This window comes from Cololabis saira, chromosome 9 (genome assembly GCF_033807715.1).
Source record: "Cololabis saira isolate AMF1-May2022 chromosome 9, fColSai1.1, whole genome shotgun sequence".
NCBI classification, from domain to species: Eukaryota; Metazoa; Chordata; class Actinopteri; order Beloniformes; family Belonidae; genus Cololabis; species Cololabis saira.
Genome location: NC_084595.1, coordinates 23,778,527 through 23,920,621, shown reverse-complemented (window position 1 = coordinate 23,920,621; position 142,095 = coordinate 23,778,527). Strand labels below are relative to the sequence as shown.

General features: G+C 39.1%; 12 protein-coding genes across 17 annotated transcripts; 2 read left to right on the top strand and 10 right to left on the bottom strand.

The window, feature by feature from the left end:
- Positions 1-5,149: 5,149 nt before the first annotated feature.
- LOC133451255 (uncharacterized) lies at positions 5,150-12,594 on the bottom strand. Its single transcript, XM_061730225.1, has 6 exons — positions 12,589-12,594; positions 10,423-10,780; positions 7,604-7,696; positions 6,025-6,537; positions 5,722-5,911; positions 5,150-5,629 (listed from the first exon to the last, which is right to left on the bottom strand). Exons 1-6 carry the CDS (start codon positions 12,592-12,594, stop codon positions 5,428-5,430), a joined length of 1,362 nt encoding a protein of 453 aa, XP_061586209.1. The 3' UTR covers positions 5,150-5,427.
- A 3,024-nt stretch (positions 12,595-15,618) lies between these two features.
- On the bottom strand, positions 15,619-18,503 carry LOC133451013 (E3 ubiquitin-protein ligase NEURL3-like). The gene is made up of 4 exons (XM_061729934.1): positions 18,194-18,503; positions 16,710-17,222; positions 16,418-16,588; positions 15,619-16,277 (listed from the first exon to the last, which is right to left on the bottom strand). Exons 1-4 carry the CDS (start codon positions 18,318-18,320, stop codon positions 16,105-16,107), a joined length of 984 nt encoding a protein of 327 aa, XP_061585918.1. The 5' UTR covers positions 18,321-18,503; the 3' UTR covers positions 15,619-16,104.
- Positions 18,504-22,775: 4,272 nt separating this feature from the next.
- nkx6.3 (NK6 homeobox 3) lies at positions 22,776-25,564 on the top strand. The gene is made up of 3 exons (XM_061729933.1): positions 22,776-23,190; positions 23,721-23,890; positions 24,705-25,564. Exons 1-3 carry the CDS (start codon positions 22,776-22,778, stop codon positions 24,933-24,935), a joined length of 816 nt encoding a protein of 271 aa, XP_061585917.1. The 3' UTR covers positions 24,936-25,564.
- A 3,728-nt stretch (positions 25,565-29,292) lies between these two features.
- On the bottom strand, positions 29,293-51,543 carry inpp5l (inositol polyphosphate-5-phosphatase L). The gene is made up of 16 exons (XM_061728868.1): positions 51,122-51,543; positions 42,864-42,905; positions 41,275-41,375; positions 40,829-40,916; positions 35,913-35,976; positions 35,230-35,333; positions 34,944-34,996; positions 32,725-32,844; positions 32,370-32,454; positions 32,174-32,269; positions 32,010-32,084; positions 31,740-31,813; positions 31,546-31,657; positions 30,952-31,020; positions 30,806-30,865; positions 29,293-30,040 (listed from the first exon to the last, which is right to left on the bottom strand). Exons 1-15 carry the CDS (start codon positions 51,179-51,181, stop codon positions 30,824-30,826), a joined length of 1,185 nt encoding a protein of 394 aa, XP_061584852.1. The 5' UTR covers positions 51,182-51,543; the 3' UTR covers positions 29,293-30,040; positions 30,806-30,823.
- A 4,024-nt stretch (positions 51,544-55,567) lies between these two features.
- LOC133450334 (glycerol-3-phosphate acyltransferase 4) lies at positions 55,568-72,804 on the bottom strand. Its single transcript, XM_061728867.1, has 13 exons — positions 72,692-72,804; positions 70,631-71,270; positions 67,723-67,792; positions 67,322-67,622; positions 64,872-64,946; positions 64,691-64,780; positions 59,802-59,895; positions 59,558-59,673; positions 59,361-59,416; positions 59,158-59,243; positions 58,386-58,514; positions 57,750-57,829; positions 55,568-56,987 (listed from the first exon to the last, which is right to left on the bottom strand). The coding sequence occupies exons 2-13, from the start codon at positions 70,796-70,798 to the stop codon at positions 56,879-56,881; spliced, it is 1,374 nt and encodes a 457-aa protein (XP_061584851.1). The 5' UTR covers positions 70,799-71,270; positions 72,692-72,804; the 3' UTR covers positions 55,568-56,878.
- Positions 72,805-75,188: 2,384 nt separating this feature from the next.
- Positions 75,189-80,019, bottom strand: polr3d (polymerase (RNA) III (DNA directed) polypeptide D). The gene is made up of 9 exons (XM_061729932.1): positions 79,900-80,019; positions 77,623-77,789; positions 77,273-77,316; positions 77,021-77,175; positions 76,797-76,921; positions 76,553-76,712; positions 76,200-76,447; positions 75,962-76,114; positions 75,189-75,826 (listed from the first exon to the last, which is right to left on the bottom strand). The coding sequence occupies exons 2-9, from the start codon at positions 77,779-77,781 to the stop codon at positions 75,710-75,712; spliced, it is 1,161 nt and encodes a 386-aa protein (XP_061585916.1). The 5' UTR covers positions 77,782-77,789; positions 79,900-80,019; the 3' UTR covers positions 75,189-75,709.
- Positions 80,020-82,011: 1,992 nt separating this feature from the next.
- Positions 82,012-90,456, top strand: LOC133450331 (phytanoyl-CoA hydroxylase-interacting protein). The gene is given in 6 exon segments (XM_061728862.1): positions 82,012-82,247; positions 84,495-84,671; positions 86,236-86,410; positions 87,650-87,767; positions 88,721-89,006; positions 89,008-90,456. Coding segments are annotated over 5 exon segments (1,020 nt in total). The 5' UTR covers positions 82,012-82,247; the 3' UTR covers positions 89,272-90,456.
- Positions 90,009-91,463, bottom strand: ppp1r3c2b (protein phosphatase 1 regulatory subunit 3C2, duplicate b). The gene is made up of 2 exons (XM_061728863.1): positions 91,232-91,463; positions 90,009-91,039 (listed from the first exon to the last, which is right to left on the bottom strand). The coding sequence occupies exons 1-2, from the start codon at positions 91,243-91,245 to the stop codon at positions 90,169-90,171; spliced, it is 885 nt and encodes a 294-aa protein (XP_061584847.1). The 5' UTR covers positions 91,246-91,463; the 3' UTR covers positions 90,009-90,168.
- A 704-nt stretch (positions 91,464-92,167) lies between these two features.
- gins4 (GINS complex subunit 4 (Sld5 homolog)) lies at positions 92,168-96,398 on the bottom strand. 2 transcript variants are annotated; one of them, XM_061728866.1, is made up of 8 exons: positions 96,158-96,398; positions 95,692-95,778; positions 94,305-94,418; positions 94,106-94,203; positions 93,931-94,019; positions 93,714-93,804; positions 93,477-93,581; positions 92,168-93,110 (listed from the first exon to the last, which is right to left on the bottom strand). In XM_061728866.1, the coding sequence occupies exons 1-7, from the start codon at positions 96,254-96,256 to the stop codon at positions 93,485-93,487; spliced, it is 675 nt and encodes a 224-aa protein (XP_061584850.1). In that variant the 5' UTR covers positions 96,257-96,398; the 3' UTR covers positions 92,168-93,110; positions 93,477-93,484. The 2 variants fall into 2 exon arrangements, with proteins under 2 accessions (XP_061584850.1, XP_061584848.1); XM_061728864.1 differs by having other exon boundaries at positions 92,168-93,210; positions 96,158-96,396.
- Positions 96,399-98,993: 2,595 nt separating this feature from the next.
- On the bottom strand, positions 98,994-107,799 carry arid5a (AT-rich interactive domain 5A). 3 transcript variants are annotated; one of them, XM_061728859.1, is made up of 7 exons: positions 107,692-107,799; positions 106,395-106,465; positions 103,115-103,283; positions 102,938-102,990; positions 101,202-101,299; positions 100,945-101,104; positions 98,994-100,851 (listed from the first exon to the last, which is right to left on the bottom strand). In XM_061728859.1, exons 1-7 carry the CDS (start codon positions 107,693-107,695, stop codon positions 99,643-99,645), a joined length of 1,764 nt encoding a protein of 587 aa, XP_061584843.1. In that variant the 5' UTR covers positions 107,696-107,799; the 3' UTR covers positions 98,994-99,642. The 3 variants fall into 3 exon arrangements, with proteins under 3 accessions (XP_061584843.1, XP_061584844.1, XP_061584845.1); XM_061728860.1 differs by having other exon boundaries at positions 103,157-103,283; XM_061728861.1 differs by lacking the exons at positions 102,938-102,990; positions 103,115-103,283.
- A 3,712-nt stretch (positions 107,800-111,511) lies between these two features.
- Positions 111,512-124,455, bottom strand: dbnlb (drebrin-like b). 3 transcript variants are annotated; one of them, XM_061728856.1, is made up of 15 exons: positions 124,293-124,455; positions 120,368-120,423; positions 120,028-120,140; positions 119,865-119,939; positions 117,296-117,445; positions 116,755-116,832; positions 116,240-116,391; positions 116,090-116,144; positions 115,792-115,863; positions 115,451-115,574; positions 115,044-115,166; positions 114,616-114,690; positions 114,363-114,421; positions 114,193-114,280; positions 111,512-112,810 (listed from the first exon to the last, which is right to left on the bottom strand). In XM_061728856.1, the coding sequence occupies exons 1-15, from the start codon at positions 124,373-124,375 to the stop codon at positions 112,674-112,676; spliced, it is 1,440 nt and encodes a 479-aa protein (XP_061584840.1). In that variant the 5' UTR covers positions 124,376-124,455; the 3' UTR covers positions 111,512-112,673. The 3 variants fall into 3 exon arrangements, with proteins under 3 accessions (XP_061584840.1, XP_061584841.1, XP_061584842.1); XM_061728857.1 differs by lacking the exon at positions 115,044-115,166 and having other exon boundaries at positions 124,293-124,453; XM_061728858.1 differs by lacking the exons at positions 114,616-114,690; positions 115,044-115,166 and having other exon boundaries at positions 124,293-124,454.
- Positions 124,456-125,361: 906 nt separating this feature from the next.
- On the bottom strand, positions 125,362-132,087 carry ube2d4 (ubiquitin-conjugating enzyme E2D 4 (putative)). The gene is made up of 7 exons (XM_061728855.1): positions 131,803-132,087; positions 130,248-130,311; positions 130,064-130,095; positions 129,885-129,962; positions 129,665-129,770; positions 128,095-128,188; positions 125,362-127,929 (listed from the first exon to the last, which is right to left on the bottom strand). Exons 1-7 carry the CDS (start codon positions 131,824-131,826, stop codon positions 127,884-127,886), a joined length of 444 nt encoding a protein of 147 aa, XP_061584839.1. The 5' UTR covers positions 131,827-132,087; the 3' UTR covers positions 125,362-127,883.
- Between the last annotated feature and the right edge of the window lie 10,008 nt (positions 132,088-142,095).

The following is a 142,095-nucleotide window of genomic DNA, read 5'->3' as shown; positions in this document are numbered from 1 at the left end:
GAATCTTGTCTTTTCCAATCAATCTTACACGTATACATTATATGAGGTCAAATGTACAACACTTGTCATCACACCCAAACCACATTTTACATCAACATGTCCCTTCAAAGTGCCTTCAATTGCCAACATGACTAATGAATTTGACTGTCTTATCTGTACACAATGACACAATGATTAAACATTCTGATGGCACTGACAAGTATATTGACACAAAAACTTGCTTTTGAGGGATGGACTAAGGATTTTGAGCAAGAGACTGGCTTTTGCAGGTGATCCACAGTGTTTTGCTATTTGTTCAAACTGTTTTGAGAAATGCACTTGATCTTCTGCAAATCGCAAGAATGATTGGAAAAATGTACCAAAGTGATTGAGAAAAACTGTAATAAAATAGGGAGACTCTCTCCTTACATATAGATGGATAATTATCCTTTTTATGACAAAATCAACTTTCCTCTCGTGGGTTTTTTTGGCCACATCGGCTGACAACATGCAGACTTATAAGATAGCAGCAACTGGACATAAGTGCAACTGCACACAGACCCTGTACACTTTTTTACTCATACAAAGTTTAAATGGCCCAGATTGGTTGGTAATGGCCCTATCCACGATGAGGCATAAAATATAAAATATATCAACATAGCTCTGTTGCCCACAATAATTGCCATTTTGCTGCAAACACATATTCCCTTTTAACTCAAAACTATTTTGATTCATAATGTTGTGGTCACTAATAAAATTGAATTTAACTAAGCTGAATTAGAAACAAGCTAAACTAAACTAGAAAAAATAGACTACAAACAGGGATAAATGGGAGGCCAGATAGATGGATGGTCAGGTATGTAAAGCCATAGTTCAAATGTAAAAAAAAAAAAAAAATAAGAATCCACTTGCAGGAAAGCTGATACTGTATCTTTTAAATGAAAAGATGCTTAAATGAATAAATACATTTTTTTAAATTAACTTTGCTTGTAATTGATGCTTGCTTTTAAATGTATGGCTATGAAAATTGCACACCTAATAACTTGTAAAATTACTTGTAATTCCTAAAGGAACGTGAAACAAATCAAGGAAACCAATACGGTGTTGTCTTCTGCCGTGTGATGGAACAGATTATGTATTATGTGGCTTTGAAATAAAGAAACAAAGAAAGACAGTAAGACATTCAGTCCACAAAATAACAAAAACAAAAATTTCATACACAATTGCAAGTCTGAGTTGCACAACTTTGGTGTTCTCACCAACATACTGTGATAAAACTCCCGCCATACCAGAGCAACCTGGAAATTACAAGGCGTGGTTGTTCTCCGTGACACAAAAAATACATAAAGGGCATGCAATAATTAATAAAAAAAAAGATGGCATTCAAAAGTACGTGGAAAATGACTTGAAGAGGATGAAAGACTAAAGATCTCCATCCACACACTTGAAGTGAGCTGCATTTTTTATCCTTTTGCTTGGTTTTAATATTTCAGTGTTTTTATCTACTGATGTTTTAACTTATCTTGATTCTCATCTTCTATCTATCTATCTATCTATCTATCTATCTATCTATCTATCTATCTATCTATCTATCTATCTATCTATCTATCTATCTATCTATCTATCTATCTATCTATCTATCTATCTATCTATCTATCTATCTATCTATCTATCTATCTACAGCAAGAAAAGTCAGTTAGTTGTAACCTGGATATTGTTGCTTTTGATTGCAGAACTGCAACATTGAGCCATCGAATAAATGCACTGCAGTCGTAAACGTTTGCATCAGCTTTACTTTTTTGTATAAAGATGAGTTTTAGGACCTTCCAGGGAGTTAATGGAGGCCAGCCCTACAAATATGTTTTTCATGATTCTTTTCAAACTAACCATATGTAGATACAACATGTCAGAAGAAAAATGGCTTGTGGTTATGATCATACACAAAATGTCTGTTCTGCATCGCAATTAGGTCAATAGGAAGTTATGAGGTTTGGGGTTGTTGCATTTTGCATCTTGTTCTCAGGGCTTAAAACTGTAAACAGTAAATTATCTGTTGGCATCCAATGAATAAATATCAAATTCATCTCTGCTCAATGTATATAACATTTACAGTACTTAAAGCAGCACTATGTAACTTTTCCACCTTAATATCATATTTCCAGGTCATTGTGATGGTGCATCAACTTCCAACAGGTTTAATGAACCTCTGTCATGGTCTGAGGGGTCTGTATCACCTTCACTGGCACTATGTAACTTTGAGGAGCATGGTAGGAACCCTGCCACACTAAAAAACTACACATTTTTACGGCTTTGACTGCTTTACGGCATACGTCACTTACCCCTCCTTCCCGATTCGTAGTCGAGACGAAAATGGGCGGGGCGTAGACTAATAGATCCATGGGCGTAGAGCGCAGAGCTCCGCAGAAGCTGGTAACCCGTTGCTGCGTTGTGGCTGCAGCAGCTCCACACAACAGACGTGGGGAAAAGATCGCTAATGGTTTAACTTTTCACCACTTTTTCCTGCTCGGAGGAAGAACCACAGAGACCAAGTATCTGAGATAACAGAGTAAAAGTGTGAAAGAGTCGTCGGCTCGCTTTGGATTGTGGCTGTAACGACCAAACATAACCTTCCACACGTGATCACAAACAAACACGCACACAGACGGGGGTCGGATGAAAACACGGGTTTATTAAACCACAAACAAACACAACACACAGACGGGGGTCGGATCGGGTTTTATTCCCCACTTCTCCAGCTAAACGCAGTTGCTGGCCAGCTCTCTGCGGTGCGATTAACCCCAATCTTTAGATAAAACTAGTTTGTTGAGGAAAAAATATGAACTCTATTTTTAGCTGCAGAGGAAAAAAATAATCTCACGAGGAAAACAAGAATATTGCTCACGCCTCGGAGCCTCTTCAGCATAATATAGCAGTCAAAAAAAAAAAAAGAAAAGAGAAGTAAGAGTGATACAGAACATGTACTGTATGTTGTACTATTATACAAATTCATTGAAACACATGGTAGCCTAAGACGTGGGTTGGGCAGAACTGCGGCAGTAAATCCTCATCGGAGCTCCACTCTTTAGTAGGAATTTCATATGGATCCAAACCGTTAATAATCATTGTTTTCTCCATATACCGCTCCCTGGCTTCCTTGTTTAAGGTATCCCGGTAAATTCCAGTTCCTTTCCGGCAGTTTAACATCTTTTTTTTTTGCGTTCCGTCTGTTCACTTGGTGAAACAGAAAAGTAGTTTTGAAAGTCCGTCCCGTCTTCTCTCAGAACAAATGCACGCGACGGGGACAGTAGTTTTCCGGCAGTACGCGCTGGTGCTCATGGGAAACGTAGTGTTCTTTCTGGTAAAGCACTACCGCTTTTGTCCAAAAGATGCCGCCAAACTCAACAAAAGCTGAAAGTTACATTTTGCTGCTTTACTGTAAGATCAGCTCACAATCTGAATATACTGAAAAACCTAAATTTTCAAAAAATAATGATGTGTTTATGTGATTTATCCCCTTATTCAATACAAGTCAAATTCAATTTTAGTAATATAGTGCAATTATTACATAAACAATGGCAGGTAAAATCTCCCCCAGCAGGAGTTATGGCCATAGTCTGAACCAAGAAGATAAAACCAGGATTCATTGGGCTCAGTGAGTGGGTCCAGGGGCAGCAGGCCTCAGTTTCACACATGGATTGGTTACCAAAGAGTGCAGACCTTGAAAATGTTTGAAATTTTATGAAGAAGGCTTTACCAGGGACCATATAAGAAGAACTGGACAAAACCCCTGCAACATCGCGCAGCGGTTTCCTGAAGAGTACTTTTGAAGCCCCTTTTTTCTTGTATTGTTTGGCGTTAATGAGCTGAATTTTATTTATTTATATTATCAAACGTTGAGTATTTGTGTAGAATAGTGATTAAAAGAATCTGAGAAGTTTTTTTCTTTTTTATATTTCCGATTACTACTATATTTTGTCATGAAGACTGAATTTGCATAAACAACCTGCAACAGTCACATAGAAACTCATCTGAGCAACTGGTCCACAGGTCCACAGCGGGCCAGATTTCCAGTGGTTGACGTGTGCCTTCGTGTGTTCTGCTTCCTGGATTGGCAGTGGATCACTGGGTTTGTATGTGTATATGTATGTATGTGTATGCGTACAGTATGTATGCATATATATATGTATATATACTAAATATAGTAATAATGCACATATATATGCCTTAGGTTTTTACCGGCAAGGTATCAACCATTAATATGTGTGCAGACAAGGTAAAAAAAAAAAAAAAAGGTTAAACAGCAAAAGCTCCCGCATGCATTTGGATTAAATGTCAGTCATGTTAATGGTTTACTTTGCGTATCAAGATCCTGCTTCATATCAAAGCTGTTAAACAAGGATTTTACCTATAAACAGTCATAATGAAACTAAATGATTGTTGGACTTAGCAGAGATGATGCTGGAGTCCAAACACGTCAATAGAAAATCCATTCCAAGCTGTAAAGAGATAACTGCCTTGTTGATTAATTAACTTGTATTTTTGACTTTACCTTAACTACCACATGAACAATCATTTGCAAGTTTGTTTTCTTTTCTGTTCTATAGCTGTGGAGTAAGCATCCTGCCGGGTGATTTTGTGTCCAAACTCGATTAATAATGTGTCCTTATCTGAAGTCCTGCATGAGTTTCTACCCCAGTCAGCAGTAGTCTCTAATCCGATAGCTCGTGCTCATTCTGGAAAAAGCTCTCATTTAGTATTTATTGTTAGATAATTTATTTATAGGCTGATAATAATTTAACATTTTGGACATAAGAAATACTTGAATCTGAGTATCAAAACTAATATTTATCACAGCATGCAGGTCTACTGAGTGGAGTGTAGGTGCGTGTCTGAGTGTATCTGCATGAAGTGTTTCAGACGGGTGCGTCTCCAAGAAATAAAGATAGAATAATAAAGCAGGGGATATTGTACTTTGGTTTATTTTTGTGGCCACAGTTAATGAAATTATAACATTACTATTGAATTCATATGCTCATATGCTCACAAAATATTCTGTTTGGTTACAATTACTGTCAGTATAAAAGTGCATAAACATCATTGTTTATTAACCTGATTGCAACAAGTAAAAATATAATATGTACATGTAATATTTAAAGTACTTTAAAAGTGCAGTCTTTCAACATTTCTACAATCACAGTTGGTACATTTTCAAGCTTAGTATCTTAACATCCACATCTCAATAGATTTTATGTTACACATCTTGTACAGTATTTACACATCAGGAAACAGCTTCCAGGTTTCACAGTTCTTCAGTCAGGGACACAGTGGGAGCAGAAATCCCTGATTATTTAGTTAGTGTATCGAAATACATTCAATTGGTGCTATTCACAGCATTTTCAGTCACTCAGCAGTTTACGCTTGCTGCTTGCTGCCTCAAAGTTTTAGAGCTCAGACAGAGATACGCTGCTCCACCACTGAGGAAACGTTGATCTCCGTTCGACACAGCGGGCAGGTACCGAACTCCTGCAAGACTTTGGGGAAGCAGTGATGACACAGGCACTTGTGTGCACAGGGCAGTGTGACTGTGGCCTCTCTCGTCAAGCACGTCACACAGCTTTCCCCTGTGACCAGAAGAGAAGATTCATCATTACCAGACAGGAATCAGACTGAATGTTTTTATTCCACTGACTGAATCCTAAGCTCCTCTGGGTAACAATCTGAAACTAAAATCAGAGGATTGGCAGAAGGAACACTTTGTTACCTGGTGGGATGTTGAGGTTAAGGCTGGAAATGCTGTCTTCACTATGTCCACTAAGACTTGAAACATCAGGATTCCAGCTGTGGTCATAGCCATTATCAGGTATGGTGAGAGATTCAGGTCCAGGTGCAGGGCAGGATTTTTGTGTGCAAAGTTTCCCCTTTTTCTGTGAACCTGCAGCAAAGACACACAATAATTTCAAAAGATATTCATACATACGTTGACATTATTAGTGTATGTAAACAACAAAGAAGAAAGCATGCAGAGTTTGGATGTTGTAAACATACCCAAGAGGAATATGGAGCTGGCCTGCCCATAGATATCTATCATGAACCAAAGTGGCTTGCTGAGGTCCAGTCCAGTTAACAGCTTGTGCTCCCCTTTGTTCTTATCTGAGAAATGAAAACTGCCACCAGCAGAGACCCAGAACTCCAGTTCTGAACCTGCTTGACAGTAGAATTCAGGCAGAGGAGCGGCCCAGTGGCCGGGGCATTCGGTGAGGTCAGGGATGGCCATGCTGGGCAGCGGCAGATTTCTGTCGGTGGGCGGTAGGTTGGTGAAGCCAACACGCAGGACACCTTCCCATCTATACACATTCTCCAGCACTCTCAGACAAATCCTCTCCCGGATCCCCACGGGACGGTTGCTGAACACCAGGCCATTCCTGAACGTGTTTCCAGCCCTCTTAGCGAGTCGACATCCCTGGCTCAGCTGGATTTTTTCTCCCACGGCCTGATTGTGGAAGGCCAGAGGTCCGAGGCAACGTGAGCGGCAAATATGCTGCATATCTGTCCCAGGAACTAGTGGAAAAGAACAAAAAACTGCACTGAGTCTTCATGTACATGACCTGTGTTCATACTTTAGGCTTCTTCAACATTAAATCATGCAAGCTTGCTTTGGGGGATATATTATGGTCACATTGTCAATATTTACTCCTAATTTTAGTTTGGTTTATAATACTTTTTCAAATTATATCTTATCTCCCTCAAGTTTATTACATGCCTCGTGACGGCATCCAGCTGACATTGTTTTATAGGAATTACTGCAGATAAGCTTGTGAACAAGTAATAGTGAAAGTGATTCCCCTTGGTTTCATTTTGACGACCAGCTGATGGTTTGTCCTACATGCAAAGGTCACTAAACAGCTGTGTAAAGGAACTGTGCAAAAATACGGAGATTTGGTTAAACTTTATGCCATTGTGATTAGCTATACCTGACCTACAAAAAAGAGTAAAGCTGTAGATGACATATTTCTGCAATTTTTCAAAAAGCTTTCAAGTTTTTGTTTTGCTTTGCTTCTTAACAGTCATATGTTGTGCTGGCATGAAGCCTGTGACTGTTGTTAATTGGGTTTGAAGAGTCTCCTTCATGTCTTCCCTAACAATGACTGGAAAAAAGTCAAAGCCCTAACAAAGAAAAAAGTCTGCTTTCTTCGGGATGATTCTTTGTTTTAAATTTTATTAGAAAATAAAAAAATGCACCAAAATTACTCAAGCTGTTTCAAATAATGTGTCATCTTTAACTTTATGTCTCATGAGATAATTTTGCAATCAAGTAACTATTCATGGTACAAAAATCCCACTGTTTAGCTGCTGCAACATCCAGGTGTGACTTATATACAACTTTTTTGCCTCCCTTCAAATCCTTAGTTGTAAGATGATTGTTTCCAGTAAATCATACAGCTTCCAGATCTCACATCTATCTTTTGCTATTTGAGCTTGAAAGATACAACTTGTCAATTAGCTACATGTTTTGCATCTTAATGAAACCCGGCATGTTTTAGTTCAGAAATCCCTGTACTGTTATTTAAAGTAGAATAATAAAGAAGTTTAAATAAACAATATAATAGCGCAATAAATATCTTACCGGGCTTTGACTTCAACTTCATTGCGTCCTGAGGAAAGTTGTGTTCAGGTCTGTCTCTTGGCAGGTTTGTGGTGAAGTGGGAGTGTCTGCTGGCTTTAAGAGGGAGTGCACATGTAATTTGAAAACACAAAGTTCCCTGAATCACATGAACAACGGAGGAGGGATGTTCATATTTGTGCCAGATAGGAAAGACAGCTCTGTTGACTTGCCTCATCTGTCACCTTGAAAGGTTCAAATGTAGAACCCTGGAAACACTTTTCCTCACTGAATGTAAAAACACAAATGCACACAAACACTTGGATACCCCAAACACGTAGGAATACTCAACAGCATCAGGGTTTTCCTGCTCTGCTCTAGAAGGCCCCACTCTCACTGTGAAAAGACACAACTGTAAAGTCAAAATAAGTTGAAACACTAATGCGACTATAACACGTTTGAAAGCCTCACACTTAGTCTAAAACTCCCGAGCTGGAAATCAGAGAAGCCAGTTTTGTTAGGGGTAGTGTAAGGGACCGCTAGTGCTTATCTAGAGTTTCTGTCTGAGTTTTCAGATTTCCTATCTGGTTTATTGACCAGTACAGACAAAGTCATCACAGTGGGTAACTTTAACAATCATATGGATGTTGACAGCGATAATAGTAAGTTAGCTTTTAATCTTTTGTTTTAATCATACGCTTGATCTCGTCCTCACCTATGGTGTAGAACCTGATTATCTCTTAGTGTCGCCTTTAAACTCCCTCCTATCTAATCACTATTTAATAGCGTTTGAATTTAACATAGTCAACGTTAACGCGCAAAATAGGAGGTTGTTACTTTAGCAGATGTTTATCCAATAAAGCTATTGGTAAATTTAAGAAGGCCATCGCTAAACTTACTATGGTGTTAAAATCCTTGTCAGTAACACAGCACATTTGCTGCACTCAGCTTTAGATGCAGTTGCCTCTTTGAGAGAGTGGGTCTCTAACCATTCTAACCATAGGAGCTTAAATCCCTGGTATAATTCGTATATCCGCATGCTGAAAAAAAAAGTACGTAAAATGGAAAGAAAGTGGTACTCTTGTACGTGCATGAAAAGATAGTCTAAAAGTATGTAAAAAAGGGCTTTGCAAAGCTAAAGCAGGTTATTATTAATTGTTTATAGAGGATTAAATAAAAATAACCCAAGTTTTCTGATCAAAACTGTAGCCAGGCTGACAAAGAGTCACAACTCTGTTGAGCCGTGATTTCCTGCAGCTCTCAGTAGTGAAGACTTTATGAGCTTCTTTAGCAGTAAAATCATCAGAATTAGAGAAAAAAATCAACCAGGCCCACCCGGTAGCAGCTGTGGGCATTTCTCCAGCTTTAGCGACTTTCTTAGGCTCTGACTTTAGACTGCTTTCATTCCTGTAGACCTCACTGAACTGACCTCTCTGAGCTGACTTCAGTCGTGAATTTTTGTTAGACCCCATCCCGACTCGTCTACTCAAAAATGTTTTTCTCTTATTGGTACAACAGATGGCTCTGTAGATCACAGCATTTTACTGCACAGGTTAGAGGATGTTGTTGGGATTAAACGGACAGCTCTACGTTGGTTTTAATCTTATCTATCTGAAAGATTCCAGTTTGTTGATGTACATGAGGTTTCTTCAGGGTCTGTTTGTTATTAAACTTTTTATTAAAGAAATAAAGTCAGCCATACAGGATATACATAATCGCAGTATCAATATTTTCATAAAAAAGAAAAAGAAAAATTTTAATAAATAAATCAACCAATGAGTAAGTAAAACAAATCATCAACCAAAGTCCGATGTACAGTCAATCCAAGGTTAATATCAAGTAAGTAGAGAAATCAAGAAGAAATCAAAAAGAAGATGTATCTGTAAAGGGACAGCAAAAAAGGGACCTTCACATCCGTCTCTCGAACATTCAGATGAGTCACCTTAAAATAGTGAATACTCCCCTCCAGAAAAAATAAATAAATAAAGTAAAGTAAAATAAATCTTTCTTTGTTTCTTTGGTACACCATCAGCACCAGTTATCGGTCAGCAACAATAGCCACAGAGTCAATATATATATATTTACCTCATGTAAACTGTTTGGCCTTCTGAATAGTCGAGGGTCTGTTATGGTGTTCCGCAGGGTTCAGTGCTATAGGGCCAATCTTGTTCACTTTATACATGCAGACCTTGGGAACGATAATCCAGAATCACTGCATACATTTTCATTGCTATGCTGATGATACGCAGCTCTATTTGTCTATGAAGCCAGATGAAACAGAACCGTTAGCTAAACTTCTGGCAGGTCTTAGGGACATCAAGGACTGGGTGTCCGATAACTTTTTGCTTCTAAATTCCAAAACAGAGGTTATTATTTTTGGTCCCAAACACCTTAGGAAGCGTTACATGGTGTTGCGATGGCCTCAAGTACTACTGTGTGAAACCCTGGTGTTGTTTTTGATCAGAATTTGTCGTTCAAGCAGCATATTAATCAGGTTTGTAAGACATTGTTTTTCTATCTCCGTAATATCGCAAAGATTAGGAACATCCTCTCCGCGAGTGATACAGAAAAACTGATTCACGCATTTGTATCTTCTAGGCTAGATTACTATAATGTATTAGCAGGATGTCTAAGTAATACTCTGAATCGGATCGAGCTGACTCAAAATGCAGCAGCGCAATTGCTGACAGGAATCAACAAGAGAGACCACGTCTCTCCAGTGTTAGCCTGAGCCTCCCTCCATTGGCTCCCCGTAAAACTTAGAATCCAATTAAAATTTGTATTACTTGCGTATAAAACCGTAAAACGGCCACAAGCAGAGACCCAGAACTCCAGTTCTGAACCTGCTTGACAGTAGAATTCAGGCAGAGGAGCGGCCCAGTGGCCGGGGCATTCGGTGAGGTCAGGGATGGCCATGCTGGGCAGCGGCAGATTTCTGTCGGTGGGCGGTAGGCTGGTGAAGCCAACACGCAGGGCACCTTCCCATTTATGCACATTCTCCAGCACTCTCAGACAAATCCTCTCCCGGATCCCCACGGGACGGTTGCTGAACACCAGGCCATTCCTGAATGTGTTTCCAGCCCTCTTAGCGAGTCGACATCCCTGGCTCAAGCTGGATTTTTTCTCCCACGGCCTGATTGTTGAAGGCCAAAGGGCCGAGGCAACTTGAGCGGCAAATATGCTGCATTTCTGTCCCAGGAACTGGTGGAAAAGAACAAAAACAAAAAACTGCACTGATTCTTCATGTACATGACCTGTGTTCATACTTTAGGCTTCTTCAACATTAAATCATGCAAGCTTGCTTCAGGGGATATATTATGGTCACTGTAGCAGCTAAAAATAACATATTCTTGATTTGCTTAATTATAATGGTACTTTAAGTTTAAGTTATGGATAAGTTGAAATTATACTTGTGTTACGTCATCCTGTTGGGGCTTATAGGTGTGGCTTTAATTTGTGGGTTGGTTGGTTTGATTGTGTGGTGGCGGGTGGAAGACAAACGAAAGCGTTCATATAGGCTGATATATTTTTGGTTGACCGTCACCGATTTTGCTTTGCTTCAGCCACGCAAATATTCATTGTTTGTTATTTTATTTTTTGCATAATAATACTTGATTGCTGCCAAGTGATATTTTTGTTACAATAAACCTGGATCAGTTTAAGAACCAATTCGACTGACTTTTATTTTTCCCATTTTCTGAGTGACGCGTCAGCAAGCGGCCTCAGCTGCCTTTTTTGTTCCTACAGTCACATTGTCAATATATACTCCTAATTTTAGTTTGGTTTATAATACTTTTTCAAATTATATCTTATCTCCCTCAAGTTTATTACATGCCTCGTGACGGCATCCAGCTGACATTGTTTTATAGGAATTACTGCAGATAAACTTGTGAACAAGTAATAGTGAAAGTGATTCCCCTTGGTTTCATTTTGACGACCAGCTGATGGTTTGTCCTTCATGCAAAGGTCTAAACAGCTGTGTAAAGGAACTGTGCAAAAATATGGAGATTTGGTTAAACTTTATGCCATTTTGATTAGCTATACCTGAACGACAAAAAAGTGTAAAGCTGTACACTCAACGCTCTGCGATATTTGCAAGACCTAAAGCTACAGGACAGGACTAGAGCAGCTGGTCTTAAACAGAGCTTCATAGTAAATATGCTGCTATAGACCTACGCTGCAGGGGAACGCCAACATGAGCAGTGCCCCTCAACCCTCCTTCTCTCCTCTTCTTTTCCTTCCTTTGTTCAGATCAAGTATCTCATAACCATAATTGTTCTCCATTGTGCTTGTAGTTTCTTGTGCTGGTCTACTTTTCCCTTCTGTACATGTTTATAGGCCAGAGCTTTCAGAGCTGCATCCTGACCTGCAGTCTCACCCTCTGATCATCCCAGAGTCTGTTGTCTAAATCTGTTTATATAGTCATGCCTGTAATGCACCAACTAATGATTGTGTCTGTATCTCTCCTCTCTCTGTTTTTCATTCTCTGTCTGATCTCACTTTTCCTGCTCTGCCCAACTGGCTTTCGACAGGAATGACCCCCTTATGAGCCGGGTCCTGCTCAAGGTTTCTCCCCTTTCAAAAGGGGAGTTTTTCTTTTCCAGTGTTTGGCTTAAGGTTTTTCTCCCACGAGGGGAGTTTTTATCTGCCATTTTTTCTGTAATAATTGCTCGGTGGTAATGTTATGGGTCTCTGGAAAGCCCCTAGCGATAACCTGTGTTGTAATGGATGCTATACAAATAAAATGTAATCTAACTGAATTGAAATTGAAAGTTATTGTTTTATTTTATTTAACAGCAGATAATCTTATTGGCCCGGTTTCCCAGATCAGTTAAGTAGTTCTTAACAGCGAAAGACTTCTTTCACAGGCTCCTTAAGATGGTTTGAAAGAAGTCTTTCGCTGTTAAGAACTACTTAACTGATCTGGGAAACCGGGCCATTATCTGTATTTCCATGAAAGTGTGAAGTCTCTGAAAAAGCTCCTGAGTGGTTTATCTGTTGATCCTCACTCCCATGTTTGCTTGTCCTGAGAAACAGATGTCCGGCAGATTCCTTCACCCTGAGATAAGAGGCAGCTCTGCTCTGCCATCCAAGATAAATATTTAACAGGTAGTTTGGTTGATCAGAAACCAACAGTTGCACCTATGACTTCCGTCCACACATCCGACTCAAGAGACAATCGTATTACACAACAACCCCAGTGAGCATCAATTATTTTTCACACACCCAATGAACAAAAAAGTAGTTACAGAGGAGATGGACTTTCTCACTGCTGTTTTCCATAGTCTTATTCTGTGCAAAGCCTTACCCCTATTTTCAAAACGTACGTCCCCTGAAGCAAGTTTATATTTTCAAAAAGGAAAAGAATAAAGTTCATTGTACCCAAAGAAAAAAGACTGACACAATGGGCTTCCTTTCTCCAGTTTACTTTGGACTGGACATCCAGCGAATAAATAGTACCGGGTCTCCCTCTAGCGGTGCTAACAAGAACTTCACGGGTTGTTTATTATTATTGTAGTGGACCCTTGGTTCCAATAAAAAGGCGGAGAAATTCGTACGGGTGCTCAAATTTTATTCTCATACCAGGCACCGTGAAAACTGACGGGAAGACACAGAAAAAAAAAGGAAAAAGGGGGGATTAATGTAAATTAACAAACATTCCACAATTAAACATCACATTCCATGATTCCATCCGTAAACAGAAATATAAAAAGATGCATTTATTAGAGCGCAGTCAGTGACCACTATTAAAATTCTAAATGTATTAATATTAAAAAATAGCAAAAGCAGCATCATTTAATGAAACAGAACATCCCAAAGATTTAAAATACAAATACCTCGTTCCACTACCAAGGGTGCTTGTTTAGAAAGTGTCAGTGATTGATGCCTTCAGGGAACCATCCCGACAATTAATCAAATTTGAAAATAAACAACAACAACCCAAATTAATGTCAAAGAAAGAAAACCCATAAAATAAGTACAATTTTAATTAAGACCCGTCATCAAATTCAAACTTACTTGAATAAAGTTCATGAAACAAACAAAAGAAACGGAGCACAACGCTAAGCCGACCCAAGGGAGACAACAGCTGAGATGCAACAGGTGTGGAGATTACGCAGCAGAATCATCCCCTCCCCTTTCTACCTTTGCATTCTCTGCTAAACCACACTGGCGAAAACTGACCACCAGGTGGCAGTTAAAACAATTTACTGTCATTTACAATTATTATTATGTTAATCGTTGTTGTAATAAGAATGGCATGCAGATGTCGCCAGAGTCATTATTAGTCAGTCAAGGAAAAAAACTAGTAAGTGAATATGCTTAAGAAAAATAAGACAAGGTGAAATGGGCCATGATGAGTCACGCACCAGTCACAGAGCCAGTTCAGCCAGTTAAGCACCGCAGTAACAACCATTTCTGTGAAAGTAGAGACCGACTGAATGATTCAATAAATCACCGCCGTTTAACTAGAAATGAACGTCTGACTTCACGATAAGTAACGCAGTGACTGAATATATTGAGATGATGACGGATATCCCAAGCCACCTATGAATTTGGCAACAACTGACTGAACTCTCCTTCAAACATGTCTGGAGACACGTCCCATCATTGTGGATGAGATGTGTCTTTGTTTCAAGTAGGGTCGAATTGTTGGTCTGTATCAAACAACCAAAACCAACAAGTAGACACAGTACAATTCAAATTCAATTTTAGTAATATAGTGCAATTATTACATAAACAATGGCAAGTAAAATCTCCCCCGGCAGGAGTTATGGTCATAGTCTGAACCAAGAAGATAAAACCAGGATTCATTGGGCTCAGTGAGTGGGTCCAGGGGCAGCAGGCCTCAGTTTCACACATGGATTGGTTACCAAAGAGTGCAGACCTTGAAAATGTTTGAAATTTTATGAAGAAGGCTTTACCAGGGACAATATAAGAAGAACTGGACAAAACCCCTGCAACATCGCGCAGCGGTTTCCTGAAGAGTACTTTTGAAGACCCTTTTTTCTTGTATTGTTTGGCATACATTTGCATTAATGAGCTGAAAGTGTTTAAGTAAGGTAATATTGAATTTTGTTTATTTATATTATCAAACGTTGGGTATTTGTGTAGAATAGTGATTAAAAGCATCTGAGAGGTTTTTTTCTTTTTTATATTTCAGATTCCTACTATATTTTGTCATGAAGACTGAATTTGCATAAACAACCTGCAACAGTCACATAGAAACTCATCTGAGCAACCGGTCCACAGTGACACATCTGGTCTTTCAGTTTTGGATTAACCCTTCAGTGCTGATGGACTTCATTTCTTGCCCCAACAGCAACATTTAGTCATCAAGTTAAACAGCAAAAGCTCCCGCATGCATTTGGATTAATGGTCAATCATGTTAATGGTTTACTTTGCGTATCAAGATCATGCTTCACATCAAAGCTGTTAAACAAGGATTTTACCTCTAAACAGTCATAATGAAACTAAATGATTGTTGTACTTTTGATGTTTGTAAAGATAGCAGAGGTGATGCTGGAGTCCAAACACGTGAATACAAAATTTATTCTAGGTTGTAAAGAGATAGCTGCCTTGTTGATTAATTAACTTGTATTTTTGACTTTATCTTAACTACAACATGAACAATCATTTGCAAGTTTGTTTTCTTTTCTGTTCTATAGCTGTGGAGTAAGCATCCTGCCGGGTGATTTTGTGTCCAAACTCGATTAATAATGTGTCCTTATCTGAAGTCCTGCATGAGTTTCTACCCCAGTCAGCAGTAGTCTCTAATCCGATAGCTCGTGCTCATTCTGGAAAAAGCTCTCATTTAGTATATATTGTTAGATAATTTATTTATAGGCTGATAATCATTTAACATTTTTGACACAAGAAATACTTGGATCTGAGTATCAAAACTAATATTTATCACAGCATGCAGGTCTACTGAGTGGAGTGTAGGTGCGTGTCTGAGTGTATCTGCATGAAGTGTTTCAGACGGGTGCGTCTCCAAGAAATAAAGATAGAATAATAAAGCAGGGGATATTGTACTTTGGTTTATTTTTGTAACCACAGTTAATGAAATTATAACATTACTGTTTAATTCACTTTCACAAAAATGAACATATGCACACAAAATATTCTGTTTGGTTACAATTACTGTCAGTATAAAAGTGTATAAACATCATTGTTTATTAACCTGATTGCAACAAGTGAAAATATAATATGTACATGGAATATTTACTTTAAAAGTGCAGTCTTTCAACATTTCTACAATCACAGTTGGTACATTTTCAAGCTTAGTATCTTAACATCCACATCTCAATAGATTTTATGTTACACATCTTGTACAGTATTTACACATCAGGAAACAGCTTCCAGGTTTCACAGTTCTTCAGTCAGGGACACAGTGGCAGCAGAAATCCCTGATTATTTAGTTAGTGTATCGAAATACATTCAATTGTACATTCAATTGCTATTCACAGCATTTTCAGTCACTCAGCAGTTTACGCTTGCTGCTTTCTGCCTCAAAGTTTTAGAGCTCAGACAGAGATACGCTGCTCCACCGCTGAGGAAGCTTTGATCTCCGTTCGACACAGCGGGCAGGTACCGAACTCCTGCAAGACTTTGGGGAAGCAGTGATGACACAGGCACTTGTGTGCACAAGGCAGTGTGACTGTGGCCTCTTTCGTCAAGCACGCCACACAGCTTTCCCCTGTGACCAGAAGAGAAGATTCATCATTACCAGACAGGAATCACACTGAATGTTTTTATTCCACTGAATGAATCGTAAGCTCCTCTGGGTAACAATCTGAAACTAAAATCAGAGGGTTGGCAGAAGGAACACTTTGTTACCTGGTGGGATGTTGATGATAAGGCTGGAAATGCTGTCTTCACTATGTCCACTAAGACTTGAAACATCAGGATTCCAGCTGTGGTCATAGCCATTATCAGGTATGGTGAGAGATTCAGGTCCAGGTGCAGGGCAGGATTTTTGTGTGCAAAGTTTCCCCTTTTTCTGTGAACCTGCAGCAAAGAGAACAAGACACACAATAATTTCAAAAGATATTCATACATACGTTGACATTATTAGTGTATGTAAACAACAAAGAAGAAAGCATGCAGGGTTTGGATGTAGTAAACATACCCAAGAGGAATATGGAGCTGGCCTGCCCATAGATATCTATCATGAACCAAAGTGGCTTGCTGAGGTCCAGTCCAGTTAACAGTTTGTGCTCCCTGTTGTTCTTATCTGAGAAACGTAAACTGCCACCAGCAGAGACCCAGAACTCCAGTTCTGAACCTGCTTGACAGTAGGATTCAGGCAGAGGAGCGGCCCAGTGGCCGGGGCGTTTGGTGAGGTCAGGGATGGCCATGCTGGGCACCGGCAGATTTCTGTCGGTGGGCGGTAGGCTGGTGAAGCCAACACGCAGGGCACCTTCCCATTTATGCACATTCTCCAGCACTCTCAGACAAATCCTCTCCCGGATCCCCACAGGACGGTTGCTGAACACCATGCCATTCCTGAACGTGTTTCCAGCCCTCTTAGCGAGTCGACATCCCTGGCTCAGCTGGATTTTTTCTCCCACGGCCTGATTGTGGAAGGCCAGAGGGCCGAGGCAATGTGAGCTGCAAATATGCTGCATATCTGTCCCAGGAACTGGTGGAAAAGAACAAAAACAAAAACTGCACTGAGTCTTCATGTACATGACCTGTGTTCATACTTTAGGCTTCTTCAACATTAAATCATGCAAGCTTGCTTTGGGGGATATATTATGGTCACATTGTCAATATTTACTCCTAATTTTAGTTTGGTTTATAATACTTTTTTATCTCCCTCAAGTTTATTACATGCCTCGTGACAAAAAGCTTTCAAGTTTTTGTTTCTGTTTGCTTCTTAACAGTCATATGTTGTGCTGGCATGAAGCCTGTGACTGTTAATTGGGTTTGAAGAGTCTCCTTCATGTCTTCCCTAACAATGACTGGAAAAAAGTCACAGCCCTAACAAAGAAAAAAGTCTGCTTTCTTCGGGATGATTCTTTGTTTTAAATTTTATAAGAAAATAAAAAAATGCACCAAAATTGCTCAAGCTGTTTAAAAGAATGTGTCATCTTTAACTGTATGTCTCATGAGATCATTTTGCAATCAAGTAACTATTCATGGTACAAAAAATTCCACTGTTGAGCTGCTGCAACATCCAGGTGTGACTTATATACAACTTTTTTGTCTCCCTTCAAATCCTTAGTTGTAAGATGATTGTTTCCAGTAAATCATACAGCTTCCAGATCTCACTTATCTATATCTTAGGTCATAAATCCCTCACTTTGAAGTCTTAGTGAGTAATCTTTGTGACTACTGCTTCTCACCTACGCCGCCTCACTTAGTTTCTCATTGACTGAGAATTATGATTTCTATCTTAAATGACTTTACTACATATTCGCAGTCCACAATTATACTACACTAAGATAAAATAATGTAGTTTTGTTATTGAAAGATACAACTTGTCGACCAGCTTGATGTTTTGCATCTTAATGAAACCCGGCATGTTTTAGTTCAGAAATCCCCGTAGTGTTATTTAAAGCAGAATAAGAAATAAGTATAAATAACAATATAGCGCCATAAATATCTTACCTGGGTTCTCGTTTGAGTCGAAGAACTTCATTGTGTCCTGAGTAAAGTTCTGTTCAGGTCTGTCTCTTGGCAGGTTTGTGGTGAAGCGGGAGTGTCTGCTGGCTTTAAGAGGGAGCGCACATGTCATTTGAAAACAGAAAACATCCCTGAATCACATGAACAACGGAGGAGGGACCGGAGAGGGCGGAACCAAACTTTGGAAATTTTCCTTAAGTTGAGATAATGATGGATGTTTGCCAACATATTTCGTTTTGTACTGAATCCGTGCACCTTTACTCTATCACTTTCACATTCATTATTTCTCACTGGCATGTGATATAGGCTACAATATGCTGAAAAGTTAAACCTATAATACCAGATGGACCATGAAAATGAATGGTTTTTAATAGAAAATGAAGGGTATTTTTTAATTTCAGTAGCCTATAAACACTTCAAATGAAAAAAAACAAACATATTTGCCGTGCATTATTTCATATGCCAGGCTTTAATGGGTTTATGCCGCGTTCCATTTGTCCTCGGAAGTGGGGATTTCCTAGTTCCCAGTCGGATTTTTCAACTGGAACGCCCCTCGAAGTGGGATTTCCCACTGGGAAAGTGGGAGAGTCTTCACCACCCCCGAGTTCACATTCCAACATGGCTGCCCCGGTTGTAAACAGTAGAAGAGAGCTCTGTAAAAATTCGTAACACTTCATTCTAGTTTTGGTCACACTAAATCAGTCGTATACAAGTATTGTTCGGCATATATATGCTGCTATAGTGTAATTTACATTTTTCATGTGGTATATGCGAACTACAAACTTGTTTTCCTACTTTGTAACTGGAACGCTGATAACTCGGCTCTGACGCCATTCCCAGTTCCCAGTTCCGACTTCCGAGCTAAATGGAACGCAGCATAAAGGCTCCAGTTGCCGGTTATGTACATTCATGTGTAACTGGCAAACACTTCTTAGTTTTTGGTCCATATTTTTCCTCACTTGAGTTGTAGCACAATAGCGCTGTGATTTTTTTCATATTTTACCTGAAACTCCCCACTTCACCATGTTTACATGATTCCGACACGTCTTTAAATGCAGAGTGCCCCAATTTTTTACCAAACAAGTATTAGACCAGAAAAAGAATCAGATTCTTGGAGAAACATAATGGAAAATCCCCGAATATCAAACCCCCGAATCACTGCAGGTCCTGAGAAGCGTTTAAATCTTTAAGTGATGACAAACTGTAAGTGTACATCATTTAAAATGCTCCTCCTTCCGAAAGCAGGAATGAATAAGTCCTGAAATCAGTCCTGATTGGCTCAGCCCTCCGCACGTGACTGCGTGGTGCCGTGGCAGGAAATCCCTGAATGAAAATATCATCCTTGGAAATTTACTTGAATGTCCTGCAACCGAAAGCAACATCCATGAGAATTTTCCCTAAAATCCCCATATCTTGTCAAACCCCCTGTTCAAATATAAACCACGAGATAACAGCACTGGCTTGTTTACACATACGCACACACTCACACACTCACTGGAGCACAGTTCTGGGTTTTGTTTTCATACAGGCAGCTACTTTTACTTTTCATATATTTTATACAAAACTGTTTCATCCAGAGTGCATAGAGTATTTGACAGGATGAAGTCTTTTTAAACACAGTATTTTTACTTTTTTTAATTTTCAAAGATGAAAACTCCTGGTTCATGGTTCATGTACTCTCATGTACCTTATGTGCTCTTAAGAGATTTTTAATCTCAATGGGTTTCTTTTCCTGGTTAAATAAAGGTTAAATAAAAAAAATGTATGTGGGAGTTGGAACCATGGATGTATTATTTAAAACCGGTTGGAACGCCTAGAGTCCACATCACGTGACTTAAAAGAAGCGAGATAAACTGCTGGAAATGCTCCACTTCAATGAATACTGCAATCTGCCATAAAAAGAAACCAGTGCTGTAATTATGTGCAACGACTGCATGCACGTGCTGTACATTTGACCATTACTCACACCGGATCTGTTACTAACTTTTATTGTTTAAATGTCATTAGATTGCAGTTGAGCTTATAAAGGTTTTATGTCCGTGATAAGTGTTGACTGCAATACTGAAACTAAAAGGATCTCTTGCGAAATGAATCAGATGGTAAACATAACTCTGGACTCAATGTAGAGACGGATCCCATTAAGTCCAATAGTTATTTTTTTTAATTGTTGTTTTAAGAGCTTTAAATGGCCCAGGGTCAGCACACACTCCTGCTCTCATTCTCAAATCATTGAAGAAGGATTTTTACTCTGAAACAGTGTTTCTGGGATATATGAGTAAAGCATTGTGTACCTTTGAAAACTAATCTAAAATAGACAGTGAGCACAAGCGCAGCTCCAGGCTGCACAAAACAGGACTTTGAGAGGAAAAGGACAGATGGTGTGTTAAAAGATGTGTCATGACCACCTCAGTCACAACAGCCTCACAGAACTCGTTCAGAAGAAAATGACAGGAGAGTTTCAACCACGCATCCCAAACACTGGGAATTTCTTCACATTGCATTTGGAGGAAATCAAGCAAGTTTTTTTTTTTTAAAGATCCACTGCAAGGACAATTTTTCCAGAACTGTGATTATAGCCAAAAGTGGAGCATTCAAGTACTGTTTTACTTGTGTTTACACTGACCTGCATTATTTTCTTAAGGACTACTCTTTCTGTAAACCAAATGTATTTGAAGCAATGCAAATTGTTTTCATTTTATTTTTCATGTTATTAAATTTTATGATTTGTTTTATTTTAAAATCATGCAAATTATGTTTAAAGCAAAATCAAAAATGCTCCCTGACCCAATACAGAGGTTCTTTTCAATTCAGGAGACTCGTTACAATCTTAGAGGTGTCTGCAATTTCACAGTACAAATAGCTAAAAAAGGTATGAAAAGGAGATGTGTCTCCATTACTGGAGTTAAATTCTGGAATGTTGCCAACATAAATTTAAAAACATGTCATTCTTTTGTTGTATTTAAGAAAATGGTTTGTAAAGCTATTTTTGAAGCTTATAAGTGTAATTGACCATCTAAAAATGTTTCTTTGCTTTTCTATTGTTTCTTTGCCTTTTGTTGTTTCTTTGCTTTTCTATTCTCTTTTTGGTTTTCTGGAGGTCGGTAGCCAAAAATAGAAAGTTGGTAATATAGGATAGGCTTTTATAAGCATTTTGCTTCAGCCTATGCCTCTTCAGTTATTGTTCAACACATTTTTTTTTTTAAATGTTAATGCTGTGTACAATGTTTTTTTGGTGTTGTTTTGTGTTGCAATGACTGAATAAACTTCATTCATTCATTCATTTATTTGTCATTCTTGTTTTCTAAAACTCAGCTCTGTGACTATTTTTATAGTTGTTGATGAATGCCGTAGTGCTATAAAGTGAGCGGTCATAAGAGAAATAAGAGTCATAAGAGAAAGCCAGAATGGGTGTAGCAACCTCGTTGCCACTGGGGCCGACCGACAGGACAGAGGACACAGGGTTTCAAGGAGGAATTGTTTTATTTCACCCCACACACGTGCAGTCTCCCTCAGCAGCTTCCTCCAGCAGCCGCCTCCCTCTGGAGTGCAGCTGCTCCTTATCAAGGCAGGCAGGGTGGAGAGGTTGATTGGACATACCTGATCTCATCTCCTGAGTGGCTGCTCCTCCACCCTGCCACAATGGGACTTTACTCAGTGTTCATTTTATCCTATTAATTTTTGCAAATAGGCAAGGGAAAGTTAAACATAGCTGCACAATGTTTCCAAAAACTGACCAAATGAAATTGAAATAGGTTTTTTTAACATGAAAAAAACTCCTTTGTCCCACTTTAACTAGTGAGCAAAACCGTTTGATTTATTTGTACCTTTGGATGGTTCAGTATACGGAATATTTAACTATTTAACAGAGGATGGCCCTTGGACTGATTATGTGTAAGTGGATATTTCGAAATACACAACTGGAGCTCAAGGAAAAAAAAGCTATATATTGTATATTTTTCACCTCCTATTCCTCTCCTCTGTGTACTTCACCAGTAACACACTTGGTCAGACATGGCAGGCCATCAGAAAATCTACTTGTTCCCACTCCACCTGTTCAAAAAACTATTAATCTGCTGCTGTCCAATAAAAGGCTTGGCTCTCAACGCAGAGCCAATAGAAAGGGATTAAAGCTGGGAGACCCAGGCCAATCCAAGGCTGCATTCTAATGCGGAGTATCTTTATCAAGGTGCCAGTCCATTTCCAGATACTGCTTATTTATGATTTCTGAGCAGAGAGCCTGCAGGAGGCATGAGTCTGTAGGAGAACAACAAAAACTGTGTCCAAAGGGCTCACCCAAGACTACAGACATGGAGCTATCACATGCTGAACTGTGGATAACTGCGTTGTGGTGCATGTGGTAGAAACTTCGACTGACTTCAGGGGACTTTGTTGAGACTGCTACTTCTGTACTTATTTTTTGAGAATTTAGGGACGGAGGGTGCGGTCCCAAATCCAGACACCGCTCGAGGCTGACAAGATTCCCTCTTTGGCCATCAAAGGTCTTTTCCAAATTGGAGCATTTTGGATGCGTTGCTGATAATTTGGGGGAGAGTTAAAAGTACTTCCCATGGATCCAAACATCCAGGGGTCTTTCTTGTTCAACAACAACCTGAACCAATTCCCCTCAGACCTGAAGGCACCCGTGTGCCAGTACTCAGTGCCCAACTCTTTCTACAAGCTCAACCCAGGCCTCAACAGCCAGCTGCAGCCAGGGACACCTCACGGCATCAGCGACATCCTGAGCCGCTCCATGGTCGGGGTGGGCTCCACGGGCACCACCACTCTGCTGTCTGGATACTCCTCCATGGGTGGATTCGGCCCCTCCGTTACCAGCACGTCCATGTACTACAACCGAGACTACAACCCCTCGCTGGGCGGCTTCTCCAAGCTCGGGGCAGAGTGCCCGATGAAGGGTCGCAGCATGAGCTGTTGGGCAGAGAGCAGCTGCGACTGGAGAGGAGGAAGGCAGCAGTGCACCAACAGTGAGTCTAAATGCCGCAGACCATCTCAGCATCCAGCTCATCAGCTCAGCACAACTTCACCGTGTTTGTCTGTGCGGACTCAACTAAAAGCGTTACACTTCACCATCATGGCAAGGCTGTCCAGGAAAGAAGCATTTTAGTGAATCACCCAGATTCAGGGAGGATGTAATGAGGATATAAGGTCAAATATGTATCAGAGGATTCATATTTGACTTGACCAAAATATTTGTGCTCGTAGAATTGGATTTATTTGCATTTGAAATATTGAATCAAATGTTTTAAACATGCTTTTATGAATCATATATATTTATTAGTATAGACACTATGAATTGTAACTTTTTAAAGTCCAAGCACAACTGAGCAACAAATGTCTTATTTTAATTTTATCTGCTTACACACTTGAAAGTGATGCAACTATTACAACAAGTTGTCATCCTGAAGTGGCAGAGTTTAAAATCTGTTTTAATAAACGGTCTCATAGAAAACCATTAATGCCTGTAACTTATCCTGCTTTGTTAATTCATTTCAAGGCACAGGTTCTCTGGGAGAAATACCCAGCAGGAAGAAACACACCAGACCAACATTCAGTGGGCATCAGATATTTGCTCTGGAGAAAACCTTCGAGCAGACCAAGTACTTGGCTGGACCAGAGAGAGCAAGGTTGGCTTATTCTCTCGGAATGACTGAATCACAAGTTAAGGTGAGGTTTACGGACTATTACCAAAATATCAAAAACAGTATTTTTTTTTTTTAACCAGCACAGTACACCATGCAGGTCTTGTTTTCAGAGATGCAACACTGAACATGACTTACAAGTGCAATAATTTAAGTTATTTCAAAAGGATGATATTCGAGTAAAAAGCAGGACAGGGACCACACTGCAAAAACTAAAAATCTTAACAAGAATATTTGTCTTATTTCTAGTTAAAATGTCTAATTTTTAGTCAAAAAAATCTCATTACACTTGAGACAAGACTCAAAAAACAACAATTTTCACCCTTTTCAAGTAGATTTTCACTTAAAATAAGTAGAAAAATCTGCCAGTGGAACAAGATTTTTTTGCTTGTAATGAGAAGATAAATCTTGTCCCACTGGGAGATATTTCTACTTATTTCAAGTGAAAATTGTCAAATAACAAGTTGTTTTAAGTGTAATGAGATTTTTTGACAACAAATTTGACATTTTAACTAGAAATAAGGCAAATATTCCTGGTAAGATTTTGAGTTTTTGCAGTGCAGCACCTTCTTACAATCATGCATTAAAAGAAAAAAAAAACTGGGTCACGGGAAATGTTCTGTCTTTTCCTATAATCCCTGCAAACAAGACGCATTTGTTAAGCAACACGTCTTCCAACATGACTAAAGGTTGATTTATGGTTCCGCGTTACACCAACGCAGAGCCTACGCCGTAGGGTACCGCGGCGACGCATACCCTACGCCGTAGGCTACGCCGTCGATTTAACGCGGAACCATAAATCAGGCTTAACACACACACACACACACACTGTGCGTCAGGTGTGGTTCCAGAACCGGCGCACCAAGTGGAGGAAGAAGAGCGCGTCTGAGCCGAGCTCCACGCAGGCCAGCTGCGCGGGCCAGGCCGGGGAGGCCTCGGACAACGAGGTGGAGGACGAGGAGTACAACAAGCCCCTGGACCCCGACTCTGACGACGACAAGATCCGCCTGCTGCTGCGCAAGCACCGCCGGGCTTTCTCCGTGCTGCGCCTCGGGCCGCACCCCGTCTGAAGCCCTTCATTCACGCACATTCACGCACACTCACGCAGACACGCACCTACACGCTGCTCGGTAGACCCGCATGCTGTCATAAATAATTAGTTTTGAATACAGAGTTTAATCAGCAAGCAGTTGCGCATGCGCAAAACGGTAGACTTGGGGAATTAAGTTTAAAATGCTTATTTTAAAATTAAACCAGAACCAGACTCCAGGCAGAAACTGGTAAAACATCTGTGATAACTGTGAATGTGAGAGAGGACTGAGACCGTCACAGATGTATTTTTTGAGTAGGTGAAGCTCTATTTGAATAAACATGAAGCTATGAAAACATGTGACATGTGTAGGAAAAAATTATTTGAATAGATCAGTGAACATAACATTCCTGGTTTCCTTGTGAAGAGTGAGGAGCAATCAAGTAAACAGCAAATCTTCGTGATATACATTGAGGTAAAATGTAAAGAAACTAAGGTCAAACATTTCTAACATTCTTGGTACACAAATAAGACATTCCCTGACAGTGTTTATGGTTCATGTCAGGCCTCAAGTACATTCTTATTTGCTTTTTAAAGGTGTCAGTGAATTATGTGTTTTAATCTGCTAATTATACTCTGAGCAAATGAGAATTTTGTTCTTATTTAAATGTTACAGCTTTTTTTTCCATTGTTTTCAACTTGGTTTTGAAGTACACTGTAGAAGTATTCATGAGAATGATGTAGAAAAAAAACCCACCCAAAACTGTGAATAATAAATTATTGTGTTATTTATCAGAGCTGATGTGGTTGTTTTTTTTAGATTAAAAATAAAACTGCAGTGGTTCAGGCTCTGTTGGCGTGTTTGCAGCCAAGTGACAGTTGAAATTGAAATGGTGACCAAAAGAGCACAAAATCTGGGTAGAAGGTTAGAGGTCAAATCTTGGGTGATTTACTGGTGTGGGATGGCTTAATTAGAGAAAATGACCCCTGCAACCCACTCTGATATAAAATCAATATCAGCAAACTGGCTGGTTCACGATTTAGTCTCAGCGACTTTGGCCTCCGTACAGTTGTCTGACAAAAGGGCAAATGATCCTTAACAGGAAAAGAAAAACAAGGGAAAGGAATGCTGCAGAGGAAGATCTGCATGATATGAATCTCACTGTGACTGTAGTAGTGCAGTTTTACCATCACGTAAATGTGCATTCAGTCCATTGGATTTCATGCTTTAGTACCCATCCACGATGCTCTTGAAATCTTTCTTGTGTTGATCTGTTTTAAGTGAAACCGCTGAATCACTGTAAAATGACCCAGCAATAAAGGTGAGAATCAGTCACAAATTCAGCAGGCTGCTGAACGGATGGAGATTTTCCAATCTGAACAAAAAGTCTTGCACAGAAAGCTCATTCCAGCTTTTGGAGGGCAGACTCATGCCCTTCTTTATATAAGATGCTATCGTTCATCTGCCATATAATGAGGGCAGCTAACGATGGATGAATCTTGAACTACAGAAGCTGAAAGCACAACAAACATACTGTACAGAACTACAGAGCTGCAGAAAAGTCAGCACTATTCTCGTCTTTGTGGCTGAACATAAAATAAAACAATTCAAAACAGTTGTACTAATATATTTTCCAGTAAAGGTTTGCGTCACTCTGCTTTGAAACCAGAAACCCTGTGGTTAGGTTACCTGATATTTCAGGTTTATGAACGCTCGTGTGGGAATCGGCAGTTGAGCTTTCAGTTAGAAAGTGTGCTTTAATTAGAAACATCACGTTCATGCTGCATTTCCCCAGAAGCAAAACAAAGCAACGACACTGCAACACGGTGTGAGGACAACATTTTATTTACAAAAGTGAAATAAGACAATGATCTAATTAGTGTTTAACGCAAACTAATCCAAAAATAATACTGGCCTTGCCACCAACTCCACTCCCAGCAACAATATACCATATTACAAACGGTTTAAATCTTCACTTACATGTGCATTGTGTCTTATGGTGAGGCTACAATCCAACTGTACAAAAAATGCTGCTGAAATTAAAACTTAATATGATTGATTATGAACAAATACATGCATGCTGATATAAATATAGGGAGTGTACTTTTTCATCAGGTGTTCCATCACAAAGCCCTCTAGAGAAGCAAAATACAACAAATAGCTAACATATTTTACTCATTATTAAAGCCAGAAACTGATGATTTACATTTTACTGCACTGATGCTACAGTATTAGACTATGGATCAAGTAAATAAAGACATTGAGAAAGAAATCCAGAATGAAACGGCGCTGGCAGCGCTGCACTTTAGTGCACCTGTTTGTGTACAAACTGCATATATCCAGAATTTTCATCACCTTGATGTTTTAAAAATTTCGCCGATCAAAACATCTATATTCTTTGACTGGATATGTAAATAAGCACAAGAGTTTGCCCGTATAACTGTTTTGGCAATGAAATAAGGTTGATGTCGACCGTACCAGATGGAAGTGATGGCTCTGCGGGGGAGACGAGCAGAGGGGAAGCGAGGACAGCTAAAAGTCATAAGTCTATGACTGCCGCGCAGTACGGTAGCTTGTGAAATAAAGCACTTGGTATTATGTACGGGTTGTACATAGAAACACATGTCACTGTAGGTTGAACAGGGGGACATTCTGTTGCCAATTACACATTTGTCTCTTATCGCAGCAGATGAAACTGCAGTAAATATTTTTTTTCCGCTGTAACATATTATTGGCCTGTCTAGTGTTTTCGTCTACATTCTGACACCGTCAAAAGATATTAAAAGCTCAAACATCTGATAGTTAGAGCTGCTGTGTTGACATGTAAACAAGTTGGGGAAAAAAAATGTCTAGACATGCTTCAAGAATTTGTTTTTATCTGCGATCATCAAAATAACCTGTGTGTAAAATGCTTCGGTGACGTTAAAAAAAAAAACACAAAACAAAAACACATACCTGAACTAAATACAGAATGACATGCAAATTAAAAACAGAGAACTAGAAAGACCAGTATTCAATAGTTGACATTCAAGATCCAATATTTTTTGCACAATTATAGTAAAAACATCAGGGTGGACGACACAAAAGTACCGTCAGTTTCAACTGCATAATTTCCCAACAAGCACTATCTTCTGCAGGGATACATTTTGAATAAAACCCCATATAATAAAAAGTTGTGATGGTATAGAAAAAGAAAAATTTAAACCAAACAAAACAGTGATTTTTCCATTGAAAGCCTTTTACATTCATGTTAATATACATCTATCTGAACCAAAAGGGGCTATAAAACAAGTACAAAACAACAAGCTTTCACTAATTTGTTCCTCAATGTGACCATAACTCAAGCATTTTATGGCACTGAGGATACTGTACACAGCAATGACGCATTTCAGGCAGATGTTCGGTTGAGGTCAGGTCTGCAGACTTTCTAGTACCTGTTCCCTCTTCTTCCTCAGACAGGCTTTTGCAATGTGTGCAGATTATATTTTTGCATGATCTTATTGAAAAATGGAAGAACATGCCCAGAAAATCTTTTCTTGAAGGCAGCTAATGTTGCTCTAAAATCTCAATGTATCATTCTACATTTTTAAAATGCGCGTTTGGATTGTCCTTTTCGTTTTTGGTCCGGAGCACATAGCATCTATTTCCTCCAAAAAAAGACCTGGGATACCGATTTCTCCGACCACAATGCACATTGTGATGATCCATCCTAGATATTCACATCACTTCTGTTAAGTTAACATGAGGGTTCTCTTTTTTGCAACATAAAGTAACATTTGTGAACATTTTATAGTGTGTGACAAAAGGTTTCCTAATGTAATAATGACAGTCCCTGATCATGAGTGTCCGGCTTTGGCTTGTGCCTTTTACTTTCACAAAGTGAAACTCTTCCAGATTCCTTGTTCCATGATATCATGCACCAGAGAAGGACAAATATGCAAATCCCTTCTTTGTTGACAACTTTCCATTTTTGTTCTTCTAAAACTCAGTAAATGTTCTTGCCTGTACCTGTGTCGTCAGCGTGCGAAAAATCATTGTAATTCAAAGTTTGCATCTGGCCACTTATGGCTGTAATCTCCAGATGTGTTCTTGCTCTGCTTATTTTTAAATCGAGGATGCTTTCAGGGAGAGACTTGTGTAAACTTGAGATGGTATCCCATAATGCACTTGTATCAACCAGCAACAAGCACTGGAGGAGAAAGCTCTCAACTCAAAATTTGAAATACTGTACTAATGTTCAGTTGTATAACTGAATGTAATTTTAAAGTTGTCTTGAGAATATAACTCTTCTCCCCTCAAAGCTGCAGTTGATTTATCAAGATAGAGCCTATTTGAAAATGTCCTCTACATTTTCAAAGACATGTGGGTCTAGTGGGAATTAACCCTAGGGCCTAAACTATGTTGCTGTTCCAGCAGCAGAAAAAGAACAAACTTCATGCTCCTGTTCTCTGAAGTACATTGTCCCGAGGAAGACTTTCCGAGTCTAAACCTTCATGACACAAGTCCAAATGTTGCATATATGGTACTGAGAAACACCCTCAGCCATGCACTGATGCTACGTTTGATCTAAATCATTGTCACCATCACTTGTTAATATCATAAGAGTGAAATAACATCACTCTTTTCTTTTTCTAACTACCAGACCTAAATTGAAGCCCTTCCAATTTTTCTGCAATCCCATGTTGGTCTGAAGTGCAAGACAATGTGTATATAAAAAAATAAAGACGATAAGATTATGGAAGGAAATAAAAGTCCAACTAAACTAGTACCATCATCAATACCATCACAACTTTTTCTAATTTGAGGTTGTAAATTATGTGGGGACAGTAAGAAATTAGTAGTTGTAATACTTTTGACATTTTTCTTTTTTTTTTACATGTATGTGTATAACACTGCCTTGAAAATAGGTACATGTTCAAAAATATAAAAATTCGTTAATGTCAAGGTCCCGATATTTGGTCCCACAAAAAAAAAAAAAACAAAAAAACAAGAATCAGATCTTCCCAGCTGCAGTATGGAATTCCAGGAGCAAAGTTCCCAGCACAGAGTTAAATCCTGCAGGTGTCCGGTGGTTCACATGAAGTGGCAGAAATCCTGCTGATTTTCCACCGTGACTGAGCTCAGATGGTGGTGTGATTATTGACCTGCAGCAGAGACAGTCATGCAAATCATGTGCTGACAAAAACAACAACAGCACAGTAATGAGATCAGACATCAAACTCTGTTTAACCACTGTGGAACCGCTCACGTGCAATGCATGTTTGATGTAGGATTGTAAAATGTATGCAGCCCCGTCACAAAGGTTGGGAACAATGTTTTTCATAGACTCAAAATTTAAAACAAAGAAGAAACAGGACTTGGCTGTGGTATCTTTCAGCTTCACTCGCTGTGCTGATCTCATCATTTTAAAGCCCACTAAAGAATGACAATCATCATATAGCAGTCCATTCTTGAAAAAATACATTTAAACGGCAGCAAAACAAAATCATGGCCGTAAAAATGCCGATACGCTGTCGAGCACAATGAATTTCTCTCTGGTCGACCACCCAGATAGTAATTAATGAAAACAGAGCCTGCAATGCACCTAATGTGTAGCCACAATGCGACAGTGGAGAGAATTCAATAGACATAGATCAGTGAAAGGTGCTGATCGCTTGTTCTCAAACTACACAGTACACAAAGGAGCATTTGTGTCCCACAGGCACTTCATCTTAGTTCATATCGTGACTCCAGTGGGCCAGCCTGGTTATGGCTCCCCTGGGAGCAGAGCAAGATTACTGTGATCGCTCTCTGAATTTACCCTCGAGAAGCATCATGTTTCCACATGCGATTCAGTAGTATACACACACACACACACACACACACACACACACACACACACACATACACAAACAAACATATAGTCTTACCATGAAGAAGGATCGGAGTCAATGGTTACTTGTCTTCAATGGGAATGACAAGAATACAGGCTATAACAAAAAGAAAAACCATGAAATATTCACTCCACACAGCTGATTCATTACCTTCACAATAATTATCCTATTAACACTCTTACCTTATGGTCTCCCATGCAGAAATGAGGACCTATCGTGTTATAGACAACACTCTTCTCATCATCGCCTCTCTGAAAAGAAGAATTAGCTTCTTGAGCTTTTTTATATGAACAAAGTGGGAAAACAACGAGACTTTAGATCTGCAGCATCTTAACATTTTAAAAAGAAATGTTAATGAATGAATATAGACAGAAATATACTGTCTATTTTCCATAATTATATATATTTTTTACTTGCTGCTGAACAATGTGAGTTTCCCATTGAGGGAGAAATAAAGGATTATCTTATCTTATCTTGATTTTGACAGTACAATCAAGAGTAAGCTGTAAATAATTCACTTTATTAGATAGAAGATTAGAATTCAGGATTTGGTGTTTTAAATTTGTGGCAGCAGATGTTTTATCTATTAAGTTAATTCACAAGCGATAATAATCTGATGTTTGGTTAAATGTTGCAGTTGCATTAAGCCTGTGTGACAACATATCCTTCACCGTCATCTTAAACTCTGTTTTCTGTGAGCTTTTAGCTGGAAATCTGATCGTATCGTGAGGAAGTACAAAGACATGTGGTACAACGCGCAGGAAGTTATGACTGACCCCGTGGATGAACTCATGGGCAGTGTGTGACATGAGGACACGATCACACCAGGCCGGACAGCGAGTGTTCATATACTGCGTTGGTTTATTGTAGTCCTCACTGTAAGGATAGCTGTGCACGAGACAAGAAAAGAGGTGTAAAAAAAACAGCAGAATTGGACACATTTGATTTGCAGAAAGTTGCTCAGTTTTACCTGGGTGGAAACTTGATGTCTTCTTCCCTCATTACGTCATGAAAGGCTGCGATTTCTTTGTCGTATTTCAAAAGCTGAGAAATAAAGGCATTACTGGAAATGTCAACACTTAAAAAAATAAAGCATGAATTGAGTGAGAACGACGTGTCTGTGTGTGGGTGCATCATTTTATTTTGAACTTATGATAGCTCTTTATTTCTCATGACAGTTTCTCATCTAAGGTCTGTTTCTTAAGAGTTTCTCTTCGGCCCTCAAAAGATCAGTTCTTACTGCTCTGCCGTTGTCCTCTCTGAAGACTGCCTGGTGCAGGTATTCAAACAGCTTATCCTCGATGTGAAGCAGCACCTGCAGGAGACATAAAAGGCGATTAAAGCGAAAGCCGGGTTTTAGATATTCATCAGTTAATGTCTTAATTGTCTTGCTGTTTTAATCACCTGGTGGTCATTGTCTTTTTCTTCGCATATGATTTTCTCCACTTCATTACTGCTGTCCTTTTTCACTGTCTGCACATCTGCTTCAATGGACAGATGCTGCTCGTGGGGACATGAACACAGGAAAAGGAACATGCCAAAATGGTAAACTGATACACCATGATTTGTTTTTTAAACTTTGAGATTTGTTGTTACAGACCTGGACAAGACTAAGAGTGTCCAGGCGGAAGTTAAAATCTCCAAACAGGAAGAAAGGCAGAGTGGTGTAGCGATTGTCTGATATCCTGGAGGGAAATAGGAATGTCAGGTATCTTTTGTTCTTATAACCCTTCCTTTCGGTGTGCACAAAGGTCACATTTAAGAGTCAATTATGAAACAATGCTTTTTACAAGGTGGAAAAGGCTGTAAGAACGGGTGACATGACCCAGTGTGTGTTCTAATCATGTACTATTCATACAAGTCATCTTTTAAGAAGCCTTAAATTGCACTTTAGTGTAATTCAGAGTGTAATTTAAACATTTGTCAGCCATATATTTTCAGCCACATGTAGCTACCTGTTGATGACATATCTGAGAGCGTTTTTGCGGTTGGCTGAGTAGATGGAAGGACTGGAGTTGCAGGCAATGAGGTTGGAGGCATCATGGAACAGATGGATGTTGACCAGGTCTAGACCTCTGAAGTGTGCACGCACACACACACACACACACACACACACACACACACACACACGCGCACACACACGCGCACACACACAGGTCAGGTAAAGAAGGAAACCAGGAAATGATCTGATAGCAACAAGGCCTGATCAGATTCAGTGGGTGAGTCCGTAGGCACAAGTATGCAGTTTAGAGGTTTTTTTAGACCACCTGATATAGTATGCTGATTAATTAAAAATGTATCCTGATTCTTGTGATGTTTTCTAGTGACCTGGGTCTTCGCAGTTATATAGATAACCATCTATATAAAGTTGATAAACAGTTGATTCCCAAATTTCTGCCACTAAAGTATTCAAAAATTTTTTTTTTTTCAAATTTTAATCAAAATTAAAAATGTTATATCTTGACCTTGACTTAGTGGGTTCAATTAAAATTTTATGGTTCAGCCATTTTATGTCTCATGGAGGTTAACTCCCCCCCCAAAAAACGACCTATGAAAATAATGTAATTATGTTGCAATATAATGTATCAACTACAGGTGTCAAATTAGCGTGCTAATTGCAATTAATTAATTACAGGCATATTTAGCCTTTTTGTTGTTTTTTTTTTTTTTTTAATCGCTTAATCTATTTTTTAACCTCTAACTTTACTTTTTCTGTTTGCGAGTTGCTTTATTTTGAAATCTGTGTTTGTGCGGTGGGCTTTTTGTGCTTGAGTTGTGGGTGGAAAACAATGGTCAGTAACACCTTGAAGTGGACATTGATTGGCTGTCACTGTGTTTAGGTTTGTTTAACATGCGCTGGTGGGATCCCATTGTAGCTGGACAGACATGGGGGGGGGGGGAGTAGCGGAGAAGAAAAGTGAAAATGGAGGAGCATGTGAAAGTTGTCGGTCCAGAGAAAGGGGAATTAACATTTCTAAAACCCCCCGACGGCACCATTGATTAAGGTAGATTGATATACCGGTAAGTTCTTTGTGGAAAGGACTTTGCTCACCACCTAAGCAGCTCAAGTTTAACCACATAAACGCAAAGCACCCGGTCGCGAGCGCAGCTGCAGCTAACGTTAGTAGCAACGATGTTGCCACAGCAACGCTCTTCCCCAAACTAAACTAGAGGAGATCATCCTGCACATGCCCAAGTCTGCGACCGAGAGGATGGCGAATGTTCTTGCCAAGTGGATGTAAATAGTTGGACTGCATCTGTTCAAGTCTGTTTAAAAAAAAAGACTTTATGAAGCCACTTTTTTTGTTATACATCAATGTTTTGATCTGCCACAATAATGTTGTGAATTTAAAAGGAATACACCTCAAGTTGAGAGCTTTTCTCAGCAATTTTTAGGTGAGATTAAAAAAGATTAATTAATTACAGATCTTAATTAATTAAATCACACAATTTTTTTTAATCGCTTGACAGCACTAGAATCAACCATACTGACTGATATATTAGCATAATTTCTTGTAGGAAAGTTATATTAGCCTTATTTTTGGTTGAAATGAACAAGTCAGGCTCTTTAGCTGTTAGATAGTGATGTCACACGTTAAGACACAATTAAGCAGCAGGACTAACTGTCTGATGTCAGAGATACTTAAAAATTATTGAAAAAGTTCTAACACTTGGCTCCTTATGGTTGAACCAGAAGAAAACATTTCTTGAAACCTGTCTGGAGTGATCACATGTGGCAGTTTTGTGTTAAAGCCAAGCACCAACCATCTCCCTCCTGCATGGAGGCTCATGCAGAACAAAAAACTTCAAACTTTAGAGCAGAAATAAACATATTTACAGTATGGTTTACATTGTTTGGGGAGGGGGTGCCTTATCCTGCTGTAAATGACTGACGCTCGCCCCGTGGATATTTCGACAGGATGGACGGAAAGAGTAGGGAGCAAAGCTAACTTTGATTGGCATGCGGTGGGCGTGTTCCTGTCGGGTTCCCAAGCAACTTGGCTGCCCCCCCCCCGGGCTACAAAACCGGTCTTCAGAAACCAACGGCTCACGCGACTCAATGCTGCTTTGTTTACAGTCTGTGGTTACAGCATGCCTTTTTTATTTGTACAGTTCACTTCCTTAAACAACCAAAACTGAAAATGAGTGGTGTATGTAGGTGTATGTTACATACTGGTTGTGTATGATCCACCGGGTCCTCATGAAACCTTTCCTGGACCACTTGAACTGAAAAAAAAAAAAAAAAGACAGATTATAGCGAGTCACTAAACAGCAGTGTGCTGTGTCTTTAAAGGACGGAACTGATAATTATCGATTCTTGCAGATAATTTATCTAATCTCCCTGTCAGACCAGGCAGACAGCCCTAGCAGTCCCAGAAGACTAATTTGTCTCAGCATTTCTTTAGTCCCACAATCACTCCTTCCCACAACTCCCCATGCACTCTTGCATACATACTCACATCAGGCCAGAAATTCTTTGGGAATTTTTCTTTCTCCACGGTGGTGACCCTGTCTAGAGCGCCCATATGCTTGTCCTGCCCCAACACTGCTTTAAAATCCTTAACTGTGAGAGGGAGAGGCAGAGCAAAGGTGGTGACATGTAAAAGAGTGAGAAAACATGCAAACAGCAATCAATAAACTGGTGTTAACCTCATCAGAGCGGCATACGTGATGAGAGAATATATAAATGGGCCATTAGACTGTGTTTGGTGAACGACGATCGGCTTGGGCCACACTGCGAGTGGCAGCTCTGGGATGTTTATGGTTCTTCCATAAGCTTTTCTGAGGAGCTTTTTCACACCTAACGTGACTGGACTATGCAGCAGCAAAGAACAGCTCCACTTTAAATTCCAGTTCTTTGCAAATATGTGCCTGGGAGAGCGAGCCATCAAACTATCATTACACACAGGAACATCTTAAAATTCCTTATCTAAAAAATAAATAAATAAAATAAAAGTGCCAGCTCCTTTCCAAGTCATGCAACCGCTTTCTTTAAGCTGGAGGGCATCTATTAAAACTGTGAGATGTGCAGTGCGATAGTTTTCCATGGGATTTAAAACTATCTGCATTGAAACATTAATTGATGCGCAAAGAAACAATAAAAAAAAATGAATGAAAGTGTCTAGATGAGGATTTCTTTTACCATTAAAGTCATACTGATAGACATTTTTCAGTGTCTTGTGGATGAAGTACATACTCCCCAAAGCCTGCAAAGAGAAGACAAATTTTTTAATGTGATAAAGAAGTCAAGGAACAACACAAGTTAAACTGGTCAAAGAACCAAAATTCAAGAATTTTTTCTACATATGTAAGAAACGTAATAACATGACATTTTAACTTTGATGGTTATGTTACTTTTCGTTCAATCTTTATAATGAACTCAGCATATTTTTATTTGTTTGATCCACCAAGTCAAATAGTGACTCCAAAATCTTTGTTGAAAAGTGTTTCACATATATTTTGATTTTCTATTGCTGGCCTTTAACTTAATAAACGCTAATAATCTATTAATCAAAACAACTTATTTTACCCTTTCACAGTAAATACTTGTAATGAAACCAGAAACCAGGAAAGAATCTCAACAGTAAAGTTAAGTAACTAAACTGTTAGCCCTGTGTTGAACAAGACAAAGTATATTTTCTTTTCACAAAGACACATGAAACTTGAATAAAAATGTTCCACATGAGCGTTTAACTGTGCAGCACATCCAGATACAGTCCCTCATACACACACTTCAGCGCCCAATCATCCCTGACATGGGGCTGACAATTTTTAATGTACTAACTGCCTGCTCCACTGATCTGATTAATCATGCCCTGTGAAATCAATAAAGACAGAAAATTAAAACCATTTAAAAGGTATTAAGCAGTAGGCCTGCTGTCTGCCAACACTGCCGCTATGACTGGGAGTCGAAGAAAAATCAGCCGGCAGGCGGGGGGCTCGGGGTGTGACGGACCGCTGTGCGACACCCCACCCCTTCACACACTGACACACACATACTCAGCTGGAGCATGAGAGATCTCTCCCTGAAGAGATCATTTATCTTCAGTGCCAAAGTCATCCTCATTTAATAAAATGGAAGTGTCGCCTTTGTCAGCTCCAGTGAACTGCAATTAGTGACCAACTTGCCCAAACTAAGGTTAGAACAAGCCTGAGGAGTCTGAACGAGCAAGAATCTGCAGAATATTTATGACAAGTTTTAAAGAAAGTCATGCTGTGGTTTCATTTCACAGCTGAAAAGCAAATATTTAATTATTTTCAGGGGATTCAAGGACTATAATTCAAAACCTACTTCATGTTTGAATCGTAACAATTTTATATACAGCAAAGCATACATGCACACACACCCAGATACACATTCTCCTGCACATACTCTGCCAAACACCTATCTTCATCAATCAGGTTTGGTCACAGTTTAATAAAAAAATATTGACTTTCAAGTGATTTTTTATCAAAACACCATTTATATTGGGAATGCATACATGTCTGCCCCCCTCTGCTTCAGCACCCCCTGTGAAAGGAGAAACCCCCCAAACTCTCTCTTGGTTTTATAACTGATGATCTGCAGCCAAGAAGAAACAAATTGAAAATCAATGCAGGTGGCACAGCCGAAATGAGAATGAGGCATTAGGTGGTGTGTGTGTGTGTGTGTGTGTGTGTGTGTGTGTGTGTGTGTGTGTGTGTGTGTGTGTGTTTGTGTGAGTGTGTGAGAGAGGGTGCATGCAACCCTTTCAGGACAAACAGTGGAAGGTGCCAACATTAGAGTGCAGAGGAAACTTAGTCCCAGCTGTCTTACAACACCCTTCTGACCCACCAACACACTTAATTTATCGTGTACAAATAGGCTGAGATCAATAGTTTTAATCTAGAGTTAAATGTATTGACTTTGGCCTGTCTTTCTCACACCTGGCCGATGACTTTCCCCGCGCACTACTTCACGCACCCCCAGTTCACAGATGAAGCTATTGACCCCTAATGTCAAGCTTGCCGCGTGAGGGTATCACCTGGGAGGAGGAAGGGTTAATAGTTTAAGAAATACTCAGCTACTTTTCTGTGCTTGAGGTGAGTTATTCCAAACAGGAACTATGTGGGGCAACCAAGAATACAGTGCAAGACAGACACCAACGGGTTTCCTGTTTAGAAACAGGTCACACAAAGAAGGCTGGACTCAACAAACAGCCTTTATGTCTGATGTAGAGGTTGAGGCTGCACCCAGCACCTGGACAGAGTCCAACAGCTCTATAATGGCACTTAAGTAGCTTATAAACTCAGAGAGCAGCAACAGACACATCTGTTCAACAATAGATGGCGTTAAAAAAGGCAGCAGAATGAGTGACTTAACAAATCTATCTTTAACTTTTTTTTCCCAGTACCCATACTGTGTTGACTACAACATTGTTTCACACTATAGGTATGAAATATATTTCTCTTGCAAAGGTCTGTGGCTTTCCATGTGTCTGTACGTTGGTGTTGAAGTATGAAACTAAAAAAAAGAGAAAACTGAAAAAAAGATCTGACTGTAACGAAGCGCTACAAGTGTAGATACATTTTTAGTACCCTTTCTGTTTATTGAAACAATTTTTCTTTTTTTCTCTTATTTTCTCCTGAAATTTTATTTATGAAATGTGGATATGAAATATCCACATTCTTATGTCTTTAATATGTGATCAGGTAAACCTGGATAGATTTGTTAGCACTCCTAAAAATGACCATAAATCTCTGCCATATAGTCATGTTTCAAACTAGTTGTTTAACCATCATTAGTATGACATGAACTCGTGTGGTTTGGTATTATTGGGAGTGGCAACGTTCAGGGTCTCGATGTCTAAATCTGCAGCCAATTGTTTTCTCTGCTGCCCTGACGACTTTTGCACATCTGCCGTACCCCCCACACAGTCCACATGTCAGCACACTCTCTATGACAGTTTTAGAAGGCAAAGGAGCAGATTTTGTGGGAGATGTTTTTTTCTGAGAATTCTCAGAAAATACATCCTCTGTTGTGCCTTCTTCAGCAGTTCCTTGGTGTTGGCACTCCAGGTCAGGTCCTGCTCCAGTTCCATCCCCAGAAACCTGAACACTGCGACCCTCTCTCCACACAGAACCCACCCTTCTTGCCCAAGATGAGTCCGACCACTGTCATGTCATCGGAGAACTGAATGATCCTGTTGCTGGGGTGGTTGGGGACACAATCATACTGTAAGTGTAATGGGTGTGGAGGAGTGGGCTAAGCACACAGTAGGGCTGCACGATTAATCGTTAAAAAAAAAAAATCGCGATCTCGATTCATGCTTGAACGCAATCTCATTTCCAAATGACGGCGATTTAAAAAAAAAAAAAAAAATGTAAAGATGGCTGCATAAAAAAAGGACTAGGCCTATGTTCTAGGTTGTTGTAGTCCTGTCATGGTCAATTATCATGTTGTCATGTTTGTTATATTTTGTTAATGATTGTGGATTACATTTGGAGAAACATCTACCTTTCTCATCACCTGACACATATTGCACATAAATATTGTTAAAATTGTTATTGTTAAAATTATTTAAAGACAAGAGAGATGTTTATTGTTTTTATGTTCAATGTCAGCTGTTACAGCAAAAAGCAGCCAGAGGAATAATTTGTTGCCTCAGAACTACAGGATCTATTACAAGTCCCCTTTCTGAAAGGGTGTTCAACTCAGGGAGGAACAAATATTGTTCAAAATTGTTATTATTGTTTAAATTATTCAAAGGTTTGTGTAAAGAAGACAAGAGATGTTTATTGTTATTATATTTTTGTTCAGCTGTTGCAAAGTTAAAGTAATAAGTGCAATAAATTTTATATTGGAAAAAAATCGTGATCTCAATTCTAAGCAAAAAAAATCGTGATTCTCATTTTGTCCAGAATCGTGCAGCCCTAGCACACAGCGGCGAGTAGTGGAGGTGTGGGGACCCAGTCTGACCCTCTGGGATCGACCTGACAGTCCAGCCCTGCTGGCAGGCAGGCCATGATAGAACTCCACACCAGTTTCTCAAAGCACTTCATAACGATGGGTGCGAGTGCTACTGGGCGGAAGTCATTCAGACTGTTGGTGATGGATGTTTTTGTCAGTGGGACAATGGTGGAGGACTTGAGGCCGGATAGAAGGAGTTTGGTATGGTGGCGACTTTGTTGCATCTATCTTAGGGAGGTGTGAACCTGTGCAGGATAGTATGACGTCTCAAGATTATCAAGGCATCCTGGATCAAAACATACTGCACAGTGTCAGGACGGTCAGTATCAGTCACAGGTCAAAGGTCCACCAACAGGATAATGACTAAAATCATACAACTAAAGAAAAAAAGAAAAAAAAGAAGAAGAAGGAAAATCCCTGATTAAAAAATGTAATGATCTAAATCCTTCCAAGCATGAATGGAAAGTAGAAAAGTGCAGCATGGAGAAAATCCCTTCAAAACCTTAGACTATTGCAGCAGTTTACCCAAGTAAAATAGGCCAAAATACCTGTTGACAGATGCAGACATCTGACAGTTTCAGATTAATTTGCACAACTTCTGTCCTTCATTACCTGACAAAAGGCAATGATGGACAACCTTCTGTCAGTTAATCAGAGATAATGTGTCCACATATGTATTAGATCATGTTTTTTAGATGGAGATCAGTCTGTCAGATCAAATTTATTCGGTTGAGGTTCAAAACACTCTCAAAAAACAACTTCAAATAAATAAATAAATACTTCAAAATACAAATCTAGAGGGAGTATATAATATGTAATTAAGGCTCTGTGTAAAACATTGAATCTACTTTCACAACATCAATTCAATTTCTTAAAAAGAACAAAGAAAAACAACCTCTAAAATGACCTCAGTATGCAGTCAAATGGTAGCAGTATTGCAGCAAAAGCAACAAATGATATATCGGTAATTGGGATGGTCAACTGAAGTCAAAATTATTAACATGAGCAGTTGGTTTTCATCCAACAATAATGTGCTTCAGCCCCCACTGATGCTTCATTCAGGTGGAGGATGACTCCATCTTGTGGACGGACGGTGAAACCACTATTTAAGAGGTTTGCCTGGTTCTTACCGTGAAGCTGTCTTCTGCTCGGAACTCATTGTCCACATAAATGCAAACTCTGTCAAAATCTTTCATTTCCTCACTGGACTCAATGTTCCTGTGAGGAGCAGAGACCACAGAACAATCACCAAGACAAAGAGAAAAAAAAACTAATTTCTTTAGATAGATCATTTTTAATGATGCAGTATATTAAACTCGACAGCTTAGTGGAGGTTCAGTAGGAATGATGAGAAGTAATATTCAAGTTATATTCAAATAAAATTGCCACACGCTCCCTTGTTTTCTTACTCATATCAAGCTTAACTAAATAGTTGTGTTCAGGGTCAATAGGTGAATATTAAAAAAAAAAAGAAAAGTCTTGACATGATACACCAAGAAATTGTCAGGTTAAAAGACGATACGTTAGTGGGAGTTGCAGTGGTCAGCATGGATTATGATTTGCATATGAATCCTACCAGAAGAAGTTTTCTGCATTTCCCATGTTGACCATATAGTCCTTTCCTCCCACCTCCTGGAAGTGCAGGGCGATGAACTGTGGCTTGTACTTATGGATTGTCTGTCACAAAGCAAAGCAGAGAGTCTGAGCCCAGTGTGCAGGTTTGCATTAGAGGTGAATGAAAAGAGTCAGCATTGTGGTACAGCATAAATATATTACCGTTGTTTTTTTGGTCAAAATGTTTTAAGAGTTAGAGATGCACCGATCGATTGGCAACTGATCGGCATCGGTTTTGATCGGAGATCGGAAAATAATCAATCAGTTCAAAGCGGGCCGATCAGATGACGTTTACAACAACAAACCGCCGCCAGGGCGTGTGTTCCCTCATCTCAGACCCAGGTGTCCTAAGGGGGCGTGGCCGTCTGTACAAAACCTCAACACTGAAAATGGCGTCGCCGGTATGGGAGTTTTACAATGTCCGAAAAGGACAACAAATTTGCAGTTTGCAAGCTGTGTGCAAAGGAAAAACCCAGAGGAGGAATGTTATAAAAGAATTTCAACACAACAAAGCTGATAAGACATTTGAAATTTTCTCACACAAAGGAGTATATTGAGTTGCCAAAGTTTACTAGGCACTACTTTAAGGCAGAGACAGAAAAGGAGCAACGCTAACTCAGCAGAACGTAACAGAGACCTATAAACGACAGCAAGAAAAATAAAGAACTACATCGTAAGGTAATGGATTCATACGCCTTGATCATCAGCCGCTTTCTGTTGTAGAAGACATCGGGTTTAAACGCGTCGTTAGCCGATCGGATCCGCGGTACGCGCTGCTGAGTCGTAATTATTTCACTGATGAATGTCCGCCGGAGTTATACCAGAATATATACAGCCACATCCAAACCCTAACCTTAACCCTTATGCAGGACGACAGTCGCGTGAATCGGCTTCACGAGGGACATTTGGAGTTCCAGAGTGAAGAGTTTCCTCACACACGGCGGATGCTTTCACAAAGCTTAATAATTCATAATTAATTTTAAGATCTAATTCCTCTTTCCACAGGAAAACTAAGGTTTATAGTTTACAACTTGTATCAACGTTTAGAGAGTAACATGTCTGCTGTTGTCTGTGTTGCTGCACATGTTGTACATAATTATTACCACAGGAAAGCTGAAGCTAGTAAGCTACACTTAGTCTTTGTAAACTGAGTCTAAGTCGTCTCTAAGAGTCTCTAGAGTGTGAAATATTACATACTGCCTCAGCCTGCAATAAAACAGACAATTCATGATGATACTTTCTCATCTCCTAATTTTTATACCTAATAATACAATGTCAGTGTTGTATACATGAGACACACTATTGACGAATCTATGGATTTCACGCTGTGATCGGCTATATCGGGATCGGGAGATACTGATTTTGGAGATCGGTGATCGGCCCTCAAAATCCTGATCGGTGCATCTCTACTTAGAGTTATCTTTTTATTTATGTCCTGTGGGAGGTTCTCTTGTGTTATTGCTACGTTTCTAGCAAAGTATCAGTTTTTGGAAATGTGAATTGTTAATATTGAGCAGACCAATATAACTACTGCAAGATGCTCAACCTTACCTTGTACAACTCTTGCAGCCATCCAGTTTGAATTTCCCCCACCTGCCAAATGACAAGGAGTGAAATCATCAGTCATACACGTACTACCTGTACCTACATTTATTGCAGACAAACTAGAAAAGGATTTATAAATGTTATACTATACAAACTTTAATCATTTTAAGCAAATAACATTTCAGAAAAACAACAGCTTGACAACAAAAACAGAGCTCCTAATCAAATAACAAAGACAAAAAAGCCAGGCCAGGTTTTGTTGTTTAAAATAGTGCTTATACAAATGTCACACCATGATCTCTTGTAAGAACGACACAAGAGAGGATTTTACAGCCTTTTGGTGAGAACTGGTACTTCTGATTGACCGTGAACCTCACTGGTGAACCGCTACGTGGTTAGACAGTGTTTACAGACAGCCTGTAGCCTGCATAATAATTATGTTTGTTTTATGAGCCTTATTCTGCATTACAAAATCTGGTATGGATTTGCAAACGATTTGATAAGACCAGCACTGAGCTCACTGGGTGCAACAAGGGCAACACACAGTCAAAGAAAGAATTCACTATAAAAACTTCAGCAGTTGATGAAACCAGGGGTTGTTATGAGACGTAGGAATGCAGCGTATAAATCTGTTCAGAAAACACAAACCTCCCAAGCTAAAGTTTAAAAACTTGTAGAGGAGAGGACAAGACTCACTCAGGAGAAAATGTCTATTTGCAGAACACACAGCTGGGTTCAATACAATAATGGTGACTCATCCAGTCAAACAAGCAATATTCCATCTGTCACATCGACTCTACAGTCTTCTGGCATCACTCATGAATATGCCAGTAATATTATCTTCTATTGCATTTGTATAAAATATACACTTTGTCCTGAGTTCCTTTATTTGTTCCATGAAGAGAATTATTATAAACCATAAAGCTGGACATTAAATGACAGAACGACATATGGTCCCCAATGTTTGAGAGAAATCTCTGAACTACAGCTTTAGACTTAAAATTGTACACCTTTAATTATTTTAGACATTGGCATGAATCTAATTTTCAGCAGCTGCTTCACAGTGGTACCAGAGATTATTATAAGGATAACTGGTTACTGGACAGCTCGCAAGCCCATGGAGGCCCGTAGAGAACATGCAAACTCCACACTGAAAGACTCAAGTCATCGTTTGTTCAGGGAACCAACAGCACTAACCACCACAAACCAAACTGCTCTCGTAAAAATTATTAATCAATATAATAAGCAGGGAAACAGTTTCAAAAGTAACACCAACCAAAGGGGCAGATATGAACAAATTTAAGATTTCGTGGGTAAAATAATTGGATTCAGCTGCTTTGTAAACATTGCTACTTATTTTTGTTGTTTTGTTTTTTTCTACTATAATGCTCTGTTATTATGGTCGTGGCTTTACAGTGAAATTGTAATTCAGTGAAGTATTTTAATGAAAGAAATAAAATAATAACAACAATAATAGTATAAACAATCTATCCATCCATTACCTGTACTCACTTATTCCTATTTATGGTCATGGGGATGGACTGGAGACCACGGACAGATCACCAGTCCATCGTAAGGCCAAATACAAACAACCACACACGGCCAATTTAGAATACCAATTAATCTAATATACATGTTTTTGAACTGTGGGAGAAAACCTGAGTACCCAAAGAAAACCAATGCAAGCACAGGGAGAACAAGCACACAGAAAGACCCCGCCAGGATTCAGACCGGGAGCCTTCTTGCTTCGAGGCAGCAGTGCTAACCTCCAAGCCACTGTGCTGTCTATTGTATAAACCAAAATAATTTAAAAAAGGTGAGATAATAAGGAAAAGCAAGTAAGAAAATTAATAAGAAAAATAAATACACAGCACTTCTAACATTTACTGGGACTTCTATTTCTTTTCAGACAAGATGAAACCAAGATATTTAATTTTGTTTCTCATAAACATTTAATTTGTTAATATTCATCCAGTTTTGCAATTCAGGTCTAAAACATAAAAAAATGTTTACCGGTACTAGTTTGCTATTGCCTTTTACAACTCTTAAAAAACATCCTGCTATTGTTAATAATGTCTTTGTGTCTTCTAAATTCTCTGCACAGGGGACGGATGAGAACCGCAGGCCTCCCAGTCCAGTACCTATGCTCTCTTCTTCCTCAGCCATGGCTTTGCATGTTGTTTTGAATGTTGTTTTGCATCGTCTTTTTTTCAAAATGCCTGGAAAAGGAGTGGTCTGGATGTTTGTGTTCATCCTGGGTCCAGCGAACAAGGCATCAAAAACAGACAATTAATTGATAAATGTGTGATGAGCTCATGATGCCTCTGAGTCCAGGGATGTCAAAGCCGTCTCTCAACAAAGGAAGGCTGCTTTTTTGCACATTAACGTTTTTAATATACATTTGTGAGTATTGGGTCCATATTGTAGTCCTTGATAAAAGTTTCCCAAAGTAATCTCTTACCCATATATGGCAGCTGTTGAATGATGGCTCTTGATACAGTGCTGCCTGAGGGATCAGGGATCACAGGTGTCAAGCTTAGACTTGTGATCTCTCATTATGCACAATGACATTCCTCCATAATCCTGGAGCAATTTCAATGTTACTGTCCACTGCAGGTGTTAGTGCTGTTATGCAATGTAGAAGGAGAATAAGCCAATCAATTTTCCATTATGCTCTCACATGACAAAGTGGAGATCTTCTGCCAAATTTTGCTCCTCAAATACTCAATCACCTACTGAGATCATCCATTTAAAAAGGTTATTTCACTCCCTTGTTAGCATTAGTAATAACCTCAATGCAGTCAAACTTGATGTATAGTAAGAAGAAGTTTAATTGACAAGACTGGTTCATAGAGTTTGCAAAGATAGTAGATGCAAGAATGCAAGAATCAATTTATTTTTTCTCAATTTACTTTATATGACCCCGACTTTTTTCAAGTACAGCATTGTAAATAAAATTTTGTAGATGGATGCGCCATGCAACAGTTGATAATACTAAAATCAATGGCAAAAAACCCAACTAATGTTTCAGACCTGGGGGTTGGTAGTCTAGTGGCTACAGAGGTGGGCTTGGGTCTGGAAGATTCTCCAGGTTCAAGCCCCAGAATGGCAACCAAGATGAACCACCTTCGGCCCCTAAGCCAGGCCCTTAACCCTAATTGCTCGGGTTTGTTCTCTCAGATGTAAGTCGCTTTGGATAAAAGCGTCTGCTAAATGACAGTAGTAGTAGTAGTAGTAGTAGACCTGCTCAGTAGGGTTATGAGCTGCAAAAATATTAGATTTCCACCTTTTAGGGATTTATTATGGTCGTTTTTGATCTGAATGTATAGAATGTAGTAACATCTAAAACTATCATCAACTGCCATACACCTTTCCTTCCAGGTTTATGACAAAACTAGTGGAAATTGAGGAAGTTAGAAAAAGAAAACAAGGAGTTTGTAGATATTGCTTCATTTAGATGTAACAGAAACAAGAATTTATATTTTACATGTGCCTCTACACCAGAATAAAACTAAGTTATTATAGTATGTTGCACTGAATATATTTGAGCTTTTCTAACATGTGAACTTGAGTTACAGTTAGTCCAGAACTATCTTTTTTTGTATTATACACCACCACAATGGATGTAAAATACAACAGTTAAGTTGTAGTCAATGTTTCATTTTTATTTCCAGAGGTTTCAGGAAAAATGGCATTTGCCAATTAGGAATTACAGCCATTTTTAGTTACTTCTATAAAAAATACTTGGACAAAGTGACATTCTTGTAATAATTGGATGAAAATATTTTTCAGTCAGTAACCGCCTGAAGTCTGGAGTCCATAGGACATTAAATCGGGAGTTTCCTCCCTGGAGATGCTTGGCCAAGCCTTCACTTCATTCAGCTTCAGCCGCTTGTTTGTGGGCTTTTCTATCTTCAGTAACTGCAGTAGAAGTGTGCTCTGAAGCTGAGATCAGGCAACTGACCTGGTCATTGAATAATATTCCATTTCTTTGACTTTAGTGTAGAAAGTCTTGAGTTCCCTTTGCAATAATTCTAGGATCACTGTCTATCAACAGTCTGAAGCTCTGTTCTGTTGGTTTTGTAGCATTTGGAAAATATGAGCAGAGAGTACAACCCAATGCACATCAGAAATCATCTTTCTACAACAATCAACAATCACATCATCAATAAACACCATCTGTTCCACTCACAGCCACACATGTCCATGCAATAACACGACCTCCTCTGTGTATAACACATGGTAGTATGCTTCTGATAGTGAGCCTTTTCTTTCCTTCCCCATACTTTTCTCTTCCCATCATTCTGGTAAAAATGTCTTGATTTTAATCAGTTTCCTGTTTGTTTTTGTTTTTTTAGATATTTTCTGACAAAGTCAAATTTTTTTTTCCATTTTTAAAAAAATTTAATTTTACTGCTTGTTTAAACGCTCTGCAATCACATTTCTGGATTGTAGATTTTTTTGAGAACGGTAAGCCCTTCCTCTCCAGAGTACCCTTGTGATGCTGCAAAGTTTTTTCTTCACCAAAAAAAGGATTCTGTGATCATCTACGTTAGTTGTCTTCCATGGTCTTCCAGGCCTTTTGATATTGTTGAGCTTACCAGTGCTTTCTTATTAAGAATGTAAAAAACTACTGATGAGGTTAGACCTATGGTTTTTGCTCTCTCCCCTATGATGTTGTTTCAGGATAATGTTGACCTTCACCATGCACCAAGATCGCCATTGACTTCAACTTAGTGGTCAAACAGCTGGAAAATACCAACTATATATATTTCACCACCAGACCAGATATCTCATCTCAATCTTTCTTGAAATATGTGGCCATGTCATTTCTTACCAGTAAGTGTGTCCTAATACTTTCTACTTAATGTCATATTTTTGTAAAACCTCTTAACTTTGAACTGGAACTCACACTTTGATCACATCTTGATTGTTTTATTTCAAATACATGTGGTTATATATAACAGACAAAATCGTAAAAACGACATCACTGTCCAAATGCCTCTGACCCTAACTGTACATTTCATTTCAGTCTTCCTCCAGTTTCATTAAAAAATAAATAAAAAAAAAAAGAATAAAAATGTTTGGCAACTTAAACTTCTAGAAGTACTTAGCCAGCTAATAGTCAAGTGGGCCACATGGCAGTCAAAAAGACATAAATCACAAACTCTTAGTAAGTTAAACAAACAATGAGGATTTCCTGGAAAAATGACCCAGTGTGCTTTGTTGGCAGTGTGTTCCAGGATGTCACGACATTCAAATACACTTATGACTGAAACAATCTGGCCTCCTCCAATAATAATTCATGGCTGGCCGACAGCTTACAATATGATAAAAGGTGTGAGGGAAGCAGACGGTTAAACCTACACTGAGCATTAAGTCCAACAAGGTTCCTCCAGCTTATTTAGAGCGTGACAAACCCCCAACAGTCCTGACTCGAGTGCACACTTTAAAAAAGGCCAGCGCCATTTAGTGAAATATGTTGCCACATATCCGAGTAGGAGATTCTGAAAGGTGAATCATTTCTCACTCAGCAACAATCCCTTATACGTAATTTTTCAATTTGCATGTCTTACACAGCAGCCTCTGAACTGACCTCCAACTTAGCTGCAGAGTAATACAGTCTTCTGCCAGATCCATTCATGTCACCAGAGAAATGGGTTTGCATAGTCCATTTGCATGACAGATGGATGCAGCTCAGCTTTTTTTTTTACATGAAAGGCACTTCTCATCACTTTGGCTACACGCAGAGACCTATTTATGCACTTAATACAAGTCAGATCTGCACTTACCCACTAATCCAGTCTAACTGTAATATATACACGTTAGATAACAAACTGTCTGGACATAGCTGCACAGGCTCAGTGATAACAATATCAGGGAAAAAGACTGCTATAGTGGCAGGGTGTCTCTTGACATGACACTCAGGTTATCCTGCACTGTAAAAGCAGTAGGATTTATTTTATGTTTGTGCTTAAGATCCTGTTCTTATCCTGAGTGAATGTCCAGGAGTGTTTGTTTATAGAAATAGAGGGGCCTAAGTAAATAGAAAAGCTCAACTCCCCTGGTTGAGATTTTCATCTGTTTACGTATCTTCCACAATGGGATCTTACATGCTTTCATTGGAGCAAGCTCTGGCAAACGGAAATATGGTCCAGAGCCAAATTTCCATGACCGCAAGAACCCTCCTCCCTCCCCGCAACATCTAAAACTTTTGTCGAGCCAGCCCAGGCCAAAACAAAAGTACAGGATATTTAGACGTGTTTAGACAAGTTAGATAACAAACTGGCCAAATTGAATTATGTTGAAAATGTTATGTTACTTTTAATTTTGAGCAGACAGAAACATCTAAGATAGTTGCAATAATGACAACTTAGATTGTAGGAATAAAGTGATACACCAGAGACGTAAATGCCGTACTTTTTCATGAGAATATAATTAAACAGTGTACTGAGTAATACAGATTTCCTGGTGCTAACATTAAAACAGTGATTCTCGCTGCTTATGAGTTATTGGATCAGAGATGGTTACATGAGAGCATACACATGCGTCAAATTTAGCCCTTAAGAGGATCTGAAAGACCACTGCGGTGCCAAGGATGTTGACTGAAATGAAAACAAGCACATTGTTGACATTCTTCTAGGTCAACAAGACATCTGGGAATGAGAGGTCTGGGTTTCACTAAAATCTGTGCCTCTTATTTTATACCATTATCTAACCAGGAAACTTGGCCAAAAAAAGAAGCAAACCCCTTTCTCCAAGAGTCTCAAAGTATATTCTCAATATGTCTAATTTGTTTTTTCTTTCTGGAAATCTTGCAGTTATACACGTTCACTGATGTAAAACTTTTTTTTTTTAAGGATTAAACTGTGCATATTTGTTGTCGATGTGACGTTTTAGTTTATAGTCTGAGGAGACGCACAGGTGTGAATAGTTTATTTTAACAAGGACACGGTCACGTGAAACGTCAAAATGAATCAAGCTGGCCCCTTTTTCTTGTCCTCAACAACAGCGGAAGAACACCTCTGAGCGGAGGCATGTTGCGGTGAAGATTGACACACAGTTCAAACGAGTTGCAGAAACTTTGAATCAAGGCGCGCACAACATCCTACAAGTGGTTGATTTATGGTTCCGCGTTACACCGACGCAGAGGCTACGGTGGCGTACAGTGCCTAAAAGGTATTGACATTTTCTTGACTTGTAATTCAAATGCTTTTGAATTGGTATTTTATGTAAAAAAAATAAGTAAATAAATAAAAACTTGAATAAAATAATCTAAATCAGTAAGAGAATTTTAAAAAAAGGAAAAAGAAAGCATGGTAAATGGCTAGTTTGTGCATATATAAATATATATTTCTTCCTTTTGCTTTGAAGCTCATCAAGATGTCGTGCTAGGTCCACCTATGTTTAATATGCATATGTATTTCACCTTTTACAATGAGTAATATCACACTACATCAAACCAACTGGTAGGAATTTGGGTGTTTTATTTGACTCCGGTCTGCGTTCCGGCTGCGTTCCATTTACCTCGGAAGTCGGAACTCGGAACTGGGAATAACGTCACAGCCGAGTTTTCAGCGTTCCAGTTACAAAGTAGGTAAACAAGTTTGTATGTATTCTGTGTTCGCATATACCACATAAAAAATGTAAATTACACTATAGCAGCATATATATGCCGAACAATATTTGTATACGACTGATTTAGTGTGACCAAAACTAGAATGAAGTGCTACGACTTTTTACGGAGCTCTCTTCTACTGTTTACAACCGGGGCAGCCATCTCGGAATGTGAACTCGGGGGTGGTGAAGACTCTCCCACTTTCCCAGTGGGAAATCCCACTACGAGGGGCGTTCCAGTTGAAAACTCCAACTGGGAACTGGGAAATCCCCACTTCCGAGGACAAATGGAACGCGGCAAAAGTCCACCTATGTTTAATATGCATATGTATTTCACCTTTACAATGAGTAATATCACACTACATCAAACCAATTGGTAGGAATTTGGGTGTTTTATTTGACTCCGGTCTTTGTTTTAATGAACAAATTAAGAAAGTATGGTGCGCGTGCCGCGTAACCTACGCCGTAACCCTACGGCGTAGGCTCAATTTAACGCGGAACCATAAATCAGGCTTTATTAGGCAGTGCAGCCCAGTTAAACGCGGTGAACTTGAACCACTCACTCCTCAGTGGAGCCTAATCCTCTTGACAGCTCTGCTTTGAAGCTCCCCTTATTATTATTATTGAACTTTCACCAGTGTACTTACATTGTCGAAGAGGGAGCCGACGTTGGCGGAGACGAGCAGCACATCAGTGAAGGATTCCATGTTGAGCAAAACCGAGGAAACGTGCTGGGCCCACGAAAAGCAGCTCTGCGGGAGCTTAAAAATAAAAGGCTTACGCGTCGAGAGCACCGAGTAGTTCAGTTCTCACGGACCAGCATCTCTCTGGTTTCTCGTGGGGCTGCGGGGCTGCGGATGGCGGGCTGTCGCATCAGGTCGTCATCGTACACCGGAGCGGCGCTCATCGCCCAAAGCCCCGGGAGCAGGAACACTTGGTTTTTCGACATGCGTGGATTCCCTCTTCTTCTCCCCCCCCTTTCTGAGTTAATTGGACTAGTGACGTCTTAGCGGGGCTAAGAGAGCCAGGAGGACGGAGCATGTGCCGCTCAGACAGCCGGAGCAGAGCAGCCAGTGTTGGGTTACGACCTCCCCACGCCCCGCCCACGGGCTGCACTAACGATTTAAAAAAAGAAAGAAAAAGAAAAAAAGAAACTTTTTTCTCAAAATACAGTGGCGAATAAAAATGTAGATATATATAGATTTATTTAATATGTGTAAATATATAGATTAATATTATGGAAATAAACATGTTATATATATATATATATATATATATATATATATATATATATATATTATAGATACAGTATTTATGTATGGGTATATCTCTCTAATATATATGTGGATATATAGTTATATGTTGATAAATGGATGTATATTCATGTTGATATATAGACTTATATTATGCTTTTTATGTTCTATAAGTAAGTCTCTTGCTATTTGGACCTGATAAGTACATACTTCAATCCTACTCTATGTTGGTGGATCTGCGAGGTCTGCCCAAGAGCTGCCTTGTCTTTTGTCTACAAACACACATATATATATATATATATATATATATATATATATATAAATATATATATATATATATATATATATATGTGTGTGTGTATGTATGTATGTGTATATATATATTTGTACTTTATTTTTTTACTTTTTTGTATTGTTCTTTTTTAATATGCATATTCAAAATAAAGCTCAATAATGATAATAATAATAAACTCCCCATAATAAGCCTGAATTATGTCTGCGTTAAATCGACGCAGAGCACTTTGGTCGGCCTCGTCGTTTTTAAATGTGCTATATAAATAAAATTGACATTGACATTAACTAAACATAAATTATATGTCTGTATTTGCTTTTTTATACTATAGACTAATTTGTATAAATATATAATTATTACAAAAATAACCTGTTTAATACCTAAGCTCTATCATAAATATAATATAACTATGATATAAATATAATATAACTATGATATAAATATAACACGTGTATATATAAACATACAAAGACAATATGACGAAATACAGTAGCAGAACACACACAGGTGGTGATCTTTAAACACAGTCTTCACTTTTATACCTTAAATAAACTTTCTTTATATTACTTCTTAAATTGTTTTAACTCCAAATGCAAACCATTCCACAGTTTAATTCCACAAACTGATACACAAAAACGTATTTTTGTTGTACGCACAAATAAAGATTTGAAGTTTAGGTTACCCCTTAAATTATAACCCCCTTCCCTCCCATTGAATAATTTCTGAATGTTATCCGGTAGCAAATAATTTTTTGCTTTAAACATTACTTGTGCAGATTGAAATGCCACTAAATCCATAAGTTTTAGTACTTTAGACTGTAAGAACAGTGAGTTAGTGTGATCTCGATATCCAGCCTTATGAATGTATCGTATTGCTCTCTTTTGAAGTATGAGCTCTGCAGGTAAACCACCAATATGCCGTGGAAACCGATTTTAAAACAATGGAAGGGAGAAATGAATGTATACGTAAGCTCCTTTTTACTTATGAAATGAGTTAGAAACAGAAAGTTTCTAACTACAAATTCATTCCTTGACAATTACAAGAGTTACTCATCCCTTATCTCTAAAATTCCTCTTGTTAGGATTTGATGAATTTGTTAAAGGTTTGTAGGGGTTTTCTATAAGATTCTACACTGGTGGTTTTTCTCTATTTGCAAGGTCACCTCCTGTTCAGGAGTTTAGCTATAGTTTAGCTATTTTCTCTATTTGCAGGGTCAACTCCTGTTTTATGACTAGGCTGTTAAAATAGTTCAGATATTTACTCTTTGGTAGGTGAAGACTGTCATAATGGGGGACCCTTATGACGGAGGCCAGCTGGGCAGAGCAGATATGAAGAGAAACAGTGTTTTAACACTGATGGGTCTCATCCATTATCTGGGTTGACATCTCAAGTTGGAAGCAATAAACAGGGATATACAGCTGAAGGTCTGATATGTTGGGCACCTAGTTCCACCGATGGGGTTCACGTACAAAGAACACCTCCATTTTTAATATAAATACGACTGGATCCATGACCACCGTGTGCATTTCTCTCCTACCTCTGTGGTTTGAGAAAAGTGTACTTCCCAGTGGAAAACATTGTGCATGATAAAATAAAAGCTTGTATTAACATTTGATTCTGTTCACTGGTTTTCCTATGGTACACCAGACAAACGAACATGCAGATCTTTCACTCTCTTTCAAAGAAATATGCAAGAGTAAAAAAGTCTCAGGCAACCTAGTCTTTTTGTTATATCAAAGTCGAAATTATCTATTTATTTTCAGTATCTTTTTATTAAGTAACCAACAAAATACTAATGATTACGGAGGTGGCTGATTATTGGCAGTTTTAAAAATGTTTGTTTTAAAAATAGCAATAATTGACATCAACAATAGAAAATCCCTTATCAGTCAACCTGTGCCAATATATGTACACTAAATAAAAACACACCTTTAGAACAAAATAACTAAATTTGTGTCTCTTTTCTTTCATCTTTTTTTAAGAACGTTTCATGCAGATTCTTGCAAAGACATTAGTATTAATACATTTTTAGGTTTCAGAGAACCAGATTCCTGTAATTTCTCTTTTATCTTAAAAAAAACATACTAGAAAATGCACCAATGCCGTTCCAACCAAAAGAGTTTGGGTGCCTTATGCATTTGCATTCTGCTGTAGCTAGAAAGAGCAGCTTCAGAGCAGGGGAATCTGTGCCATCTGGCAGTCTGAGTTACAGCCCAGGGTAGAGCAAAGATTTTTGGGAGCCTGATTACACCTCTCCATAGTGCTGTTACTGAGCTGTTAAACCATGACTTGGGGTTATACAACCAGTCTTTAGAACTCCTCTCCCTGCTTCCTTTTACTCCTCCTCCAAGCACTTTGTGCTTTATTCATCAACGTCAACAGATCCATTTAAAACAGTTGCAATAGGGATGCTTGACAACACCTCGGTTTGCAACATTGGTTTGGAAACAAAGATGGTCCAAAAAGAACACTCCTCAAGACTAAAGGGGTTCATTGCAGCCAGAACAGGTCTAGGGTCTGAATGACGCACTCCCATAGAAGGAAATCTCATTTAGACCAGATCCTCAGTAAATAACTTGCTGGGGAATAAATGTATACAATAATATAAATTAGACTATCCTTTTTATGAGGTATAGTCATGGCAATAAACCAGACAGGGGAACTCCCAAGAGCCGACTGAAAAATATCCACTCAAAGCAGGATGCAAAATTACTTTCTAGAACCAACATTGGGGAAATTAAACTAATCTATTTAGTTCACCACACACTTCAGAGATCTATTGTTTCATAATGCTGATGTCTAAGGTTTGACTGTATATACACTGCATTTTTATGTAGTACTCAGTATTATATTGTTCTTGAGTAATTTATTTAATGCTCAGATTAAAGCAGACATTCAGTCTTCATCCTCTGTGGTGTTTATCTAAATCAATGTACCGGTATATACACTTAGGTGTATACATTCTCTCTCTCTATACACACACACACACACACACACACACACACACACACACACACACACACACACACACACACACACACACACACACACACTTCAGTTTCAAAGTACATATATATACATACGGTAATATAAAAAAAAATCTTACTGCTTTTACTTCCATAAGCCTTCCATAAGCCTTTTTGCACTATTTATATTGTTTTTTTTTTATATCGGTGTATAATTTTAAACTTTAGTTTTTACTGTTTTCATTGCGTGTGAATGAAACTCTCGATTCTTTGTACATGTGAAGAATTGACAATAAAGCTGACTGACTTGACTTTGATAAAGAATCTTTTTTTTTTCACAAAATACTTTTGCATTTTGGTTTAGATTTTTTTTTTATTTTGAAAACAATGCATTGGTTATTTCAGTTTTTTTTATTATGTAAAGCTATAGAACTGAAAGTTAAACTTTTTTTCATGAATAAATATTGCCACATTCATATGCATCTATGTCAAAGTCTCAAACTATCAACATGTTAAAGACCCTACTGAGTCAACATCAAAGTTCAAGGAAAAAAAAAAAGCAAAAAAAAAACAGACGTATGGTAGTGTCATTCTTGAACATTTATTTTTATGAACTGATTTGTCACAATCTAAACGACTATCCCTGATAACATCAAACAACTGAGATGAGGGTTTCATAGAACCCTGTTGCGCTGGCCACCAAGTCGCTTCAGGTCATACCTAAAGCAAAATTCAAACAGCTGCAGTATGTCCTTGACACCTCCTTGAGGCTGCCAAGTAGGAGAAATGTCTAATGAGAGGTAAAGAAAAACCTTGGGGTTTAGAGTTCACTTTAAATAAACAAGACAGGACAGTAATTGCACAAGCAGGAAGCCAATACACACATCTGTAAGTGTATTAGTAAGAATAAGTGTCAAATGGTCGCCATTTATAATCAGGTTTCAGTAAGAAGACCAGATCAGATGGTCATTATCCCATGATGCTACCAGTGTGCCATGAGCCTTAAGATAAAGCATTTCATTGGGAGGTTTTAAGCAGTATGAAGGAACTGAAATCACCTTTATTCCAGTTATGCTGCATTATTATTGAAGAGGAGTGTCTACTTTATAGATACACCTCCATTCAAGTAAGTTTTGATGCAATTTCCATTTCATTATGTGAAGGTTTACACATTCCATGGAAACACAGAAATGAAACACCATACCAAGAACTTGTCTGTAACGCAACTCCTTAAATGACAACTTGTTGATACAAGTATTAATGTAAAACACAAATCTCCAAAGATTGTAAAATTTTCTTTTTCCTGGAAAAACACCATAAAAATATCTGAAATGTATATATCTGTAAAATGCAAGAATGGCATTTTGCTCTTTATATTATGTACTAATCCGTTATGAAAAGCCCCAACTCAGTCCTCACAGGTTTTGAATTTAGAAATAACTAGATTATTTTTTTTTTAATCTACAATAACTTCTACATTTCAGGTGTGATCCAATCTGTAACTTAAACACAGTGTGACAAACATTGAGCAAGGTCTTTAAAATCAAAGATGCAACTATCAAACAAAGACAGGAATTCATTGACGGGTGATCATACAAGTTCTCCCTCAAAAAACTGCCACCAAGCAAGACTTTCTGTGAACACACCGTCTTTCTACTTCGAATGCAAGCAAGGCTTCAGTCAAACTATTCCAACGAGGGCCACAGACCCCATAACAGCGATGCAACATAAGCCAGGCTGAAGCTGTGACCGAGGTGGAGTGGAGAACTGTTGACCTCAGTAAGAGAATTTTCCTGTCCAGCTACTCCAACAGGGAGGGACCACTGCTGACCGTCCATTTAGTCAGAGATGGTTAGTTTTGAGTCTGAGCCAGTCCACTTCCATGAAGGCCCTTCAGGAGCGGCTGCGGTCCTCTTGGGTTCCCACCAACATTTTACTGTATAGCTTCTGCTGCTCTTCTTTAAAGGTATCTTTTACCTTTCCTCTCTTTAGTCCTCCATCCCTACAAAAGATTTGATACAAAGTGGACAATGATGCAGATCATATTCTCTTACCAATAAAAGGTTCTAACCAGACATGAAATGACGACATGTTCCAACACAGAGAGCCATTTATGACACTAAAGCAGACATGATAATGAAGTATTTGAATGACCAACATGCATAATGTAATACAAACACTTTGACCGCCTTTGACAAAATCTGACCAAAGACTAGCGAATCACCACTGTTGGAGGATGATCATCCATGTTTTAGTTTGTAGGACAAGAAAAGAAACGTGAAAAAAAGTGATTGAATATTTTTCCCCTCAGGGAAATAATAATTTATATGAAAAAAACAACACAACAAAAAGCCTACAAAATATATTTTGAGGTATTACAAAACCAGATTTTTCATGATACATTTTTTGTTTCTCCCTCATTAAAAAAAATAAACGATATATATATTTAAATGAAACTCTTCCAAGATTGGTGATTCTTATTTTATGTTAGCAGGTTCGAGAACAACACAAGGCTGCCTGCAGATGTGTCCCTTAAGTAGGTATATTGACACTGCATAGACCAGATTTTTCGCATTTTCAGGTAGGAGGAAATGCACAGATGGAGACAATAGTATTAATGATGGCCAAGATGTATTAAGTGATTCAATGGAGTGTGAGAGCAAAGATATCTACATACTGCATGACCCTATTTAAACACAGTTCAAAATGTTTCCAGTTACAAGTGGGCATTTCCTGCCGTGAGTGTGGGAACTGGGAATCTTACCACAAGAGGTCAACCAGTCCACCTTGCCTGGCTATGGCTGCTTTGACACGATTGGCAAACTGTACGGCATCCTCTCCCTCCTGTTGGAGAGGACTGATGTAAATATAAAACTGCCAAACAAGTGGTCAACTCAAAGAATAATACAGATGTTAACTATAAAGTCTTCATACAAATATAAAGCCACATCACTGTGTTTGATTTGAGTATAAAAAAAAACATTCACAACCAACATTGTATGTAGAGCAAGTCGTGGTGTTACTTCATGGGACTGTATCAAAACATGTTGTGTTTAATGTAGCAGCAAGACTATTAGTACATCTCTGAGTGTAAAACTGCAGTGTAACTTATTAAGTACAAAATAAAGTTATGGTTTGGTTAAAAAAAAAAAAAAAAGCTCCACAGTGACATGTAATTGACACGACATGGTCCACAGTTGCAAGTCCAGCTCTTTAATAGGCTCCTTTATGTTGCATTACCTGCATTCAGTGTGTTCTCTAGGCCTCTGCTTTACGCCTTCGTACATTAATAATACCTTACAACTGACTATTTGGAGGAGATGATCCATGCTGAAGACAGCAACATTCATGACAAATAGTACATTTTTTAGAAGGCTGTAATGCAATGTTGGAGTCTAACCTCTCTAGACATAGGAGGAAGGTACCACACGCTGCAGACGATGGCCCAGCTGCTCATCATTCGTAAAAGGTAGTTGACCATCCCAAATTTGCTGCTATTCCAGAATGCATCTCCAAATCGGGGATCATACTGCAAAAAGCAAATATGAATTAATATCAACTTAAAAAACTAAGGAAATTTGTGTTTGGTAGATTATTTCTTTGCTGTAACAATGCTTCTTGGCAATACATTGGAAAGCCTGTTTATTTCCCTTTTAAATGGTGCAACATTTGTAATGAACATGCATTTGTGTGCATGTGGGTTGTGCCCATGAAAAATATGCCAAATCTTTTCTGCCAATGCCAAACAGCTTATTTTGCTGTTGCTACTAACTCTTGTTTTGAGCTTCTGGTACCCCCAATTGTGAGCATGGGCTCTGCTGCAGTGGTCAGTAGGTGTCTGGTCCAAGAATCAGCATGCCATGTTTGACTGATCTGGATCGGACCCGTGCCATAGGGCAACTCTAGCTGGTGTTCCAGGCTCTTGTTTGTTAAATGGATAAATTGTTAAATTGTGTTGTTTATTCAAACTTCAATCATCCAAACGAGAGTCAAAGTTGTTTGGCATTGGCAGAAAAGATATGGCAAATTTTTCATGGGCACAACCCACATACTCATCCCACAAATGCATGTTCTTACAAATGTGCCACTACGGACATAAAGAATAATCAGTGCTAATGGGCGAAATAACACATTGCAGAAGAAAAAAAGGAAAGAAAAACAAGAACTCGTACCTTGATGGCCACAGGGTAGACTGTGGTACCAATTTCAAAGCTGCCCTTCTTAAACATCATTACAGACGTGTTATTTATACAGGTACCTGAAGATTTGAGACAACAGTTAAATAACTTGTTGCTGTCTTTCATTGAAAGACTTAAAAGCTTTTGTTTAATGTTAAAAATTCAGTGTAAACCAGATCACTTAATAAAAAGCTCACCTTCTGGGAAAATGAGAATAGGCAGTTTCGTTTTATCATCTACATGGTCATTCAGTCTGTAAAGCGAAAAAAAATGTAAGTTGTGATTTCAAATAATTTGAGATTCTTAGGACATTTCAATTTTTATCTTTTCAAATCAGCCATAATTTTGCAAAACTTCTATTGAATTAAAAAAAGAAAAAAGGTTGTAGTGTTACCTTTTGGCCACTAGATGTCTGTCTTTAACTTCTGAACGTTCAAACCAAATGTGTGGGCAAGCTTTGACCATGGATCGCTGAATGACCCCCATCAAGCCACCATGAATTTGTCCAACCTGACAACACAAACAAGCAAATGGAAACACTTCTATTTATGGGAGAAATGTGAAGACAACCTGGGGCTGCAATTAGAAGACAGTGTCAATGTTTTTTGCATCTTCCAGTAAGGAAGTACTATACTTACCATGGCATAGCACCCATCACTGGCCAGGATGATAACATCAATTGGGGAGGTGTGGTTTGCGACACAGATGCCTCCATTCTTGGGTTTATTTTCCCTAGAACAGAAGGGAGGTGAAAACTCTTTAAAATTTGAATTTTGAGAAAATCTCATGGAAGATCTGTTACTAAAAACTGCAAAAATGCTGAGGGGGATGAACAGTCTCAAGCTACACAGTTGCTGCACAATAGGACAATGAGGAAAACAATGTTAAAAAATTCTTAATAGAATGCAAGTACAATTTAGTCCACAGTGTCTCCCTCTCTCCTTGGACGAAACAAAGCAACCCATGGTGCCTGTGATAAAAAAATTCTGTCCCACTACACATGCAGAACTTGAACATACAGAGTCCACATTCCATAGATATAGAGTTACAATCTTAAATAGAGAGTGTGCAAGACTTCCTATGGCACTTGATTATTTTTAGCACCACACTGGGGAGGAACATGTTACAAACAGAAGAGTCTGATAGTCGGCCATTCTGAAAAGTCGCATTAAAAGGAGCCTTTTTTTGTTTCAACAATGCACGCACACGCGCACACACACGCACCTTGCTAGCTGATTATTTACATTGTAAGTTGCTACTTCAACAATGATTTCTGGTTCAAGTTAAAACACCTGTCGGCTCCACCATCTAATATTTAACAGTAGGAAGAACCAACATTGCATTATGATTAAATTTGAGAGTAAAATCAGCGTGTAAATAGAATGACCGACTTTTAGATTAGTTGAATTACTGAATTTCTGTCCTTCAACAATCCAATGTTTGTTCAACATTAAGAGCTTTTCATTTGGTTACAATGTGACACAGACATTCAGTACTTCTGCTAACAATATTTAAGGCCATATAAGCACAATTTAGTCAGAGATATGATTATGAAAAAAAACAACTGAAGGATTGGACAGATTACTCAATCTGAAACTCTGAACAAAAAGGTGCTTTGTAGCATGTTGTTGTGAGTTCAATGGAAGATAGCCAGATGAAAAGGGAGCCACATTTGTGATATTGGATATCCTGGTGTCGGACTTGATAGACCTCATGTCTCATGGTAAACCCCACTGTTTTCTCCATCTACCCAAAGCTAATGTGACAGCTAAAGACAAGTTACAGTTATGTCATACTGGCATTTAATTAAAAAAAAAATAATGCAATAGCCAATGTCCTCCTTTAAATTTACACAGACTTAAAAGGAGGCAGCTCAATGCCACATGAGTCTGATCACACAGAGCATGTCAACTTTGCATAGTGAGGCAGGAGCTTAATTTCTAAGAGCATCGTTTTCCACCTTGCCAGCTCAAAATGGTTCAAAGCACTCAACTCCCCTTTGTGTACCTCTGTTACTACTTCCAAAGGTGGAACAAAGGCACAACAGAAATAGCCCACGGTTCTGCCTTGGGGCTTTTCACATACAAAATAATGTGTAATATCATTGCAAAAGTCCCACTGTGAAGTGCTTGTGTAAGGCGTTTAACAGAAGAAAAAAAAAGCAAAATTAGAACAACCAGTCCTACCACAAATACAAACAAGACTGCCTCTGCAAAATCTGAAGAAATAAGAGTCAGAAAACTTTCAGACTGCTGTGTAAAAAAACTATTAACACATCTGTATTACATATGTTAACCACCTGAGTGACTATCTGAGTGCATTAAGTTATCAAGAATAAAGACATGACTGATTGTCCAACTTCAGTAGATTTAACACATCATTTGCATACAAGCGTGTCAAAATGTGCATTAGGAGCCTCGTGCAGAAGTGGCACAGAGAAACAGAATGCATAGTCATTTTAACAACACAAGAATGATTAAAACTAATGATTATCATAAGTCATAGGAGCTGTGTGTGACAGCAGAGCCAAAACCCTCAAGACAAAATGTGAGTTTGCACCAGCTGCACTCATAAGGAGGTTATAGAATAGTTAAGACTAATATTTCCATCACAAGTCTACACTTTTTTTTGCAAGTATAAAAGCACATACTGTAACTAACACACATAAACACATAAATGAATATAATGTCATGATTGATATAATGAACAGTATAAAAATCACTTACTAAACCACAGAGAAAAAGGCTCTTGCTATATTTGAAGTTCACAAAATGCCCACAAGACACGAGCCAAGAAGGAAACCAAAACCAGCATTGTTTACCTCCATGGCCACCAAAAACCAAACATCAAGCCCCAAATTTCAAGAAGCCAGTAAGAGACTTCATGGTACCAACTACACTTACTATCGGGTAAAATCCCTCAAGGAAAAAAAACCCCCCAAATTAAGGAAAAAAAATAAAAAATAAAAAATAAAAGTAAAACACACCACAGTTCTTCTTCAGAACCGGAGTCATGGGCACCATACACCAGTCAATATCCAGAAAGGAAGTTGCTGCAGGGGCAGTGAAATGATCATGAGAGTACGTGTAGGATGTACCAATGCCTCTCATGATCATCGTATGCACCTGGGGAATCATACAGCCCAACACACAATCTAAGCCTGATCTGCCAGTCTTAGAGCTTACCGACGGGTTGGTGGCAAATCTGGAGCCGGTCAGCAATCAAGGAGTTAGCCCTTAATCATTATGTGTGAACAAATTAAAGACCTGTCAGAGATATTTGCTGACACATTGCCAAACCATTGCAAACAACTGATGAACATTTAACAACACAAATATCTGGCATGGTACTTTGAACTATTTGAGCTCCAGCCAGTGAGTGAGCAAGGCAGTGGGTAAGGTCAGCATGAGAAAGGGAATCCCGAAGGGGAAATGTCTGAGGCAAAGGCCACAAAGACAAGGTCTCATACCACAATACAGCAGGAAACTATTTTTCATTACAAAGGATGTGTCAGCAAGAAGGACTGAGATATATAACTTTTTTTTTCTTTTTTTAAAATACAGCCTCTAAGGTGAGAAAAATTCCCGAAGAAACAGCAAACATTTGGGACAACAAGAGTAATTCAAAACTTAAGAGCCTCACCCTGCTGAGCAGGCCAAAGGCTAATAATCTAACAAAGGCTAAGAGGCTTGAAATAAAGCTTGTAAATACAAGCCAAACAGCCTGTTATTATTTCCTCATTAAATGTTACCGTATGGAGATGATTATAATAATTATAAAAACTACTGGAAATCAGCCAAAACTGGATTCAAAAGGTGAGACCTTTAAGGATATCAGCAACTGAAATTGGGCAAGAAAACTACAATTGGTGCAAATCTAATTAAAAGTTTAAGCATAACACATACAAAAGGTAACAAGGTTAGTAGTAGCAAGGGTGCAGACCTTTAAAGTCTTATTGAACTACTTATAACCACACCTTCATAGGGACAAAAAAGGGAACAAAAAAAGAAAAAAGTATATTTCACTGCCACCTCAAAACGAGTGAGGAGAGAATGTAGATGAGTGTAACATTTTCACAGTTTAAAAAAAAAACAAAACAAAAAAAAAACAACTAATGAATTAACTTCCCACCTGCTTCTAATTTGGTTGGCACATACATTTTTTCTTTGTTAAAACGATAAAATAAAAAAAGAAAACTGCTCTCTGAAAGTTTTAGTGAAGACTGAAACACTTTTAGCAAACAAAACCAGCTGTCTGAGACTGCAGTTAATCAGTAAATACATAAAACACCCTTCCTCGTCTACATCCTGTTACATCCACCCCCATCTTGATAAACATACAGCCTCTAGCGTCATTTTCTTCCTCACTTCTGACTTTGCTGAACTGCATACAGACACTAGATCATCCATCTGCATCCCAGTGGTGAAAAATATATAAAATACTCTCCTCAGTTAGAACAGAAAAAATGTTGTGGTTTTTTTTGTAATTTGTAGCATCAACTTGCAACACTGACATTTACATTTGGCAAACTCTTTAGAAATCCCTTTTGTCCATTCACTGGAGAGCAAAGTTGTGCAAAGTAACTGTGGGTTAGGCAAGTAAAAAAAAAAAAAACTTTAACGTGACACTGAGCAGTCTACAGTGAGACAGTCTTTACAGTCAAGAAAGCACCGTCAGATGTTCCTGAGAGAAACTGTGGTCCACCACAAGTACAAGTTTGTTTGAGCTCAAATTGTTGGGTGCAGTTAGGTTGCACAATAAAACATTTACACTCTACATGTTGATAATATTTGTATAATTAGATGGAACATCACTCCTCAACATACCAATTTAAATGCTAATTTAGATGAAATGTGTCAGTTGCTGCAGGGTGCCGTTTTTCTTTGTTTTTTTTTTAAAATATGTTGCTGGAATACAAATAACACATTTCATCTTTTAACTTCTGCATAAACTATTTACCACCAGGAGTAATTTTAGCAGCAAAGCAAAGACATTAACACCAAACACTGAAATATTTGTTTATACTGTATATTGCAAGACACATTATCCCCCCGGTTAACCACCAGGATATTGCATGTTGCATGTCTTTTCATAATGACATTAAGCTCAAGTCCTGCATTCAATCAAACAGCTTGACTTGAATTTAAAAGTTCAATGAGCAATGGACCAACATGCCCTGTTAGACTGATTATAAACCCCAGGTGTGCTTCTGTGTTGTGAGCCCTTCCAATAAAACCAACACCACCGATAAGGAAAGCAAGTATAGCTGCTTCTGCGTTAATTAAAGAAAGATGGCTACAACAGCAGAACTGTGACTTCATATTATTTATGACTCAGCAAATGTTTGCAAAAAACATTTTTTTCCCCCAGATTAACTAATAAACTTAACTGAACGGTTTTACTGATGCTTATGCAAATTACCCAATAAAAGGTAGAAGTAAGAAGCAAGAGAGAAAAAAACAAAAACAAAAAAAAAAAACATTCACACAACTTATAGGTATGTGGAATAACGATGGAAGTAATTTACCTGTCATGATAGGTTATGATGGCAGTCAGGGCTCGGACACATATTCTGTAGCACATTAAATGTACTTTCTGGCTCAGGAAATTTTTTATCCTGTAAGAAAAAGTATACAACACCTTACCATCCACAAGTCTGGGCTAACCAGTTTGATAAAGTTCAACAAAGATGTTGTGATGAATCTCACCGTCCATTTGGCAGCAGTCCAATTACAGAAGTGAGAAACACGAGGAGGCCTACACCAGTGAAAGCAAGAGTTACCCTGGTGAAGAGACAGACACGTTACAACTCAGACTGTTACAGCAAAGCCCTTAGGTGAGCAACTGCAACACACTCAACAAAAGAAAACAGGCACTTTGATTCATTTCACTACAGACATGAACCAAAGATCTTATCAAATTAACAACCCCATTATATAAATATATTTTAAAGTCAGCAACACATTAAAAAAATAAAAATAAATAAAGGTTGCCATGTTAAAGTTTTTACAACTCTGTATTACTACTATTCCTCAAAAAAAAAAAAAAGAAGACAAAATACATTCTGGCATTGTGGACACTAAGCAATTAACTTTTTGTTAAGGTGTGATTTGTTTCCCCCCGTTCTTTCTGCAAACACCTCTTAATGAGAGTATGGGAGCGTGGTGTTTGTCGTTACATTTATTCCATGTATAAATTAACACATTCTGACTTGGAGACAGGTCAGGACAATCAAGCATCCATTAGTTCTTCTACAACGATGTCTTCGGTTGTGCCTCGTTTCAGTAAAAAGAGAACGGACAGGTTCAAAATCAGTATACCCTCCAGAATTCTTTAATTTGTGAATAATATGCACTGTAGAAAAAGAAATGTTCAGCATTTCTTCAAAATCACTATTCTTAGACATTTTACAATTTAGCAATTTGTGGACAAACTGGAGATCTTCTATCAATGTTCCTAAAAGACTCAGTGACATAATTACATTAATATTTTTCCTCGTTTAATAACAGGACATTCGGAATGTGTTTCATGCTTTAAATGCAAGCCATATACTGTATATTAACAAATAATATATGGAAAAAAGGGTTGATGACACAATACTGTACATGAACCTTTTTTCATTTTATACCTCACAACTTTTTCAGATTTGGGTGTACAAGTAAAGGTCAATGATTCAGGTCTCCCCCCCAGATGAGCGTGGAGGTTTTGTCCTCAATTATAAACATCATAATATTCCCAACAACCACATAATTCATAAGAGAGCATTTTAGGCAAAGCTTAAGATGACCTGCAAGTTGACTTAATCAGGATGAATCAATCATTCAGGGTTGGAGAAGGTACTATTAAATTTACTATTGCAAAAAACAAACACACAAGAAGCTACCATGCACATGGTGAGTAAAGCCAGTAGTTAACTTGCTAAACGCTGAAGGAGATAATTTATTATAGCTGCACAGCAGACTAGATTGATGTCCATGTGTGGAACAGTGGTCTGATCTGTGTCCCCACTAGCAGCTGGAAACGTGCCAGCCAGGCTTAATTGTGAGTCACTGTCCTGGTACCTGTGTACGATAAGCCTGATCCCTTTTACGAGACACATTCAGACTTAAATTCTTTTCTCAGCTCTCTGAAGTCTACAGAGAATGAGGAATTCCCCAAAGGTTAACGTGCCTTCATGTGCTTCCTCTCCGGCTGCACTTGCACCACATAATGCAGTAATGGTGGGTGGTAGAAAAGTGACGATCAGACTAACATTAACAACTTTGTTTATATAGCTAACTTTTTACACAATGATACAATTATTATTCTCCCTTTTCTTTTAAATAATGGCACATTTTAGTGCTCTGCTTGTATGTTCAACCACTGATTGTATACTTGCACTGCCTCAGCCAGTTCAAAGCTGTTTCAACCAACCACCATACAGTTGTACTTCCTAGATAAATGTTCTTCTATCCTGGTCATCTCAACCCATTGTCATGCATCTCTTAGATGCTTCACACTTGGCTCAAATTAGTCATTGGGTCCTATGTTAACTTGTGTAGCTCTTGAGGACAAACCGATGGTGATGCAATGAAGTCCATCTGAGCAGAGAAACATCTTAAACATGCAGAGCACGCGGGTCATGAGGACCTGGACTGAAGAACATTGTCTCAAAATGTTCTCTTTATGTTGGGAAAGCCTCTACTTTGAAGCAAAAGTTAACTACAATCTGCCACAGTTCATCTAGTATATATGGGGATCTTACTCTTACATGCTTATGAGCTATGAAAAGGTTACTTGGATCCAAAACCATCTACTCACTTTGACTAAAACATTTTAAGACCACTTTCTGTTATGGAACACTAACATTAGACACAAAGTGAACATTTAATCTAGCTCCATCTTATTCCCAAATATTTAAGTTACAATATATAAAAGCAGCTACCCCATTGAATTCACACATCATTTATCATAAAAAAGACCACAAAAGCACACACAAGGACAACCTGCAAAAAAGGAACATGTCAGGTTAATGCACCACGAAACACCTTTTAATCTTTTATATTTACATTTAGTAAAAGGCCATAAAAACTGAAATAATAGGGTTGTATGAATCTTCCATACACACCCTGAATCTGTAGAATGAAATCCCCTTCTACATTGGGAGGACACTTAATACCTTAGCGGCAGCAGGAAGCCATAGCGGATCAGGAGGCCCAGCCCCCATAGGACAGTCAGCCTCAGGCTGATATAGTGGAAGTTATAGTTGCTGCGGGTCAGGAGGTTCCAGGACTCCAACTCCTCAGCAGAAAACCGCTTGGTCACCTCATCATCCATGATGCTCTCCACCCCTCGTCGTGCAAAATAGAAGATGTCAGACATCTCAAACTCAGGGGCTGAGTCCAAGTCTTTGTTGCTACCACTCCGCCGGATCTCCTTAATCTCCTCCTCCAAAGAAGTGGGCTCCTTAGCAATGATAGCTATAGCAAAACACAAAGGCATTAGGTCAACAGTATATCCAACAATAAACAAACAATTCAACACACATTTGCATGAAGAAACAATGGTGGCATACTTTACCATTCGAGTATGGTTTGTACAGGAGGTGGTTCTTTTCTTTTGCTCCTCTTTCTATTCTAAGTGTTGCCCACTAAAAGAAAAGAAGCAAAAATTACTCAAAAAAATACAACATTGACAACTTGTGTGACAAATTAATAAACAAAACTGCTCAGGTTTAAAGTTTTCAGCTCAGACATCATAATGGAAATGATATGGTTTGAAGTCGTTTCACTGCCTCACCGACTGAACAACATAGTCTCTGATAAAAATAAGATTTTTGCATGATAGTGTCAAGAAAACAGAAAATATAAGGTTGTCAAAAGAAAAAGAAACCAATGTTACAATGTCACTTTTCGCCATTTAAATTTCAGCATATAAAACCAGTTTGAAGCCAAGCCACGTGGGTGCACTTTGTTTGTTGAGACAACAAACTGAAGACCAGGAAAAAGACATGCTGTTCTTTGAGCTGTGAGACAACAGAAAAGATCAAGTAGTTATGGGCAGGAATGTGCTAGATGAGATTTATTTAACCAGCAATTTCACACTACTGCACAAATGGTAAATTTAAAGTTTGTCATAAAAAGTCAAAGATAGGGAAGAAACTAGCACTGCAGTGAAGCTGCAGGTTCCAGTACAGTAACGCTGCGCATGGGCGGCTCAATGTGTAACAGACTGAGCCAGGAGGGAATGTAAAGCATGTCATAAAAATGTTCTGCTTGGAGCTTATGGTTTCATCCCCCACTGTTGAAAAACAGGGTTTCACAACTCAAAACTCTATATGCCTTTAACAGAGACATTCAACTAACATTCAAGAGAAATGTTAAGAAAAAGTAACACACAGTCACGTGGTCGGTCAATGTGACACGTCTATCTTGGATCTCATTCCATCAGATCACACATAGTTTTCGCCAATTAAGCATTCCTTTCGCTTTCTGCTAGAGCTACCTTTAAATCATGTCATGACAAGCTGTATTACTGCGTCATCCCAGAAAAATTTTGCTGCAGATGGCAGGAGTGACTTTTAGAATGAGAAAGAAACGAGAAGCTGCTCCTTTCTAGCAAGAACAAAATATGGGCAGCAAGAATTGTGTGTGAAGATTTAAACTTCTTTGTGTCTTGTGAAATGCACCAACATCATGGTTGCAACACAAATGTCTTCTTGGGTAATAGATACTGTCATGTTCGTTATGCAATTATCACAGAGATAAATTATTTGATGAATCAAAAACTACAGTCTTGACTGTGCACCAAATCATGCAAACAGCATCCTCTCCACTGTTTTACATCTTTCTATAGACCTTTTTTCTCAAACTCTCATAGTAGCAACTACCATAAGGAGTAAAGAACATTTCTTGTACGTCACAATTGCTAAATTATTTCTGGTATAATGATCAACTCAGACAAACTAGTGATGTTAGTTTATAGCATAACAGAATATGCATTAATGCAATCAAAGGCAATTCGTACTCATTTAAATTTAGAGTGAAAACTGCAAAGCCGTAAATAAGACGACAATCTCAAAGCAAACATTTACTGAAAAGGTCTGTGGCATAGTTTTGTACAGTTACACAACAGCAGACGAATGCCCAGAGGAGAGGGTGTTAATCTGTATCAGCCCGCTAATAAAGTAGGCACTGTTAGGAAGCTAAAGACAAACGTAAAGCCAGCAGCTTATCAGTCCCTTGAGCTGTGTGCATGATAGATGTCTGTCCCTAAACCTTAATTCTTCCTATGCCCAACAAACTGCAGTCTTTTCATATCCAACAGTATCTAATAAAAAACAAAACAAGTAATCTCTGTGACACAATAACAAGTCTTGAAACACAGGATGTTTGCAGGTGCAAAAAAAAGTGGGAACTATTTAGGTTAAAAAAAAAACAACACCACACACTAGGAATGGGCGATATTTTACCGTTCACGATATACCGTCAAAAGATTCCCCACGGTAAGAATTTGTCATCTCGCGGTAAAAACGATAAATTCCTGTTGATGACGTTTTTGTGTGAAGCCTGATTTATGGTTCTGCGTTAAATCGACGTAGAGCCTACGGCGTCCCCTACGGCGTAGGCTCTGCGTCGATTTAACGCGGAACCATAAATCAGCCTTAACAAACATGGCGGAAGGCGGATCTGAGAGCGAGGAGCTTGTTTTTTAAACGAGGCTCCAGCTCCATTATCTGGAACTGGTTTGGATTTAAAAAGAGTGACCAGGAGCAAACATTATCTATTATATGCAGACTGCAAACAAACAGTGAGTGCAAAGGATGGCTTTTGTCCTGTTTCTTTATTTATCAGGTTGTATCTTTTTTCTACTTTGTGATTTTATAAGCTAAGAAAACTTGAAGGACAATGGTACTTTTGCTGTTTGCAAAAGTTATCCCACTGTTTAACCCGATACAGTTTGAATAAATGTTGAATCTGTTCTTACATTTCAAACTTGTTTCATTTGAGTCATTACAGTTTTGCAGTACAGGTGTACTAATTTAATTGGTTTTTATTAATTCAATTTAATTGGTGTAGTTTAGTAGCATTTAGTATTCTTTTAGAGCAGTGTTTTGGGGGCTCCAAAGTTAAAAAGGTGGAGTTCAATTGGTATTTTTTCTATCGTCATTTTTATCGTTATCGGGATAAGTGCCAGAAATTATCGTGATACATTTTTTAGTCCAATACCGCCCATCCCTACCACACACACATATAAACTGTTAGTTTGTGTGCAACATTCACTTAATCATCATCAGAATTGCTACATCTATTCAGTCTAACTCAATAAAGTCCATTCTGTCTTTGGCTTACACTGTGATGAAGGCGAAAGACCCCCGCTGAAACATGTCAGGTAAATAACAACCTGCAAAATCTTTGAGATTTAACAAAAAAAAAACAAAAAAAAAAACAAATTGAATCTATTCAGTCTGTTTGGTAACAGCTCTTACCTCAAAGATCTTTAACAAGGTTTTCATATAAAGACGACGAATCCCAAACGACACTCCAAAAATGGCTGGCACAATGATGAAAACCAGCAGCAGGGTGAACCACACCGTGAAGGAGATACCCAGCAGGATACACAGCAGGTTATCAAAGGGGTTGAAGAAGAGTCCCATCTTGAAAACTGATGGAGTTGTTTTGTTGTCTTCTTCTTGGTAATGGGTTAAATCAAAGGGTTGGATGTGGAGGCTGCGTCTGCCTCCTGGCCCAAAATGGCCCTTATCTTTTGTCACAAAAGAGACTTCATGGAGACAATTAAAAAACTGAGCTTCTCCTCACACTGAATGGAGAATTAATAAAAATATAAGCAGCCATCTTGACTTTGCCCACTTGGGCATTTTACAGGAGTTTTATTGGGAAATGGAGTTTAACGTCAGGAACATTAATGATGAGAAATGAAGCTGTTCCACTGAGGAAGAAAAAAAAAAACAGCTCATCCAGGCGGCCAATGTCTTCTGCTAATGGGGAAAAAAAAAGTGTCCTGCTGATGCCAGAGATGTAAAAAAAAAAAAACAACAACTGGGAACAGCAGGTGGTCCTCTTGTCTGGTCAAGATCCGATGGTTTTGCAGCTCAGTGTCGAAAACATCTGCAAAATACGTATGACGAAACAGTCAGGACAGCATGTTATACTATCATGTCCCAGTCAGCATGAGGGGATACTGTGTAATTTAATCATTCAAAGTAGAAGACGTGTCTTTCTGCCCGCATCTCCTGCACACATTTTCAATTCCGGTGTTCAAGTTTGATGGTAGACTCTGGTTCATATCTGTCAAGTTTTGGATTTAAAAATACGGGAAATTTTCCAGGGCTGTTGAGGCTGCTGCCCCCGCGACCCGGGAACGGATAAGCGGAAGAAGATGGATGGATGTAAATTTTCCACCGCTGTCCCACCAGCCCAACCGTGGTCCAGTATCTTACATTTTAAGACAGATTTACGAGAAATCTAAAATAACTACCCGTCAACCACTTACAAACTACACATATGTGCTCATAGCCTGATAAGTCTACCTTTGTTGACACTGAAATGCTGTGGACAATTCCATGTATGTAATTCCTGTAATAGAGCCTAAATGAAAACACAAAAGTGAATTAAACCACACTTGTTTTTTTTTTAAATATTTTCTGTTTATATACACATGGATTGTCTTCAAGTGAAACAATTACAGTTTATTTTAATTTGTCATTTTCACTCATGTTGCTCCTCTTTAGGAAAGTAAATTTAATATCCCATTTTAGAGATATTTATACGAAGTCTTCGCTTTTTTGGGCAGAAATGTCTCCTCTCTCGTTTCATCCATCCATCTCTGATTTGTTTTTCCGAGTTCACTCCCGTTGTCGCCACTAACCTCGCGAGAACTGCGACCCAGGGTCTCGCGAGGTTAGAGACAATTCAGTTTGCAGTTTAAAAATGATTATATTAAAAAACGGGAAATTTACGGGGAAAATACTAATACGTGAAGAAGGCTGAAAAGATAGGTAAAATATGGTAGTTTCCCGGCCAAAACCGGGGACTTTGACAGGTCTGCTCTGGTTAGTGTGAAACCACATGGATGAGAGCTATCTTGGGCGGTGTACGTCACTCTCCCCAGCGGACGAGATAACACAATCTCACATTTGTACTGTTATTAGCTGCGGCGCAGTGATAAGGCTGGCTGGAGGCCCTGCATCCCCTAAGAGGATGCAGAGCACCCATCCACAGCTAACACCCGTGCAGCACGCCGCTCCTCTCCGCTAAACGCTCATTTATGGTCCCGCGTTACACCTACGGCGTATGGTACGCGGCGACGCGCACCATACGCCGTACCCTACGGCGTAGGTTCTGCGTCGATTTAACGCGGAACCATAAATCAGCCCCAACATTAGCCCGCTCTCATCCCCCGACACTCGGGCTGAGGAGAAACGCTACACGCTGACACAAAACCTTCCAGGATTTGGTACGATCCGGGCATTACACTTCCCGAATCTAAAAAAAATATATATTTAAAAGGGAGTTAATGTTGAACTAACCCACAATCCCGTACAGTACGGCTTCACCCGTCCATCACTTTGTCTTTGTCTCGGTGTGAAGACAAACTCCGCCCGCAGGACGAGCAGCGCTCAGCCAGGATCAGCCACACACATCCGCCTGCGTACTTAGACCAGCTCCGGACAAATCCCTGCAGACAAACACAGGTCCGCACCGCCCCCTGGTGGCCCGAATCAGCTACTGCTACTTCTTCTTCTCCTTTCGGCCTTTCCCTTCAGGGGTCGCCATAGTTGCTCTTACCCCAACTACCTTCATGTCCTCTTTCACTACAATAAACTATACTATAAACCTCCTAATTATATGTGTATGTATTCATGTGTATATATAGATATATGGGTCAATGACGTGACGCCTATATTTTCTGAAAAACAGATTTTTTTTCAATTCAAAAAAGGTTTAAATGGATAAGAAAATACCCTATATATGACCTACCTGTCCCACATATGGACTCACTTGAATTTTACAAAAAATACTAGTTATTTGGGATTTTGTTGTTGTTTTAAGTATCATGTCATGTGGTGCGACCGTCCGACCATGACTCTTGTTTTGAAAACTTTTTTTGAAATCACTCTAAATGTATTTAAATCAATCTTCTTCCCTATCTGGCATGATTTCCGAAGTATCTTGTAGTGTGTAAGATTGCAACACATTTGTATTTATATTTCCATCATAATATACATACAAAGTTTGACTGATTTTATGAAATATCATGTGGCGCGACCATTAAAAAACAACCATTTTTGTATAATACTGGAAAAATGTCAAGATGTTAAGGAAATTAATTTATTTTAATATGAATCATGGTTGCACCACATGACCTTTTTTAAGGATAGTGCCAATTCATATTGACAAAAAACTCTAAAAATTGACCTGTTGAACATCCTCATTCGTCATTGACCCATATATATATATATATATATATATATATATATATATATATATATATATATATATATATATATATATATATATATGTGTGTGTGTGTGTGTGTGTGTGTGTGTGTGTGTGTGTGTGTGTGTGTGTGTGTGTGTGTAAGTAGATATATACATAGATATAGAGCAGATGCAGTTAATAGAGACAGTATAGTGTAAATAAGTATATTCATATAAATATTTATATGGGCATGTGTGTACAAATATATAGAAATATTCAACTATGTGTATGTATGTATAGGTATGTGTGTGAGTATAATTACAGTATGTAATAATAATAATAATACTGTTATTTAGCAGTTTGTGAGTATTTATAAATACGGGTTCAATGATTAGTGAATAGGGGTAGGATTAAATAAGTTTACACTTCTTCCTACTCCTTTTTTGCACATGTAAATTAAGATATCAATTGTTAAAGGATGAAATTCTTTGTTCTGTTTTGTTTTCTTAAACTTCTCTTGAAGTGTTGTTTTTTACATTTACAAAAATAAAATAAATAAAATCAAATCAAATCCTCTTTGGTCTTCCTCTGGGCCTCCTGCCTGGCAGTTCATAACTCAGCATCCTTCTACCAATATATTCACTATCTCTCCTCTGGACATGTCCGAACCATCTCAGTCTGGCCTCCCTGACTTTATCTCCAAAGCCTCTAACGTGCTGTCCCTCTGATGGACTTATTCCTGATCGTATCCAATCATGTCACTCCCATAGAGAACCTCAGCATCTTCATTTCTGGTACCTCCAGCTCTACCTTCTGTCTTTTCCTCAGTGACACTGTCTCTAGACAAAACATGAGCTACTGCTACTAATGATTTAATTGTACTACGTCTTGCTACCAGTGGCGCTATACGATTGAGTTTTAAATAGGAGAGTAAAAAAACCTTCGCTTACAGTACAAGGACTAGGGGGTCAGAGATAAATTCCCCCACCCACCCTCTATTTCACCGCTTTGAGATGCTAAGACTGGCTGAGCCAAACGATTATCATAATGCTTGTCTTATGTTTCAAATTGTCAACAGGCCAATCTCCAGTCCTCAGCACACGTACCAAACAAGAATCAAACCACTCATATTAGGGAAATGTCGCAGACATGTGCGCGCCAGTATGAGTGTTGTTTGCAGGGGGCCGCAGATTTGGAATAGGATTGATGATGGCCTCAAGGTGTTGCGTTCTATCTCCAAATTTAAAAGACAACTAAAAAATAATCGTTTACTAACCTATATATAATTTAAAATGCTTCTTCATGGACTGCTGGGATGTATGTGTGTGACTGTATGTGTATGTAATGTTAAGTATGTATGTTAAGTGTTTTTTGTGTACTTGTATGCATTTATCCATCACCATCTCTTTACGGATGGTAACTGCTTATACCATTGACTGTACCACTACCCTTATATGAACTATGGGCCCCCACCTATAAGCTTTCCTAGCTTCCTTGGGGGACCCATTCACTCTACCCGTTTAATTCAATTGTATTATTATAATTATTATTCTGGAATTGTGAATAAACTCAAACTCAAACTCAATAGAGATACGTTACACACTCCAATCTTGTTTTATTGTTCAGCATACATTTTCATTGCTTCAGTCAGCACAAAAGAAAAGACAATTGACAGAAACCTAAAATACAAATAAATATTTCTTTTTCGGACAGGTAGATACTATCATGAAATGAGGAAATATTTCTGTAATTTTGATTCATCCAGCCATCAAAAAGATTAGCTAAAATGGATTTACTAAACCTTTTTTATTCACACATTTACATCCATGTACATGTTTCAAGTAATTTCAGGAAAATAAATGTACAGAAACGTGGGGTGCCATTCAACCTTTGAGCAATGACAAACTTATTCATCGAGAAAAAAAACTAAACTAATTGATGTTTATTACTTATAGTTATTGTATATCAGAGTATTCACAGCTAATCTGCAAAAAAAGGGGTAGTCAATCAACATTTATACAGTACTTCTGTTAGATGTTGGGATCCAAAAAGACAGTCTATGCAGTCATCATCCTGTGCATCCGTTTGTCAAAGGATGTTCAGTCCCCCTCTGCTCCAGTCAGCATCAAGCACTATTCTCCAGCAGAGCCTCAAAGTCTGGGGAGCAAACCATTTTGTGTTTGATGTTTCCCAATACAGTCAAGTTGCCTGTTTTCTCCTCTGTAGTTATCGAGACTAGCTCCTGAAAAGCGAGGGATGGTGAAGAAAAAAGAAAAGCATGTCAGAAAGCTTTGTATAAACAAGATGATAATACATGCAAGGCAGATATTTGTCGACAAACGGTTGGGATCCAATCAGATATAGAGTGTTATCATACCTGCAGAAAAGAGCATGGTGTTCCCAGAGACACGTCAAGTGTGACTTGTCCTAGGATGAGCTGTACTCGACCAGACTTCCGCACAAGCATCTTCCCCACTAAACCCTCCCGGAGATCTTTCAGATTGCAACTGTTGTCTTCATCTTCCTCTTCCTGACAAAAATTAAATAAAAATAAAACTACTGTTCACCAATATGAGCCACACACTGTATCATTATGCACTGAAATTTAAACCTACCTGAGTCTCTGTCTTCAGAAGCACAGACTGTCCATCTGCTGACTGCACCTCTGTTTTAACTGGTTTGTGCTCTTTGGTTGGAGGCTGGCCGGGCAGCGAGTCAGGCAGCTGAATGAATAACAACTCCTCTCCTTTGCCAAGACTCCATCTCTGCAGCAGGTCAGGAAGAACTTCAGGTTCGGGGAGCGGAGGAGGTCTGTACATTAACTCAGTCTTCTTTATTTCTACTTCCTCTGGCTCTTGTTTCACTAAAGACAAGGTAATATATAGTATTAGAAAACGACAGCATATAATTTTCTGCTTTGATCAGCTATGTGGAACTGGAAACTTAAGAGAATGAGTTGTACATTTACCCTTAAGTGGAGGCTCAATGGGCTCACTATCCTCCTCTTTCTTCTCAAATTTAACATCAGTGTTATTAAATTCCTCCGTGAATCCCCATCCCGACACAGCAAGGGGAAGCTGGACAGGGCAGCTTCTCTGCTCACTTTTCAGGAAAGGGTCATCGATAAACTGCAATAGGAAATAGGAGACATGAGTGATGGTTGAAAATTAACAATAAACATACCTGAAACTGACTGAAGAAAAGGGGCTCACGTTGTCCCGCTCCAGCTTGCGCAGAATCTCTTTGGTCTCCTCTTCAGTCTCCCTCTTCTCCTTCTTAATGTTTATGATGGGTGACGGTCCCATGCTTGGAGCATCTCTCTCACCTTCATAGCCACCTATGTGTGATGAAAGGATTCATTTTATCTAGGTTAAGACCTATATGCATACATTAAACTTCAAGGAGAGGTGTTAAAATAATCCAACTGGCCTCCCACCTCTCCTCTTCATCATCATCTCTGCAGGCCCCTGCTCAAAGATGGAGTGGGACTGGATGACCTCTCCGCGACCTCGTCCCCTGCCTCTCTCTCTTGGGCCACGACCTCGATCTCCATCCTTCCGCTCTCGCCTGTGTCCACTTTCAACTTTAGTTCTGTCGCAAAAGAAGCAGATCATCAACAGCAATCAAATAAACAGCTAAATACGTGGCTTTAGATGTTTCTCTTTTAACAAAGGAATTATGAACTTACTCTTCTTTAACTTTTCGTCCAATAATGTTGGGGGTAAATGTTTTCTAAAAACCAAAACAAAGAAACATATTAGAGATAATACAATAATTGCAATACACATATAGGTCTGGGAGTCACTTGTACACATTATTTTATTATTGATGCAAACTTATTGTAATATTGTATCATAGCAAGTTGCAAACTTAGCTGAAGCCAATACTACTGTGTGGGAACACTTTTTTTTTTTAATGAAGTACTCAAATGCCCTGCCAAAACTTTTCTTCCAGAGAGAAATCATCATTCAGTCATATGTTCAGATAGCCTGTCTCACCTAACATAGAGTATACAAATACTAAGTAACACTGAATTACTTTCTTGACTCCTCCCAGGGTGAGGTCTCTTGATCGCATTGAGGGGAGACGGCCAGGAGAGATACCAGCTGAAGGTCGACGGCCCGTCAGCAGTCCTGCGTTACCGCTCCCCCCAGGGGTTGGTGTGCGCTGACCGCCAGGTTGACCGGAGTCCGCCATCCTGAACTCTGGCAAAAAAGGAGATCAAATTTGCTGGAGTGACTGACAAATAAAATGATGACTTTTACAAACTCTCATCCATATGTAATGTTTATTACTAGATGTGGTTTTATAGACCAATACAACACAACTGTTTTAGACTGTCCTTTTTCCAAAATCATAGTCACTAGCACTGCATTGTTGCAAGATGTGCAATATCTGTCTACCTCATAAACATCCTACCTGCTTTTTCTTTTGCATTGTTTCTGTTTCTTTCTCGTACTGCACTACCTTTATTTTAATTCCAATGTATATACCGTTTATATTTTTTAATTATATATTTTTCACTTTTTTTTTACCCTTTCGCTGCATGTGTGCTGCACAAAGCGAATTTCCCCACTGAGGGAGGAATAAAGGACAATCTAATCTAATCTAATTGTTGTGGCATCTGCTGTATATTCACCTCTAAATTGGTGGTGGTGGTGGTGGGTGTTTATAAAACATCTTATGCAATCAAATGTTCTAGCCAATTACAGTATCTTTGAGAAGTTCCCAACTGCACCTTTAACTATGACAGAATTAGATTATTTTCAATTGACTGTTAGCTGAACTGTAGGACATCTCTATGTAGTTCCTCCATGTTCCAGTACTACTGGTTCTCTGTGGTCTTTAAAGTGTCTTTAATCTGCGTTACCAAAAGTGGGCCACCTTTCGGTTTATACGAAAATGTCTTGGGTTTTTTTGCTCGTCCTGTTTTTTCTTTCGTTTCTACAACGGAGTATTAGGGCCAAACTAAGACAAAAAAAATGGAAATTACGAGAATAAAGTCATAATATAATGAGAATAAAGTCGTAAAATTACGAGAATAAAGTGGTAATTTATGAGAATAAAATCGTAATATTACAAGAATAAAGTGGTAATTTATGAGAATAAAGTCGTAATATTACAAGAATAAAGTGGTTATTTATGAGAATAAAGTGGTAATTTATGAGAATAAAGTGATAATTTATGAGAATAAAGTGATAATTTATGAGAATAAAGTGATAATTTATGAGAATAAAGTCGTAATATTACGAGAATAAAGTCGTAATTTTACGAGAATAAAGTCGTAATTTATGAGGATAAAGTGTTAATTTATGAGAACTCTAACAGGAAGAGCATCTTCTCCCTGTGTTAAAATTAGGAATATTAAGCATCTTGTGAAGTTATATTTATAATATATTTAATATTACGACTTTATTCTCGTAATATTACTACTTTATTCTCGCAACATTATGACTTTATTCTCATATTATTATGACCAAATCCTCCTCTGTCTGTTGTGACCCACCTGCCTGCTGTGCTGTTGCCGTCCCTGACCCACCAGTCTGGCCCTCGGCAGGAGGGTCCCCCCTGATGAGCCTGGTCCTGCTCAAGGTTTCTTCCCTCCTAAAGGGGAGTTTTTCCTTGCCACTGTTTGGCTTAAGGTTTTTCTCCCACTAGGGGAGTTTTTACCTGCCATTGTTTATGTAATAACTGCTCGGGGGTCATGTTCTGGGTATGGGTCTCTGTAAAGCGTCTAGAGACAACTCTGTTGTATTAGACGCTATATAAATAAAATTGAATTGAATTGAATTGAATTGATTCCAGACTGGTTGGATCTCGAGCGCCCTCTTCTGGCTCGGGCAAGAATCTGCCTGTTAAGCTTGTTGACAAGCAGCCTCTGATAATGCTCGCTGTGTCCAACCATTCATTCATTATCCTCCCAACCCCTGGAAAAAAACACTAGATTTAAGTCTAACTTACTCCTCACGTGTAAAAAAAATTAAAATGATTAAAATGCAAACTAATTACATGTAAACCTACCTGAGCTTGAATTCTATAAGAAAAACCACAACTAAATGCATTGCGGCGTTTGGATTTCTGTTCCTTTCTGTAAGGAAACTATTATTATTTCCGCAGAATTGTGGCCGAGAACTGCGTCGCAAATGTTACTTTTAGGTTTTTACAATTAATCACGTTTGTTCAAAAGGCTGCGACACTTCGCTGACACGTGTCCAAATTACAACAATAAAACAAAAATATAGTAGGCTATATATATATACCAATATTTAACGCTCGCACGAGTAACGTCTGTTGTCGGCTCTTCCAGATACTTACCTTACTCGGAAGTCGTTTGTGGATATTAATTCACAACTTTAAAGTCAAAACATACTACAGCATGTTAACGTTGCTATGTGCGCCACGCCATGACACTTCCGCCTTCCTCCGAGTCCAGTAGTCACGTGATTCGAGCCTGCGCACAAAGCACCGCATCTTCGTGTACTGTGCAACATCCATGGCAGTAGCACAATAGAGATTTGTGGTGGAAACATGACATAGCTATTGAGCCATAAAAAACATAAAAGTTGAACTTTAAATAAAAATTAGATGCTCATCTTTATATACATACATATACAGGAAATTACAGTTTTCTTATTATAGTTATAGTTATTATAACTATAACGTATTATAGTGTGCATATATATGCACACTGTGCATATATATTAAATTAACGTTTCTTTGGTAAAACATCTATTTATACATAAATGTGATGGTGACTGTATGCTGATGTGGCAATTACCACCGTTGCCTTGCAGCAGGAGGCTTCCTCATGTTCAAATCTCTGCTGCTGTGAAAATGTATGGCTTCTTTTCACAGTCTAGATTTATCTCTGAAATAATTTGAAGTAATCAATTTCATCGTGATGTTATCAGTGTTTCATATGTTGTGGAGGAATTTTTGTCTTTTTGATACCTCAGTTTATGACGATTTATTCATTAATGTACAGCTTTCTTAAGGTCCCACCACAGCATTTCAAACAGTTTGAGATCTTGACTTGGACTCGGCTATGGCAACACCTTCCAGTCCACTATTTTCTTTTTCATTGAGTTTTAGATTTGCTGGTGTATCTGGGATCATAGTCCCATTGGTTGACCCAGTTTCACAGAAGTGTTATCTGCTGGACTGATCACTTAATATTTGATAATTGGATAACTGAATAGTTTGATTTACAGAGGAGTTCATGGCTGACTCAATGGCTGCAATCTTCCCCGAAACATCTCCCCTCCACTAACACCACTAAGGTTCTCAGTTGACACGGGGTGTTTGTACTGATATGATGTGTTTGGTATTCATCAACCGTCCACTTTTGAGGAGATTGGCAGCTGTAGTTTGTCAACAAGAGTTTCTGACATCACCATTGGGGCAGGATTCTTCTTTTTTAACACAAACAACTGGCTCTTACCTATAACAAAAAGACTGCAGTATCTCTGGAGCAGCGAGTGTTACTTAGCCAGCATGACATGCCATGACTAATGATGGATGATTGCAGTTTAATTACACTCTCAGGGTGTCACTTCTCTGAGGCTGGTCGGAAATAAATGACGCTTTCAATTCTACGCTTCTGTGGAATTAAAGTCATATATCATAGTCATTTTTCAAATACAAATAATACATGTTTGTGAAAGGACTGTAGTCTCATTGTGAGTTTATGCTATTATTATCTCTCTATACACATATCTGTTGTTTTAGCTGCGGATTATTCCTGTAATCCGGAAAGGGTGTCTTTTGTCTCTGATATAATCAGAAATTAAGTTATCCCATGAGGTTGAACTAGAAAAAAAAATCAATTTCTGAAAATTAATGGCATGGAAATCTGCTTACTGTAGACTTACATTGTGGCATCCCTTGTAACCGGATAGGCTGGGGGTAGAAACCCCATCGAGTTTGTCCATATGGCAGAACAGTTGGCACATGTATATTTTTGAGGTCTTGATGGTTTTCTATGTGATTTACTAGGACATCACTCAGGGCTTAATCCTTCTGAATGTTCCAGTGAACCATGTAAAAATGGTCATATGGTCCTTTACACTTCCAGTGTCCATCCTACCCCCACATCTGAGAGTTGATATTTATGCATGTAGCTAAGTGTTCAGACTACATTGGAGCGCGTGAGGATTTTGTGCTTCAGGGCAGATTTACTGCCAAGTGATGTGTTGTGTATGGCTGGCTGGCGAAAGCATGATGCTTATAAGGTCGACTGCGTATCCCACTGTAGTCACACTGGAGTTGGACGATTTCCATTCCCTCCCTTTTATAAGGATTCTTTGGGGGGGGGGGTTTCATCCTGTGTCTGCACAGGAATCAAGTAAACATCATGCAGCGCTTAGAGCAAAAATTAGTTTGGGAGGAGGGGAGGGAGAGAGGGGGAGGTGGGGGTTAGTCTGTTTGTGTGACACAGAAAGTGAGAGAGATATAGTCGGGAAGAGCAGGAAGAGAGGAGTCCTTGTGTTCATTTCACCTCCTAATCAGTTTTCCTGAGGGATTCATCATTGACAGCATCCATTTTTTCTTCAGGGATTCATCAGCACCAGCACCAGAAGCGGCAAGCAGAAAGCAAAATAAGAAGATATAGAAGTTCAACCTGGCTACGTTCTCCTCCCATCAGATATCCAAGCCTCATACAGGTAAGTATCTCTCTGGAATTACATTGCTTATTGATGCTTAAAGTACCCAGGCAAAAACCCCACTGTGTTGTACTATGTTTGCATCTTTGAAGTTAGAGACCACATTTTTTATTCTATTCTATTGCTCTATATCTGCATCTCTCAAGATATGTTAGACAAGAAATTAGATGAAAAAAGTGAGGTATGGTGACAATGGATAAGTTCTATTTGTATGCTATTGCGTTGATGGGCATATGTTTATGTGATGACATGTGTTTTGGTTTGGTTGGCAACTTTGGATATGCATTACATCCCATACATCCCATACATGTTCACCATTTCCGTTTCATTCCATTTTGTGCAATACTGGGCATATCTTTATGGAGCTGCATTGACTGGTTCATGAAATGAGATCAGAGCTTCATACTGTAATCACACATCTGTAATAGCTCGTTTGATGAACTTCACCTAACATACAGTATCACAGTTTCTGGCTCACGTTTTACAAACGTCACCTGAGAAATGTCTGCCATTTCCTGCTCTTTATCACGCGTGCAACAAACATCAAAACATAAATCAATTCTCCCTGGAAGAGAATGTTGTTTTTTTTTTCTTTTTTATCAAAGCGCTGTTTACCGTGTCCTATTTCATATGCATGGTTGCAACATAGCAGCAGCATCTTTGTGTACTTTGCTTTTCAGTTATGGATAAGGATTACAACCCAGTCATTAGCCACTGAATATATGCATGTGTGGATGAATTATGCTTTATGATGTGAATGTTCATCTTAATAATCATTTAGATCCTGCTGCCTTAACTGGAGTGACTGGCTGTCAAAATATCTGAATGGAGATGACTGGCTCCCATTTCTTCTTTCAGACTAATTTAAAAACGAGGGCAGTGGAATTAAGGGAATAGTACAGAAACCTGTATTTAAACTGGGTTCACATGTATTCGATCCAAAAGGGGTGCAAATGCAGAGGCGTGGTGGATTGATGACTTATCCTGTGAGAATTGCCTCTTGCCCCAGTTTTTTATCGTTAAAAAAAAGCAAAAAAAAGCACCATGATTAGAAATGAGATCAGCAGCTGGAAAACAGACGCATGGAGACACACGTGCCTGATACAAGCGTTCTCTCTCCCCCTGCACTGTCGCCGTGTGAATGAGCTACCTCCCAAATTTCACAGTTCACAAGCTTTAATGAGCCGATGCAGCCTGTCCATCATCTAGACTGCAGGGCACCCTAGTAGACCCAGTGGTCACACAGCGACTCTGCTGTGCACCTGACATTTATACAATCACACGGAAAAAGGAAAAAAGAAAAAAGAAAGAAGAAAGAGCACGTTATTTTTAGCCCTGTCTGTGATCTTGCATGTTTTCTGTGAGGGTGCTTTCAGTAACAGAAATTTATGCTGCTTTGGTGGGGAGAAAATGCTTCAGTAAGCTACACTGGAGGACATGATTGTTAAAAAAAAACTACAGATGGATGAAAAGTATGGACAAAAATACGTCTTGAGGGAGAAACGTGGACCCTTGTGCTAATGTTCAAGAGACTTCCCATCAGATAAAAGGCGAGAGGGTGACAGGTAATGAAACAAACACAGGCTAAGGAGAAGATTGCCCCCGGCCTGGTGCTCAAGGCTGCACGTAGTCACCTGAATGAAATTGCTGATAACCAACCAAGGAGATGTGATCGTACATCACCTGCTGCTGCTGCTGATGTTTAAACTTGCCTAATTCTGTCAGGGGAAAAAACTGCTGTCTGAAGCTAGACTGTAAAATTCACTGGCTCTGCTCTTCTTCTTTCCTTTTAACAAGTTTCCTTTAGTTTTAGTTGTCGCTGACAGGTGCAGATATGTGTTTTGTCCTGTGATTCGTTAGAATCATAGGAGAAAATTGAGGGAGGCGGAGAAAATTGAGGGAGGCTGTACATGTGTGATTGCTGGGAGACTGCTGTAGATGGAAAATTATATGCACGGGAAAAACATAGGCCACTCACTCAGCTCGGAGCATGTGGAGTTGTGTAATGATGGGAGATGGCAGTTAAGGGCAAGAAAAGGGAGATGGAGGGGAAAAAAAGGAGGAAGACAGCGAATCAAATGCAGGCACAATTATCCCTGAATTAGAGGTTAATTTGACTGAGATGTGGTCATCCATGGTGTTTTCAGTTTCAGGACAGAATGTCCACATGCCCAGCTCTGGCACTGCTATGGACCTTCGATACACTGTAATCGGACTATTAACTTTTATGTCTATTTCATATGACAGATGACAGAAATGGACGCCCCTCTTTCAACTCCCTGCAGTATCCAAATCTGTGAAGTGACATGCGATTCCTTCCGCATCATGTGGGATATGACCCCCGAGGACACGGCCAGAGCCACGCACTTCTTCATCGACCTGAGCCGCAAAGAGAGCAGGAACCCCAACCGCTTCAAACACAGGGTCTGAAACTGCAGCATGATGTCACACACCATCCTCTGCCTTGTACTGTACTGTCTTTAGCACATTCACAATGCTCATTTTTCAGAAAATGTTTGGGCAAAGAAATGTTGTGTGAGAGAGAGTGGGGGAAAAAAAGCATCTAATTGAACTTTGATCAACAGAAATACCTGATTACTACAGGATATTTGGCTTTAGTCTAAACCAGCAGTGGTCGTGCCCTTTCAGTCACTTCTAATACAGGCGAAAAGGAAAATGCGCGCAGTCAACAGCTTCAGGCCAGTGACTCACTTGCACATTGTTTCTTTTTAAACCGGACAAAAGCTGCCAAATTCAAATTCAGCACACACCAGCGTGTAAATGAACTACTTCTAATGCACATGATTTAGTTCACAAATTAAACAATGACCTTTAAACAATTAAACTCACATTAAAAAAAAAACTACTTCCAAGAGACACAAGGAACAATCATTGGTTTTCCTTTTTAAATTAATTAAATTGTCAAGTTCTAACAATGTCAAGCTTATTTTTTGCAGTATTGAATTTTACTGCCAGCGGCTTTCCCTCTGGTGACTCTGGATCCGCATGTCTACATCATGTACAACATATATATTTACTACCAGTAATAAACACACACATACCGTGTATTTATTATGTTAGCGGCATGACCTTGAGAACAAACTGCATTTCATTCAACCCCGGCTTTACTGGTCATCATTCACTTACCAACTATTACCATTCTGGCAAAGTAAACTGATATTGTGACCATGCAGCAAACTGTACCTGCTTCACTTTTATAAGCAAAGACTTTTAAATGTGTCATTGTGAAAATAGACTTAAATTTTCAGGAGTTTTTTCTAAATTATTTAATTACATTTGGCTTTATTTTGTTAGGTTTCTTGACGGTTCAAAAGAATATTCAAAATCAAGAAAAGCATGACCCGTCATTATGGTTTACTTGTTTTTTTATCGGTTTTAATGCTTATGTTTCTAGAATATCATCTTTCTCATCTGGTTTCCATAATTTTCCTCCTCCTTTTTATTAGTAATGCTTTTACACAAAAGCTGTTAGTATTGGAATAAGCCCAGCATTTATATTCTTTCTTCCCCGCTCATGCAAAACACTAACAGTAATTAAGGCTTATTGTTGCCGACTGCATTCAGAAGCTGAAAAAGGGCTTTTAAAGTCAAGGAGAGGATGAGACGAAGTGAGCTCTTCCTGAAATGGGATGCTGTTCTTTCTCATGTATCTACATAGAGTGGCACAAACAAACTTGCTTTGGAGATGTTGCCATGGATATATGAGCCTCTGAGTCTGTAGTAATTAGCCGTGCTTCTCAGAGACCTTGATCAAAACAAAGCCGAGGATTTGATTAGATGTATCCTAGTTACAGCAGCCAGGGCTTTAATGTAACACTGATAAGGTAAAGTTCATGGAGGAAAGTGCATGACTGAAAAAGTGCATTTACATGATCCCGCCTTTGAAGTGTAAATTAAACACACACCAGTCTGTGACAGCCTTGTGTCTAAACCCCACATGTCACTTCTCTCACGCTTTCTCCTCCAGGATGTGCCGACCAAGCTGGTGGCCAAGGCCGTGCCTCTCCCTATGGCAGTCAGGGGGCACTGGTTCCTCAGCCCACGGACGGAGTACTGCGTTGCTGTTCAAACTGCTGTCCGACAGCCAGACGGTGACTACCTGGTGTCAGAGTGGAGCCCGGTGGTGGAATTCTGCACTGGGGGTAAGATCTACCACATAATCTAGCTAGATTAACAGAAAATAAAACAACAACAACAGAGGCCCTGTCCCAATACTATCACTACCCCTAGTTTTCATCCCTACCCCTAAATTTTGCGTGTTCCCGTTAGGGTAGTGGTGTCCCAATTCCTCTTTCCACCTAGGGGTAGTGACGAAAACTAGTGTAGTGGCTATGAATCTATCCCTACGGATTGAGGGATTTCCGATGCTCACTAGTTTGATCTAGGGACAGAAACATTTCCCAGAATGCTTTTCGTCATCATTTGCGGACTGAATTAAAAAAAAAAAAAAACATGGCGGACATTTCACATTTCTTATTTTTTAGTGAATAAAATCAATATTCTGAGTTAGTTTATGCATAAAAATGCGTTTTGATTAAATTTCTAGCGAGAAATATATATTTTACTTTCATAATATTCACTCAGTGAATGTACATAATCACTCGTTTGCCCGTTTGCCGAAGATCACGCCAGAATAAAGGCTGATTTATGGTTCCGCGTTACACCAACGCAGAGCCTACGGCATAGGTTACGTTACGCCATAGGCTCTGCGTCGATTTAACGCGGAACCATAAATCAGCTCCCGAGCCGGCAGGCAGAAATCTCTAAATTTTCGGAGCAAATTTCTTAACAGGCGTAGCTACAGCTGTTAGATTTCATCTATTAAACCAACATTTATCTTCCTAAATGATTTATTTCAGCCAGCGGTAATTCTCAACAGAGCTGCAGGTTTCTCCCCCGGGACGGCGGCGCAGGGCGATCACGTCTGTACTCCGGCTGCTGCTGCTTCGAGCCGGCGGCTCTCACCATCTCCGAAAACATCGGGTCAAATTTCTTAACAGGCGTTATTTGGATAAACTGAGCCCAGGTTGGGGATCTTAACGGTTACTTTTACGCCTGAAAAAATATTAAAACTTAATAAAGTGGCATATTAATAGCGCTACAGCTGAAATTAAAACAGCTTTTGGCTCTCAGCTTCCTTATTAGTGGTGGTGCTGAAAAGTAGGAGTAGTGGGTGTATTGGGACAGGCCCCAGGGAAGATTTCTTTTTTAGGGGTAGTGGTAGTGAGGGAGGGCTAATGGTAGAAAGTAGGGCTAGTGAAGAAAAGTAGGGGGTGTATTGGGATTGGGCCAAAGAGTGCAGTGCATAGAGGTGGTGAGCAACAATAAAACATATTCTGAGCACCTGGTAGAGATGCTGACCTTCTGGTCTGATTTTACAGACTACGCCATGGAACACCTCCAGCAGCTTCTGGACAAGGCCAAAGAGTCTGCGGGGAGGTTGCTGAAATTCTCTGTGTTCTACCGTAACCAGCACCCAGAGTACTTTGACTATGTCAGGTCAGCGCAGATATCCTTCTCTTTATTGTATCAAAGCCATGTTCACAGCAATTACCGTATGTTCTGGACTATAAGCCGCACCGGCATACAAGCCGCATCCGCTCTATTTAAAAAAAAAAGATATGCAAGCTGCAGATATTTATGTTGTTAGATTAGATATTTACTACATGTACAGAACGATTTTGAACTGTAAATGATCTACATGTTTGTACCTAAATAGATCCTTTCCTACACTGCAAAAACTCAAAATCTTAACAAGAATATTTGTCTTATTTTTAGTCAAAAAAAATCTCATTACACTTAAAACAAGACTCTTCACTGGAAAAAACAACAATTTTCACCTGTTTCAAGTAGATTTTCATTTAAAATAAGTAGAAAAATCTGCCAGTGGAACAACATTTTTTTGTTTGTAATGAGAAGATAAATCTTGTCCCACTGGCAGATTTTTCTACTTATTTCAAGTGAAAATTTACTTGAAACAGGTGAAAATTGTCAAATAACAAGTTTTTTTTCTGGTAATGACTCTTGTTTTAAGTGTAATGAGATTTTTTTGACAAAAAATGAGACATTTTAACTAGAAATAAGACAAATATTCCTGGTAAGATTTTGAGTTTTTGCAGTGTAACAGTGTCTTTTAACACGGCAGCAACTTTGCTGATTAAAACGGGACAGAACCAAGAGAAAATAACCGGTATTTATTTATCTATTTATCTGTTTGAAATCTGCTTCTACCTACTTCTATCTGCTAAAGAAGAAGTAGCGTATTCTTCTTTGCATTTATTTTGTCTTAGTTTTGATTCTAATTCCGGTTAGAGCGCCCCGAGCGGTGGAAAATCCACAGAATAGCCGCACCTTTGTATAAGCTGCACGGTTGAAAACCTATGAAAAAAGTAGCGGCTTATAGTCCAGAAAATACGGTAAGTGCTTTCCTTTTTTTTTGTATCCTGAATCAGGAGAGAAAGTGAAGGACTGATGCGTCCAGCTCTAAAAGACAGCAGTGGGAGTCACGGCTCTCCCATCAACGGCAAGCTGCATGGAGTCTTCTTCAGCTGCAACACAGAGTTCGATACGGGACTCCCACCAAAGGACTCCCCGTATGGGCCTCTCCGATTTCAGATCCCCGCTGGACAACTGCTGAACCCCAACATCAGCCTGTATTTTGCAGACTTCTACTGTATGTACACGGCCTATCACTATGTAGTGCTGGTGCTGGCCCCTGTTGGCACAGAGGGAGACGGGAGCCTTTTGTCGCTCCCGTCTGCCAATGCTGGACTTGACCTCCAACCCCTTTCTGACATACGCTGCCCCTCAGATTCAGGGGGAGGAACCTTCGTATTGCCACGCCAGTGACGTGATCCTGGAGGTGCTTTTCACGGAGCCGGTTCCTTTGGATCAGGGCAGCGTGGAGCAGATCAGCGGGCACCACCAGCTCATGAGTCTGACCACAGCCGACGCCAAAAAAGACCCGAGCTGCAAAGTGTGCAACATTAGCGTGGGGCGCTGAGGGCAGTGGAGGGCGGAGGGCAGTGCTGATGTGGGACAGAGTACTGTGGAGTCTGTAGTGCAGACAGAACAAGACAACGAAACAGTTGACTGTATCATGTTTAGATCAGTGGAGAGAGAGAGGGGGACACCTCTTGGGCTGCGGCATAGCTGCTCTCCACCCTCCCTCTTCACTCGACTATAATAGTGTTTTAAATAGCAAGCCTTGACAATGCGTACCCCAGAGCGCCATAGTAGTCGGAAAAGCGGTGATGCTCAAACATGACTTCATTGCAAAAGATGAAATTAAAAGACATTAGGATTTAGACTTCAAGAGTTCATGAGTGCTCTCTTCAGGTATCTTAATGAGGTTCTCTCTACAATTAACCCCATTTCTGATGTCTTTTTTTTCCTTTTGCTGCACTGTGAGTTTGATGTGACTGTAAAAAGAAAAAAAATATTTTTGCACGTCTTGTGATTCTCACTCTGTAAAGCCAGATGTTTCCTATAACATACTAAACTACTGATACCGATACTGAGCTAAGATTAGCTTCTCTCCTGCTATGGGGCTTCGGCACGTCCCTTAGCCCAGTAATCCTTGACCTTTGAGGGAATACTCTCACTGCCCTTGGTGAAAGGAATCCCTCTTCCTTTGTGCACAGAAATAATTCCGACAGCTCAGACTGGCCAAAGCGTGCGTCACGACACCAGAGCTGAAGAACTGCAGCAGCAGAAAAAAATGCAACTAGAAGAGAAAACTGAATGTCACAAAGATTTTTATTTAAACAACGCAGTTACTGAATCTGAAAGCCAACAAATTAAATAACCACTTTTAGAGTGCAATTCAAATGTATTAAAATTATCCATTGCTGTTGTAGTTTGCATGATGAAAATAGTAATCATTTGTAGGTTGAGTTATTCATGCCCTTTCGCTTAGAGTCTTCCCGTGGCAGAGATGTGAGTTCACACATACTGTAATGCTGTAATTCTTTCCGTTGTTATTGTCCCAAAAAGGCTCATTATGGCCTTCAGGTAAATACATTAAACAAAACTCTATCCTTCTCTTGGCATCAAGCACTTTAGGAATGTCTATGTCAAATTCAAAGATGTCTGTCTGAGGTCCTCCGAAGCGTTTCTGCAGGTACGCGCAGGCCACATGTCTATAACTCTGCCACGAGTCAAAGGTTATGCGCACACGCACATCCTTCTGGAAGCTGATGTTCTTGACTCGGACGGTACCTTGGAGTACCTGTTCATTGACAGTGCAACTCTCCAGGATAACCATGCTCTCTGCCAGCTTGGCACGAAAGGCCTGGAAATTCAGAGAGGGCTGTGGGAAACCCAGTTTGAGTTTAGTTCCTGGGCAGTAGGTGCTGACTGTGCAGCTGTAGCTGTCCTCTATCATGCTTCCTAAATCCTGCAGCGTGGGCAGCAGATCCAGGTCACACTGCTCCTCTTGATCGGAAAATTCTCGCACAGCTGTCAGCGAGAATCCCACAGAGTCGGCGAAAACCACACGCTTATTCTTGATGGGGATTGCAAAATCGTCATAGTCGTCATCCAGGTCCTCTAATAAGTATGCGAAAGGATGATTCAGATAGGCTTCACTCAAGAAGTCGTCAGACAGCTGCTCTGAGACTGGAGGACGGATGCAAGGCCTCTGGGGCTTCAGGATGGGAACCCACACATGAGGACAGAGCTGTTTACTCTGGTTCAAGCACAGCCTGACTGCGATCTCCACAAGCCCAGCTGAGTGGGCCATTGACCCCAGGCCAGCAACCGGCAAGACACTTGCAAGAAATAAACAATGATTTCAGTAAGACAGATGTTAAACTTGTACATGGCGTAATCTACGACCTGCACTGAGGAATGCATTGCAAAATCACAGTGAATATGATTATTGGATTTAACTCACTCTGAAGATGAAGTGCAAAATGATTCGGCACATAGGATCTGATTTAACACACCCGTCAGACACTTACGCTGAACTGGACATCTCTATGCCGGTATACCGATGTTAAGAGACAGGAATGTTATCCTCGATGGCTGTTTGAAGTTCTGGAAAACAGAATAATTTATGTACCTCAGACTACATTTTAATACCTTTAAAATTTGTTGATTACTGCATGACTGCATGCAACATTCCAAATTCACAAAGGTGATATAGAGGTCAATATTTTCAAAGATCTTACAAACTCCAATGAGTGTCAAGTTGTCCCGTGCAGTTCCCCTCATTGCCCCAGCTGACAGGGATCTGGGACAATTTCCTATTTATACTAACCCAGTTCAGATATCATGTAGTATACTCCACCCATTTAACACTCTTGACCAGTGAGCTGAGTTTTGCAGTTTTGCCTTCTCTTACTGGTTTAGATGTGCCTGTAGTACTAATTCCATATCATTTAAATCATCAATGTGCTCCTTTTCAACTTTATCGCTCATAAAAAAACTAGGAATATTTATGTAAGCTTACATTTCTGAAGTATCACCTCAGACCTGCGCTAACCAGTGCTGGTGTGGTGGAGTAAGAGCTGTATGTAATTCCACTCTTCTTTCGTGCAAACATCTCAGTCATCCTGAGCTCTATTCTCAGAGCTGCCAGTAGGCACTGGTCCCACAGAGGCCTGGATCCAAGCCTATGCAGGCTGGCTCCCATCCTACGGGGATCGCTGTCCCGCAGTCCAACAGCATGTGTGTTGCTGAGGAAGACCAGCTTACAAACAAGTCAGGAGGTGAGTCATTCAGCCGAGGAAGATGCACGTATCGAGTTACATAGCACATTACAAATACATAGACTTGCGGACAAGAGCACTACATTCACTACATTCAATGCCACACAGGGAATTGAAGATACCAAAATGAATGAGATGTTTTTTTTCAAGCTCAGTTCATGTTAATAAATACTCAAGAGACAATAATTTGACATATTTACAAGGTTTTATTTATCTCAAACTGATATTGCCAACATTTTAATGCATGTTTATACATTTGTGAAAAAAAACTCTGCTCACATACACGATGCCATTCCTTGTAATCAAGTGTCTACCAATTCTTTTCCTCTTGTCTTGATGATCAAGAATCTCTACACGACAACTGTATTGTCAGAATTGGAGAACTATGAAGCTGGACCAGCACCGCAGGCCAAGATGATGATAGTCTGCTGACACATGGCTCCTTTTCCATTAGCCCACTCTCTCAGTTCCTTATTATTTCCAATTACTGAGCAGTCGGTGCAAGAGGAAACAATAAGCACTGATTACGCCCTCTGAAGCTCTTACATAACATTACTATAAACATAATTATAGTTCACAGCAGATGTTTGTCCCATGAATCCTCTTAGGGTAAACGTGATTAAATAAAACTGGGGTAGCGGAAGTGAAGTGCACAGAAACATTTGTGGACTTTGTTTATAATGAAAATACTTCTGTCAAGTGTGCATGCCAACCCGATTGAGGCTGTCAAAAAGCAGCCAGCATTCACACATAAACACGTGTACCTAATGATGCCAGGAACTGCGATGCCAAGTATGTACTGTAATTTCACCTTCAGGTCATCTGATTCATCCTGTTACTGAGGAGCAGAAAACATCCAATTATGTGCCTTTTCCACACAGAGACAAGAACTAAACAAAAGTCTCAAAAATGCTGAATCAGATAATGTCGTTGTCTCAACACCAAGGTAGCAAAATATCGGATGCAACAACGCTGTCGTGGGGTTCAGTTGCAGCATTTACTTGTCACTGGACATAAACAGCTGTAGTAGGTTTTTTTGATGTCAACATCACATCTCCATTTGCGTCACATGAGTTGGTCCTTATTCCAGTCAACAGTGAGGAGGATACTCGTTTCTTGGTGCAAATCTCTGCAAGTAAAACGGCCTTCTCTTTAATACAACTTTGACACAAAATGACCCAAGATTTCTTTTATGATCTCCAGCATCAAAAACATTCACTGCTACAGACCTGCAACAGAAAAAAACTGACTTAGTTGCATGAAATTGCCAACATTAATAAAGTGAAATGTAAAGTCTGACACATTAACATAACAAAAAAAAAAAAAAAAAAAAGACTATTTTTGTTGCCAAGAGACAGAGTGAAAAAAGGTGGGAGCTAAAAATAAACACAGATGTCGCTGCAAAGCCGTGGCTTATGCAATATGTGCAGAAAACAGTGAGCAGATGTACACAAGTGTGACAGCATTATTGACATGGTTGAGACTCGTGCCTTACCTCCATGTTCAAATTAACTGCACAGCTCCACTTGAAACCAGTGGTGCTATGGTGCGATATCGCATCAAGTGCTGAGAGCCCTCTTCAAGATCCACAACATACTCTCTGCCAGATGAGACAGTAAATTACCAACTGTGTTTGTATCTGCACAAAAACAACACTGACTGGGGAAACCTAACACTGCCACCTATTGGAAAATAAAACCAATAACAACCCATGGAGAAATAACTCAAGTACCTCTGATCATCAGTTTCAGGCTCAACCAAGATGTTTTCTTGTCTCTCTTTCACACGCAGAAACACAAAGGAGTCCAAGCAGGGCTCAGGAACTAAGAATACATAATATTTAGTGTGAAAGTTAATTCAAATATCAAAGCAAATCCCCCCCCATTTCTTAGCACTACAGATTTGCAATGTTTCAGACATGACAAAGAAAATAGATAGTGAGAGTGTACCTGCTTTGAGCATATCCACAGTCTGTAAGTTTGGAGGCATGCGCTTCAACGCTACAGCCTTTAGGTAGGCTTCAGTGTTGGCATAGTACCTGAAAGCCAGATGAATGGGTTTTTGTCTGTTTGTTTGGTCTTACAAAAGAAAGAGTCTAAGAAGAAATCACTCTACTTTACTCACTCTTTGGCAAAGGCAAACTCCTCAGGAGACAGCAGAGATGGCTGTCCCTCCCCTCGAGACTTCTCTCTCTCCAGGACATGAGGGAAAAACTTCTCAATCTGGATGCAGAGACCACAAAGATCAGGCAACTTTGTTTGTTTGCACAGAGTGAGCTGGGAGATTCTTTCTTTTCTTAAAAAACACCATCCACCTGACTCACCTTCTGCAGACGAGAGCGCAGGAAGCTGCTGAGGACATAGCGGATCCTGTCTATTTCCATGCGATGGAAGCTGGCCTTAGCGTCACCTTTTTTCACTCGCTGCAAGTTGGATTCCTGTTAATAGAGCGTCACACATTTGTCATAAGTTAATCTTTGTATTCAGTAGGACTTACAACAAAAAGAAAAACAAATATAGATTTGCTGTAAAAACACCTGTGAATTTCTAACTAGAATCCACTGATAAGATTACATTGCCCAAAAAAACAAGTGCTGATATAAATGTAGACCTTCTGACGGATCAATTCATACGTCAGTATCCTTCGTGCAAGAAAACAAAGCACTGAAACATTGCATGATTATAACAAGTATATAAGTATTTGTTGCAATAAATTGGCGAGCTTAGGGATAGCTCTGACACAATTTACTTAATGACAAAACAAAAACTAAATACACAAGTCACTGAGTAAGCTGAAAAAGGGTCGAATATGCAATCATCTGCCCCCATTTCCTTTTATATTTTATTGTTAAGTGAATGTTTTGGTGATTAGGGATTATTTGAACAAAATAAGCTATATGAATGCATCACCTTGCTCCCTGGAAACTTTTGTGGTCCAGGGGGACCATTCATCCTTATTGACAGTTTCTTGGAGGCACAAGGTTATTTTTGTAGATTTACTTCAGGGGTGGATCCCGTTTGGGGAAGTTTTGAGTTGCATTGCTCGACATTTCCAGTTCCAGTTTTAGCTAAACCACACACTGTACTTGTAATGGCAAAAAAAGAAGTTCCACTTTCACCTAATCCAGTAAACAGTACATCAGCATTTATCTAATATGCGAGAGCACAACACTGATGAGATAGGGATAATGGATACACTGCAAAAACTCAAAATCTTACCAGGAATATTAGTCTTATTTCTAGTTAAAATGTCTCATTTTTATTCAAAAAACCTCATTACACTTAAAACAACAGTCATTACCAGAAAAATAACTTGTTATTTGACAATTTTCACTTGTTTCAAGTACATTTTCACTTGAAATAAGTAGAAAAATCTGCCAGTAGGACAAGATTTATCTTCTGATTACAAGCAAAAAACTTATTTATATTATTTTCTACTTATTTTAAGTGAAAATCTACTTGAAACAGGTGAAAATTGGTGTTTTTTTCCAGTGATGAGTCTTGTTTTAAGTGTAATGAGATTTCTTTGACTATAAATGAGACATTTTAACTAGTAATAAGACAAATATTCTTGTTAAGAAGAGTTTTTGCAGCGTAGAGATCTAAATGCTTGTGCGTCTGGTATCACTACAGCCGTCCTTCCACAACTGCATAGTATTAATCACCACTTTTCAGCAGAAGTGATGTTTGTGCCTCAGAAACAGGTATTACCATGTGCGTCAGCTGCTCCATCACACACTCCACCACTTCTGATTTGTTCTCCAGCAGCTCTGGTGAGAACTTCTCATTCAGCCAAGCCTGCGTGTCACACAGATAAACACACATAAGATAAGATAAGATAATCCTTTATTTCTCCCTCAATGGGGAAACTCACTTGTTCAGCAGCAGTACACTTAACACACACATGCAGGGAAGGGGGTAAAAAAGTAAAAAAATATATACAATTACAAAATATAGACAGTATATACATTGCAATGGAATAAAAGTAGTGCGAAAGAAAAAAAGTGCAAAAAAAGCAGGTAGAATGAGTGTGAAGTAGACAGACAGATATTGCATAGATATTGCACATCTTGTTATTGCACGTGTAATTGCACATAAAGACAGGGCTAAAACGCTGTTAAACGTTATGTTTTTCTGACAGACTAATGAGGGGGAGAAAGGGGGAAAAGTCGCTCACCTCCTCCAGCTTGGCGATCAGCTCCGCCGGTGTCATCACGTCCTCCTGGCTGTCATCTGGGTTGGTGTCGCTGCCATCATCCGATAAAGCGTCCGACATGGTTTTGCTTTGCAGACAATAATATACTAAATATTGCTCTCCTGAGAAAAGGGTGTTTCAAATTAGGAAAACAACGGGTACAGAGAAACTTTAACTAATACAACGCCAACGTGCAGGGCGGCGCGCACGTACACATAGGAAAAGCCCTCTTGTTTATTTCGCGCCACAGGCGAGTTCTCGCGAGAAAAATACCTAAATATTTAAACCCCGAGTTTTGTTTGTAAGGCAATCAAAGCCTACGTGGCCGCGGTTAATAGTTACACTAACAAACGCCACTTAATTCGATAAGGTACAGTTTTCTAAACAGTAAAGCTATATATCCATATTAATTGTTGTATGTGACATTTTTTCCAATGCGATGTCCTGAAATCAGCAGTAGTTAGAGTGTAGGCTGCCTGACATAAAAACCTCGGGTTCATTTTTACACAATTTCTTGGTCTAGTTAATCTTTTTTTTTCTTTCTTAAACTTGATTTAAAATAATTATCACAGGAACAGTATACAAATAGAATACAGAACATGTGCCAGGGGTGATGTCTTATTCAAGTCTTATTCAAGAAGATTATACATATTACACAAATAATAGCCTTTTCATTTGTTGATTTAGTGATTAGTTTTAAGTAAAGTTCCATTTCTTTCTGGAAAACATAAAAGCAAGGGGTTTTCTTTGAAAATGTACTCTTATGAATATGAAATTTGTCAAGAAATAAAAACAGATTTATCAAAAAGTAACATTTTTCTTCTTTCTTAGGGAAACAATGGAAACCAAAAACAACATTTTCCCAATGTAAATTAAAATCTATAGTGAAAGGGTCAATAATAAATTTGCTAATATCTGCCCATAGTTTTTTCGAATGAGAGCAAAGCCAGAATAAATGAACAACTGTTTCTGGATGTAAATTACAGAAGGAACAATTCGTATTAATGTCCTTTTAAAATTTCTGCATGTAATGGCCTTGGTCTAGTTAATCTCGTCTCTCCACCAACCAATCACATTTACGTATATTGTTTCTGGAGGACGTTGTAAATGTAGAAGTGGGACTGCAGTTTCCTTCTGCGTTTCCTAATGTAACAAAATGTTGAGAACAGAGGAAGTTATAGAGAGAAAACACCCTCCTATCTTTTTAATATTGCGGCTGAAAATGTCTTTTGTGTACTCGGCTATCTTCATTTGGACATGGCTTTGACTTCTGATCACTTTCCCAGCCCGAGCCTAATCCTAACCATGATCAATTTACAGCTAACCTCACCTCAATATAACCCCACTTCCTCTGTAGCTCTCACTCTAAGGGCTGCAAAAAATGATTCTGCCTCCTTCGGACTGGGTTTTGATGCCAACTGGAACCAGTGGTCCCAGTAAGATCACTGACATCTAAAACTAGAAAAAGTCCCTAATGAGGAAACTAAAATGCCCACAGAGAGAGAGATACAATCAATGATAGCAGTACCATTCCCATGCACATGCCCTAAACCAAGACTTCACGTCTCTTCTACATGTGATATCGTTCTCTTTCATTTGTGCTGTGCATTTATTTGAAAGAATTTCCATCATCTGCTTCATTTGTTCCAGCTGTGTCAGACCACAGTGCGGCCTGCAGCATTATCTCATTTGTGTGATTTCCTCTTTCTCTTTCCCCCTCATTGCTCTTGCCCCAGAGATTTTTGTTATTTTTATCACTGGTGATCTTGCATCTGCCATGGTGCTGCCATTGTATTCACGTTAGTGTTGCAGATGACAGCAGCAATCTTCTGCTTAAATGTGCTGCATCAGATCTGCAGGGCTGAAGCCACTTTTGCAGCTTTTGCAGCTTAACATGCAGTAGTAATGCAGGTGCCCAAAACCACATGTAGTGTGGCTCTTACACCACAGTTTGTGCTCAACAATGATGAGAACAATCTGAAGGTTATGAGGAAGATATGTTTCTGTACTATCTTAAATCAGTTTGTCCTGATAGATCTTTGGAAGCAGAAACAAATCATTTAGCAAACTCACAATTTTGTAAAATATGTACAATAAGTTGTGGGAAATCTGAAGCATTTCTGAACTTTAAGAAAAAAATGGCACAACGCCCCCCCCCAACAAAATAAGACTTATTTTCATATTTATTTGTTTCCTGCAATATTTTATTTAAATACAACTTAATTAAAATAAGATCTGTACATGTTTTGTATATTTAACACTGATAGAAGCGACGGAGAGCATTCATATAGTACCATGGCAAGGCAAGGCAAGGCAAATGTATTTATATAGCACAATTCAACACAAGGTAATTCAAAGTGCTTTACATTGACATTAAAAGCGGCAAGACATAATTAGACAAGAAATAACAAATAGGTAAGAATAAGAAAAGAAGTAAAATAATAAAAAGCACAAGCTGTTAAAAATAAGGGCAGTAGAATACAGCAGGTACGTTTAATTTAAGTTAAGAGTACCCTTGAGTAAACAGTAACGTTTTTAACCCTGATTTAAAGGAGCTGACAGTTGGAGCAGACCTCAGGTCTACAGGAAGTTTGTTCCACCGGTGAGGAGCAGAATAACTGAACTGCCTCACCTTGCTTGGTTCTGGTTCTTTGGACACACAACAAACCAGATCCAGATGAACCTCAGGGGTCTGGGAGCTTCATATGAACTAACAGATCAACCATGTATTTTGGTCCAAGACCATTCAGTGCTTTGTAGACCAGCAGTAAGATTTTAAACTCTATCCTTTGACTCACTGGAAGCCGGTGTAGTGATTTCATGACCGGTGTAACGTGGTCCAGTTTCCTGGTGTTTGTAAGGACACTGGCAGCAGCGTTCTGGATCAGCTGCAGCTGCCTGATTGATTTCTTGTTAAGGCCTGTAAAGATGCTATTGCAATAACCTATAACCTACTGAAAATGAATGCATGAATACATTTTTCCATGCTTAACAGACATCACAAAACAGTGAAGTGAGGAAGAAGGTCTTTTTTTCTGTCACTATCGAAGCACTGAAACTGAGGTCTAATGTGGTGACAAAATGGTTGTTTTTGTGTGTGTATATTTAAGCTATCTTTGCAAATTGGCCATGAACACAGATGCAGTGAATTAATTAAAATTGTTTACTGTTTCCTTAAGTGTAACAGCACCAGTTCCAAAAAAGAAAACAAAACAAAATAAAAAAAAAACCATCTTAGTAGTAGTAACAGATTGTAATTAAATGAAGTTTCTTCAAACCGATGCACTGATTTAAAGCATTTGGATGACTCAACATGTTTTACAATAATCCTATAAATTTCTGGAACCGTCGCTATAATAACTGTAATTCACCATCTGTTTAGTTTGTTTGAGGACATGTAAAGCATCTCCCAAATGTTTAATTGTCTAGATTCATTAGGAGCAATTTGAAGCTGACTTACAGAAAAATCACAGCTTGTGAGGATAAATGTGACTCATTGTAGGCAGAGTGTATCCAGCTTGGGGATTTAACAGAGGAAAAGGGTAGAGATACGGGTAAACAGCTGGTCCGACGATAGCAGAGTGACTCGGGCCCACTGGCAAATGATGGTACATAAACTGAGATTGAGGTAGTCTCATTCTGTGGGAGTGAAATGTGGGGTGTAACGTGGGCGGGTGCCGGGAGTCTCTCTCCGTTTTGTCGTAGCTGGACAGGACACATGATGGTGGCATGGTGGTGGTGGACTGGGACAGGCTCGGCTGGGGCGGGGGGACTTTCTGTGGCACCGTCCTTGATCGCTCCCTTTTCTCGACCTGATAAGGCCATGGAGTCACAACATTCAGCTTCTTTGACAGAGAGTTGTTCTGCTGAAAGAGCCTGCTCTGGTGAATTTTGTAAGTGGGTCGAATCGGAGCAGGTCGCAGAGGCTGCACAGATTTTGGAATAACTTTGGTGAAACTGGAGGTAGACGTTGAGAAGGTGGAGGTCAAGTTGAAAGGATATGCTATATATTTGCCGGTGGCCTTGTGGTAAGGCTTCCAGGCAGAGTCTTTTTTTTGGCCTTTTATGGAGTCACCGCTTAATGACTGAGAAGCGACTTGAGAAACATCTTTATTCCGTCTCATGGTGTCTGTAGATGTCTGACTGCTGCTCACAGACTTTTCATCCTCTAGTTTTTTGACAGAACACTTGTGGGAAGGGTCTGAGCCTGGTGTAGCTTTATCTTCACGCCTTGCTGGACCGTCCTCTGAAGAAACAGAGAGAGGGGACGGGCTGCGGGAAGAGGAGGAAGATAAAGGGAGTGGAGAGCCATCGGAGGAGTTGTCGTTCCTGCTGGAGGAACGTCGAGCTGGAGATTGGGAGCAGTGGATGACAGAAGGCCTTTCTTTGTCCTCTCTCTGAGAATTCAATGGTAAGTTAAGGCTGGCCTGAGCCATCCTCTTTTTCTTCTCCAGAGGTGAGATGACCTCTCCAGCTGCAGAAGGGATATGAGCAACCCAGGAGGTGGCAGGGACCTGCAGCACATGGCCGTTGACCGAGGTGCAGAAATCGGGGGCAGTTCTGTTTGACTGCGAGCAGTCGGAGTGGCATCCTTCTCTGGTGGGCCAGAGAGCAAAATGAGGAGGGATCGTTGCTTCACTTTGGCCAGATGTTTCTGGACTTCTTTGGGTGAGAATCTGTGAAACAATGTAAGAAACATTTGGTCACTCAGACGAATCATAATAAAATGTTTCTCACGTTAGATTTTCCACAGAGATTAGATCTGTTACCTCAGAATCCAGTTCCCTGTCCGAGTGAGTGCTTTTCCGCTTTGCCTCGGGTTTGTTCGCCTTTCCCTCCAGGTTTCTTTTGTAGGCTTTCCGCGGTTTGCTCGGAGGCAGAGGTTTGTCCTCCTCCCCTTTCATGTGTCTCTCAAAGGGAAGCACCAGCCTGTCACACAAAAAGCAGTGTAGATTTAAAGTCAGCGGATTTTGAGTTTTAATGAGGAAAAAAAATCCAAAACAACAGGAAACAAAGTCACTCTCACCTCTCATAGTGTCTTCGAGTGCAAGTGGCAGCGCTGGTGCTACCTGGACTTCCTCCTAATTCATCATACACTTTCTTCCACAGACGTCGAGCTGTCACCTGTTGGTTAACACATTTGGAGAAATAAGTGCTTCGGGATAAACTTAGTTCCACAAACTTTATAGTTTTAATACATTTTTTTTGAAAGGCAACTTGTTTTTTTATGGTGGTGTTTTCTTTCCCCTTGATACCAGACAGAGCCGATGGCATTTGGAGACATAATCTTTTTACAACTTTACATGACAAAATGAATCCACAAGTATGAATTAATTGTGAATATCTCATATAATTTTCAGATATCTGAATACCTCTGGATGCAAATTGGTCCATAACTCATCAAAGGAATGACACCGGATGAAGCACTGGGGCTCACTGATCTTTCTTTTCTACAAGTATCAAGATCCCTCATAAAAGATTAACTATTAATTTCCTGACCTTGTATTGTCCTAATTGAAATCTGAGCACTAGGACCAAGATTCTCTATACAAGATGCACAAATTCACTAATATGTCCCTTTCTGACTTGGAGAATACTATTCTGAGCCTTATGTTACTCATATTTTGCTGTCTCAAGCTTGGCCTAGCGACTTAAAAGCATGCCCTGCTTTATATTCCATTTTACTACATGATAATATTGATGTACATTATGTTTTATTTTGAAAACTAACTAGTATAAATTATTTGGGGAAATACATTTTTTTTTTTTAAATCATGCATCAAATGAGAATGAACATTTTCTCAGACTTCTACAGTCTGACCCCTGTATTGAGAGGTGTCGCCCCCTGCTGGCCTGTAGAAACCCTGGAGGTTCAGGACACTTTTCATGACTTCAAGCATCGTTCTTAGTTTATGTTATACACAACCCATGATGGATTCAGTTTAAACACAAAGCACTCATATTTGTTTGGACACCAATGTATCTATGCCAATATTTATCCCTCTAGTTTAAAAAAAATACCATTTCATTTGAATATAATGTCATGAAGTAATTGGGCAACATGTTTTTTAATCCTGGCATAGCAACTTTTAGGTTTTTGTTCTTACAAGTGGGAAAGGGTTGTGGCCAGCTACCATTGGCGTCACATTTCTGGTGCATACGTTGGCAGCCTCTTTGGTTTTGTTATCATTTAGAAACTGTGGTCGAGTCAGTCGAGTCATTAGTTTCTTCCTCAGAATTTACCTCAAAGTGGCGACATTAAAGAGCATATTGCAGGTTAGAATTTTTTCAAAAACTATACCTGACCTTATGTGAAAATGACTATGTGAGAAGTTAATGTAGGATTTAATATGTTTTACAAGACATAAGGGCACGTAATCAGAGGAAAAAGTGGCTGATTTTAGCAAAGCTCCTACAAACGCGTCATATGACGCAGCAGCAGGGAGACGTCTCCACAGCTCTGCCCCATCTGACTGTGCAGACCCCGTACACACGTAACCGGGTATCTGCTAAACCGAAGATATTTTCCTACGTTTGGACCTGTCATCCACATGAAAACGCAAATAAACGAATGTTTAAAAAAACTATAAAACTAAACTATGAAAGCCATCAGAGCATCGTGTTTTCAAAGCTTAGCAGTTTTTGTCCTCCAGAGGCCAGCATGGTATAGAACCTGACGTTTTGCTAAATTTCCCATTGAGTGATGACAGAAGCCATGCACGCAGGTTAACAGATCATTTATGTAGTCAGAAAAGCACTTACTGAGTCATAGCCCCCAAGCTTGTCAACAGCTTTGTAGATTTTCCAAAGATTGACTGGAGTGAGTTAAAAGAAAAAAGAAAAAAAAAAGCAATCAAACATACATGAGAATCTCATTTGAGCTTCTTCAGGATATTGCGTTAAAAAAATGGCAAATACGGATAAAGAATGCCAGCTCACTCTGTTTAAAGCCCAGGTGTGGGATCCTTTCTATCGGTGTACCTTTGTCCTTCATAAAGGAGTGCAGACTTGACACAAATGCTTTCTCCTCCATCTGCAAAGCACTGGGCCTCGCTTCATCCTCACATTCAGTCGTAGAATCATGAATTTCAATGACGTAGGGGGAATCCTAAGGCCGGAAGAAAGCAAAGCCTTAGAGACATGCATCTCATACTCAAAATATGTTTTTTAAGTAAAAGTGATGGAGTCTAGCGCACTGAAAAGAAACCTCTTTTACAATTTAAGGTACGATATGATGGAGGGTGGGGGGGCACAGAGTCATCTTGTGAGACACAAATGCTGAATTGAAATCAAAATCGAACAGTAGGGTTTTACCGCTACTTTCAATAGATAACCGCTACACATCCTGTCTGGAGAGAAAACAGCAGACTTGTGGGGTTTTTGGTCTGAAACTGTCAGTCACCGGTGATGTGAATGTCACTTTGAAAAACAAGATTAATCTTAAAGACTAAGTGCTGTTCTCAGCAGACACGGTTTACCCTAAACCAAATGTTAAATGAAGCACCTGTCCAGTTTTGTAAGATATTTAAACATGTGTCTTTGCTATACATTAATTAACGTTTCTCTGCAAAAACACGTGCAGCAATTGCAAGGAGAGGATTTTGAAAATTCCAAGAAATTAGGCGTATCAGATTGCCCGTAACTCTAGTGTAGGAATTTGACCATGTCGCTATTTGTGGTTTGCCAAAAAAGAGAAATGAAACAGTAAAGGCATGCAGGAATTAAAGACATCAAGAAAGATTTCAAAAGCAGAAGTAGTAAACAGCAGGGGTTTAGGAAGAGAAACTCTTGCTACAGTTTGTGCAGCGCCCAAATTTGCACTCTGATATCTAAATTATAGCAAAATTAAGGTAAAAATGGAAAAGCTAAAAGATTAATGAACCAATTTTTCGATCATTCACATGGTCACAATGATGTATTTTAGGTCTAAAAAAGAGGTGTACTTGCTGTAACGTAAAAAACACCCAACAGTTTTCCTTGTACTGTTCAGTGCTGCAGCATTTTCACAGATGACCAGTTAGATCTTGATTGATGTGATATATGGTCAAGAAATAATACAAGGCAACTGTTGATATTTGCTTGGTGCATCCTAAACAGTTGCTGGGCAGATGGTATGCTGATGCCTTACGTGTTGATGTAGATGTGTAGAGCAGCAGAAAAGCTTGGCTCACAAGTGGGTCATCAATAGTTGTAAGTGGGAGAGAATACTTTGCTTTGGTGTGGACATTTAGCTTTTTAATGCTGCAAAATCTTTATGTGCATAAGCTATTTAATCACCCAATGTTCTTCATAACTTTAGTAGTATGTGTTATAACTAACTGGCAGAGTGAGCATCAACTCCATTTCTATCAGTTTCCATTTCCAACAATGGGAGTTTGAAAAACCATGCGTGGTTACGTTTGATGAGACATACATTTAATCGATCACTGGAACATGCATTCACCTGTTTTCATTTCTAGAGAAGTAACACAGCAGGTGCTTGCTGACATGGAACAACAATTACGGTATTCCCGACTGAAAAATTCCCCGTAGACACTCAGCTTTCTATTTTGTCAAATGCCAAGGCTGCTGGTTTTCTTTGCTTCTTCTTCAAACTTTCATTGGTTGTTGTTAATGTAATCGTGCCTGATTTGGATTTTCCAAATGTCAGTTACCTAGTTGGGCTTTATATATGCTTAAGAAGTCAATGGGAGCACTTTATTGGGTCCAGACCTCTGAATTCCCCCTACTTGACTCAATCGGCTTATTCTTTTGATATCGCAGTGTGACCCAGTGAGATCACCGCCAGTTAACAACCACCATCGATGAGATCTGTTGAATGATTCCAGCGTCTGATCTCAGCTATTGAAACATCTGCTGCTCTTGCATCATAAGAGCTGCTTCTGTTCGTGAAACTCACACTGAAGACACCGCAGTGGCTAGCTTTTGCCCTGATCAACTTAAGCCGTCCGGATGTCACTGGAGAGACTACAGCAAATGTCAATATTTTTTTTCAAACTTGAAATAATCACACCAGAGGCTGTTATTTCTGTGGCACTCATTGTACAACAAAACAGAGCAAGGTGGTTTCATATTCAATCAAGTTCCTCAATGTGGTTCCTGGTTCCGAGAAGTAAACCTCTAGAGTGAGTAATAGTGAAGGTGGAGGCCTCTAACCAAGATAGCCCCGACTGAGTCACAGATCAGTGGCCCCACATTGCTGTTCCCAGCTCAGAGCCAACAGCTCTGACTTTCCACTGTCATTCAGTCAACTCTGCTTTCCCACCACTAAGATTGTATGGTCTTTAATTAAAAAAAAAAAAAAGAAGCAGACATCAAGAAAAGAAGAGATACATTTGATGTACCACTTTTCATGCTGGATGTATTTCCAAAACTGTGAAACCACCGTGGAATAAGTTTTGCATCGATCCAAAACCAAGACAGAATTCAGAACGCCTCAAAATTTCTGATTAAAATCTTGCATGAAATTCTTCTGTATTCACAAGTGGCCTGTTTACTTTCAGTCACTGCTTTCTCGGTCTGATTCACAAAAGTTTCAGGTTTATACATCAATGGTTGCCTACAGGAAACGTCTGCGTTGCACGCCAGATACTGTAGCCCTTATGCTGCAGATCTCACTTCATACCATTACGTGAATATCATTGTGAAACGTTCGGTTGCTTTTCACTGATGAAATTTTTTGGAAAACTGTGTGGGTGATGATGTCAGTGTGTTGATATGCGATTTTCACAATGACAGTCAGTGGCGTTCAGGATTGATGTTATCTGCAGGGCAGAAGACACCGCAGAAACCACCAGGCTTTCAGCCAGCATCGACCTTGGAAATTTGATGAGCTAATTTGTGCTTCTCATATTGTAACTCTCATTTCAGTTACCAGAATAGTGGCTGTCAGTGCTGCAGTTTCTTTATGTGCAGTAAAAGAAAAAAAAACATATTGCTTGAGACTTGTTTCTCACAGAATACAAAGCAGAATCACGTAGTCTGTGTTACTCATTTCACAATAATCCCAAAAGATAAAACTGTACTCACATCATCAAAAAAAGAGAAAAAAAAATGCCACCATCTCAAATAGGGTAAAAAAGGGAAATGAAAACACAACACATAACTGATTCTGAGTAGTCATGTCTGTAGTTGCAGATCAACTGTAGCTGATGGAAACTGCCCAGAATGCTGCTTGTGGACCAACTGACATTTCTGAGGCGGTGACTGAGGTTAGTACCTGTTTCTCCCTCGCATTCTCTTCATCACTGGCTGCTGTTTGTTGTGACGTCTCGCTCTGGTCCTCCCCAGCTTCAGAAACATCACAGGGAGCAGAGATAGGACACGTTACTTCAGAAGGCCGTTGCTCGAGTGGTGTGAATTCGAGTTCAAAGAACCACAACGGCAGCACCAAACACTTCCCCATTTCATTAAACGTTGAATGTAGAAGTGATAAAAAATACTTTGAGTAACTTGTGCAATGGCCAGGTGATGGATCAGTACACGCACACATTGGCAAGCACAGACACAGACACACACAGTAATCTGTAGAACATATTGTCGACTGAGTGCGATATAAAACCACAGGTTGCAAAACCACTTCCTGCTCAACAACACAACCGCTTGTATGGTGCTCTGATGATATTGTAACGCAACAACTACAGTATTTGGCAACTGTAAAATCATCTCAAGCAAGATGCAACTGTCATGAAGCAGAACTTCATACATTACCCCTTTAGACTCTGCTTTGAATTAAGAGAATATGAGGGAAGACGCCACAAAACAAATATCTCCTGCAACATTGTGTAGCCTACATCTGATTTGCCTTTTAATCTTTCAATCTATGCTGCTACTCTGGGGAATGAGTCAGTATTCAGGACCACACATATTTGCATTTTAGGGGAAACCGAAACATGTATGTTGAAAATCACAAGCCTGGGAGAGAGAAGAAATTCTGAGAATGAGATGTCAATCTTCACCAACTGTCTGTACAATACCTTGAAGCCCTCCACCCACACTGATATTATTTTACAGCATAAAACCAATATCTTTCTCTTTTGAGATCACATATCCTGTGCTGTGACTTGAATCTGGATTTCTGCTTTTAGTAGCCTCTCACTTTGCTTAAAAAAAAAACAACAACAGATGTAGAAATACTTTCGATACACCCTTTTCCAACTCTTTATATTAAAAGATAAAAAAATTGCAACACTGCTTTTTTAAAACCTTTCATCAACAAACAATTCATTTCTGTCCTTTCATATGTGTCTTCCTCTAACAAATCAACACAGTAGAGATTAATTAACCTTTTTTTTAAAAAAAAAAGTATACTCCAAATGCTGTATAAAGAAATTGCTAATAAACAAATATATTGCTAATATAATGCAGCACAAAGAGCTAATACAATAACAAGTCTGATATGTTGAAATTAAGAACTACATATACAGTATTACATACGTAATTTAAAAAAAAAAAACAAAATAAACCAGCAAATATGAAAAGAAAGTCCCTGGAATAAAGATAAAAGTTATTCTCACCCATTTCCAGACGTTGTCTTCTGGTCCCTGGCTTCAGGCTGTTTAGTGACACTCGCACATGCAACACTCTCTTCAACTTGCCACACGAAATAGGAAGATGTCTCCGCAGGACAGTTTCATTGGTTGACTGATGGCACTGCTGCAAATGAGGCTTGGAAACTTTTTTTTTTTTTCTGCTACAGTCTCAGCATATCTGTTCTCTCTGTTTCATCTTCCAATTTTCAGACAAAAACAAAACAAAACAAAAAAAAACACAGGAGCTAGGTTTAAAAGGTCAGTTTCAGAGTTGATTACATTTAAAAATGGAAACTAAGAAATCTAATGCTATAAATGAAATTTTTTGCTCTTTTAAAAAAAACTATACTGTTAATTCATCTTATGTTTCTGGTGCGATGATTGTAAATGCTTAGGGAATTTTCTTGTGAAATGTATTTCTACTGTATTTACATAGTTTACAATAAAGGGGGAAACGAATGTAAATGATAAACACTCATTAATGAAAACAATATTGTATTCTTGTGTACAGATGTTGCTTCTTTTCATCAGAAACCAAAACCTGTTATAAAAGGATAATCACCTCCAACATACTGGACTCAAATTCAGCAAAACTGCTCTTTTTGGGGAAGTGAAAGCAACACTCATTTGATGTCCAAATAAAGGTCTAAAGGCGCCTAAATGTCACCATAATGTTTCCTGGATGTTTACTACTGCTAGTCATGAAAATGTATTCTTAAATAAAGGAAGCAAAACTGCAAAACTCACTGTCAATTTACATCTGCTTCGTGAAGTGTATTTTTGGGAGCGTACTTTTTGTGGGTGTTAAAATTGCATGAACAGAAGATTGTATTGTAACATGAGCTGTGAAATATCACAATTAACTTGCATTTCTAAAACATCATCTGCCGCCTAGAACAAGCAGCGTATGGGAGAGGGATTGTGAATTACTGCAAGATGAACAAAAGCAGTTTTATTTCCTCATAATGCAGCCTGACTTTCAAGTCTATTCACAATTTGGATCTTTGATTGTAATATGTCAAAGGCAGTAAATGAAAATTTTCTCTGATCTGAATGTGAGAAAATAAAGAAAACTTCAACACACCTGAAAAGGACTAAAGATGACTTCCAATGACAAAGGACTAACACATACAGCCGGTAGCTGAAATCACGCTGTCCAACAGCCTGTGAGACCGTGGGCTGGTTGCTGCAGGGAAGACCTCACATTTTAAGGAAGAGAGAGTGTCCTACTTCTTTAAAATAGTTTCTACTGACCATTAGCAGGTGATATTAGTTAGGAACAACATGACAGGTCAAGGCAGAAATGGCTTTCTCCATTGAAGGTGGGTGGCAAGTAGGGGGGTAAAAAAACAAAAATACAAGAAAAGAAAAGTGGTCATCTGTTTCCTAACCGCCAATTATGACTCAGAAGGAGCTATCTACATAGTGTTAGCTCTTGGAAAGTCTTGCACTCAACTTAGTTTGGACATGACTAATGCATTTCCTATAAAGAAATGTTGCTTAATGGCATTTTAAAGTATGTTTTGATATTTAAACTTGAAGCCAGGCCTAAAACTTATATTATTTTCACTCCGTTTTCCTTTGGCTGTCTCACACCGAGCAGATGTCACGATTCAAAATATAGAGGTTGCACTTGACACTATCCACATTTCCTTCGCGTGTTTTTGATCTCTTCGAAAGGGGGATGCCCTGTTCCTCCGTCTGTTGCGGATAGAGAATGACATTTCAAAAAGATTAGCATCTAAATGTCAAAATAACCAAATATCTACAAACTGCCCATATTTTGAAGGGATTTTTTTTGGGAGGTTCTGATAGAAACAAAACAAGTTTTTGTTTTGAACTTCTTTTTTGATTTGTGTGTTTAAAAGAAAGTCAAAAAGTCAGACTTGCTCTCACAGGTTCCTGAAGAAATAAAATAAAATAGCATGTGTAGTGAGACTTGTACATCAACAGATGTCAAATTTATCAGTACCCTTGCACATAACGAAATAACTAATAATAATAGATGAGATGACAAAAGTCGATGGCATCCATCAATTATTTATTCCACGTTTTTCTTACAAACCAGACTTTGCTTTTGATTTTCAATTCAGTGTAACATTTTACATGCTAAAGCAAATATAAATGACAAAAATGATGGCACCCTGAACTCAATGATTAGCCGTGTACACAGTAGCCTACAGCAGTCTCGTTTTTGGCCCACTCTTCCTGAGCAAACTGCTACTAGTTTGCTTGAAGGGAGCAAACTAGAGCTGCAGTTTCACATCTTCAACAGAGATTGAGATCAGAGTTTATAGTTCAGTGTTTTTCTCATCAGCCATTCTTGGGTGCTTTAGCCGTTTTGGATCATTATCCTGATGGGGAAAGCCATACTCTGTTCCACTCCAGGAGGCCCTGAAAGTCTTTAGACGACACTGCAAGTCCTGCATAGACTTGAGGTTTCCTGTGTCGATGAAGCAAAGCTGCCCAAAACGTAACAGATGTTCACAAATCCGACTAATCAACCATAATAATTATGTCAAGACCACGTTAGAATATTGCTGTAAAATAAATAATAAATCCTTAGCTTGAATTACTTTTTAAGTAGCATTTTCCTTTGCGGATAACCAAAGTTTTATCGACTTTAATTTCATTGGGTCACTCTAGCTGATACTAAATGGGTGCAGGTGCACATGAGACAACTGCTTGTAATAAAGTCAATTTTTAGGAAGAATATGCCACTGTTTCACTGAGATCAATAAAAGATACCAACGAAATTGCCCTAATCCGCATGGCACTGTACTTTATGTCACACTCAAAGATATTATCTTAATCATATTTCTGCGTATCAGTATGTTTTGCAGAACTTTTGTGAGATTTTTTTTTTTTTTGTCTTCTTCAGCCAGCAATGAATGTGGGGACGATGAGCAAAAACAAGGGTTTTAAGACTGAGAAAATCCCCAGCTATTCATTTCAGAGTTTCGTTGACATAAACACGTTGGGGTTGGGGCGAGGGCAGTACATGAGAGTGTTGAGAGAATATCGTGATTCCAGCACAGAAAATTTTTTCTATCTGAAGTGACTCACTTTCCTGGGACCAATCTGCTGACATCTCACAATCAAATAATATTACACCCATACTAATACACTATCTTGATTTGGGCTACAAATGGAACTTTTGTAAAAGACCCAGATTGCCGTTTAAGGACGAGAAAACAACCGTCTGTGACTATATTTGCAATAATTAAAAGAAGCTCAATAGTGGGAGTTGATATTGTTGTAGTTTCTAGACTGTGTAGGTAGGTGTGGAATGTATCCTGAAACTACTTTAGTTGATGTATTTCTTGCCAAGCTAATGCTGATTTATATTACAAAACCATTGTTTCAATTCAGATACTAAAACTGAGAATATGACGGTGACGGAAATGATGGGAAAATTGAATGCAGGGCCACTTTCATGGGTTTTACAGTATATCTCTTAAGAGAAAGGTAATGAAATGTGCATAATAGACTGTAAATATTAAAAACATAAATGTGCGGAGAACGTTATCATGGAGACAACTTTTCTGATTCAATTGAACAATGATTTCACTGAAAATGTGGAGAGCTAAAATCTGATTTTCATGTGAAAATGAAACCCAAGCATTAAGGTGAATTCCCCAGCTGCTGCCTCATTCCAGGAAACTGACTGTAGTGCAAATACTGAATCTATGTACTTGTTTAAGTTCCTGTTAAACCCCTGAAAATCCCACATGGTCTAAATTTTAAGCTTTTATTTTGATTTATCTTGATCTAAATTTTGGAGGAAAAAAAACCCCAGAAATGCTCAGCTTGCGTATTTATTTTATTATGAAGAATGTGAGCATTACAATAGATTCTGGAAAAACAATAGATAATACAATGGATAGCAATGCCCCTTTTTTAATATCTATACCATCAGTTTTTCCTTTTGTCAACTGACTTCAAAGCTTTAAAGAGCTATCATTTTTCTTTCACAATAAAACCAATTAACTTGCATGTCTACTGTGAATGTTCAAGTGTGAAATTAAAATGACACCAATCATCTGCAAGGGAATCTTACTGCATTTTTACCTCCTCGTAATGGCACCATAGTAACAAATATTAGTTGTAAGAGGTCTCTTACACAAACTCAACTTCAACCTCAAATTCAAATGAAGAAAAATAAATGAATGCTGACTTGATTATTCTTATCAGCGTGTCCCTGAAAAGTTAGAGGATGTTGAAATGTGGTTCAAATGAGGAAGGACTTGAAATTTAAAAAAAAAAAAAAAAAAAGACATTTACTGAGTCAAAAAGGAACTTGATCATTTTATGCTTTGCCCTATTTGTCAACAACTCAGAGCACGGCAAACATGATCCGTTTACATTTTCACTTCAACCACAGTTGGATCAGCACAGGCTTGAAAGTCACACAGGATAAAGGTTCAATCACAAAACATGATAATTCAGTCTGCCGGTAAAGAAAAGGCAAAAAAAAAAAAAAAAGGCAAAAGATTAGGTTCAAACTGGTAATACCATCTTTTTTTTTTCTTTCCTGGAATGGACAGGAAAAACTGCTACAATAACAAATAAATTCTACCTGAAATACAACCAAAACCACTTTGTAAGGAATGTGAACTAGAAGTACTATGAATGCTCAGAAGTGAAATCAAGACTTGCGCTGCATCACATTTATAGGACTTACTAGTGGCAGGCAAGGGACTGGAGACGTTCTAGTCAGCCTATGGATCCTTACACTATGACATTAGCTGCTTCGAACCACCAACAATTTAATGAAATAACTTTCTTGAAATGAGGAGGAGTTTCAGAAGTTCTTGGACCAGGATAACCACCAATGTTTGTTGGTCCACAATGTAGACTTGTTTGATCCTTTTCAGCCTCATCTGTTTGTGAGGCCCGATGTCGCTGTGTGGTCCCTCTGGGCTCGTTACCCGATGACGTGGGAGAAGAGCGGCGTGAGCACAAGCCTAAATAAGCTCCACGTAATTGGCTGGAAACATTCCAAAATGGCCACTGGTGCCGTATCCTCGCCACCATCCCTCATCTATCATCTCGATTCCGGTGATGATTTCATCGGGATCAAAGGAGATCTCAGTGTCATCAGCTGAAAGAGCAGACGAGCAGTGTTTGATCAACATGAGAAACGAGAGGTTTTAAGAAATTCCTTTCAATAACATTACATTTTAAAACTCAAGCTTGTTGGACTAGAACTCCTCATTCACTGTAGTAACAACAACAAGAAACTACTTCAAGAGTTGCAACGATAAATGTAGTTTCAATAGTTGAGCCAAAAAAAGTTGGAATGCTGTGTAAAGTTCAAAGATCTCATTTACAGTTTTTCTAATATTCTTTCAATTCAGTTCAAAAAACTTTATAAATCCTCGAGGGGAAATAGTTTTCTTTCTGCACTTGGCTAAAAAAGGTTCACCATCCAGTGATAAAAGATAAAAACACTGGGGTTAGAGTAAACAGCTCCTCTGTAAAGGGTTTGGAGCAACATATGCTGCCATCAAGATGATGATGCTTTGCTCCTTTTAAAAAGCAAAACCTAGTGTTACAACATCATCATCTGGATATTGATGATGATACATCAGATACATAATCTGGTGTATGCCAAACCAGATTCTGCATGTATTATATCAGCATGGCACTGTGGTAAAATAGTATTGCAAGTAAATTGGCCTGCCTACTAAAAACCTGCAAAAAAGCATGCATAGCAAAACATTTCACACATTTTGTTTGAAGAGGTGATACAAAACTGTGGTAAGCAGGGTAAATGCAAACTCAGACGAACAACATCATGAAACTTTTTTTTCACCATGTCATCATTTTACAAAAAACTAAGATAGCAGCGCTTGGCTGCAAGCTGCCCTCTTAAATCCCAACGCAGCGGTAACGGGGTACTTAGTATTGCTCTAACTTACAGCAAAACTAAGTAACCCAAATCTGGGTTTGTATATAATTAACATATTCATGTAGATCTTCTCATATTTACCAATAGTTTTATATTATGATTTGGTATGTTTATTTTAAAAACAAGTTTACAGTATTTATTACTCAGGTTACAGTGTTTGGTGCACCTTTTCTACATGTCCTACTAAAAATAAATAAATAACTAACTAAAAACATCTGAGGTAAAGCAAAAGATTATGCAGACAGGGTAAGGAAATTGGATAGGGGCAACCATAGCTGAATATACCACAACCACAACGTTCACAGTTCGTGCCAGCTATGTGTTTGCATGACAAACCCACTGTTCTCTCCGCACATTTCCTGTAAGTCTCTTTACTACAGACATGCAAGAACTTTTACCTTAAAACTAAAATATTGACAAGACAAGAATAATTTGTCTTGTTAGGTGAACATCCTGTTTTCTAAAAGGGGTAAACATATGAGGATAACAGGGAGGTTTTACTTGCTTTCAATACTCAGGGATGGTTCAGCTGATTATCAGTTGATAAAAGACAACCTCAAAAACAAACTCACCAGCCTGATAGTCATATAAAGCTCTGGCACAGATCCCTCTATCGGATGTTTCTGCTGCCGTCTCCTCATAGGAGTTATTTTCCTCCACCTGGGATGTAAATGATAGTTAAATATGTATCAGATTCACTAATAAGACTGGAACGTTCTGTTAAAGAGAGGCAAACCCTCACCTGAGCAGGTTCTTCGTCAACTGTCTCTTTGGTGTACGAGTCGGCAACCGGTGCTTCCTCTGAAAAAATAAAATAAAATAAATAAATAAGTTATTACACATGAGGAGAGTGTACCGATCCGCCAGCAGGGGGCAGTATACGCAGGTGGTGAGATCAAAACACTAAATCACAGCAGCACTGTTACATTAAAGCAGATGGGAGGGGTGGGAAACTGATAAACGCTGAGTGAGTGAGTGAGTGAAATAAGCCCCACCTTTCTTGTCCTCCTGGGACGCGGCCTCCTGGTCATCATACTCACACCTGGACTGGCCCTCATCCACTTCAGGCTCTTAACACCCAAAACACAAGCACAGACATGCATGTACAGGGTGGAAGACATCTGCACGTCTACAAGTTGAACACCACCACCAACACCAGGCACAATGAATAAGGAAACAATCTCAAGAACCCAGAAGGTCAACTTAATAGAAGCAAGTGCAATGATGAGATTAACATTATAAGAAATGAAGACGATGACATAAGCATGACGATGACAAATGACACATTGAACTTGACATTGAGCTGTTGTGTTGTGAAAGCATTGTGTGTGTGTGTGTGTGTGTGTGTGTGTGTGTGTGTGTGTGTGTGTGTGTGTGTGTGTGTGTGTGTGTGTGTGTGTGTGTGTGTGCTTTAAGCTCACACCTGTGGCATGGACAGGAGAGGTGGAGCGTGCTGGTACAGCAGAAGAAGCGGCTTGGCGCTGAGGTGAGCTGGCTCGCTCAGAATCATACACTGGCTTAGACAGAAAAGGGCTTTGAAGACGCCCTGAGCAGAGACACACATTGACCCCAAAAAACATGCAGACAAATGGATGAGGGAGAAAACAAAGACGGCATACTGAGCAGAGGAAGAGACTGTGTAATGCAGACAGAGTTAAGTACGACTGAGACAACTAGACAGTCTGATGGAAATATTGAATTTTGAGAAAGCGCTGTGACCTGTTGTTATTACCTACCACTCCCTGGGATGAAAAGCTTTCCATTTATGCAGAATAGATTATCACATCTGGCAAAAATATAACTGAACTAAAAGTTTACGTAGGGTGATACCTGGCTGAGGACTAGCGGGGGCAACAGGCGGCATCTCAGAGTCACTGGGAGTCATTCCCCGCTCCCTCTGCTTGAACATCTCCCTGGGGTTTACACTACGCTGAGAGATGAGAGAGGCTGCTTCCTAGGATGATGAGACAAAAACAAGAAGTGGCACATATGATTTCTATATTGACAAGTGTCCCTGAGACACCTTATGTAAAGATGCTGTACAGGAAACTGGAAAGCAGATATGTTCCACTGAGCCTCAAATCTGAAGAGAAGAAAATGCTTGCCTTGATTTAGCAGAGAAGAAAAATGGACTAGGTGAAAGAAAAGTGCTTTTGGTTTGGGGAACTCACATTAGCCTTGGCCACAGACTCGCCTCTCTTGCCTGCTTTGGTCTGAGCTGCCTGGTTCTGCTGCTGCGCTTCCTGAGGAAATTGATAGAGATTGATATCGTCATTGCTGACATTTGCTACCTTCTTTACTTAAGAGCTGATAAAATGTGTGAACTAAAAAAAAAAACGTATCTAGTAAGCTACATAATTGACACATCAATATGCATCAGTTAGTTATATCACAAGTAGGCAATGTCTCATCTCAAAGCCATCCTACTCAAACAGGATTTTTGTGAGTAATCTTGATCAAAACACTCACCCATTGCTGCTTCTCCTGCTCTTTACTTTCAGCCTCAAGCTTTTGCTGGTACTTTCTAAAAGAAATATGAAAAAACAAGGGAAGTTACCGGAGCCTTTTAATGGGCACCATTTCAAACCCAGTGCACATTTTCATTCAGCTCCAACCCACTTCTGTTCCTCGATTTGAGAGGATCTCTCCTTGTCTTTTTTCTCTCTCACTACTGCCTCCTTGGCCTCTCTATCTTTCCTCTCTTTTTCCACCTGCTGCCGGTCCTCCTCAGCCTTGCGCCGCTCCTCTTGTCGACGCCTCTCCTCTTCTTTCTACAAGTTGAATAGGCCGACAAGGTCAAATGTTGGGTCTTAACCAATTAAATAACTTTATGTGGCAGTGTCTAATTTTTTTTTTTGTTTTTAAATACAATGATCACCACTCGAACATCTGTGACAGTTGTGAGGATGAGCCTATATTACAAACAACAGGCAAACAGATGTCATTAATGAAAACTGTCCATACCATGTTTTTTTTTTGGTAACTTGCAAAGCAAAATGTGTAAAATGTTTGAATAATGCACACTATTGCAATATCAAGGGGTGTCAACAGCAGATCCACTTAATCTGTGATTCGGGACAATTTAAAAAGCTTGTTAGTTCTGCAAATGTTAAACATGAGTTTTGTGAGCGTACTTCTGCCTGTGCCCAGAAGTTGTCTTTATTCGTCTTCTTGATTTCTGACATAGCGTTGGTTTTCTGGTACACTGAGCCCTGCAGGGAGAGAAAAACAATTTATTACAATTAATCAAGCATGAAATTACAGCTCTAATTATTACAGGCAAATACAGTTATGCAGAGTCTGGGCAAACTAACAAGGGAGCTGCTTAAATCTGATAACACTTTTATAAAAAAATAAATAAAATGCTTATGGATTGGGTTTCTGCATGTTCCACCACACATCATGTTAACATGTATTGGTTATTTTTCATGACTTATTATACAGAGACAAAATTGTTTCATAGATACAATTATTGACCAAAAAAGTAAGATAATTATACAGGGCCCAAATTACATTTAACATATTGGGCCATCATCACTCCCTTTAAACATTGGGTTTGAGAAACTCAAAAACATTTCAAATGTATTCAGAGCCTAGTTATTTTTTTCTGCACCATTTTACAGCGCCTAGTTACTTCCCCTTGCTTATCTTTCCCTGTCAAACAGAAGCGCATACCACAGGTCCCTGAGGGCCACTGTCCTGGAAGCGGCTGGAAGTTTCTTTATGGAAGCTGTAGTTGGCTCCTGAGGCTTTAGCCACCTTCTGCATGACCACCTCGGGCTCCACGTCCTCGTCTGCTCTGGCATTAACTGTAATATGGGCCCCCTGAAACCAGAAAAAAGAAATCTTTTTTTTCCCCCTCTTTTCCAGCACTGGTAAATTACATATTTATGATAAAAACAAGAACTCACACATATTTATTAATAAAAAAAAAAAAAACACATTAAAAAAGATGGTATTATGTAGTAAAAAAAATTTAAATTGTGTTTTCTAACAGCAGAATAAAAACCAATTAAAGGAGGATATTTATGAAATGCATCATTTAAAATGTTTCTTTACTAACCATCAACAGAAAATTAAGTCAAATTGAGAAACCCATGTTACTAGAATTTATATATCTCTTCTAAATTAAGATAAGAAAGAAAGAAGTTAATATGCATACCGACTACAATAATTACACAGTTGTAGCCAGTATTGATCCTTCAGAACCAAGCACAGACTTAACTCTTGGGAGACAAATTTTCAACATGAAATTAAACCAGAATTCCAGTCTATATAAAGTATATTTTCTAATTGGACCTTTGAAAATTAAATATGGATGTCATTAGAAGTTTGATTAAATAAGGAGACTAGGGCTACTTAAGACTTTTGAACAATTATGCATATCCAGCCTGGTAGCTTAAAAACACTTGATGACGAATTAAATACAATTTTCATCATAATGATGAATACAAGTAACTTTGTTAAACAAGACTGACTAAAGATAATCATTTTGCCATTTTTCACTGTTTATTGGATAACATTAACTTGTTGTAATGCCAATCGTCTCTTCTGATTCTGCTCCCGCAGCTAAAGACACACTTCCTGTCAGGGAGAACGATCACAGCACGTCACCTGCACTAGTCAAACACACAGGTGTACCCAAAGACACTAGGTTAAAAGACAATAAACTGCAGCCGACATCACATGAAAATATAAAGTACTGATTGAACTTTTACTTTGGCTGAATGTATTGGGCTAACATTTGCGCAAGTTTTGAGTTGCAAGAAAACATGAGTCATTGCTGTGTTGACCATGTTCACCATGCATTTCATAAATGAGGTTGATTACCGACATCCAAAACCATCCTTGCCAGATTATATTACGCACAGTTCCTCTGTATCATTTAGTGGTGTCAAAGAGGTAACGTGTCACATTTGCTGAAAGCTCTCTATTCATCTTTGATCTCACTCAAGAGCACAGACTGTGCCATTGTGGAAAGCTGCGCATCCTTTTTGTAGACTTTGCAGGAGGCTGCTCATGGATTTGTTCCTCATCTTACCTATGATATATTTCCCGTCACGGCCAGTTCATGCTGTCTTCTCCGACTGTGCCTTTGAGGCAGTTACGCATGAGAACAGAGCAGCAGATCACACAGAGGTACAGCCAGAACTATTTTTACTGTAAGCTCTATGAATGGTTTTATTTTTCCCAACCAATTATGTTAAAATTTCAAGCATTTTCAAGCTCTATCAAATAGTCAAGCACTTTTCAAACCTTGGAGGCACAACATTAAAATTCAAGCATTCTCAAAGATTTCAACCACCCGTACAAACCCTGTTTTCAAGACAAACTCTGAGGAAAGCACCAAAACTGGTCTTAGTTCTTACACGCACCACCTGTGCAAATACTGTTTGAAGTAAGTATGTGAATGTCTGTGACTTTGAGTATCCAAAAAAATTATCTTATTGTACTTTGCTGCAGCCCTATGTCAGATTCTGAAATACTCAATTTTAAGACTTGTCCCTCTAAGAAATTCTCTGAAAAAAAACAAAAAAAAACCATTTCACTCTGCTCAAAAATGGCAAGTTAAAAACAGGCGGGCACTCATAATTTGCACTGTGCAAAAGTATCTAGGTATTGTGCAATTGCCTTTCATTTTGATGTATGTATATGAATGTAAATGTTGCAAATGAGGTTTTTGGTAGTTCAGGACCACTCTGAAGGGGAGTAAATAGCTAGCATGTATCAGGCAGAACACACTATAGTTAGTATAGGGAAAACAGACACACAAAATAAACAGCCTTTTTTGGAGCACACTGACCACAGTAGGAATCACCCTGTGTTAATACTATGCAGAAATTAGAATATTGTGATTTTCTGTAATGCAATTACAAAAACAAAAATGTCATACATTCTGGATTCAATACAAATCAACTGAAATATTGCAAGCCTTTTATTATTTTAATATTGCTGATCATGGCTTACAGTTTAAGGAAAACTCAAATATCCTATCTCAAAAAATTAGAATATTCTGAGAATCTTAATCTTAAGATGTAAGCCATAATCAGCAATATTAAAATAATAAAAGGCTTGCAATATTTCAGTTGATTTGTAATGAATCCAGAATATATGACATTTTTGTTTTTTTAATTGCATTACAGAAAATAAAAAACTTTATCACAATATTCAAATTTTCTGAGAAAGTCCTGTACTGCGACAATTAAAACTAATATTTTAAGTAGTCTAAAAATTAAAGTAGTACCTTAAGGAAATTGGCCATGGAGCTGACATGATTTGCACAAAGTCCCTTTCTGGCATCCTTTACTCCTTCACCAGTCTGAAACACAAATGATATTCTTCAGACTCAATAGTGGTCATCACAGAAAAGACGATAAAAATGTACATCGGTTGATTGCGGCACTAACATAGTTGATCAGGACGTATTTGGGCAGGCCAGAGTTGGGATCCTGGACCCGGCAGAAAGCGTACATCACTTTTCCACTGTTAAGCTCCTCAACCAGCTCCTCCAGTCCTCCATCTGATGCATAAACAATGTGGAAAAATTAAATGGCTACTGTGGTTTGTTGTGCCAGTGTGGACATGTTTTCCCCCTTGGAAATGATGGGCTTAGAAAGCAGAGGCAAGCAATTCTTTTGTGAAGATATTCCAGCACTGAAACTCTATGCTGACAGCAACATTCCTGCACACATTTGGCAATATTGCGGTGAGACTTTAAAACTTTAAAACAAGATCCACATTACCCACCTCCTTTGTCTGCCAAGCGGATGTCATTACTGTTTCCCTCATATGTGAACAAGGCCCTGTAGAACATACAATGTTATATGGGTGTTAAAACACTTGAGTTGATAAGCATCATTTTTCATGTTTTGTAAACCTTTTATAAGCATCTTTGACACTTTAGCCCCTTTTACATATGATGCTTTTTAGAGGGGAAGTAAAAGTAGTATAAACACTGCTCCAGTTTTAATCCTCTTAAGAAAACGTCATGTCAGTTATCTTTAAAAGCTGCTTGCTACCAGACTAATACAGATTTCATTGAATCTTTTATTGAAAGCGTTGGACCCCTGCCTTTCACCCAGAAAGGGCTGGGATAGGCTCCAGCAGGTATAGATGAGCCGCCGCAAGGGGTGTGCGAACCGTGCGACCGCACGGGGCCTCGCGCTATGGGCCGTTTTTGAAAAAAAAAAAAAAAAAAAAAAAAAAAAAAAAAAAAAAAAAGTTTTTTTTCCTCGTTTTTTTCCCTTATAAATATCAACAGTCACATTCCATTACAGACCTAAATGTGTACTAGTCTGTGCATATCAATAAAATATATGTGCAATGATGCGCGTGTCTGTTGTTCAACACAACTGATCAGACCAAGCGCAGACACAAGCTGCTCTGATCCAGACGGGTGGAGTTGGAACAAACTGTCACACAATGTCGAGAGAACGAGACAGATTCAGGAAATTTCCATCAGGGGATGAAAAAAGAAAAAACTAAAGAAAATGGAAGAGTTTATTGCCTCTCTGAAAGGCTTGTTTGATAAATTTGTTAGAAAAATCACCGATCCGACCAGGTCTCAGCCGTGGGGCCCCGCGTCGAGGCAAGCCCAGATGATGATGAGGCAGGGGAAGGTATCCAGTATTTTGCTAATTGGAGAGTTAAAATTGCACATATAGACACCCGATCCGACCCAAAAAACCCAAAAAACCCAAAAATTTCGCTTGCGCGCTCGCTACGCTCACGCGCGAGGGCCACCCCAGGCCATTTTGCACAGGGCCTCGCAAATCTCCCAGACGGCTCTGGATGATGGTACACTGTTCCACGGCCATGGACAGAAAACGGTATCCTCTGCGGGGTCTCTAGGCTCTCCCTTAGAGGTAACAAGTCATCAGTCACGCAGCAGGGGCTCAGGCTCCAGCCCCTGCTCCTCTGCATCGATAGAAGCCTGATGAGGTGGCTTGGCCATCTGGTTAGGATGCCTTCTGGAGGCCTCCCTGGTGAGGTTTTCCAGGCATGTCCCACTAGAAGGAGACGATGGGAAAGGCCCAGGACATGGTAGAGGGACTATATCTCTGAGTTGGCCTGGGAACGCCTTAGGATTCCCCAAGATGAGCTGATCGAAGTGGCTGGGGAGAGGGAAGTCTGGGGTTCCCTGCTTAAAGGGGACCTATTATGGCATCTAATACCTATTTTAAACAGGCCTTGAATGTCTTAAAAACAAGCTTTTGATTGTTTTTGCTAAATAAATTAGAAATTCAGCCTCTGAGCCATGTCTTTATCTTCCCATTCTCTAACCTCATTATTTATGCAGGATTCTGAGTGGGCGGGGAGGCTATGATAATGAGGCTCTGTGCTGATTGGCTGCCTGAATGACTCGATACACCGCTACGAAAAAATGGCGGAAGCTCCGGCCGGCGGAGTTAGTTGTGGGCGTGGTTTCACGCATCGGAGGGCAACCGATGCAAATTGCATTTTGGTTACGTAACGAAAGGGAGCAGAATCTGAACGGCTCGTAGAAGCCACATCACACTGGACGGCTCATCCGGGCGGCTGTACAGACACTGCAGAAATTGGTTGCTTTCCTCCTTCTCTGAGTTGGCAGGCTGAGGGGAGACCACTTGATATATGTTAGAGCAAGAAAAAATGTGTTTTTCATAATAGGTCCCCTTTAAGCTACTGCCCTCGTGACCTGACTCCGCATAACCGGTATAAGACAGATGGATAGCAGATGCAATCAAATTAAACTCTTAGATACAACTAAAGAACTCCCAATTAGAAAGTTGTCAACATGGAACAATATGAAAAATGGTTTAATTCAGTGTTCTTTAGGTGCCTGCCTTGTTAAAGCAAAAATCAGTGAAATGGCTTTTTTGGATATGTTTAGACTTAAAACTATTTCAGGTTGAAAAGGTAAGAAAATGTCAGATCCTCCTAATAAGGAGTTAGATATCATTTACTGTTAGTTTTCATGCCCAAGTGCGTCAGGATTTAGATAAGCTGGAAGGTAAATATCAGATAAAGCTTTAAACAAATGTATGCCCATTCTGTACCTGTAAATATTATAACCATACATCAGGCATTGCCCCGACACTTCAGTCACAAATAAAAAAATATGACAAAACAAATTCATTTGGAGTTTAAAGAAAGCATACTGTTGGTGAAAGAACACTTTATAAGTATGTCTGCAAATAAGGAAGCTTCAAGTGCCACAAGATGGAGCAACTCAAATTGGCAAAAAGAAAGAAAGAAGAGAGATAAGCATCTTCTTGTTGCAGTCACGGTATGACTTTGCTGAATATCAGCTTCCAAACATGTAACTACACACAACCTATGAAAAGCTTCATGTCATATACATTTTTGTCATGACAAGGAAGTTCCTGTTTGCAAATGTACAAGTCAGTACTGGTCATGCTGTAATTAAAAGTTGAGTGTATCCAGTATATTAGGGGTGTAATGATCCATTACTCTATTTCAATACATCAATTTAATGATGAATGATCCAATGGCAGACACAAAATTAAAATATCGATCATACATCAACACATGTAATCAAGTGGCCTTCTGGAGTCTATGTTTCTTAAAAAGGAACAGATTGTTTGTAATTTAACGGTCCCATGAACCCATTGAGTACAAATTTGAAATTATATTTTACATAATTATGGCAATTTGATTTGAATGCATATGATTGTGATCAAATAGCATTTTATATCAGTATCTTCTGGATCAAATCGAATCAAAATCGTATAGTGGCAGACTTTGTGATATTGGCATGGCAAACATAAAATGATCACCCAGTTAAATGATGCAATATCATATTGTGATGAAACTTTCTTTTTACATCCCTGATAAACTGTAGATTTGAAAATACACTTTCCTTCAGTACAGTTTATATGACACTTCTTCAGAAATGAAACTCGCCACCTCTGAAATGACTCAATGCAACATAACTTCTTTCTTTCCTGCTTTTTCCTGGCATCACAAATAAATAAGAATAGAGTAGACAGCTGAATTTGGCTATGAAATGTCTACAAGTGGGTGATGAAAGGCCAACATTTGTCATAGACATTTCCAGAAGGAATACAGAGCCAGGAGGGCTCCCTGAACACTTGCTCCTGTGTATGAATTAATTAAGGTCACCATTAAACACAGCAGCTGTCAACAGGTTTCACATTAAGGGCTTTAACCTCTTCATAACTGTTTCAGCACGAAGAGGAAGTGGCTGGATTTGTGTGTCACACACACTTGTTTAACCTCTGATATCTCACCAGGAAGTGGCTGATAGAGCTAGCAAACCTACCCTTTTCAACCAAATGACATCTGTCAACAGAGGCTAAAATTACAAACAAAACAATCTTAGTTTTCCAGGGGATTTTTATTAGTTCATTAACAATGTTACCAGCTATTGTGTTAGCACGCCTGTAACGCTTGTAACATATCACTGGCAATAAATTGAATAAAATAGGGCTTTCCCAAGAGAAGAAAAAATGCCATAACTGTATTTCTCATTCAAGAAGTGCAAAACCCAGTGTGGTTAACAATGCAAAATTAAACTGTAGGCTGCAGATGAAGTTTATCCAACATAAGGTTAACTAACTTGACTGAGTTAAAGCTAGCAGATCACCCACGCTAACTAACCAGCCCACCTGGGAACAGCTAAAGCCGCTTTAAAGATGTCCTTCCTTACCAGTTGGTGCTTGATTTTTCATCCACTACCTCTTTATATGCCGCTGTTATTGCCGGGCCATTTTTGCTGAGGTTGACTGCCATCGTTGGGCTGAGTGCAGCTAGCCAGCGAGCTATCCGCCCTTCCTGCAGGAGGAGTGGCGACGATGCTGCCGACTCTCCAGCCTGAATTATGGTTCTGCGTTACACCGATGCAGCCCCTACGGCGTAGGGTACGCGGCGACGCGCACCGTAGGCTCTGCGTTGGGGTAACGCGGAACCATAAATCAGCCTTCATCAGCTGAGGGAAGAGGCTTCAGCGGCGGCGACGGGTATCCTGCATTCATCATAACGTGACACCGCGGAAGGACGGCTGCTGAGTAAGTTTTCAGTTTCTGCAAACGTCATGATGAACCAGAGAAAATTCACTTTTAGTCATCTCTAAAGTAACCAGTTTATCATTTTAAATAAATAAAAAAAATGTCAGAATATAACCATTAGCAGGGATTTTGTGCAGTTAGCACCGCAACAGAACTCGGTATTAGATGTATATCAAACGTACACTTGTGCTCACCACTTAAGCTTTGGCGTTCTATTACTCAATTCAATTCAATTTTATTTAAATAGCGTATATTACAACAGAAGTTGTCTCTAGGCGCCTTCGAGAGACCCAGAACATGACCCCCGAGCAATTATTACATAAACATAACATAAACAATAGCAGGCAAAAAAAAAAACCCTAGTTGGAGAAAACCCTTAATCCAAACAGTGGCAAAGAAAAACTCCCCTTTAGGAGGGAAGAAACCTGGACCAGGACCTGGATCATAATGGGGGGCCCTCCTGCCGGATGACCCTCAATATTTTATAAGACAAAACTACGTATTAAACGCCCCCACAAAAAAAATCAAACACAAGAGAGGTCCTACTGAGGTCCTTGCCTTTTTTTTCTCATCATTTCTTATTGGTTGGACCAAGTCTCTATAACACTCTTGTCCTTCAACATGTTCAATACATTAATACATCAATACAGTAATGCTTTTGTTTTTTTCCTTGACATTTTAAGGCAAACAAAGACAAAAACGCAGACAGAATTAAACCAAGATGAGTTTTATTCTTATTACAAGTTCAATAGTTATCTTGTTTAGATTATGTGAAAATGTGTAGGTTTAAGATGGCAGTTGAAGCAAATGTACTTCATATATTAAAATGCGTGATAGCTGGTTCTGCATTCAGACAAAGCCAAATATTTGTACTGTTCAAGCAGCTTTCCATGTCTATTAATGAGATGAATCACCCATTTTGGGGATACAGCCCTGATAGCAAATTTACAGTTTATGACACATCCTATAAATATACAAAATGAGGGTTAAGGCTAGAATTTTAGTTTGAGGTGTTAGGCAGATGACTTGTAACGAAATCCCTGATATCTGGCAAATGGCTGTGAGAAAGTTCTTCAGAGTGCAAAGCATGCCAAGCTGCCTATTTAAATTCTACTGTGCACACTGGACAAGAGAAGTTAATATAATAATCAGTCACATTATGAAATGAGCCTGCATTCAATTGTATAGTTGGAAGATATTCATAAATAAAGAGCCAGATAAACAAATGACGATGTACACAGGGAGTGAATTAGTTGCAATACAAATAAGATGCTGCAGCAAAGCCTTTTACTGCATTTAGAGGATATGTTTTCAAAACACTTTAGTGTATATTTTATTTTAGGACAACTTGTTTTGACTAGTTTCTCTACAGCAGCTAACAATGACGAAAGTCTATATCCATTGCCTAAATCATGTTAATTCTACAATCAAAGTTCCTAAAATCCATCATACTATTTTCCTTTCTGGATGATTCCATTCACTGTTGCATCAACAGCAGAATATCTTCCTCCTTATAATATCCAAAAATCCCTTTACATTGGCAGCATCTGCGCAGAGTTGTGATTTCAAAAATCACAATTATTTTCTAGTTTTTCCAGCAGTTACAATGAATTATGTTAAAACTAGTACATTATGACACTTCACAATCATGTTCATTTTTTGTGACACAAATGAGAAAAAAAGCCTAAAACGAAAACTTGAAAAAGGTACAATACAAAAAGTCACAAATGTATCACCCAATTGTTACTGTTATTTCCTGGAGAAAAGAAAATTGCAGAACCAATCATGAATATCAACAAAATGCAAAACTTCACGTCGCCTATTAATTAAACCAAATGAAAGAGCAGTGGCAAATTACTGTATTTATTCTCCTCCAATAACTAAACCCGCATTAATTTCAAATAAGGTTCTGCAACATGTTAAGTCAAGTTCTCATTTTCTGTACAAGGGATGCCACCTAAAACCAAAGGCCATTTCATTTTAAAAAAAAGAAAAAAAGTAGCACATACATTTTGACAGTACTGAAAAGCTGTTAAGATCTTGGTTTTGTTTGAAAAAAAACAAAAGAAAAACCCACCAAAAAACTAAATTGAAAACCTTAAAGAGACCTGGAGAGGGTATAACAGTACTTTTTTACGCAGCATGTATTTGAGTGCAACAAGAGGCTCATCTTTGATCGTACTGCCTCTGCAAATGCGGACGTTAAGTAAGCTGAATACACCATTTCTATTAATAGAGGCTTGATGATATGGGCCCTGATCTTTATTGTCACCACGGGTCAATGCAGGTCAAGGCTGATGATGTGGTTAGATACCTGAGTAACTGTACTGAGGAGGTGGCACAGCAGCTGAGCTCTGTACCACAGATTACAGTAGCCGTGTTCGTAACTACACAACACAAATAAATTGGACGACAGTAGTACCTTGTGTGCAATAAATATACAAGCCATTTATGGTTTCTTATATTAGATGGAAGGGAAAAGACAGCACGTGTAAGAAAATGAGCATTAACCTAAGTCCAACAAATGCAAATCTGACCTTGCTTGCAGCTTCCCAGTGTCTTAAAAAAGGCTGAATACTGTTTAATGTTTCTATTGCAGTGGACAATAGAGGTCGATCCTTTTTAGAGATTTCACATTTCCTCAGGGTAGAGACAGCAAGTGCCAACAGGTAAGCTGCTGGTAATGGCACTGCACCATTTTGGGTTCAACATTCTCCCTCAATTGCACATGTACCAAAAACATAACACAGAAAGGCCTCTAAAATACATGGAGATACAATAAAAACAAGACAGACTGTACCTTTGAAATGAACAGAGGGGAAATCTTCTCAACATTTTGCATCTTAATAGCAAGATGATTTGACTCGTTAACACAAAATGAAGCGTATGAATAGCAACAGTGACAATAATCACAATAACAGGAGTAACCGTTTGATGTCCAGGTGTGGCATTGTGGGACTGGGAAGAAATTCCGGTATTCCATATGGGAGTGCTTTAAGGATTCCATCAGGTCTTGCTCAGCAGATCCACACAAGTCATGAAGGACAGCACATGGTAGTAGCTCAGTACACGGAAAGCTAGGTGGCACTGTACCTCATTGTATAATTTCCTTCTCAAAAACACAGGCTGTAGTTTCTTTTTCTTCCTCTGTTGCTCATTTGCCTCAAGTTACAAATCCTTTGTATTTTTTTTTTCCTTTGTTCTCATTTGTATTTTGATCTCACTTTTTTTCCTCACATTGCATACTTCTGTGTCCATTCTCTTGCTAACTTGTTGTACCTGTTAAAAAAAATGAAATCAATAAAAAAAGAAAAATAAAGAGGCTACATTTAGAATAGTTTCAAGCGGAACTTGCAAACTCAGAATTTGTATCTCTGACACGAACGGTTAGTGCAGGAATTTCAACTGAAAGTTGTAGTAAATGCTAATATATTTTCTACTCACTTTTCCCTGTCAGCCTTGTACGTATGTGCAATCTCTGGTACCAGGGGATCATCCGGATTGGGATCACAAAGTAGAGAGCAGATGGACAATAATACTGTGGAGGAATGCAATAGAAACTACAAGTTAGTAAGTAAATTGTCTGACTTGATGCATTATAAGATGATGTCACATCCTTAAGAAGCAGAGGCCTCTCAGCGAGGAAACAGATGTCCAATATGGATGAGATTCATAGATTTAAACCTGCTGCAGTGTAATTTAGTAAAATTACATATATAATTCAACAGGTAAGCCACTTTGGATGGGAACTAAGTTGTTTGTTCAGTCTGGCTCATTGTGGTATTGTTGCAGACTTCTTCAAATGGTTAATTTGTTGTTCTTGGCAGTTGCATTTTGTTACAAGTTTGGTTTTTTAGATCATTTTAGACTTATGTCACTTATGCAGTTGGACAACGCTACCTGGTGCTTCTCCACATAAAGACTTGGGTGACCAATAAACAGCAAATTGGCAAACCCTAGCTACCTATAGGTATTTGACTCACGGTATGACTGAATATGAATATATATATATTTTTTTTTATAAACGTGGTCATTCACATTATCATTTCAATGCGACCTTCATCACACTCAAATGTGAACGGTATGCAGGAGTGACACGTATGGGTAGAAGAAAACACAACATTGCATAGTGGATGTTGTTTACAGAAGTAAATATGGATGCTTCATGTGTTTCTATAGCAATTTGGAAGTACTTGCACAGTCGTAACCAAGAGAATTATGCCCAACTGATGAAGGGAAGAAGGAGATTGAGGAAAAAGAATAGCACGATGTAAACAATGGCCTTTTGTGCAGCAGTGGCTGCTACCACTGTACTGTATGTGTGGATGCAGAGTCAGAACCAGGAGTCGTGGGATCACGACGTGAAGGTCTTCACTGACACAGAGTTCATCCATACGTTCAGGATGTTGAGGAAGACTTTTAAAAAAATATATCTGTCAGCACCTCTCCACTAGTCTTTCAAGACTTTCAAGACAAAACACTCATCTCCTGTGACATCAAAGTTGGATGAAATGTGACATAACCATTCATATCTGAATCAGGACAATATATGGAAGTGGCTTGGGTCAGGTTTGAAAAAAAATTGGATTTGCGTCATTCAGACCGTCATTAAAAACCCCAATATGTTTCTCATATGGGCAAAAAATTGGAATTGAGCACTAGTGTGACTGAAGAATCACATACTGGAGTTGATAAAACAATACGTCTGTGAATTAAGTGACTAAAATATACTGGTTTGTGTAACAACAGGCAATTATTATATGGGACAGAAAGGCCTCAGCTCCACTGATATACTTTTCCGACATGCTATAAACAAATGTCTTTGCATTTTGGGTAATGTATTCATCTTATAATCAAGAGGCTCAAAAGAAAAGCTCCAACTGTATTCCATCATCATAAACTAAAGCCACGATACAATAAGCATGTTTTTTTTTTGTTTTTTTTTTAAGGAATAGCAGTTCTGAATATGACTTTTAAGTCAAAATATAAATGTAACTCTTGTATTAAAGCTTACCTTTTGATACCGTAAGTGCAGGTGACCATTGTGATCTCAGTATATCCAGGCAAATACTTCCATTACTGTTGATATTAGGGTGGTAAATTTTTGTTGTGAATGCAACCTGTGCCAACATAAGTGGAAAAAAAGAAAAAAATACAGCCAATTGTGTTTAAAACAATAAACATAATCAATCAATCAATCAAATTGAGATAAAACACATGAAACGGACACTTACTTTTGGTGGTTTGAAGGGGTAGTCTGTCGGGAAGTGAATGGTGAGGAAAAACACACCGCTCTGATATGGGCTGTCACTCTGTTGAAATAAAAACAAAAAACAGATTAAAATAGTTCAAGGCAATTCCATAGTTTCTAGGTTACTAACGAATTATATTTTCAGTTGTTGTAGTTACTTACCGGACCCATTATTGTCGCCTGCCAGTGAAACACTGAAGAGGGAGAGGGGAGACAGGGAAAAAAATACATTTTGGATGATGTCCAGATTCCTGTTTTCTTCTGTCAAACTGTAATGTTATCTTAATAATATACTATAAATACAATGAACATATTCTGTTTAGACATATATCACTTGTCTGCTTACGGTCATCTCCAACAGGTCCAGCAGAGCACTGGGCAGGAGGGTCCCTCTGCAGGTCTGACAACTCCTGAAGACAGGACAAACATATATGAACAGCACTTAGATTTAATACGTAGAAGGACAAAAATAATAATTTTGAAATTGCCAGGTTCATTACACGCTAATTATGAAACTAAATAAAAGGTAAACATAAATCTTTATTTTTGGCTCATGATTAATGATAATATCAATATAAATAAGATCATAATAATATAAAGTAACTGATTTGATGTTTTACGTATAATGTAAAGTTTGTTTTAATCCAGTACTATAAGTGCTACATCTTGTGTTTACTTTTAAATGCATGTGCTATTCTATAAGTACATTTAAATTCTATTTAAAATCAAAATGTGTCCACAGGGGTTGAGTATACGTTTAAAAATCCTCATAGCCAATGCTAAAAGCTGCACATGCAAATGTCACAGTCGAATCAAAATAAAGAACCCATGACAGGCCTGGAAGATATCATGGGACTAGTGCTAGAATTATGATTTAATACATATCTTTTCTGGCTTTAAGTACATTTTGTAAACTATAATTAACAGTCAGCAGTGCTTTGGGTAGAGGGTCAACCTTAAACCTGAGCCAGGTTGTTACTTTTTCGTGCCCTTTCAATGTCTGACATATTGCTGTATCAACAGTCCCCTACAATAAAGATGGTTATAGAATATCCACCTGCAATAACTTTTCTGTCACCTGTAGTGAATATATCTGAACTACATATATTAAAAATCTCAGTTAAACAACCAATAAGATTGACAGTACTAATCAAATGGGGAGAATATAGTAGTACATTCGTTTAATTTAGGCCAACAACGAATGTAAGTAACCAAACTCCTTTAACATCAAACATAAAACGACAAGGGGGCATGAACACCAAAACACTAGATGTTTAAATATAACTAAAAACCTGTTATTTAACATCTCTTGAAGAGAAGCCAATCCATCCCGTTATATAAATACACACCGTGGCCTGATCCACTGCCCCATTTGCCATCCCATATATGGCAACTGACTCTAGGGTTCAATTTTGGCAACCATCAAGCAGCTGTCATTCAAGCACAGTGTTAGTTACTAGAAGGATAAAGACGAGTGGCATGATAGTCATTTAATAGCAAATCCTGTGTATTTGAAGCATTCAACTTAAGGAACAAACACCCTAATGTTAGCAGAAAGTGCTAACCAAATGTTGACCTGACTTGTTATTTTGCTCCATTACTCACAGGGTTGCTTAGCAAAACCTTTGAAAATAAACACCAAATATTTAAGGCAACAACAAGTCACCTTTGGAAAACAACAGTGCAGTTTCTTGTCAGGCCATCGATACTGTAGCAATGCACCAAAGCTCGTCTTTGTCTTTGAATAATGTTTAAAAAAAAGGAGCACAAAACGCAAGCCGGTTTGGGTTAAATTGACCTTTAAAAAAATGCTACACACAACTTGGGACAAAGTGTGGTGCGTTGAGAAGAGCAGCGTGGCTACAGCACGTCCCTGGCACATGAAGAAAACAAACACTCACCTTCTGGATTCTCTTCAACGCCATTGCTTCAATGGCTGCGCTAGTTAGCCTGTCAGCTAACAGTTGGAGCCTCACACATACACTCTGGATTCAGTGGACACGTACTTTCAAAGCTTACTGAACGCACAATCAGGAAACCACTTGAAAGGTGTATATAACGTGGGCTCTCCTGTGATCGATACGATCAACCGTGGGCTCTGTGTCTATGAGTTAACCGGGATATTTTGCTGTCTCTTTCTCTCCTCTGATTCCTCCTCTCTGTACCAGGCAATCACTTGATATCGCGAGACTTCTGCTACAAGTCACGACGTGATTATTTTGACATGTTAAAGTCCCACAGTTTTACTTCAAATAATCTTTTATTTATTTCAATTAGCAATATGTAATTAACACATTTAAATTAAGTGATAGAACATTATAAAAACATTTTCAAGACAGATCACCCCTGAACAAAAGAAGACATCATTTACACTTTAAAACTTTTAAACCACTTTAAAACCAACATGCTGTAAATGTTTTCTTTTAATATTATGTTTTCTTTTGTATTGCACCAATCACCACAACAAATTCCTTGTGTGTGTTAAACTACTTGGCAATAAACTTCTTTCTGATTCTGATTCTGATTCTGATAACATACTCTATACCTGTCTATGACTTCCGAAATTAATGTTACTTTACAGGTGTGCAATTTTTTCTCTCTATTCTCTCTTTCTTGGGTGAGGGGTCGTCCATTATTTTCAAACAGAGTTTCATATTTTGATTTATCAGCTTAAATAAATCTTTTTTTTTTTTTTTTTTTTTTACATCATATGTGGATTTGAATGCACCTTTATGGATGCAAAATTAATAGGATGCACATAAAATAATTTTCAGAAGAATACCTAAGTCTATGTAGCTGAGTTGCCTCAAAGATCAGTCCATATAACTAGTCCAATCATTTAACCTTTTTGTCCACGAGATGTCACTGTTTGAGAGGAGCAAATTTACTCAGAGCTCACAATACTGTTAGAATGTGAACTAAAACTTTGACTTGAAAGTGTTTCTTCAAGCTTAACGATATTTATTTCAAAATCGAAGACTGCTTGCTAAGGCCCAATTCACTCACTTAGAATTGTGTTTTACAATCATGTGTTATCAAGCGCAGACATGCATGACAATGGCTCAGTATACAATCGAGTCAAACATGTATTATTTAAAAGCAAAGAAAGAATAGAGAAAAAGTCCATGGAATTATCCATTCAACACCAAATCGCTGTTAAGGCATATTCATCTGAGTCAGCTGCATGCTCCGGTTTCTGCACAGCCTTGTCTTGCAAGGCCTCATGAGCTTCCCTTTATATGTCTTAAACAAGGGTGAAAAAAGAGCTCTCATTATTTTAGTGAGTGTGTATGAATGGGTCGCAGTGTTCATTCTTCTTAAATGGCTGATTCAGTGTCAGGTTGAGGATCCTATCGTCAATGTGACACTGAGAAGGACCATTTTCTTTTGGAAAACTGAAGATTCCTTTAGATAATATCTTATTGTTTGCTCATCCCTCTGCTCTCAATGACCTGCCTGTCCTCAGGGCTCACCAGTAATCAGATTCAGCTAGTAGCAGAGGTAGCAGTTTGGTTCTTGTGCAGCAGGGGCCTTGTTTTCTGAGTTTGTCTGCTTGGAGAGGCCATTTATCAGCATGAGGTTTTCAGACACAGTCAAGCCCACACTTTGTTGTCTTTAAGCCTCGGTTCACAAAGCCTCTGCAGGCTCTCCCTGCCGTTGTTTCCTCTGAAATCTCAAATCACATCTACTAGTCTGCTACTGTGTGCTTTAAACCTACGGGGTTTGTAGCTGCTGGCAATGTTAGTGATTTCTGCTGCTGAGGGGTGTGAGTGAGGTCCCTTACAACAGTTCAAAGCAATAAGTAACAAATGTGTTCCGATAAGGCAGCCCATCACTATGTGTATAGGGAGTTTCCCAGTCATACCCGGAAGTTAAGGCTTTAGTTACATGAGTGTAGCCCTAAGTTTCAACTTGATGTATGGCCCGAGGTGTGAAGGTGGCAGAAGGGAATGATGTGGGTGGGAATGGGAGCTTCGCTGACCTGACTCCTGACAAATGTAGCCTGTATAAACTGTTATTTGAAAGCTCATGCTCAGTAGATCCCCGTGATCTGCTTTTTTGATCACATGAAAGTTCAACTGTACAACAAAAAGCTTTCCACTTACTGTGGCAATTATGTCAAAGCTGTGTCTGAGCTTCTGTATTCCCCTGGCTCTTTTCCCATGCTTGCTATAACAAAGCACACGTGCTCACGGTCATTTTCAAAATTAATTTAAATGGGTCTTGCTAATGTTTAAATTATCCAATAAAAGCACAGCCAATTAATGTCGAGCACAAGCTGGGTCCACAGTCCCGAGAGGTGTTCTACCTTCGGTCAGTCTATTAGCTTTCTGAGGGCTCTCTTATGGAACAAAGATTTATTGTTCCCATATACTAAGAGATATTTGTTCACTCCTTGTATCAGTGGTCTTGATTTGATTATGCACACAGGCAGTATGTGCAAGCAGTGCTCATGTTTGCAGTGAAGTCAGCACTCTGCACAATCAAATAATTCTTGAGCTAAGCAACTGGAAAAGGGGTCATTATGTATGGAGCAATCAGAGTTTCATGGCTCATTTCCTTCGCTGTGATTTGATTTTGCTTGTCAGTGTGAAGGTGGCCTTTGACCTGGAAAATCTAAGAACTATTAGTCAAATCTTCAGTTTTTGTTTTGTTAAATTTTGAAACTAAGATCAGTTAATAAAATTAGTGGCTCTTTGTCATTCAAACAAGTTGCTACATGACTGCATGCCTCTTATTTCTTTTTCTTCTTATTCATAATTTTTCTAATTTACAGGAAAGGAGCAAATGAGTGTTTTTACAAATTCAACATCGACACATATTCAATAAGTAGCTGAGTAACTACTTTTACTTTTTCTAAAAAATCCATTCTTTTCAATTTTAAATTGATTATGTCTTTTCTAGTTAGCATAATTAATTCAATGTGAATGTTTTTTTTTTGTTTTAAAAAAATTCAGAGAAGACTTCTAAAGTTCTTGTCTAAGCAAACTTTATTTTCCACAGCTGCATGAAACCAATACAGCACAACAATGTCAAGTGATACTGGTATTTAACAACTGTTGTTGTTATTATAACAACCTTTTTTTTATTGTGCTTTTCTTGAGACTCGGCGAGTCTCGCTTATGGATTAATTCTCCAAAGTATGTATAATCATCCGATTATAATGATAAGATGAAGTCTGTTCAGAATGAGCAAAAATAATGAAATCAGATCCAGCCCTCTGTGCCTTTCCTATCTGATCCACCCTTATCAGATGTTCATCATGTGGAGCACAGACAAAGCCACACATATAGTCATAGTAGAGAGCCAGTACTCCTTTGGGCTTAAGCGTTTATAGAGCAATCCCTGGAGCCCTCTGTGTCTCTGTATTGCACCACACTTCTGGCACAGTGATTGACAGCTCTGGAAACTGTTTTACTGCTCTCGCAATGAGTAGTCTCTGGAGTCTAGATAGTAACGAGTGTGAAGTGCTGACTGATACGTTTAGTGGTGACTCTCCCTAATCAAATGGTTTACAGCTATTTGAGCTCTGATGATAAATTCAGCTTTTCCCAGTTTGCTGAGCTTCCTTGAGAGACAAAGGAGGGATTTCCTCTAAAACAGGCAGTGGCAGCACCAACAAATGGCTTGGTACTCTTTTCAAACAGAAAGTCCAACTAAATATAAACTTATTATCTGCAGTCCGAGCCAGTGAGGCAACTGAGGAGAAAATGACAGCTGTAGTAACACGGATGTGTTCCTGTACATTGTAGGCTGGGACAAAGAGAGTGACATTTAATGATACATGATGCACAAGGTATCTGTGTAGCTGCAACATGTTGAGACACAGGTGAAAGGGAAAAAAAATTCTTGTTAACTCTCTACTTATATTACAGCCAGACACATGCTTTCTTCAGAAAATATGAGACGTCTGAGTTCAACATCTGCAATCTGATTCAGTTTTTAAAACTGCCACCTGTTGTTTTACAGAATTTTACTGTGCAGAGGTGTGTAGGTAGTGTCTGTGATTTTGTGTGAAAGTAAGTGACTGGGACATGGGGGGGTGGGGGGTAGGGAGGTCCATCCTGCTGCACAATAAACAGTTTGTTTCCCATGAGCACCCCTCATGTTCCTGTTGTTGGCTCCATCGGCGCTCACTGGGAAACGTCCTGGCCTCTATTGTCCAGGAGGTCAGAGGTCACAGGATGCTCCTAAAGGCCCAAAAGGGGAGGTAAGAGGTTGGACAGCGAGGCATGATAAAGAACTATCCACACACACACACGCACACACACACACACACTAGCATGCACACATTCACAAAAACTCCCATTAAAAAAAAAAAAAAAAAAAAAGCTTTTATCACCCACTCTTGTCACACCGTCTCTTATTTGAAATCCAAGTCATTATCAAGAGTTTCAGGAAATGACATCAGGACAAAGCTCCAGCTGAGTATTTCATCGTGGACATCCTGATTGCCTTCGGTTCACGTTTTGAGCTCTGTTCCTGATGCGCGTTCTTTGCATGTTTTCGATGGATCATCCACATGTGTTCGCCTGCAGTACTGGGATATTCAATCTGAGCAGCAAACAGAGGCTAAGGCTTATTAAGGAAGAAAGAAAAACACACAGAAAGGGGGCAGTTGTCTTATATTGCGTGTTTGCGCCATACAAATGTTATGCTTTAACCACAAATGGAGCTTAAACACTGGCTGTGACATGGAGCAGATGTGTTCTTCTGATTACAGTGACATTTTAAAAGAATATAACATGAGGAGCCTGATGAATCCTGTTTTCACAGTCTAAATAAATATGTCATTTCAGAAAAACAAACAGTTTAGGATAATTAAACAGACACACCATGCTGCCTGTAAAGTAAACGTCTTGTTCCTTTCTTGCAGGAACATAAAGCACTAACTGGCAGCAGCTCCAACTGTGTGTATATCTGTTGGAGTTTTGCGTGTGGGTTTGTGTGGGTTTGTGTGAATATAGTGTTTTATGCGAAGTATATTTTCTAAGGGTTCTGACTATAGTCTTGTTTCTTCTTTGTACATTGAACTGGAAAGCTTCGGGGGCTTGCAGCCTGTCCTCTGCCTCTGTGTACTAAAGGAATGGGATGAGTAGACATGCTATTCCCTGGGTATTCCCAGGGACACATTTATCATCTTCATGGAGCAAACTGGAGCTTTGAGTAGTATTCCAGATGATTGCTGCATTGCATTCTATTTGCTCATTTCTGTGCTTCTTTTTAGTATATTTTTGTATTTTCTCATTTGTCTTATCGCAATCCACCGGCAACAATGGCTAGTCCACGATCTGTCATGTTTGTGTCTGTCCACACCATGAAATACACATTCTATGCATTAATTCTCTTTGCCATATTCTATAAATAGCGCAAATATTTTATCCACAACCTAATATGGCATGTTATAAAAAATTTCAAATATGATTATAGTGAAGGATGCAAGAGTGAAAATTGAATGTGAAGTAAAAGCAAGACTAACTGTTTTAAAATGCATCAACATACCCTGACCAGCGTATGATCCCCAAAGACAAATGTAATTTATAGTGTGTTCCATTTTTTTACTCACAGGTTGATATATCCAAAATCCTAGTTGGAAGTTTCAACAGGAATTCCCCTGTGGTTGGAATTCCAACCAAGAAACCCCACCTACCCCAACCTTAGAATCCCCTCTCACGTTACTAACAGTAACATTGTTACCACTCTGCAAATGTAAATGTTTATGACAGTTTGGTCATATTTTATTCACATCAATCGGACATACACGTAGCCCTGCTCGCTTTTCATCAATGGACATTTGACTATTTTGTTTGTATGTGCTGATTAGTAAAGCACTGTTATGAAGTAGTATTGCTAACACTGGTTAACAGCTGCAACAGTCAGTCTGATGTTTGGATACTGATTTCTGAGGTAAAAGGAACATAGCGTTTGCATTGAAAATATTTATACATCCATATGTTTGTTCCATTTTTCATTTTGCCAGCAAGTCAAGCGTCGCCACTCAAAGTTATCCATCCATCCATCCATCCATCCATCCATCCATCCATCCATCCATCCATCCATCCATCCATCCATCCATCCATCCATCCATCCATCCATCCATCCATCCATCCATCCATCCATCCATCCATCCATCCATCCATCTGCCTGGAGTTCTGCTTAGTAGTAATGCTGTGTTTAATTGAACACTTATTTTCTGGGTTGAGATGCTTCAAGACAAATGTGGAAACGTACCAGTAAGTGTCTGGTGACCTGTATCCAAGGGGAAAGAGCCAACATTATAGGACTTTCTTTTCAGCTAACTGTAACCCATATAATGCATGATGGTGTCAAGGCCAAGAGTTCTTGTTTTGTTTGGCTCAAGACTTTTTTTTTTTCAATTAAACCGTATCAATTGTCAGACAAGAGAAGATCCTTTTAAGATGCTTTAGAGCACTGAATCTTGCATATTTTACTTTCCTCATAACTGTTGACTCGCATGCCCGAACCAAAACCCTTTCAAACATGACTAAACAGTCATTTGGACTCCACACACGAAAAAGAAAACTTTCAGAGTCAAAAAATCTTTGCTTACAAACTGTCTTTAGAAATTAAGCTCTTTACAAAGGAGGAGCTGTGGTAGGTTGGAGAAGCTTGCTTTTGGGTCCTTCTCGCACAAATGCTTTCTAACATGTGGTTACCACAGTGAAAGGCTCCTTTTAACCCAAACTATAGGTTTTTCTTAAACCTAGTAGTATTGAAGCTTCTAAATGTTTTCTATTGGAGTTAACAATGTCACTCGTACCCAAAGTACAGGATGAGAAAAAACAAACAGAATAATTTTTTACACCTGAATAAATCACCAGGCATTAGTTCATTGATTGGATATCTGCATACAAGCTGATGGCCTTTCAGTCCACTATGTTTGGACCAACTGAGTGAATAGATTCCTGTCACATAACTGTTTAATCAACTGTCAGCGTGGTTCATCCTCACCAATGGATGGTGCTGAGGGATGGCTGGAAGAATATTTTTCTGATACTTAACTACTTCTTTACCTCACAAAAAAGAAACTGTTGGATTGTTTAATCTTAATGCGCATGGGTGTTTTCCCTTTTTAGATTAGATGTCTAAATTCTTGGTCAGCAAGCGGAGAGCGTGTGTGACAGTGCAGCAGAAATACACTGAAGTACTGGATTAGATTACTTGAGTAAATACACTTAGTCGCAGTCCGCCTTTTATTATTTGCAGTGTTTCAATATTCTTTTTCCTTGTATTGTTTGAAACAGGACTTGTGAGGTCTAATGTAAGATGAGAAAGTGATGGTGGTTACATGAGTGACAAAAGGCACAGCAAATGGACATCTTCACTTTTCAACCACAGGCAGTTATGGATATAATGCTCCTAGTTTCAGTTACATGTCATGAATCTTCCTCGCGGCCTGACCCTCACCTCGCCTTGCCCTGTCATATCAGGTTAGGAGCTAGACTCGTACAGGGATGTGACAGCTGGAAATGATTTCAGGATCTCGGCGTAGTTTGTTTTCCATGTACACGCCACGACTGGACCGGGAGACACGTGTGAGACGGCCCTCAGCTATAAATGCATAATGTGCCTCATAGTGATTGTTTCTGTGAACATTATCACAGTTATGTAGTTAAAGGATAACAACCTGATCGGAGCTGTGCAGGTATCCAGGTGATGTGTCACTATCCCCCTTAATTGGCCTCCGCTGTGTTTTGAGCACTTTGACCTATTGGGGATTCATTTCCTGGCCTGTTGTGTTTCTAAGTCTGCAACAGGGGTTCTGGCATAATTTGCACTCTTCCTTCCCAATCCCTCTCAGATGGTGGGGTGCTTTTCCTTTCTTTATGACCAAATAAATCTGACTGGTGCCAAAGGAAAAAAAAATGGGGGGGGATTAAAATTCCCCATTTGCTGTCTTGAGGAGCCCAGCTGCACTTCACTGTTTGTTTTCCACAGCACAGATGCAGCTGTGGACTCAAACTATATGGAGAGGAGGGTCAAAGTAAAACTGAAATGACTTATTCTTGCTGGCGCGTAACTTTACGTTCGCTTAGCGATAATGGCATTGTGGAATTAGAAAATCAAGAAAAACTGTTTAGATTATTTTGATGTGGTTAAACCTCACTCTACTTATCAAGTAAGTATCGAGGTGTTTTTTTGGTTATGGTTTGTTTGTTTTTTGGTCAAAATAACATTTATTAGCACACTGACACTCATTTATTCACCTCTCTCTATTCCAAAAAAAACTAACTTTACTAGACACCCACACGCCATTATGTTCCCGGCACAAGTGATAACACAAATACAGGCTACGTTACAAATTAAAGAATAAGAGCCATGATGTTTTTTAACATGAAGTAAATGTTCAAGATCAACATTTAGAGTGGTTTTGTTACACTTGGAATGGACAACAGGCATACCGTGTTTATTTTAACAGCCACAGATGAATGCCAGCTCACTCACTGCAGAAAGAATGGTGCCGATGTACTAATAGATAACATGGAGAGAAATGTGGTGCAGCAGGTAAGACGTGTCTGTGGGCAATATCATGTTGGCTGCTTGGCTGATTCCCCGTAAATGCTGTCTGAATGTAAATGAGCATGACTGCCCAGCAGGTTTAGAAGAGCTCACTCTCTAGGCTGAACGTTATCGCTAAGTACCTGGCATAACCTTGCAGCAAACTTTGGCATTGAAGATAAGGAACTTGATATTCCTCTTTGTTTAAAAATCTAATCTCCTACCATTTCTCTTGGCACGTTTCTTTGTTCTACTGACTCAGGCTTTTAATTTGGTATCAACAGTCCTCTATTTTTTCCAAACACACCCCTTGCAAATGGTCTAAAGTAAGTGATATTTACAAGAATCTTTTAACCCAAATGAACGCGGAAGAGGTCAACTTTCCGACACATAATTTCTCAGTTTCCACATAACACCTTTTATTGTGAACTTGCACTTACTAACATCCTGAGGCAACAGTTCTCTCCATTGGTATGGGTTTGGACTTGCAGGCACACATGCATGTACACATAGGACCAGCGGTAGATGTTCAAGTATGACTCAATCTGTGGCAGAAGTTTGTGCAGAGACGCTGCGGAAGAGATTTAGAGTCTGACACATAAAGATGATGGTTTCCAGGCCTGTGCACACATTTCTGACAAAGAGTTTGATGGATGTAGTTATTCTACAGGTAGTGAAAAAAATGGTCTGAGTAGACAATACTAATAATAAATAATCCATGGGGGAAAAGATACAAAAAAGTTGCTGTGAACATAAAACAAGTTTGTCTCCTCTTATGGACCAAAACCAGAAAGGGCACTAAAAATATGGCAAAAGACTTGTGGTGCAGTTTCCCAAGGCCAGAGAAAGGAAATAGACTGACAGTTTCTCCCTGACCCCTTCACTACCCCCCTGTAACCTCCCAACAACCCCATGGGGGATCCTGTCTTTATGTGTAAAACAGACAGTCAAAAAGCATCCTGGAAACTTCAGAGTCACAACAACAAGGGGACGTGACGGAGTCCAATGAGCCTGGATGTTGCAGTGTTAGTTGGTAGATAATCTCGAGGCCACACAGACCGGGCGCCGAGCCTTTGGAGCCTAAAAGCTCCATGGGCCAGCGTTGCAGCATGGCTATTGTGATTCTTTGGAAAGTAAGCAGCTTCAGTGAGGCCTGTGGTGTGAAAGCCAGCCCTCTTCTTGAGTGTCTGCAGCAGACCCTGATGTTGACATACAGGGCAGGTGCAGCTGCTCTTGAGAACTGCATCAAGTTGAACCCCCTTAATACATGCACACATACATACATACACACACACACACACACACACACACACACACACACACAGACACACAGACACACAGACACACAGACACACAGACACACACACAAAGCCTGAATGTCACAAGATGGGGTTATATGGACAAAGACAAATCTACCATTTTCTTTAATATCTCTGCAACAATCAGCGCGGGGCTGCTGAGTTAACACAGGGCCCACAGAGATGAAAACAAAGGCTGGATTCTTCTGGCTTGAAGATGGCTATGGGAAATGGCAGGGATGCCAGGGCTGATAAGTGACCGAGGAGCTCAAGTTACTTCCAGCTGTCTGCTGCCATGCATGCCTCTGCAGAACGTATGCTTCACACATAATGCAAGCCATTTCATTTATGTAATGGTCATAAAGAATGTGGTGG

Excerpts from the sequence above, each read along its gene's own strand:
- nkx6.3 (XM_061729933.1), top strand. The coding sequence starts at position 22,776 with ATGGATCCAAACATCCAGGGGTCTTTCTTGTTCAACAACAACCTGAAC. Across the intron at positions 23,191-23,720 it reads AAGGCAGCAGTGCACCAACA|GCACAGGTTCTCTGGGAGAA; the intron begins GTGAGTCTAAAT and ends ATTCATTTCAAG. Across the intron at positions 23,891-24,704 it reads TGACTGAATCACAAGTTAAG|GTGTGGTTCCAGAACCGGCG; the intron begins GTGAGGTTTACG and ends ACTGTGCGTCAG.
- ube2d4 (XM_061728855.1), bottom strand. The coding sequence starts at position 131,826 with ATGGCGTTGAAGAGAATCCAGAAG. Across the intron at positions 129,771-129,884 it reads ACCCCTTCAAACCACCAAAA|GTTGCATTCACAACAAAAAT; the intron begins GTAAGTGTCCGT and ends ATGTTGGCACAG. Across the intron at positions 128,189-129,664 it reads TGCACTTACGGTATCAAAAG|TATTATTGTCCATCTGCTCT; the intron begins GTAAGCTTTAAT and ends ATTCCTCCACAG.
- inpp5l (XM_061728868.1), bottom strand. The coding sequence starts at position 51,181 with ATGGAATCCTTCACTGATGTGCTGCTCGTCTCCGCCAACGTCGGCTCC. Across the intron at positions 31,021-31,545 it reads CCCATGAGTTCATCCACGGG|AGAGGCGATGATGAGAAGAG; the intron begins GTCAGTCATAAC and ends TCTTCTTTTCAG. Across the intron at positions 30,866-30,951 it reads TCTGCATGGGAGACCATAAG|CCTGTATTCTTGTCATTCCC; the intron begins GTAAGAGTGTTA and ends TTTTTGTTATAG.
- LOC133451013 (XM_061729934.1), bottom strand. The coding sequence starts at position 18,320 with ATGACATGTGCGCTCCCTCTTAAAGCCAGCAGACACTCCCGCTTCACC. Across the intron at positions 17,223-18,193 it reads CGACTCAAACGAGAACCCAG|TTCCTGGGACAGATATGCAG; the intron begins GTAAGATATTTA and ends CTTTTCCACCAG. Across the intron at positions 16,589-16,709 it reads CAGCTCCATATTCCTCTTGG|GTTCACAGAAAAAGGGGAAA; the intron begins GTATGTTTACTA and ends TCTTTGCTGCAG.
- LOC133451255 (XM_061730225.1), bottom strand. Across the intron at positions 5,912-6,024 it reads CAGCTCCATATTCCTCTTGG|GTTCACAGAAAAAGGGGAAA; the intron begins GTATGTTTACAA and ends TCTTTGCTGCAG. Across the intron at positions 5,630-5,721 it reads GGTAACAAAGTGTTCCTTCT|TAATGATGAATCTTCTCTTC; the intron begins GCCAATCCTCTG and ends ATTCCTGTCTGG.
- gins4 (XM_061728866.1), bottom strand. The coding sequence starts at position 96,256 with ATGTCGGACGCTTTATCGGATGATGGCAGCGACACCAACCCAGATGAC. Across the intron at positions 94,204-94,304 it reads TGCGCTCTCGTCTGCAGAAG|ATTGAGAAGTTTTTCCCTCA; the intron begins GTGAGTCAGGTG and ends CTCTGCATCCAG. Across the intron at positions 93,582-93,713 it reads CCTGAAACTGATGATCAGAG|AGAGTATGTTGTGGATCTTG; the intron begins GTACTTGAGTTA and ends CTCATCTGGCAG.
- dbnlb (XM_061728856.1), bottom strand. The coding sequence starts at position 124,375 with ATGGCAGTCAACCTCAGCAAAAATGGCCCGGCAATAACAGCGGCATAT. Across the intron at positions 119,940-120,027 it reads AATACGTCCTGATCAACTAT|ACTGGTGAAGGAGTAAAGGA; the intron begins GTTAGTGCCGCA and ends TTTGTGTTTCAG. Across the intron at positions 112,811-114,192 it reads TTTATATGACTATCAGGCTG|CTGATGACACTGAGATCTCC; the intron begins GTGAGTTTGTTT and ends CTGCTCTTTCAG.
- arid5a (XM_061728859.1), bottom strand. Across the intron at positions 101,300-102,937 it reads AGCTTGGGGGCTATGACTCA|GTGACAGCTCGACGTCTGTG; the intron begins GTAAGTGCTTTT and ends GTTAACCAACAG. Across the intron at positions 101,105-101,201 it reads ACTCGAAGACACTATGAGAG|GCTGGTGCTTCCCTTTGAGA; the intron begins GTGAGAGTGACT and ends TTTGTGTGACAG.
- polr3d (XM_061729932.1), bottom strand. The coding sequence starts at position 77,781 with ATGGCGGACTCCGGTCAACCTGGCGGTCAGCGCACACCAACCCCTGGG. Across the intron at positions 76,713-76,796 it reads GCAAGCTGGAGCGGGACAAC|TTTATCGATGACCCTTTCCT; the intron begins GTGAGCCCCTTT and ends TTCCTATTGCAG. Across the intron at positions 76,448-76,552 it reads CATTGAGCCTCCACTTAAGG|TGAAACAAGAGCCAGAGGAA; the intron begins GTAAATGTACAA and ends CCTTGTCTTTAG.
- LOC133450334 (XM_061728867.1), bottom strand. The coding sequence starts at position 70,798 with ATGGGACTCTTCTTCAACCCCTTTGATAACCTGCTGTGTATCCTGCTG. Across the intron at positions 67,793-70,630 it reads CCTTGTTAAAGATCTTTGAG|TGGGCAACACTTAGAATAGA; the intron begins GTAAGAGCTGTT and ends CTTTTCTTTTAG. Across the intron at positions 56,988-57,749 it reads GGACTGGTTGACCTCTTGTG|GGATGGAGGACTAAAGAGAG; the intron begins GTAAGATTCCCA and ends AATCTTTTGTAG.